The following is a 108590-nucleotide window of genomic DNA, read 5'->3' as shown; positions in this document are numbered from 1 at the left end:
CCTTTGTTTCTGAAATGATACACCACTTTGTCATTTTAGTGGCAGTAAGAGTCATTTTACCTTGTAGTTGTGCTGTGAGTATGAATCTTTTGGAAGTATTTCTTTCTTCGTGTCAGCTACTTGGGAAACATGGTAATTTCTTCTGCTAATATTATTCTTTGTAAAAACGAATACTTGATAATGGGATTGACAGCAATTATTATAGTCCAAACTCATTTGATCATCCTAACCCCGTACTGAAGTAAAGAAAACAGTCAGAAAAAAGATAGCCACTGATCAAAGACAGCATCAGATGATGATAGGTACCTATTATGGCTTTTGACCATCACTCGTTATGGCACGATCGGTTTGACAAACATTCCTTGCGGTCTTACATACCGATATATCTTGTTGTCTTAGCGCTGAATTGTGATAAACCAGAGTGGTTTAAGATAAACCCCACGAATATAAAGCAACGAACTTTGAGGAATCATGGAACATTCCTGTTAAAGGGGATTGCTAGTACCTGATCAGTGGGAATCAGTGGGAATGCTGGGGGATGACTGTTCCAATCCTTGTGATATTCATTTTAGAGAGCATTATGTATCTATTGTGGTGTGAAAATGATTTGCTTGAGAATGGTCTCATATTCAAGCAATAGTTTTAACGTGACAAGCATATTGCTCCCTTTCTTTGTGTTTGTATAATTTCTTGCTCTATTAACAAACTCGACATGTAGAAGATTGTCAGTAGTGGCTGAGCTGGAGAATACTCCCATGCCTTATGGAATACAATGTATGCTTCCACCAAACAAAGCCACAAGGACTTTGATCAAGTGGGTTCTACCATGACTAATTTGAGCCACTATAATTCATTGGCATTATGATCTCAAGCTAATCAATCATACTCTTCGTTTCGATAACAAGCTGAACGTTCTTAAGGTGGAATAGAAATATACAGCGGTCTGGGTTGTGACAGACTGACTTTCTGTTTGTCTCCACCCCTTTTAAGGTTCTATAAATTCTATCCTCTCCCCCCCCCCCCCTCTTGTTACTATGATTCCCTGGTGTCATAAAATGCCGATCTGTGATAAAAAATCACCACAGTTTGTATAATTTGTATGGAGATGGCTTGCAAGATGAAACTACTCTTGGCAGTGAAAAATAAACACACTCTTCGGACAGAAAATATTACCAGCATATTCCGATTTCCCCTTATAAGAAGAGCACAGTAACATTTAGGAAAGATTCGCTGATATCCGACATGACGGGAACAAAGTCACTGACACAATATTCTTCTTTATGTGAATCCGTTACAAAAGACTATAGTGTTACAAGTTGGATAGTTACAATATTGGATAGGGGCCAAAACAATAAATTCTCCATTTTCGTGCTGATATGCGTAATTCCCCTGCCGCGGGGACCAATTTAAATAAGCAAACATGAATAGGAAAGAGAAGAATACTGTAATGAAGGTCAAGGGGGTCGCCTTCATCACCGTTAATTTGCTAATGTACTCATCGTCGGCACATAGAAACGAAGCCAAAGTCTGCCTAACTAAATATTGATCACCTAAAGGAGAGACTACTTGTGCCTGGCATGAAATTACATAAATATCTCCACAAATATTTCCTCGTCGTGCAATGTAAAATGTCCACAACGCATTTGAATGGATGATACTATAGTATTGGTGGAGATAAGAATCGGGCTTTTAATGTTTTGCGAGATACCAAGAAACGACCTATTAAATAATACAGAGCATAATACCACTATTCTATGAGGAATTCAAAATTTGTAAGATGAAAATAGGTTTTGGAATGGCTGAGACATCCAAAACAAAGGGTAAAAATGATCCTAATAAAAGGTGGGTCCCACCTTTTACTAGGATTACTCTGTTTGGATATCTCAGCCATATCAAAACCAATTTTCATCAAATAAACGTTGATTCCCTTTTGGATTACGCGCTCTTTATGTCATAAGAGGTTTCTCATTATATTACCGAAAATGTTAGAAACCTGATAAAGTCTCAGTCCGGAACTATACGATCCCTTTAATGTACATGCTATGGTACAAGATGTGTAATATGCATGGATGTGTGTAGTGTATAAAATACGAGGACTTAAAGAAATCAAATCACAAGTTTAATGTATCACGTTATATTACGTTGTTGCTTTGGTTACTAACTGAAAACAGCGGCTAACCTATTGCTTCCATCAGGTAGAAAGGAAGTCAGTCCAAGCCTCAATGAAGTACGAACACACACTCTCTCCTTCTCTCTTTGATTTATTATCAGCGTTTCCCATTGTCGTATAATTCTGCGGGCGTTTACAAATATCTGTCAAGACTGCTAAGGCAAATGGTAAACAATATCGTAATTTCAGCCAAGATTGTCTCCTGTCGCTTTGATCTCTTGAAGCCAATTCAAAATCTTTGCATATCAGTTAAAACTTTGAAATATATCGTACACGAATATAGTGCGTGGAACACTCACAATGGCGCAAGACGGGAAAAAGGGATGCGAAGGAAATGCATACAAAAAGAAACTTTTGTTATATCGTTTTATTTGCGGTCTGAGCATGAGAGTGAACAAAACGTCAACAGGTTCATTGTTGGCCTTTGGGCCTATACTTCTTGTTTAATGCTTATATGGAATGTTGAAACCTTCTTTTCTCTTCTGCTTATATTTTTGAAGATATCAAATAATGACATCATTAATGTCTTTCTTTTTTGTCACGTGATGTAGAATGTCTATGTCGTCACGTGACGGTACGAGCTTGCAGAGACACATTAATACCTTCAGCATTGATTGTTTATGAGGAGACAGGAATACTTTCTTTTTCCTTTGCGCAAAGCTTATTATAGTGTATACCTCAGGGGCCCACATTCTGCACGCTTTGTCTTTTTAGTGGGTCCCTCCATTTTTCGAAGTTAGCGTATATTGTTATTTCATTTTCATCACTTCAGTTTCATGACAACGTTTATTACTCTTAGGTTCCACAATATGGTATACTCTTCTCAGTTTACTTTGTTTTGCTTATGAAACCTTATTCCCTGTTACCTAAGAAAGTGAATCATCTTTTTTCGTCGAAAATGAAATAAAATTTGAATTGAATTGAATTGAATTGAATTGAATTGAATTGAATTGAATTGAATTGAATTGAATTGAATTGAATTGAGGATACACGCTGAAGAGCAGTCCTTTATAATAGGTAGAGAGTACCTGTCTACCATCACGATCATGGAAAATATCATATTTTCATTCTTTTATTTCAGAACTTTGAGGTCCTAAACAGTCTATTATAGTGTCAAGCCATATATACGCATATATTATTTGTTTTCCGCAGCATGAGGGGGAAAAGAGAGTTTGGAAAAGTTTTGTGTGTTTTCGGGAATCTATATCAGGACTCTTCAACGGCAGTTAAAATGGCATTTACCTCAAGTATCGTATTGTACATAAGTTCTGAATTCAGTGAATGCAGAATATCAGAAGTATATACCTATATGATGAAGTTTGAGGAAAATTGGACAATCCGTTCGAAGTAATGGATTGTTAAAGTTTTAGTTGAAGCCATCATGTTTCGCTATCGCTGAGTAAGAATAGTTTGATTCGGATGTCACAGTAAGGCAACGACATAACAAAATGAGAACTCACCAAACTTTCATTACCAAAAAGTACACATTCCGTAGTATACTAACGTATGTTACGGGTAATTTCCCGCCTTTCGAAAGAGGCAAGTCAAGTGCTCTGCCATCAAACTAGAACAATGAAAATATGACATTGCGTCTGTATGCGAGTACATGTATAACACCTTCATGTCAGCAACATAATATTATGTAAACAACATTATCGCAGGAGCGCATGTGTGTCCTATATGGTATCTATACCTTGCATTTTGCATTTTTTGCCATATCTCGGAAATGTTTCATCGTCCTAGTGTTGTATTAATTTGGTCGTAATATGTGCAATTATGATAATAGAAATGCTGTTTAGATAACTTTGTTATTTGTTTGTAGATGTACGAGAGAGTGTGTGTATGTATGTTAGTCTAATTGGAGTTAGTAGAGAGGGAGAGAGAAATCTGTGCGACTATAAATGCTATATAATATATATATATATATATATATATATATATATATATATATATATATATATATGTATATATATATATATATGTATATATATATATATATATATATATATATATATATATACATGTATATATATATATTATCATTATAATTTATATAGTGTATGGTCAGACGGGTATATCATTCAGAGATATGATTAAAAATGTGTTGTGTGTAGATTGAATGTATTTTGATATGAAAGATAATGTTTGCTTAATAAGAGAAGATGGTGAGAATATATATATATATATATTTTTTTTTTTTAATGAATCAAACTGATTATTTTTGTAAAATTGTCGTGTTGATTTGAGGAATGTTTATAATATCAACTGCATTAATAAGAATAAGTGACCGGTATATATACACAACTCACACATACTCAACTTATTTATAATAATGAAAATATTGGTATTAAAATTGTAATTGCAATATTGGTGTTTGTTTTTAGTAGTACACATGAATTTCATCTTACAATAGATAAGATGAATATGTTTGATCTTTTTGTTATTCTATGCACTTTTTCTTTACTATTTTGTGCCTACTTTTTAATGTATTCATGGTCCTTTGTGTACAATGTCTGCAATCAAGCCTGCGGGCTGCGATGGATATTGCTCAATAAAATACATTTTCAATTAAATTTAATTACCTACCTAATATAAGCGAGTCTCTCTGTTCACATCTGTTGATAGAAAGTTGAGACCAAATCTCTCAGTTCCTTGGAAATAGCTATTGAGGTGTTCCATAACAATTTTTATGTTTCGATTTCTCTTTGCATTCGCTTAGAAAGTCTGTCGGTTACCTGTAAACTGGAGACGATAACATTATGTGATTGTTATGTAATATCTGTAGATATTATTTCATGTATTTTGTGTAAGGAGGTAGGCCTGTACATCATCACTGCACTCAGTCTACAATGTCAGGCTGTTAGAATGCTCTGTATGCGATGAAACACTCCATTTAATTGAAGCACGAGACATGACTACCAATGAAATAATATTCCGAAACTTTCCGCAAGAAGTCATTAACAGATACGGGCAACTCCTGTTAAGGTCCTCGGGACTAGCAGTTTTCTTTCGTAAAATTGAAATTTCGTTGTAGCCGGTATGCTGTAAAGTATATCCCCAGCAATAAATAATGATGATTTGAAGATCCGAATTTTTACTTCGCAATATCGATAATTTCGTTATAACCGTGTTCGCTATAACGGAAGTGCACGGTATTTTTTTTTTTTCTGTACAAGACATTTCTGGATCAAACTTATCCTAATATTTTGATATTGAAATATCAAACTTCCCATGAAAAGCAGCACAAACAACACAAAACTTGCCGCAACCAGGCAATAATAGATCACAACCCCAAACACTCATTAACAAATTCAAATTTTCCCTCACTTGTAAACATTAGCAGATCAAATATTTGGTAGTTATTACAGGACCTTTGAACTTCGACATTTGAGGTTATGTACACACAGTGTGGTGTCAAAGCAATTTCATAGGGTAGATTATAATTATTTACACCAATATTCTTGGGAAAAGCAGCACATATTTGTAACATGATTCGACTGCACTTGACCTTTGTTCAAAGACAACGCCTCCCTCCACTCGGTTTAAGGACCATGATTACACAGTGAGTGTTTATATACCAGATATATGTTTCATAATCACAATTTTTGTTGTTGTTTTACTTTCGTCCATTGCGGTTCTATCTGATAGATGAAACGTTGGTACACCTGGCTTGCAGAGAATATCCAGTGCAGATTCAAATTGTCCTTCGTATAGATAGAGTAAGGGCAAACCCTGAAGAATCGGACGAAAGAAGTATATTCTATAAAGTTAGAGACATTTTTACGAAATGGTAATAAACATCGCATCCAGTAAAAGTTCATTTTCATTTCATTTTATTTTCTGTTTCTGTTTACTATTTTAAAACAGCATCTGCATCAATTCAAAATATGAGGTACCTCTGAGACTAGAGACAGGGGCACAAGTTGGCGTATGGCAAGTGAGGTGCATGTATATAACAAAAACTGGTGGAGTTGAAACAACTTGTGTTGTTACTTGTGATAGGTCATGATCACCTTCAAACACTTCTGACAGTAGTCACAAATTCCATAATCTATCAAAATGTCCAGAACAGCTCGAAACAAGTGATGCTAAAGTCTTTTCAGTATCAAATTGAACAACGCCATTCCACAAAACAATTGAAAAATAAAGTGAAAATAAAATGTGAGATGTTATTGCTGAGTATAGAGTTTACATCTATACATAGTGAAGTCTTAATTTGATTGGTCAGGCTTTCTTTTATTTATTTTATTTATTCATTTATTATTATTATTATTTTTATTTTTATTTTTTTTTATTTTTTTTATTTTTTTTTTGGGGGGGGGGGGGTCACACATTCTATGATCCATCAATGAGGTCCAGAACAGAAACAAGATCGTAACTGCATATAATTGATCAGAAAAAAAAAAAGAAATAGAGGCATGGCATAATGATGGTGTCCTATCCAAGCAAAATATAGGATTTTTTTTTTTTTTGGGGGGGGGGAGGGGGGTAGTCTGGATTGCTTTCCACACAAAGTCTTTTTTTTTTCATTTTGGATTTTAAAAAAGTTATAAAGCCATCACTAATCAAAATAAATGAGGTCTCTCTTTACAGACCACAAATCGCATCTTTCCGGACTTTTCGACAGGAATTATAATATATTATATAACAAAATTGTATTTAAGAATACTGAAATTGAACCACACTGAATATTTTGCGTAATCTACATAATTATGATACATACATGCACGTGTCTGAGACTCCATAAGAGCATGTATCCATGAGAGAAATGCTATCCACCAGCTGAGGTTGTTACGTAAAAATGTGATTTCGTCATCACCAGAGCGTCGATCCTTTCTCCGTCAGTTCACGTAGACTCAATACACGAGACTTTCCGATAACTGCAGAAAACAATCTTTATGTTTCAACTTAATAATCATTAAATTTTATGTACAATAATTGCTGAATTAGTGATTGATTGAATTTTCACATTGCTAAAACGCATAGTTCGCCTTCTTGACAAGATAAGTGTATGGGAATATTTGAGATGAATCATTACCAGGTCTTTGTTCTAACTCATTGCAATCGTATTTCTTTCAAGATAAGATGCATGTCAGCTGTTTGCGGTTGATGAAGTCTAATGTAGGTTCTTGAGATTGGGACGAACGAGGCGACCCTAGTAAGCGAAGTATAGCTGAGAAGACCGAGATGTCCAAATAAACAAAGTAGCTGAGAAAAGGTGACCGATCAATAAACTGAAATGCTGAATACGTACGTGTACTCGCTAGGTGATTGTTGTGTCGTTGCATCGAAGAGAAAGAATGTAGACAAGAGCATGAGTTCTCTTGTTTCCCTAGATGCCATCTGAGTTAAAATAATTAAGATGTTCTCACACAATGTAATTATTCCTTCCATGAAATTTGTCTTGAATTCTACTGCTACCCTTGTCATCATTAATTGTTATTATCATTATCATTCTTATCATTTCTGTGAAAATGGTATAGCCCAGTAAACACGAACATTGACCAGTTACCTCCAATACGGTTATTTTCCCAAATATTAATTCAATACACGTTAACACATGCACCTAGTTCTCATCGGCAGTGGGTTCAAGTCCGGAATGTAAGCCAGTGGAGTGTGGTAAGTCCCTAGGGATTTGGAATTAGATCACGCAAACAACCAAGATTAATGTGTCTACGCGTCATATAGTCTTATGGTACCTCTTACATAACCGTGTCATTTCCTCATTTCCATGTTATTTGAAATCCTGAGAAATCAACCTACAGATCGATAATTATACACAATACACCATCGTTCAATTATACCAAGGATATAAGAGGACTCTATCTCTTTGGTTTTACCATGGAGTTATATGTACAAGACATCATGGTTTACTACAGAAGGGTTTCCCGGGAAGATTTCAGCCATGTCTGTCAGAATTTCTGCCCTTCTCCTTTGTTCCGCTTTCGTTTACCCTCCCCCCCCCCCCTCCCACCCCCGGAAAAAAAAAAAACCCAACACATTATGCAAAGAGAGAAATGACCTAAACTTTTGGAAAGGGTCCATCTTAACTGTTAACATAGATGTATTTCAACATCTTACCTCAACTTAATCGTCTTAATCAACAATTGTCAATGTTGCAGTGGTGGACCCAGGCGTGGGCGCACTGAGTGCCCCCCCCCCTATAATTTTTGCTAAAACAAAAGAAATAAAAAGGAAAATGGGGGTGGTGCGCCCCACCCCCATTTAATTTTGTAAAGGCGCCCCCTCTTTGCGGAATTCCTAGATTCCTGACTTCTTCTTCTCCATCATGGTGGATCCAGAGGGGGCGCACCCTCTTTATTTTTGGTAAAAACAAAAGAAATTAAAAAAATGGGGATGAGTGCGCTCCCCCCCCCCCCTCTTTAATTTTGCAAAGGCGCCTCCCCTTAGGCTTTACGGAATTCCTGGATCCGCCCCTGTCCATGACTATACTGAATGCCTGCATGGGGTGAAGGTGCAAACCTGATGACAGTGGAGAGACACACTATATACCGTATGTAATCTCAAGTTAGTCACTGTGAACATCGCGCAGGGCATGTGATGTGATCATGACCCCATGGCGAATGAATAATTCATGCATACTCAGGTTGATCGTTCTCATTGATTGTTCAGGTTACAATAGAGTCTGTCACGATATCACTATAGAAACCACTATTATCATTGAAAACAGACCTCCTACAAGCTCATCTTTTCAATCTGATTGTTATCATTCACATCAAAACATTGTCAGAAAGAATCAATTCAGTAAATTTGCTTTGTTGCACTCATTCAATCCAGGGACGTGGGACCTCCCTGTTCAATCTATCCATCTCCCATAATAGTGTTTCCCCGTTTAGAGAGGAATGCTAATAATATACGATACATACGAACATGCACGCAATCACACATTGCTGACCCCCCCCCCCCCATACACACACACACACACACACACACACACACACACACACACACACTCACACACACACACACACACACACACACACATACTTTTGGCTCCTAAAATGATAAAAAGAAACACAGACACAAAATCGGGGATGGTATCACACACATACACACACACACACACACACCTAAAATGTTGCTTAGTCCTCCAGTAATGTCTATAAAGTAAATTCCTATAAGGACCTCTTCGCGTATGATACAGTTTTGAGTTACCTTTATACATTTCACTACGCATTAAATGAAACATCTCTTTCTTTGCAGAGCTTGCAAAATATATTTTACGGTGACTTTTTTACATGCATGCAGCTTAAACCCAGAGAGACGTTTTCTTTAACTGCATACACTCTCAGACAAGCATGGGAAATGTCGCCAAAAATACATATTGTGTGTTTTGATTCAGTGATTGCAGATTAAAGAGTAGAATATTATCATCAAAACAAAGAAAGAAATATAATGGGTTCTGATATATAACTGAATTCACATATTCATCTTTTTTTAAAGTCCTCCTTTTATGGTTTTGGTATTTTATGTATTATCTATTATAAATGTAATGACAGCAAAACGAGCTCATGGTTTATGGAACCCAATTGTTTACGCTATATACATGGCAACAAGGATCGTATAAGAAAAATCTATAAAATTGTATGGTATGCAAATGTCCATGCATGCGTATAGGGACCTCACGGAGACTTCCCTCAAAATTCTGTGGTTTGGGGAAGTTGAAACGATCAAATTGACATGAAAATATGTGTTGTTATAATGACACAGCTGTATGTGTCTGGAAATCCCCTTCCCATTCTGTCTCCCTTTCTCTCCCCCCCCCCCCTCTCTCCCTCTCTCTCTCTCTCTCTCTCTCTCTCCCTCTCCTTTCCTCTGTTCTGTTCTGTTCTCATCCATTCTCTCTCTTTTGAGGAGTAGGGGGAGGGAGATGATGTGGGGGGTTTTATTTCATTAAAAAAAAAAATCCCATTTCGTTGAGGGCCTTTCTCACCTTGTGCATGGCTCAGTATGTTTTAGCAAGCTTGTACTTTGTTTTAGAATAATGCAGGTATCATTTATGTGACTCGAAGTGGGTATAGAATTACAGTGTGTGCTTGACAGAACTATACAAAAGTGTACCTCGCGAAGTCAGCATGCAATGTAAATGTTGGATTTTGCGATAGAAAATGGATATGCATCGTGATGTTTAGATCCTAAACTGATTTGTTCAGAGTGACGAGCAAAATCTGGACGTTTGCCTACCGCAGTATCCCTTTGGAAGATTTGCTATAAATTGATCAATCGACAGTGTCATAGTGTTCGTACAGCGATGATGATCTCTATAGTGTAGAGTCTGTGATAGCACTTGACTTATTGTCCTCATAACCCATAAGTGCTACTAAAATGCCATACCGTAGTATTGAAGTTGATTTTAATATCAGACAAACCGAACGGTATATTCATCTTAAAGCCACTGTTTACCATTGGGAGCAGTGATTCAAAAAATGTTCGAGTTTATTCACATTTGATGCATTTATGCATAATTCAGTTGCATCACAAACATCCGACCAATACCATATTAACATTTCGCAATCAAGTCACAAAATAATACAAGGAGATATTACTAATTTTCTTAACAAACCATAACTGTCGACGGTTTATTCTCATAGAAACGATTCTAATAAAACTTTTGTTCACATTTTGTAAATTCAAAAATACTTGACATTGAGTAAAATGACTACTATTTTTACAGTGGTTGTTTCTATCCCTGACTCACATTTCAGAACTTATATTTTGAAGTACTAAAGCTGTTTCATCTGTAAAATAAACGGTAACTGCGTCAAGCTGTTTTATTGCAACTGATTGACAAATTGCCCTTCATCGACGTATGGCTATTACACTCTACTCTAAACAACGAAGGGCAATTTATCAATTGTAGTTGCAATAAAAACGACTCAACGAAAGATTATATATTTGAATAATATGCAAAGCCAACTGCCATGTAAGGGAGGTATTGAGAGCCATCACTGCCTATCGGGAGAAGCTGGGTATAGTCTGGTCAGGGAGCTGTCACCTCCCTGGTATAGTGGATATGACAGCCCCTGTCTGGCAATCAGGGGGTCATGGGTTCGAATCCCACCAGAGTGTGTATGGCCATGACCTTTTTTCTCTTATGGTTATCACTCTTAAAACTGTTTTAACTCTTTGTGCATATCTAAATGGATGAAGGGCAAAATTTCAATCGGTTACAATAAGAACGGTAGAAGTGTCATCCAAATCGGAAATATTATGAAACCCGAGAGTGCACTGTTTTCAAAATCTGGTACAATATTATGACTTCCCAATGTCAATCCCAAATACTGTCTCCTCTCACTTGACAACAATATATTCATCGCCCACAGTGTTCTTGATATTTTTTTCTATACTCGGCACAATCAGCTGCACGCTTGCTTCCACAGCTTTAGAATCTTATTTGCATATAAGTCAAATGTGTCTAATAGAATCCGGATCCAGGAAGGCAAGATCAAGGTCTACTATCTCCTTGATCCTTTGATGGGGACCATTACAAGTGAGAAATCATCGCTTCATAGGGGTAAACAGCGTTTCCAACCCAGAAAAGGTGAAGGAAATAGCATCATTGCGCAAGTTATAATGGGACCTAACTTTTTCGTTTTGTTTTGTTTTTATTCTGTTACTGGAACTTTGTACAATCTTAGGAATCTTGCAATTTGTGTAGCAACTCAAACAAACCCTATGCCAGTTTTATACAACATCGTCATCGAGTGATGTGCGTTTTGAAGGATCGGGATAAAAGGGGGAAAAATCTCGAGAATTTTTGCTCCATCTTCAGCGCGCACACACTCGCAGCGGTACAAATTATCGCGCTATTTCTTAAATTATTGCGATAATTCTGAATAGTCGCAAGATTTCTTGGGATTTGGAGCACGATACTGATCGCGCTATTTAGTGAAATTTACATGTGTGTCCCCATCACTGGCAAAAAAACAAAAAAAATCTTAATTGGATTGCGATGCAAATCTTTAGGTTTGTGTCCCGCTATTTCGCGTCAGTTTGAATCGCACTAATTGACCCTGTAACCCTCCTGGACCCCATTTCATGAAAAGTTGCTTTGAGGTAGCAATATATATTGCTGGAATGACAAGTGTCATATGAGGCAGCAATATATAGCTGGAATGACAAGTGTCATGGTAGTGACAAGAATCCAGCTTCCTGATTGGCTGTCGGTATACGGGAAGTTGCTATTCTCGCAAGAGTTACTATACATCCTGACATATTTATATGATATGGGGCCATGTTGTTTGTATAGGTCGGTGGGAGACGAGGTTGAGGTGACGACACCCCCTCCCCTTTAAACAATTCCCACAAATAGAATTTGCTGTTAACCCTATAAAGCCCGGGGGCACATTGTGCCCCCCCCCCCCCACCAGATTTTCATTTGCCATTCCTTCGCCCTTAATCCGATTTCAACCAAATTTGGTGACTTTTCCTAAAATCTTATTGCGAACATTTTTATATAAAATTTAGTTATATTGATGTTGCTGGTTGTCATGGCAACCATAAACTGACAACCATGTCAGTCAGATTTTGCATCTTTTTTCTGTTCCCATTTCATTTTACAGCGTTACAGTGTATGAAATGGATGTTTCTTGGCTGAAATTTGTTGAAGGAGCAAAATTTGAAGTAATATGGCCCTGGAAAGTTTTTCTTATTATTTCCTTTGTTTTTATGTGACAAAGGCATAAAACAATAGATATAATAGAGATAATTAAAAACAGTAATATTTTCTAAACATTGTCCCTCCTCTAATTTGTGTTAATTTGATTCCTTCACCCAAGTTATGCCTCTAATATCATTAGTTTATCATAATATTATCAATTTGCAATCTCAAGATTCCACTATTATGCAAATATGAAATGTCATAACTATTACATGTACCCGTCCAAAACATTTCATCTCAGGTCTCATAATGTATTTCTTTATGTTGATATGAATAGCGCCCTCATGTGGTGACCTTGAGAAATTTCAACCGTAACAAATGATAATATTTCGCTTGCTTATCATTTGTGGCAAATATGAAAATGATTGGTATAATGGGGATAAAGAAATTATACAGAAAATCATGTTTTTAGCATATTTCCTATGTATTTCTTTATATTTTGGTTTATAGCGCCCTCCCTGAGAAAATTCAAATGTACGGTCATGTAGGGTATGAGTTACTCTACCCATGTGCCAAATATGACGATGGTACATGAAATAATAAAAAAAGTTATATAGGGGCAGAATGTGCCCCCCCCCCCCCCCCCCTTGGCCTCCGAGGGGTCAAAATAGCTTGGGCTTAGTAGGGTTATAAACATAAACTCACTGTTTCGATAAACAATGTAACATAAAAAATGCACGTTTGTCTTTCGATAAGTCCGAATTTGATAAAAGTCTCATCATCTCTGTTTGCGCTTTACTCACTTTTTATTGAAGCGAACATAAAGGTCCTGTTTACCTTTGGGAGCAGTGATTTAGAAAATGTTCAAGATATCACATCTGATGCATATGGTGTAGGTCTGTTGTATCACAAAACATCCTACCATATATTCTTTTTTTTTTTTGCAATAAAGCCTAAAATATAAGGAGATATCAGTATTTTTCTCATTAACCTAATCCATAACTGTAGATGGTTTAGTCAGTAAACATTTTTATTATAACTAGGCCTATTGTTCACAATTTGTGTATTTAACAATACTTAACATCGATTATGCGGATTCAAATTTTTACAGTGGTCGTTTCTATCCCTAACTCACATTTCAGAACTATTTTAAAGCACTAATGCTGGGTTTTTGTTTCTTCTGCAAATGGTAAATTATGCCTTTAACGTGATGCGGAGTTTAACGGGTACGTCACTATTGGGCGGTATCTCTTCAAAAGAATGGTTGTTGTAGTCTTGATGGTGTGTGAAATAATCATCTTGATTCATTCGCTTTATATTGTGGTCAAAATGAAAAATGTACACATTCATAACGAAAAATGATGAGAAAGTTTAAAGAAGGAATAATGAATATATTCAAAATATGATTTGCGTTAATACCTTGGAAGTTAATTTGGCACCCAATGAGTCCTATATGTAGTATAAAAGCCTACGTCACATTAACGGAGATTTGTAAGATCACGAGGTGGGAATATTAATAGTTTGGTGATTAATTTACTGATCACTCATTGTTCATTGATTAAAATGATTTCCACTTTTGCTCTCTCTGTCGAAATAACGTTGCCAAATAGACCACGCACCGAAGAAAGAGTGAAAGGAAAATTCGCTCTTTTGTACCTCTTACTCACAATAAGGAATGTCAAAGTGAAAATGAAAATTACATTCCAGAAGTAGGCCCTACATGGATTATCAAAAACGGTAGAATCTCGTCAAGAAGCTAAGCCTGTATTCCGATGTCTGTTTTGGAACTTGCTTTTCCCAAATTGGCATGATCGAATTTTTGAAACATAGAATGAGTGAGAAGTATTTTGTGAGTGTATTTTCATGAATATTTATTAATGAGATCTGTGACCCTCCGAGTCTTATGACACTGTCCACGCTATTCCACGAATCTTGCCCCTGACTAACGTGTGTAGGCGTGGTGATCCATGGGTCGCACACATAGTCAGAATGCGACAGCCCGGTGTGTGCGCTGTGTGTGCATATTGTGTACACATTTTGTGTAAAGATGTGTATGTGCAGTGAGTAGTCTGCTACCTTGAGTGTATTGAGTCATGCGAGGTGCGTTCGTACGGTTCGCACACGACACTGCGCACTCTGTGTCTCCTGTTTTATTTTTTCTTTGGTTATCAAGCAACGGTGATCGTTCATTCATCAAGCTGCCCGGCCCGGCGAAACAAGGCGAGGTCGAGCTACGTCCACCCACTGGAGAACATACAAGCACGAGACGTAAGGCAGGAACACGAGAGCGCAAGCTGAAGGAATATTTGCCGGGAATCTACCACTCCTACATCGCTACCGTGCAAATGTGGAATTACAGACGCGAGGAGGAAATAACGGCAAGATGACAACCAGTACGGTGAAAAATACCTACCAGCCGATGACGGCAAATGCCAACGGAGCGACAAAAAACGGCCGCGCGGATCACAGTACCTACAGCGTTGCGATCAAGGATAAGAAAAGGTAAGATGAAATAACGTCTGGATGGCTGGCTAACATGGGTAGTCGGCCGAAAGCACGTTTCAGTACGTCGGCGAGTGTATGATCACTCATTAATATCATCATGACTACCACAGCAAAGAGGCTTGGCTTGGTACAATATGCGGGGCTTGGGTGACCAGCTTCACATCTCTCGCCCTCAATATAAAGAAGGCAGCCTGATCGTTATTTCCGTGTGTGAGTGAAAGTTTATAAACGGAAGGTTACATTAGCATTAGTACATCGCGTTTTGTTCCTGTTCGGCTTCAAACGAATGGTTTTAAAGGTAATGGTGTGCCTTTTGCAGTGGGGTCTCTCTATGTGAGTCAAGCGGCTGCAAAAAGCGTGTCGCCAAACCGACGACGTAGAGATCGATATTGTCGCTGGGTTATGCGTGCTACGAGACTGCGAGAGAATTAATAGCATGCACGCTAACGTGAGTCGCATGATTACAATTACTGTTGTGCGGTGTCAACGCTTTCCAGTGCAAAGTTATGCAGGTCGTAACGTTATACGTGAACCAAACGGTAGACAGGTGTTGAAATGATGAGCATCCTTTCTCTAACGGCCTAACGGGAATCCCTTTTCTTACGTGGTTACGAGAGTCAATGGGTGACTCATAGCTCATTGATGAAGTTATCGGTTCAGTTGCTATGAATGCGCAGACGGGATCGCGGGGATCTACCGTGTCGGCTTCATCATCATCGTTACTACAATATTATACACTGATTTGTTTGTATTCTGTAGTAACTGGAAACCGTTTAATAGCCAACACTATAACTTTCATTAACATAACTACATCTACGATTGTAACTTTAACACCCGTCCCCTCCACATGCCTCCCACACCATATCTACCATGATAACAGCTATTTAATTGAGCATTGAATACAACATCATGTGTGTAGACTCAACTTGTATACCGTGAGTCTATGGTTTGGGTGACCAAAATGTCAAGAAACAATTCGATCATGAAACTGCAAGCATAAACGTGTCAATCCCTTTACAATGAAACCATGAAAACTGTGCAATCTGGGGGGGGGGGGGGTTTCATGAAGGAACTTGTCTGATAAAATATCTGACAAGTCAATTCTATCCGACAAGTTTTGAGAAATTCTTTAGTCTGATTGGCTGATTTCTCTGAACTTGTCGGATATAATTGACTTGTCGGACATTTTACCCGACAAGTTCCTTCATGAAATGCCCCCTGATCTTCCTCAGTGCACTGTATACCCACGCTTTCGCTGACCGATAATTATTACATGATCCGATCATGAAACAAAATCACCGAGTAGTAAATAATCATACGTCTCAATCTGCGTCAAGAAAGTGAATCTTCAGTGATATTGATTGCCCCCCCCAAAAAAAAAAACAAAAAAAACCCAAAAACAATAAAATTACCAATAATGAAAGTCTGCGGAAAATTTCTTGAATCGATTATTCATCAGACCTCTAGTTTATTCATTAGAGAGAGGGAGATAACTGTGTATATCGTGAACAGATGATAGTGGGCTGTATATAAAATATATTTTTTGTCGTTGAAAAGGGAAACCCATAAATACACCGCATCTGGATTCATCTCATATGAATATTGACGTGTGAAAATCAGACTCGTTCACACGATACATTGAACTCTGTCAGTTGACTGCAATATAAGTGTGTATTGCTCACAAATACACACAGAAATCTTTATGGCTGTTGGTTATAAAAGCCATTCATAAAACAAACTGCCCAAGAGAGATACCACCAATCATTATCAGCGAAGAAGGATCAAATCAACAATGAGGATATCCACCATTTATACGGCTCTATCAATATCTTGATTTTTGCGGGTAGGAGTGCCAAGGCAATAAACATGACACAAGGCTGTGATGCATGCCAAGTCAGTTAGCGTATAAAATATTTACGTGTGCAATAAAGTTAAACAGTACATATCAATCATGAATGAACTCTTTACATTTCATGCCAAATGTAGCACGTATTGTTTAATGTATGATGACTTACTCAAGTTGAAGTTAGAAGTAAAACTGGCAAAAACTATAGTATGTATCTGTCACTGCGTTGTATACCGTTCCGTTAGACCAGAACAAAAACAATCAAGGCGATAAGAAAAGATCGTCCATTGTGACGTCTTTTTGAAATTTTCCATAAGAATGTGATTTACCAGACCTGTGCGATTTGATAAATTATTAACACTGCATCGTTTACATGCAGGTACAAACATAAATGAATATAATTGTCTGTTATGGTGATCGTTTACGGTTGTGATATCTTCGCTTAAGATTTTTGTAATCACTGATGCAGATTGTTCTGGGTGCAGGTGTAATTGACCTTCAGAGATCTTCGTGACTCCGACCGTTAGGATTTAACAGAGATATTTGGATCATCACCTGTGACACAACTTTACCCTGCCAAGTGACGTCACAAGGCCAACCTTGACAAGTTGTCGTGAATTCAAAGTTCGTTATCGGTAGGAAGATGACACTGGGCTTGATCAATGGTATATAGCTCTGACTATTAAGCCCAACTTCAAACTGGGATATCACCCTTGACCCTGCCAATCTATCGATAAAATTCCCACTTGCTGTGGAACAGGGGGAGATGTAGGGGAGGGGAGAGTAAGGAGGAGGTTCAGGGAGAGGGAGGTGGAGGGGCGGGGAGAGGGAGGGGAGGGGCGAGGAGAGGGAGGTGGAGGGGCGGGGAGAGGGAGGGGGAGGGGCGGGGAGAGGGAGGGGGAGGGGCGGGAAGAGGGAGGGGCGGGGAGAGGGAGGTGGAGGGGCGGGGAGAGGGAGGGGGAGGGGCGGGGAGAGGGAGGTGGAGGGGCGAGGAGAGGGAGGGGGAGGGGCGGGGAGAGGGAGGTGGAGGGGCGAGGAGAGGGAGGTGGAGGGGCGGGGAGAGGGAGGGGAGGGGCGGGGAGAGGGAGGGGAGGGGCGAGGAGAGGGAGGTGGAGGGGCGGGGAGAGGGAGGTGGAGGGGCGGGGAGAGGGAGGGGGAGGGTCGGGGAGGGAGGGGCTGTGATTAGTTGGTTTGTGTTTCCTTGGTTTATTTAATCCGTCCGTATGTATTGTGCAGAAGTCACAGCATTTGAACTGTCAAAGAGAAAGAAAAACAAAACTGTTGTTATACGATATGCCCTATATGCCTTCATCCATCGACCCTCCCCTGTGGAAACATTTTTTTTTTCGCTTGTTTTTTTTATTTATATGTTTTATTTCGAAATCACATGAAATCACAATATTTACAAATAATCATCAATCAGCAAAAACGAGAAAAAGAAAAAAAAGAAGAAAAAAAAGTGACAAGAGCAATTCAGAGATCCCCTGTGGAAACATGGCATAAACATACCTATACTCACACATATAACGCGTTTTGTTACGCATTGCAAACCAAATGCAAGTCAAGAACACAAGACTAGAATAATGACATTTTTCTAAGTGAGGTCCTAACTGCGACTGCCGTCCAGACTGCCGATCATTACAAAGTGAGAACCGCTCAACGGGGGACCCTTTGTCATCCTGCAGCTTGAAAATTAAAATGACACAAAACAACTCGAATTATTAGAGCTATATTTTCATCCGTCTGTCGTCCGTAAGAGTGATTTAGATTTTCCCTGGTCGCAATTGAGTCCATTCTTCAGGCCTGACACCGGACTGTGAAGTACATGTAGGTTAAATCACTTGACCTGTCATTCAGCCACACAGCCAGTGTGTCACGTGCGGCCTGCGGAAAGTCTTTCCGCACGAATTTCCGTCCTAAATTTTATAGCCTTGCCTTCAGACGCTTTACATTTAATATTAAATTTGTTATTGTTTCTACCACTGTTGCTTTGACAATTTGTCCTTTTCTTAAATCCCTTGTCAGCATCCGTTTGTTGTTGTTTTTGTTGTTGTTATTGTTATTGTCATTATGCTGAGTCAATTACTTCAAATAAAAGTTGTTACTTTTGGCGTCGCTTTTTGGAGGGGGTGCAAAAATGGGCGCATTCTTGGAAAAAAAATATATATGTGTATTTTTACAATACTGCAGAGATTTAAGGTGATTAAGTTTGATTAGCCCTAATTCAAAAATTAAACGTAATTAAGACTTAAAACTTTCAGGATATGTAGCCCACATATATGAGAGACAGTGGAGATAAAATCATATGAAACCTTACATTTTTCATGTATATTTTAAACAATATGCCTTAAAAATTGGCCATTTTAGGACACCAAATTTGTGACATGATTAGTACCCCTAAGATCAAATGCATCATACTCAACTAAATTATATATTTCTGTAAGTGTTTTTGACTGATCTTATTCCAGAACATGCCTATTTGGAATGACATGTAAAGAAAATCCTGTTAATAAACCTTTTTCATTCCTAAAATGCCATTATAAACAGTGCGTAACGCGTGTTACGCTTGGTGTCCATGCGACAACCGTTACACAGAGATCCTAGAAAAGGTTGATCGGAATTCTGAAAATCAATGCATTTTTGCTGTTTTAATGAGCTCAATGGGGGGTGAAAAATATGTGACTTTTGTTCCAAAATATTTACATCTTTATGTCAAAATTAACAATGGTAAATCAGCAATTTTTTGGTGTCCAATGTAACCACCGTTACACATGAGGATTTGATCTTTTATTTTGTACATTTCCAATACTATTTCCTGGCCTTTCTGATTTTTCTGAGTTCCTTTCCAGGATAGGTATCCAATAGAAAAGAATATAAATTATATAAAATATTTGGGAAGAAACTATTTGCCTCTTTCTCTTTAGTGTCCAATCGCGACGCGCGTTGCGACACGCGTTATGCATATTTGGAAAATGCCTAAATAAGTACAAACAGTAAAATTCTGCACTGTTATCACAATACATTAGTTACATTATTAACAAATCAAGTTTATAAATATTTTGTGATCAACAATATGTGTTTAAAATTATTTTCAATATTCTATGTAACGGATGTTACATAGGACACCAAGCATTTTCAATGGATTTCCCTATAGGAATGTACACAAAATAACATTTTTCTGATTTAATTTTTTACAGAGCTTTTTTGTGCACTATCTCTCTGTACAACCCTGAATATCAAGAAGTCACTATTCATTAAAATGAAGCTTATTTTGAGGTCATTCTAGTGAAATTTAATTTGTAGTACAATGTCACACTTTCGGTTGCAGTATTGTAAAAATACACATATACATTTACTTTTGACTATATTTGAAGAGCTTGTTTGCAAAAACCGATAAGTCCATTTTTTAAGATTTTGAAGTATGGTCTCTGTCATAAAGTACAAAATAATGGTTTTTAAATGATATATTGGTCACTACATATAAAGACACATTTTTGAAGTTTTGGCCAAAAGAAGCAAAAATTTTCTTATTAATCTCTTTATTTTTCTTGACCTTTAATCGCAAATATCTCCATTTGGCAAATATGGACTTATCGGTTTTTGCGAACAAACTCTTCAGTCCATGGCGTATTCATTCGTAAATATGTTTTTTTTTTTTTCTATATGAGTACAACAGACATACAGATTGTATATACTGCATCGTTATGCTCGTTATTTTAAGTGGGAACATTTCAGTTCACGAATTTCTTACATCTTACGTCTTCAGGTGTGCAAACTCGCACTCACCTACATATGTCATTGTTGTAGGGATGGTGGGATGTAGGCCTACAACTCACCTACGTGTGAGATTGTTGTAGGGAAGGTGATGGGATGTACAACTTGTACTTTCCACCCTCACAACAAGTGAATATTGTATAGATGAAGAGTTAAGTGTTCAAAGTAATAAATAATGGGTAATTTCCCTCAGAGAGAAAAAAAAAATAATTGAGGAAAGAGGAAGGTGCGAAGATATGGGTGAATGATAAAAGAAAAGAAGGAATGAATTTTATGACACAATGTGATGCAGAGAGTGAAATGTGCTTTACCATTGATCTTAAAGCAGTGCGAATAGAAATGGTAATTAATTGGGCCAACAAACAACACTGGCAGCGGAAGTTTAGACCAACAAGGATTTTTGTAAAACGTTTTAATGGAGCTTGTATAATGACACGTGATATTAAAATAGAACACACAAGAGCCCAATAAGAGTGAATTTACCATACCTCGGAAGTATACGCTGCTAGTCACACGGAGGCAAGTAGGTACTTGTATACTCATAATGCAATTTAAACCATTCATCTATTTGCGAGCATACCTTCAATCGATTAGCACACAATGTAGGGAACAAGGGGCGAAAGACTGGGAAAGAAAGATGGCGTCAGGCTGCTGAAAACGAGGAAATGTCAACATACATCGTCAAACAATCAATGGACTCAAAATACAGCAGGTGTCGCGGGCATGGTAGATTCATAAACAGTAATTATTTCTCTAAACACTGATAGACATGTGTTGTAGTAGACAAAAACTGCAGGCGTATACATTAGTCTGAATAAATGTAGCCGAATAATATGATTCTCACAAATTGAAATTTATCGTTTGACGCAGATGTAATGCCAATTTCACATTCTCGAGCTTTTCCGTGCAGGAAATGACATGGCCTGATATTGATATAAAATCGCTCGATTATGATCCATTATCGCTTCAGTGATTCTGTGCCAATTACATGAAAGCTGTGCTGTGCACATGTGGTTAATTCTGAGATCAAATTGTATAATAATGTATACATTATGTATTTTGTATATATATATATATATATATATATATATATATATATATATATATATACATATACATACATAATGTATGCATTGTGTCGCATGTGATCACATCTTTCTTTTCCTTCGGGTTCGCGATTGAAAAAAAAATATATATATCACAAATTATAGCTCTTACGTTCTAATACATTTAGAAATGTATCACATAAAGTTACTATTCTCTATATTATTATTTATTATTGTATATATATATATATATATATATATATGATTATTTTTATTATTATTATTATTATTATTATTATTATTATTATTATTATTATTATTATTATTATTATCATTATTATTATTATTATTTTAGGACGGAGACTCGGTATACACGTCTGGCTAATTCAGTCATCCCATGTTTATTATGATAAGACGATTTACGATGAGAGAGAGGGAAAATCAGATATACACGTGATTATGTTAAAAAAAATTCAAACTACAGTTAAAGCTAAAGGAAGATCCACATTATCTCGTTAAATCAAATTGAACCATGAAAGTATTGTTAGTTTTATGCAGAGGAAGGTACCACTTATTTGCTCTGGAATGTGTCGTCATGGTAACAAGATGCGCTTCAATGGGTCAACTGTTGAACTTACTTGCTCCCTGCTCCACACGCCTTGTTTAAAGGGATGGTACAGTATTGGTGGAGATGAGAATTGGGCTTTTAACTTTTTGCGAGATAACAAGAAAACACTTATGAAATAGTACAGAGCATACCATTTTAAGAGGAATTCAAAATTTATTTGATGAAAATCGGGGTTTGGCATTACTGAAACAGCCAAAAACAAAGAAAAACAAAGCGATCGTAAAAAAGTGTGGGTCCCACACTTATTAGAATCGCTCTGTTTTGGATATCTCAGCCATTTCAAAACCAATTTTCATCAAATAAACGTTGAATTCCTCATGGAATTACATGCTCTTTCATATTTCATAAGAGGTTTCTCATTATCTCACCAAAAAATGTTAGAAACCTAAACTTGCGTATCAACCAAAACTATACGATCCCTTTAACCGATGTTTGAGCACGATATACACTCTATGGATGATAGTGATATACATTCCCAATTCATGCACGGTGCCTCTTCGTTAGATTAATGATGCCTAATGCATTAAGTGAGTTAGGCTAGTGTCCAGACTCGGGTTTTTTAACCGTTTATGATAACATTGTATCTGGACGTATTCCACCTGCGATGAGTAAAATTGTCTGAACCCCATCATGGTTGTTACTTTCTTCAATGTCCATTAATTCCGACACCTAAAGGACTGGACTTTCGCTTGCTTACAGTCTACAGAAATACGAAGACAAATGGAAGGGGGCGAAAAAACGTGCCGAAGCATGAAAGTAAAGCTACGTACATTGTAGTTTGAGGCACTCTCAAAGAGGTATCTTTGGCACATCGTCATAAATTCTAGCAAAGATTTTCATTCAGCATACCTTGATTGACGGGTTCTCCAGAGCAGAGGGGTTCATGCTGACGGTCGCTAGACATTTTGGATATAGCAGTTTGAGTACTGAGTATTCGAAACGAGCGCTCTCAATATTGTCTTATTTTGAATTTTCATGAATTTGCATCCGAGGATAGTTGCCTTGAAAAGGTAAACCATGATTTCAATGTGGTGGTTGATCAAGTCATGTCTCTAATAAGGATATATCTTGCAGAGGATTCTGAAGAAAGAAAGTGTTGAGAAGAACGCTAATCTTGGTTTTCAATCTTTGAAGAGCAGTGTAAAATATCGGTATCAATCACGTATGACCATCTCCTACTATCATGACGATCCCAATCTAGAGTATTGACAAAATACTCTAAAAGTGGACGTCAGTAATCGTTAGTCAAACAGTCATTATAGATCCTACATTTTCCACCCTAAGTAACATTATTTTTGTAATACACCTGTGCCTTATACACTCTCACTAACTGCACTCTGACGAAATGTCGATCGATGCTTTTTATACGATGAGTAATCTGGTAGAACCAATTCAGTTTCATTATGATAATCAGAGTATTGAAAAACTCAAACATAATAGAGTGTGCTCTATACACTTGTGAGAATCATTTGACTATGCATATTCTGTCACGGCCATGGTTCAAACACAGCTTTTGTTTTGTTTTTGTTTTGTTTTTCTAAATGCGCTATCTGATCCACAGTCTACATAATATCGAAGTTTTCTCGCTGACCATAATCAACATCTCTGTATTTTTTTTCGCTCCATCAGCTGACAGAGGGATAATACTTGCATGGGACACACCCTTTGCCGTTAACTCTGGCTACAGAAATTTTGTTCCCTGTTTCAACCATTGGTTAACACTCGGTTGAAAGAGACGGTTCGATGAGCCCAGTATAAATGCACATGATAATTATCTCGATGTGTAGACTACGATTTTGAATTATTTGGGATCTTCCAATCGAAAATAAAATCATAAAAAAAGTGTGACGTGTTAGGGCAATTATTGAGAATAAACTGAAGTTAATGTAATTATACCAATGAGCGAGGTCCTGCGAGCTAAAGTTACATTGCATCATGTATCTTTATCATTAATAATTTCCACATCATGTTTTGATGTCACTGTAGGCAATAACATTTCAGGCAAAGTTTACCGTAACATACATTGTAGCAATCACTTCCTTTTTCCCATTCTCCTTTACGATCTACAATGTACGTCGTGAGTGCTTCAAAGGTAGAGATAGCCGTATGGACAGAGTGTATAATGCCTGCCAATCGATATCCGGTTACTACACACATGAATCATTGTGATGATGTTTTCTGATCCCATCAATGCACCACAGAGGTTGTATCTTCATGATACCACCGGCTCCTCTCTTTCGTCATTTTTAGTTATCGTTTGTGTTAACATCTACGGAAGACGGATTACCCCCACCCCATCCACTACCACCACCACCACCGCACCAATGGACCAACGGTTCCAATACACTAGCATAGGACTATGCATGTTGTCATGGCACTGCATGGTGGGGTTTCATCAACTATTATAGTGTTCGACGCCGTCTTATTTTACGCTCAGTGTGATTACACAATGGTGAAAAACTGAAGGTAGTTTGAATTCACATCTCATATTGCATCAAGTAACGGGCGGGCGGGCGGTGTTTGGGCAAATAATGCGTGCGATCTGAGCTAATTGAAGACTGCATTGTGTTTCTCAAACCTACTAGTGTCGTGCTGTTTTCTTTGTGTAGCCTCTCATTGGTGAGATGCGTGAGGGCAGGGTCAAAGCTCACTAGCCAAACAATTAAAGTGTTGCGCTAACCTTGCAATCCAGCCGAAACATAGCAATAAACTCTCTCGTAATTGTATTGCTGTACTGGACATGAACCCAACAATTTGTGATCGCATAAATCATGTCACACTTTTGAAGGGAGAAACTGTGAGAATCCGTTTGCAAAGTCGCTGTTTTTAATACTGAGTAATTATATAGATTTGCTAAGTATGGGTCGTTGTAATACTCCATCCTAATACCCGTCTCATGGCCTTTATACTCTGTTGGCCGTAGTATACAGTCTCCATATACTGTCGGTGAATAGGTTTCAGTTTTCCTTCATATGCCTTTCAACCAATTACATTGTTAATACGACTGTTAGAGCTGTAAGATCATCACTCTAATCACGAAATTACAATTTTAGTAAAAAGTACACGGTTTGACGGAAGATTAATACTTGGCATTCGAAGAGACTTAGAGAAATAGACATTGATAGATGCAAACTGACTTATCTTAAGTTGAGTGTATATTAAATCGATGTGTTGTACACAGTTGATTACAGTAAAACAACCTTGTACATTCCGGCAACTCTTCACGCAAACCTCTTTTTTTTTTTTTAATTGATGTTGACTTGACAAGCCATGATATACAAGCTTTTCTTTACGCATGCAGGGTATGTCCTGTCTGACAATGGGCGTGTTAGCAAATCATACTCACCTCTTACAGTTACAGCATGGGGTTATCTATAGGCGTACTCGCCTATAGTGTTTCCTTGCTTATACATCAACTTCCATGATAATTTCCATGACAAAATGTGTCAGTTTACGTTACAGTCGTCGGTCTTTTGTGCAACCCTTAATGATGGTTGTTTTCATTCCCTCTACATGGACAATATTGTGGTAACCTGTTAGTATTTGCACATGGTATATACACATCGCTTCGATCCGTGCTATTCAAAAAGGAAGAAGTTATATTAAATGTTTTATGGGTAACAACGTATAAGATTAATCATCTCCCGACATGCCCTTTCTGTGGTAGTTTGAATTTCCTATACCTCGCTGCATTAGTTTGTTTTCACAGTTTTGTTCACTTCTTTGTCGAGGGCATCTGTAATATATTATTCGTATTTTATAGAGCAGTTTTATGCTTTAATACCTAATTTGTGAAGCTTTTTCTTTCTCACTTGTTTTTGTATATTTGCTTATGTTTTGTTTTGACTTTAAATTAACAATCATGCCTATATTGTAAAAATGAATTCATTGTCAACCATCTTCATTTTGACTCCGTACTACGATGTGTGGTTCTTCTGTATGTAGGGATGTTGAATTTTCAATACCAGTGAGAAGACTTTTTTAATCAATCTTTTACTTCCTTGATGTGCATCTGATGATGCACATCAGATAATTTTCTTCGAGGCATCTGTGTTTTAATCGGTGATATTATAGTGTTTTTTACTATGCTGATCCATCTGTGATGGATTTTTATCCTTATGTGTGAGAAATTAGCGAGAAATTTTGACCTACAAATTGGACCAACGTTTGCTCTGAAGTGGAAGCCCAAGCAACACAGCTCTACGGACCGACCTCACGTGTGTGATAGTGCAATTAAGATTTTCGTGCATCCAACAAGTAACGCACCAACATATGTGCCGACCGCCATCTTGGATTTTATGCCTTGTGGGATGTTTTTAAACATTTTTCGTAATAAAAGTATTTGTATGGTTATTAAATAAGTGTTTGTTTTGGGAGTATTTTTTATGAACAACGACACCCTGCATTATGGCGATTTTACAGTCATTCTGGATCCCAGCCCTAGTAATGATTCTCAGCCTGATTATCAGAACCAGCAGCAGCACAGCTGAACATGAGTGTGGCGTCAACAGAGAAAATCTGCAATCAAATATCTTCCGTGACAACTGGATGGCACCATCTTCCGCCCTTAGTTTTTCGCAACACAGATTATACAAGCAAGAAAACCAAGTGAGCATGTTCCATTACTCTTTGTATTTGTTGAAGTTAAAATCACCAAGAACAATGTTGAGTGTGAAGAGGGCTAGACTTATGGCCTTTGTGTATGTTTTGCTGTCAGGTGATATTGAACTAAATCCTGGCCCCCGTAAACCAAAGTACCCTTGTGAAATTTGTAAGAAAGCAGCCAAATGGGGACAGAAAGCTGTTGAATGTGAACAGTGCCAGGGTTGGTTTCACGCTTCATGCCTGAAAATGAGTGATGACATGTATGATTATTTGTCAGATCATCCTTCTTTTTCTTGGATCTGTTCTAATTGTGGAAACCCAAATGTGTCGTCTTTCTCTCTAAGCGCTACCAAGTTAGAACTGTCCAACAGTTTCGACCCATTGACCCAGTTACCAAGTAATGCCATTAACATTTCATCAGATGATAGGCAAGACCTAGACATTGGACAACCTGTTCAAACATCAAGCCCAAACCCAAAACCTAAGACTCCAGTGTTTAGCAGAAAGAATGCAGGAGTCAATCCCAAGGACAACTATAAAAGAAGGAACAAACAGAAGCCTGAGTTAACAAAACGGATGAAAATGATTAATTTGAATTGTCAGAGTATAAAAGCTAAATTATTGAGCTTTGAAGCAGTATTGGTTTGTGAGAACCCAGATGTGGTAATCGGGACTGAGTCTTGGTTAAACAGCTCTATTTCTACCGGGGAAATTTTTCCATCATGCTACAATGTTTTCAGAAGAGATAGAGCAACTGATCAGAGAGGTGGTGGAGTTTTCATTGCTGTAAGAGATACTTTCCTTGCGTCAGAAGAACCACATCTCCAAACAAACTCGGAAATTATATGGATCTCAATCCACGTGAAAGGAATACCACCCTTATACATAGGTGCATTTTATAGACCACCATCGTCAAACTTAGAGTACTTGGAAGAGTTGGAATTATCGTTATCAAGAATTCCAAAGAATGCATCCGTGTGGATCCTTGGTGACTTCAACCTACCACACGTTGATTGGGAATCAACCGTCTTCAAACCTGGTGGCCAGTACCCGGCAGTGAGTAGGAAAGTGATAGATATTATGAATGACAATAACCTACAACAACTTGTTAAAGATCCTACAAGAGCAGAGAATATACTGGACCTGTGCTTCACAAATCGCCCTGCATCTGCAGAATCTGTGAAGGTGGATCATGGTATTAGTGACCATGATATGGTGATTATAGAAGCTGTGTTAAAGCCCAAAGTTAACAGACCACCCAAGCGGAAAGTTTACATCTACAAGAAGGCGAACTTCGAGGAAATCAACAGGGACATGGAAGATTTCAACAAATCCCTCACTCACGATCGCATCTCCTCTTCAAGTACGGAGGAACTTTATACTGACTTTAAAACAGCCCTTCAGTCATCAATCCAAAGACACATCCCCTCTAAGATGACCTCAAGTCGTTTCTCATACCCATGGATAGACAGATCACTCAAAAGGGACTACAGAAAGAAGAAGAGACTCTACAATAAAGCGAAAAGGTCACAGTCTCCCACTGACCAAGAAGCATTCAAAAAACTGAGAAGAAGTATTGACAGGAGAACCAGGAAGGCATATAAGAACTACTTGAGAGATGTTATCGGGGCCAGCCTAAGAACCGAAAACCCTAAACCTTTCTGGAAATTTATTAAGGCTAAGAGACAAGAAGTAAGTGGAATTCCACCCCTCAAAGTCCGTGGTAATATCATCCCAGGGGCAATGGAGAAAGCAGAGGCATTTAATGAATACTTCTGCTCAGTATTCACTGACGAAGATGACAACATACCAGACCTAGACGGTAGTAATATCCCGGATATAGATGATATTGTGATAACTGAAGAAGGAGTTCGTAAACTGCTTTTGAATATCAACCCGAATAAAGCTGCAGGTCCTGATGGAATACAAGGAAAGGTTCTTAAGGCCTGTGCAGGTAGCATTGCCCCAGCTCTGCAAAAGATTTTCCAGAAATCCATCTCTACCGGTGATCTTCCCAAGGATTGGCGCACCGCGAATGTAACACCTATTTACAAAAAAGATGATCGTTCTCAACCACAGAGCTACAGACCAGTCTCCTTAACCTCGATCGTTTGCAAATTACTCGAGCACATCATCCATGGCCATATCATGAAACATTTTGAGAGGTTTGGAATTTTAGCTGATCAGCAGCATGGCTTTCGAAAAGGCAGGTCGTGTGAGTCACAACTTTCAGGCTTGATCGACGACATACAGAAAGTTTTGGACAATAGGGGCCAAGTTGATTTAATAATATTGGACTTTAAAAAAGCTTTTGATGTAGTTCCCCATCATCGTCTACTTCATAAGCTTGAATATTTCGGAATTCGAAACAAAATCCATGTTTGGTTGAAGAATTTCCTAATCAACCGCCACCAGAGAGTTCTTTTGGAAGGGATCACCAGTGGTCCCTTACCTGTGAAGTCAGGCGTTCCACAGGGCACAGTGATGGGGCCACTGTTGTTCCTCACCTATGTTAATGATCTACCCAGTAACCTCTCATCTAAAGTACGCCTGTTCGCGGATGATTGTATTTTGTATCGTGGGATTGAAACCTCTTCAGACCAAACTTCACTCCAAGCTGATATTGACACACTTCGGGCCTGGGAACAAAAGTGGCAGATGGGCTTCAATACTTCCAAATGCTTCGTTATGACTGTCACTCACAAATTAAGACCCCCTCAGTTCAGTTACTCCATGGGAAACAACACACTAAGTAGAGTCGATCATTACCCATACCTTGGAGTTGAATTGGCATCGGATCTGTCTTGGACCATGCACATCAACCAAGTAATCAACAAAGCCAACCGCCAGCTTGGTCTGCTGAGAAGGAATCTGTTTAGCTGCGACATACAAACCAAAGCCATAGCTTACATCACCCTGGTACGTCCACTCTTGGAATACTGTCACGCAGTTTGGGACCCAAGTCAACAAAACAACAAACAAGCAATCGAAAAGATCCAAAAAAGAGCTGCAAGATTTGCATGCAACAATTATGACAGATCAGCTAGTGTAACGAATATGATGAAGCAACTGGAATGGGAAAGCCTCGAGAGACGTAGAATCAAATCTCGCCTTCTCATCTATAAAGAGACCCAAGGATTAATCCCCAGCAATATTAAACATCTGCAAAGCTCCAATTTAACCAAGAGAAAACCAACCACACGACACTCCTCCAAGAAATTTGTGTACGACCATATAAGAGCAAATAAGAGCTGCTACCGGCAGTCTCTATACCCAAGGACAATCCCCCAGTGGAACAACCTCCCAGATAATGTCAGAGAAGCTTCTACAATCCAAAAATTTAAAGACCTTCTTGAAAATATTAAGTTTGAATAAGATATGCCTCCGACTCAAGCATATATTGCGACCTACATGTACGGGATAGCCACACCAGGCGTTTGTACATCAAGGATATCAAGATCAAGATCAAGATAATCATTTTCTTTCTGGGCTTCGCTCAAAGAGAGGAAAGTTTGTATACAGTGAAATGCTTGTAATATGACTCGATTCTTTCACAGCCTGTATGATGTAATTGCTAAACACGTCACGTATACGATGTCTCAATGCATGAATAGATTGCGTTTCGTATATTACAATGCAGATGAAACATTCGTCTTGAATGAATGTACAGTTTCCATGAGAGATGCCACTTGGAAGGATACCGATATCAGAACATTTTAGAGCAAACTTTGATGGTTTCAGATATTGCAACAAGAAAATGAAACTGGAGAGACTAAACATGATACCATTGATCATTAGGTCACAGATAAGGGAACATAATGTGAACACGGAAACATGTATTGTGATAATGTTAATAAGGAAGAGAGAATAAGAGAAAGAGGAAATAAATAAATTGTCCTGTGACAGTCTGGTAGAAAACGTTTTGATCTATAAGTTGGTTGATACCCCAGCAGTCTTCACACTAAGAGAACGAAATGCATACCTGTATTTTTCTGTCTCAAGCAAGGTCTACCGTCTCAGGTTTAGTATTTCTATACCATGTATACTGTGATGTCTATCCTGCGAGTCTGTGCATTAACACACAACATATACAAACAGAACGTATAGTTTGATTTGTTTTCTTGATGTGATGCAGCATTAGATGATTTTGTGCTTGTTAGTTGACATAATCGATGGAAATGAGGTTTACGATGTACCAGCCTGCGTCTCTGATCTTATTTTACGAATGTTAACATTCGATTACAGATCATTATGTTTTTAGGATTGCAATTTGAAGAACTCTTCTTGAGTTAAGGCAGGGAGGTGGGACAAGGTTGAGGTATCGTTCTTATTTTATGAAGGAACCGTGATAGGCTCTGCACCATACACACAAAACACGTCCAAACAGTTATCGTAAAAGTTGATTTGCCGGAATTGACGTTTATCCGCTGCGGTTTATCATCTTATGTACATCCATTCCAATGATTACGCAACCCTTCTATCTAAATTGATGATATCCTCTCTTTAGTCTTATTTGCTACACTTCCCTCCATTGTCCGTCAGTGTGCACAGAAGTGGGTATTAATAGGGAGTTGTATACACGAACGAGGCAACGCGTGGAAGCTGAGTCTGGCCATTACCACTTACTGCAGAAGTAAACAACCCGATTCTTATACGAGCTGTGTCAAATATTTTAGCTGCATGATAATTCATATTTTAGAACTTCATGTGATACTTCATTGATGTCAGTGAAATATACGTCCTCCTATAGGTATGCCAAGGATTATGATGTGATGCAGTAATTTACGATTCGACAAATATTTATCATTGGCGTCTTTGGATTTTTTTTAATGTAATGTCAAGAATTCTAATAATGTTATCAATGAATGATAAAAGAAAACAGGATAAATTAGATATTATACATATACATGTATATGTATATTGTATATTGAATTTGCATCATGAACGTTTAGATGTATATGTGGAAATTAGTCACACATAAAATCATTCATTTTGCTGACTGGTACATCATTTCATGACCAAATAGAATGGTTCAAGCGGAGATAAAATAGTGCATCATTTCACGGACATTTCGCCGTATAAATAATCATAAGGCAACATCCCCTCATGCAGAGAGCACTCTAACATTTTGTATACTCTTTATGCTTTATTCGACAAGCATTGACTATTTGTCTTCTGTAGAGGGATCGATAATGGGACAATTCTTTCAGTTGGGAGTTAACCCGGCGTGTTCAATAATTCAAAGCTATTGTGCTCCCACAATATTGATTTTTCGTTGTCTGCTGTATATATATATAAACGTATGCGCGTATAGGCACAAAGAGAGAATTTTGTGTGTGTTCGAACGTAATAGTCTGACTGCATGGGTAGTGGACAATGGGCGGTATTTTGAGATGATAATAAATTATACGGACCTAAATGGCGATTGAAATTCGCTATCACAATGCTCTTTGACGTAATTTCTTCATTATTCCAATTGTATTTTATTAATAATTACTTGTGAACAATGATTATTATATATATATATATATATATATATATATATATATATATATATAGTTTATGTGTGTAGTGTGTGCCTCACGTGTGTTCCAATATTGAATAAATCTTGAATGTACCCCGATAGCCGAATACTAAGTAACGCGTGTAAACAGTTCGTGTTTCACTGTGTACAAGCAGAGACGCTTTAGGTGAGAAATACGGTTGCTATGGAAACTAGCTCTAAGGTACGATCGAAGAGATGCTGTATGTGCGTCTGTCCTTCATACTGTTTGTATGACGAATCTGACTAATTAGGTCCCCGTGCGACGCTCTCACAGCTACCAAGCCATTAGGAAGTCTTAGTGGTTTGGAATGTTGGATACTCCTATTGGCCTACGTTTATGTATGGACCGTATTCAATATCAAGCTTTAATGCCAAATACATGGTAATGAAGTTCAAATATATTCACATATAGCAATAAGGAAGTTCTCATAAGAATATTTGAAGACTTCCTTTACATTTCGCAGTGATCTTAGACAGAACATCATAGAATACTTGGACGAAGGTTAAAGGGATCGTATAGTTTTGGTTGAGACCTAATTTTAGGTTTCTAACATTTTTTGGTGAGATAATGAGAAAGCTCTTATGAAATATGAAAGAGCATGTAATTATATGAGGAATTCAATGTTTATTCGATGAAAATTGGTTTTGAAATGGCTGAGATATCAACAACAAAAAAAAGAGCGATTCTAATAAAGTGTGGGACCCACACTTTGTTACGATCGCTTTGGTTTACGTTGTTTTTGGATGTTTCAGTCTTTCCAAACCCGATTTTCATCAAATAAACTTTGAATTCCTCTTAAAATGGTATGCTCTGTACTATATCATAAGTGTTTTCTTGGTATCTCGCAAAAAGTTAAAAGCCCAATTCTCATCCCCATCAATACTGTACCATCCCATCCCCATCAATACTGTACCATCCCCCTTTAAAAAATAGTGACAAAGAAAATGCCTCCCAAGTACACACACACACACACACACACACACACACACACCAAAAAAAGTATCGTTCTTCGATGTATGGAATATCAAACGTTCTTGACTTCGAGATGCTTGCATGAAGACGTTGGTTTGGTTTTTAAACCTTAAGAGCACACTTTCTTGACCCATGGTGTATAATGGATTAGTACTTGACAATACATGGATAGCAGAAATGACAAGGTCCATAGGAAGATGAATGCTAAATACCATAGCTCCATGCTGATATTACAGAAGCTATACCATGGGTGAATTATGAACGGACTTTATATGGAAATTGTTATAGCTACCGTGACCCTACCTGACGTCGAGTTTTGTTATTGAAGACTAAGCGATATGAATTATGATATAAGAAGCTATCTGACCAGAAAGTGAGCGAGAAAATCCCATTCTTTCAAACAATGTTATATGTCCCTAATAAAACTCAGTCTGCTGCGGTCACTAAAATACCTACAGGATTAATATTGGTCGTCTGTATCGTGGCAGTCAATCCATAATCGAATAAGTGGGACTATTAACCGGGCAATAAAGAAATGTAATTATACCACTCGTGGAATTCATCATCAACGTTGCGTCGTTTGTCAGGCCGTCGTAGTGCGCCAAGTGACGGGTGAAGAGAGCTAATTTTATTGATGAAGACGGACAATACTAAATGAAATTTGACATCACGAGAAGCTCTCCCCATGCACAGTTGGGAAATCTTGAGTTCATTTTTAGGAGGGGATAGTCTTGTCGCTCGATGTTTTGTTGAGAGTCACCCTGGTGATTGCATGACGACACATTTTCAGATTTCCTCTAGCTTGCGACAGGAAGCTGTAGATATCCGGTACTTTAACAAGTCAAGAGTTCAACCTCTATAATGCTCTCATACATTATACGTAAATATACATGTATTAATATTTCCCCTATTATTTTATGTATGTAGGACCCACATGCACACACGAAAATTTTCACTGTGTGTGTGTGTGTGTGTGAAGGTATAAAATCTGAACGTGCCTGAACGAAGACTACGATGTAAGGACTGCTCTCATAGCGGTCTGATATCCACATTGATTTAATCAACTTATAGCATTTGTTTGTCTGTAAGAAAATGGTTGCATGATTTGTCTCATGTACATATTCATGTTTGAATTCTTATCAATGCATCACACTTCTATACAATATGATAATCCTCTGTCTTTTTATTCCTTCTCCTCTTACTCCTTTTTGCTCTCTCGATCCACCATTAGTTTACTCATTCCTTATACGGTGTGCTTGTAGTAGAAATTGTCACATTGAAATGACAGTCAATAAACTTAACGGTATGCTAAATTTTCAGCACACAAACAAAAATAACAATGAAGATGATATGGATTTTAGCAAGAATTATTTCTCTATAGAACAATAATTGCAAATAAAATGTTGTAATAGGTGATAGGAATGATCAATTAGATACCTGATGAAGAGTGGATTGAAAAGATACTAGGCTTGAACGAACAGTTGCCCGAACTCTGGAAGGATTGCCGACAAACTCGTCCCTCACTATCGTATTTAGTGAGAGAAGGGTTGTCTTTAAACTCATATGCTTCAATGTTGCACCGTATACCTGAAAAGAAACATCATCTTTATATTGTGATGCACTTATAGAACCTACAATATGGTGATGATAGGAACAAGGACTGAGGGTATGTAGTATAAAGTATGGCTTTTAACAACGTTATTCCTCCCCAATATCTAAGGGAAACGAGCATTCGACTTTTCATGTAGAACTCATTTTACTACGTGCAGGGACATCCACAAAGCAATATCCTGATTAGATGGAACAGGGAATTTCCCTCTTCATAGAAAAATCCCTTTTGAAGCTGGTATATAAACCCCTTTCCTGCATTCATTTCTTATTTCCGATCAGTTTTCTTCGAAGGTTGGTTTTACTTTGTTTTCCGTCTGTGTGTATTTCGGTCTTGTTTAGTGTCGCTGTCAGTGCGTCATGTCATAGCAGGCTTGGGTATAAAGCTCAAGAAGAATATATTCTTTAAACTTAAAATTGTGTTTATTCTATCTCAAAGCTGATAGCGTCTGTCAGTGACCTCATCAAAGTAAGGTCCCTTTTAAGATGAATGCTATATGAAAGAATCAAAATGAATATCATTATGAAACATTCAGATACATGACTTGTGACGTTGACAAGCCACAATGAGCTGACTTGTGCTCAAGAGTATAAAATAATTATATTGATGCATGAAGCTTTGGTTGATGTAAGGAAGAAACTCATCTTGTCTTTGTCTTCTTTAATAGATTCTTGTTGAGATCAAAGAAGACGATAGTCATGATAGTGATCGAAATTAGAAGCCTTTGCTGGCATACCATGTCTGGTTTGATATATCATCTGTGATGAATCGTCACGGATGACGTCAAAGCTTGAAGTGTAGGATGTCCGTGTGTGTATGAGCATGATAGAAAACGAGAGAAAAAGAGAGAGGAGGTGCATCCACTTCTCCACACTATAGGTGGACCAGGGAGGTGGAAGAGAGCTCTCTTCTACCTCCCTGGGTGGACCATTCTGCATCTCATCTTTTGTGGAGCGATCACAGAGGCACTTTTATCATTATAGACAAGGAGGTAATTGTATAACTACGTGTTTCACTTGACAACACCTGTGGAATTCTCGTGAGATGAGGAACAGCATGAGAGAGAATTTCATTTTTGCCGAAAAAAAAAATCCCTCTCAACTCGGATGATTTACACCACCCTCACTTCCCCCATAACACCGTCACACCTTATGCCCCGCACACTATAAACGCAAGGCTGTACATGGAACTATAGCTATACATGCTTGTACATGATATAATGAAGCTGTCTCGTAATTAATTACTTCAACACAACGAGTACTGAAACGGATTAAAAATGTCAGAATATGCCAAACAGCTGCCTTTGGACAACAATATAACAAGGACGCCATGTCAGCCATAGCAGTAGCATTACTACCAGCCACATCACTATGGACAAATGAATTAGGCAGTAAATGGAATTGAAACCTTTAGGAATCAAGGATTTTTCTTTGGTGTCGCTCCTAACGAAATTACACCACGAGGTTATCAGCGGAGAATGAGAATAAAGCCGGCTGGAGATGATGATGCTGGGGATGATTTTTATTCGTCTCCCTCCGTACACACACACACACACACACACACACACACACACACATATGTCGGAAAAAATGAACCAATGAGACTCGAACCTGTCATCTACTTCTTTCCGGGCAGTGTGTATACCACCAGGCTATACCTGGTTGCCGGCAGTGATACGATGAACTTGAAACAAAATACCCAAGCTCTTAAATTCCGACATTGGTATGTTAAGTAAGTCCAAGGCAGACAATACATGTTAAATGAAAGCAAGAGATCGATCGACATATAAATATCAAGCAGAGTGGTAAAGATATTGGGTATGGTCGGAGACAAATTGAAGAAAAATCATACCCCATATCTTCACCCTTCTACCTAATAATATCTTTCTTTCACTTGATAGTAATAATCCTATTATGTCCTATAAACAATGATGTGCTTGAATAAATGCCATGTTGAATGATGAACGATTTGGGTTTGAATTGGACATACGAACTCCCAAGATGTGCCAAGGTACATTCTTTTCAGGAACAATGAGGATCTTCTCTAACGCGCATATCTGCCGTTTTTCTTTTCAGGTAAAAACGTACAAGATATGCTGTATACTAGTATTCTATGCTATCGTTTGCTGTACTCATGTAACAATTAATTTATGCACCCATAGTTTGCTTTTTCCCATTTCATATCTTTGGCGATTGACGACAGGTTTGTGATCATGTCGTCTGTTTCTAGTCTTACTGATCTATACCTCTATGATTATTATCTTGGTCTTGTTTATATAGTGGAGATATACACTGTAATGGACAAGGAATTTTGACCACCCCCTCCCCCTCTTGAAAATAGAAGGAAAGAAATCAGACCGTGTATATACAGTATAATAAACTCAAGTTGTAAGACATATCTAAGAGATACACTATGAACTGTTCAGTGATGAAGACCAAAGTAATAGCGTGGAACATTATAGGGACCTTTACTTTTCATCATTTACATAAATGATTTTTGTAGATCATCTGATATACTTTCTTTTATACTTTTTGCCGATGATTCAAATATTTTCTTCTCCCACCAAAATCCAATCACTCTTGTCGATACTGTTAATTCTGAATTAAAAAAAAAAGTGATTCAATGGATAAGAGCCAATAAATTATCACTAAATCTTCAGAAAACTAACTATATGTTATTCAGTAAGTCTATAGAAGTTTTACGCACAGATATCATTTTTGATGACGTTCACTTAGAGCGTGTATCTCATACAAAGTTTCTCGGTATTACAGTGGACGATAAACTTTCGTGGAAGCCTCATATTATTAAAGGGAAGATAAACCCCAAGAGCAATGTGGATTGAGTGAAAGCAGCAACATTAGTAGAACACATCAGTGAAAGTTTGAAGAAAATCGGACAATCGATGCAAAAGTTATGAATTTTTAAAGTTTTGGTGTTGGAACCGCTGGACGAGGAGACTACTAGAGGTTATGACGTATGAGTGGACAACAATACCAAGAAAATATAAAGAAAATTCTACAAAAATCCATTTTTCATGAAAATTACAAATTCCATCAACTTGATATTGACATATGTTAGGGGTAGCAATTATTCCCCCTGCTTTCTGAAAGAGGTTGGTCCATTGCTCTTTCATAATTCTAGAAAAGTGAATTTTTGTTGAATTTCCTTTATATTTTCTTTGTATTGTTCTCCACTCATACGTCATATCCTCTAGTAATCTCCTCATCCAGCGGTTTCAACACCAAAACTTTAAAATTTCATAACTTTTGCATCGATTGTCCGATTTTCCTCAAACTTTCACTGATGTGTTCTACTAATGTTGCTGCTTTCACTCAATCCACATTGCTTTTTGGGTTTACCTTCCCTTTAATATTAGTAAAATAATTTCGCGTAATATTGGTATTATTAATAGACTTAAATCTCATATCCCGTTGTCTTCTTTGCTAACGTTGTATTTTTCATTAATATTACCTTATTTAAATTATGGAATTTTAGCATGGGGTAGTGCCCATCAAACTTTATATTATTGTTATTACAAAAAAAAAGGCACTTCGTATTATTTGTGGCGTTTCTCCATGTTCCCATGCAGATCCATTATTTGTTAGATATAAGATTTTAAAAATCAAAGATTTGTTTTTCTTTCAGCTGGGTCAGTTTATGTTTAATTATAACACAAATGCACTTCCCAGCATTTTTGATTCAATGTTTCCACGAAATCAATCTTTTCATAATTATCCCACCAGGCGATCAAATGAGTTTCATTTACCCCTTCTGAGAACGTTATTGGCTCAAAATACATTTATATACACTGGCCCTAGATTTTGGAATTCTTTAAGTTGTGATATAAAAAAATTCTTTATCTTTGAATTCGTTTAAGCGTAAGTTAATTTTTTTTTTTTTGTTGAACTCATATTAAGGTATATACGATTCATTAGTTAGCTGGTCTATACAGCCTAAGGGTTCATCGTCAATCATTGATTTCATCATTGTGTATTTTTACATTATCTTATTTGTATAAACTTTGCTCGGCTGATCTAGCTGAAACACCTCAATTCCCTCTTCAGATCCCGATGTTGAGCACCTCAATTCCCTCTTCTGATCCCGATGTTCAGCGTGTTGGCTTTTCCTTTCCTTTCCTTTTTCTTTCTCTCCTTTCTTTCCGTTATTCTTTTGTGTTTTATGACTGTCATGGTATACCCTATACTTAAAGTCATGTAATGTCGTTGTGTTTCTACTGTCTTGTTCTCTCCTGTCTTTGTAAAAAAAAAAAAAAAAAAAAAAGTTTAATGTATTCACAAGAATCCTTTGAGTGGTTCACAATTTACAAGCATGCTTTTCAGTGAACCTCTCAGTTCTTTCTTTTTTTTCCCCCTCCAAGCATAACTTTGTATTTTGCCGGTATGCATGTATGATTTCGTATTTGTTAACCATTATCTACCATGTAAAGTCGAATACATGCCTATGTTATATCTTCTGATACATTTCGTGTTATGTTTGACGAAAAAGAAAGAAGGAATGAAATAAATGAAATAAAATGATATGAAATGAAATGAACAAGAGTCAAAACCAAGAACTTTGTCTGCATATACCTTTGAATGTTTTAAACAGATATAATATTATATGGCTCCATAAAAGTATAGTGAATCATCATAGATATGATAACATTGAGCGATAAAAGGTAATTTATCTTATTTGACTCCATCATGGACTTTGGTTCTTCATTATCAAAACGTGATACATTGGGAAACACTGCCGTAATAAGGAAAAAATCAACCGACATTTTCCAAGACGGTATACCTATTCTTGGTAGTCGTATTCAAGTCAGTCTAAAATTCCATCACAGAGATTAGCGCTGTACAACTATTATTCACTTTAACTTCTGTAACATTCTTCTATCGGTAATATGCCAAAGACTAACATTCAGATTGGGATGAAATACAAACCCATCTCTACCTTCCTTGCCAGTAGCTTTTTTTATACTCTAAAAATTCCATTCTTTAATACACTAAAAATGTTATAATTATCACGTTTGATGTATACAATATTGTGTGTATAGTTCAGTTGTATCACAAGACATCTTACCATATACAAATTTGGCAATAAAGTCGCAAATATAAGATGTCAGCAATTTTCTCAATAAACCCGAACTGTAGGCAGTTTTTTTTTTCTGTGAAATAATAACAGTTGAAATAAAACTATTGTACATATTTTGTTCATTAAACAATACTTTTTGATAACATTGATTATACCGATTAACATTCGATTGAGCGCATAGGGACATCACTTTGTGTTATGCGCTATACAACTTATAAGCACTGTCAATTATTATTGTTATTATTGTTATCATTATTCTTACGTTGGTTGCTTTTATCCCTAACTCACATTTAAGAACTATTTTGAACCCCTAAAGCTGTCGTTTTGGGTTTTTTTTTTCTTTCATCTGCAGATGATAAATAGTTGCTTTAAAAGGACACATGCCTGTTCTTACTCTAAATAATGTTTTGATTCACAACATAATCATACTGAAATGTCTTGCATTGTGTGGTATAGAAAGATAGTAGAAGTATGACATCATTCCAAGGCAACAGGGAATTATGTGAAAAGTTTCTTTCTCAACACTAAACTTAATTGACGTTTTGATGCCACACTCTCTCCGTCGCTGATCCGTCAACATGTGATGACGTCATATGTCAAAATGGCGGAAGTAAGCGGAGATATGTTAATTAGCAGGAGAGGCCATTCCAAAAGAACTTTCTCATGCTTCCTCCTGTGCATGGAGTGTTCATCACCTTCTCTGGTGTGAAAAGTCAGCTAAACGGCAGGTTCTATTAAAGGGAAGGTAAACCCAAAGAACAATGTGGATTGAGTGAAAGCAGCAACATTAGTAGAACACATCAGTGAAAGTTTGAGAAAAATCGGACAATCGATGCAAAAGTTATGAATTTTTAAAGTTTTGGTGGTGGAACCGCTGGATGAGGAGACTACTAGAGGATATGACGTATGAGTGGACAACAATACAAAGAAAATATAAAGGATATTCAACAAAAATTCACTTTTCTAGAATTATGAAAGAGCAGTGGACCAACCGCTTTCAGAAAGCAGGGGGAATAATTGTTACCCTTAACATATGTCAATATCAAGTTGATGGAATTTGTAATTTTCATGAAAAATGGATTTTTGTAGTATTTTCTTTATATTTTCTTGATATTGTAGTCCACTCATACGTCATAACCTCTAGTAGTCTCCTCATCCAGCGGTTCCAACACCAAAACTTTAAAAATTTATAACTTTTGCATCGATTGTCCGATTTTCTTCAAACTTTCACTGATGTGTTCTACTAATGTTGCTGCTTTCACTCAATCCACATTGTTCTTGGGGTTTATCTTCCCTTTAACCCTCGACTGACTGTCAAGCTGCACCTGTCTTCACATATCACAAACTTGTTTGGGTGTGCCATGAGAAGTGAAAATTTGACACGTAATATCTTATTTTTTTCGTCTGTATTGTGTCCGTAATTTGATGATCGGTGAAGTAAATTCAATTCACTTTAATATTTATATGTACATTATTATGTATGTATTGTATACTGCATATATATGTAACTTATGTTTTCTTCGACCTATATATTTTTTCGTGTTACGGGCAGAAATCACGCCAAGTAATGATAGGAGCTTACATAAAACCATGGACACCCAATGAGTTGGGAATATTTAACTTAGCCAGTGTATTTTTTTTTTGTCCTCAGTATTGTTATTCATCTATTAGATATTTGATCGTTTAATTCTGTATAAATTCTCCGATTTCTCTAATCTGCCCTACATGCGCACATGATTCATTAATCATTATTATTGTTATTATTATTATTATCATTATTATTATTATTATTATTATCATTATTATCATTATTATCATGTCTGATTTAGTTTAAAAAAAATTCCCGTCAAGTGAAGCGAATCTGTGGTTGTCTTGAATGGCTTGGTTCCCATGGTGATTCTTATCATGTTTATGCGCCATAAAATCACATGCTTACATAATATGATATCGGACGTTAGAGGTACGAAATGTCACCTTCGCTTTAGATCACTCAATGTTATTGTCGTCAAGAACCCATCTTCACCCAGCCCCCTCAAGCACAATAATTTCATATTTTACGGATGTCTGCACTGACATGTCCATATCGGTCGACAATCACGCTTCATTGAAATCACATGACCAGAGAGAAATGTCGTCAGTCTTGTTAAGACGAACATGCTGCACTGTTTAAATGGGGTTCTTTTAGATTTCGTACAGTCAGCGCTCTACCCACGTTGCTTTTACACTAAGTACACTTCCTATACCACATTTTAGAGAGCTGAAAAGAATGTGAAAGATGTTACAATATCAGTAAGCAATAATCACTTTTTAATATACATTATATTTTTTGGGAACACAGCGCTAAAATATCATACATCCGGATCCTGAAACGAAATAGATTCTCTACAACAAAATATTAAGATTAGGTTTACATTGTGTAATTAAAATATTAAAAAAACAACCCGGTAAGCACTAGTACGGTAAAGGGGAGAGACGATAAAATAGAAAGCCCGGAATTAAGTCTAGATCAACAGTCAATGGCGCTACATAAATTTCAGCATTACGTTATGTGTCAAACCTTGCCAGAGTTCAAAGGTCATCAAGACTGCAAAATGATGAGCGTATGTTATAATACGCCCATGTAGAAAAGCTGTAATTGGCTAGAGCATTCTATTCACTGGTGAAACAGGTAATCAGGTGTGCTTAGACAATGGAATTGCAAATTTAACGCACCTGTGATTTATGCTATGATCATAGTAGCAAAGTCCATATGTTTTTATGACAACCATTTTCTTTATTTCTTTTTTTTTTGCCTCTCTCTTTCTATAGTTTTCTTTCTTTCTTCCCTTTGCTCTATCAAACATTTCCATTGTAAGTTCAATCGTGCCAAGGGGAATTTGAACCTATTTGGTGGTGTGTTATCAAGAAATGCAAAGAGCAGCCGGCTTGTGTGCTGATAAGACGGCTCAAAGGTTTCTTCGTTTTTTGTTTTTTTTTTTTCGTTTTTTTTTTCATTTATCTCATCACATCACACAGTCTTCCAGTGGCTGGTCTATTGTATTGTATGGTTTTCAGAGGGATTCTGAGACTTGAATGGCTTCCTTTACATGCATGACTCTTTGAAGGTCGTATAACTTCTATTTAATGACGTCATAATGGACATGATGGTGTTGGCAGTGATGCACATTGTGTATGGTTTCATAGTTTTCTGTACAAATTGTGAAAACACACGTGTTGCCTGACAGTCAAAGTGAACTCTGCCAACATTACGTATCCAAGAACTTATTTAAAAGTTTAGCATTGCCTGTTTTTATGCTTTAGGATATTTACATTTAGCACTATATTTCAACCAAAATGTTGTATGGGAAGGTTTGGACAATAAAGAGGGTTGATCTACAGACGAGAAGCTTTGAGAAACTGCGTAGTGCATAGACTCAGGGTATTAGTTGTTTATATTCAATAGTGAAGTTGCAATAAGCTGGCACATTTTGTAGAGGAATTCTTCTTCGTTAATTTGAGTTTACTAAATGCCATCAAAGTATGTAACATTGTTAAGTTTGAAATGTGAGGTTGCATGATGTGTGTAAAAGGTTTTAAGTATATAGGCCTAATAACAAATGTAGCACGTGAGAAAGTGTTGTGACCCCCTCTAAACAGTGTAATTAATGTCAAACAAATTGGTAAGACTTGAATGATAGGAAACAGCTTATCTCTGGTGTGTGTGTGTGTGTGTGTGTGTGTGTGTGTGTGTGTGTGTGTGTGTGTGTGTGTGTGTGTGTGTGTGTGTGTATGTGTGTGTGTATAGATAGTGAGAAAACACGAAACCAACCATGGACAATAAACTATTGTTGGCTGATGACTGAATGACCCATTGTTCAAACGAGAAACTGTCGCATACTGAAATATTCCCAGTAACAAATGACTCACCGGATAGAATCCTGTATAGGTTTTCTTACAATTCAGACGAAGAATGGGTTGTTCCAGGGAGGTCACCTCCCTGTGGTTGTTCACAGTGTTAACCATCATTAAATTGGGAAATATTTTGTCCATGAGGGAATTACAGCTGATTAAACTTTGAGGGAAATCTCATGGCATTAAACAAAAACAATCACACACGCACGAACACACATACACAAAAATGTTTGCCCGTGTGCATTTTGATCCATACGCTTATCATACAGATATAATAACAATATTAGATAACGAATTTCAGCTTATGAACTCGAAAGTGTTACATGTTCGCTATCTGGTTTTGATAGATTTCAACGTACACTGTACGTTTAATTAAGACGATGTGAGTTAGAAATGTTACACCTGTTTCAGGCAATCTCACCCATTCTTTTTTTACATGCTGGTTTGATTAAGCTTTTCAAGCATAATAAAATTTCTCTCAGTTTTTAATCATTAGTTAGAAAGCAAAAATATTTCAATCTTAAATTCATTAACATATTACATCTGTTTAGGCTGCAAGGAAGGTAATGATGAATTATTTTAAGTCAATTTACGACAATGGAAGAATCAAAGGTCAGGCATTTATTATTGTCTGGTTCTGTGTAAGAAGTTTGTGGCAACGTAATAACCCTAGCATATGAACAAATCCGCGACGAATTTGATATACGCACCAAATATTGACATGTTTTGATGACAACTGCCATTTTTCAAATATGACTGCAGTACATCTTATTGGTTGAGTTCAGCTCAAGTCAGCGTCGGGATACAACGGGTGGGTGGTTTAGTACAGGTGCTTTGCCGTATGCGCATGAGTATTCCCTGGCGTATACCCCTGAGCTTGAAGTACGAAGCCGTGACAAATGTCTAACGTAAGATGTTGGAAACTCAGCATAAAACCTGTCATATGAAGCTAGATACTGAAACTGTCGTTCTTCATTAAGCCAGTGCTCTGTCACGGAAATTGCAGAGGTAATGTTGCAGCAGTAATACTAGGCGCAACAAGATCTCAGCTACGCAGCTAATGTGCTATATACGAATGACCACGTAAAATGAGTAGATACTATACTCGTGATAGTCATCCTATAACTATGTTTGATCATGAAGTACGTTTACAACAGAGGTTTTCTTTTCATTTTTCATTTTATTATTCTTTTTATATTTTGGGGTGTCATCAGATTTGACAATCCCGTTTTAATCGTAGCTTATACAGTCAGTATAATCATGATCTGCATCTCTGTATCAGTGTGTGTGTGTGTGTGTGTGTGTGTGTGTGTGTGAGGGTGTATGTGTGTGTTTACGTCTGTTAGAGAAGTGTTTAAGATCGAATCAAATTCTGTTTGCGCCTTTCACCTGCTGTCAAACCTGCTGATTTGTCTTATTCATGGCAAATTATCAAAGGACAGACAAACCTAATCAAAAGGTAGTCTTTTGTGCTTTTTTAAGAAGAGGACGCTGTTTTGCTTTCTGGTTTCCTAGGGCATAATCCATAACATTTGTTTTTTGTTTGTGTGTGTGATATCATCAAAAAGTACACCAATAAAGCCGATTATAGGTTTGAGCGAACTACGGAAAAAAATAAAAAGAAACAAGTCGAGAAAGTTGTCGCCGTTTGAATGTCATAAAATCAAACTTTAGTAGAAGTTTAGCATGCATCTGTTGTATGACTGTGATACTATAGATCGAGGATAAAGGGGCCCATAATGTGTTGTTTTGTACGTTACATGAGCTGCGCAAGTATCAACTAAAAAGAGAAGAGAGATAGAGAGAGAGAATGCGTTATTTCCAGGAAAATATATTTGTCAAAACAGCTGACAACATCAGTCATTTTCTCAAGCACGGAATAATCGAACATTGTTAATGGCCAATGTTTGAGCAATGACGTAGCTCTTGAAAACAACAGCAACTAAAATAAATTGCCCCATGCATTATTATATATTTACTCGTATAAATGGCCACCTGGAAAGTGTCTATTTGTACATGATTATGACATTCACCCCGTATACGGGAAACATGTAGCCTAAGACCTCTGCTGAATATATTATTTTGTTGAGTGCAGATTCATAAACATTGCGAGATGTCAATGGGCAAATGTGCTCTGTTGGAGGAAAGGAAACATTGTATAGAATGTATTCTTGTAAACATGATTATATGCCCAATGTCATAACAATTCAGTCCTGGTTTGGTAAAGATTCTGGAACAAGGTTTTCCGTGCGATATAGTCTCAATTTTAGTTTCTGACGTCTGAAGGCAAGGAATGTGAATATCATGCTTGTTCAGGCTTTTTCTTCAACTAAACTTGTTTTTTTTTAATCATTAGTATTTATCAAACTTGTCCAAGTTATCATATTTTATCCTCCGTATGAATGTTAGCTCACGAATTACTTAATTGGACGTGCCATAAACAAGTGTGCTCTTCTGTAGGCCCAACATATTATTTCTTGTTTAATTTGGTTTCCCAGCATTAATCTATATTATATGTTCATATCTTTATACAATAGATATTACAATGAATTCAAATAAACGAGAAGGACACCTCAAACTGTCTTCAAACAATCAATCAAACAATCACCGTATACGGTGAATGCCATAAACAATAGACTAGTATGGCAGTTTTACAAACTAATTTTGAGACTTGAGGTAAAGTGTATAACTCTATATTATCAAAATGTATAATTAATTGTTTATAAGTTAATCAATTAAATGAAATGTTTGTCCGAAAGTCCAAAGTAACCATCGTTCCTGAGCAGTACGACTGGAAACCAATCAAGTACACTAACTGTTGATCCACTACGGACCGCTGAGTTGCGTAAGCTATGACATTGTGTAGAATGTCATTCAAATCGTCTTTTATGCAACAGTGACTATGATGCTCAAGGTCCTCGAACATGGTGAATCACGTGACTTTAAACCACACGTGGTACAATGGATACTTTCACGAGGAACATTGTTTCTTGCCTACGCTTTTGAAGGATACTCTCTCTATATCTCCCGAATATGAACAAGGCCTTCCCTCCATTGTTTATACTCTTTCAAGTTTCAAGTTTCAAGTTTATTTCATATTTCCATTTCTAAGTGATGGGATTACAAAATGATTGACAATAAAACAAAAGTGCAAAACATATACAACCATATCTTATGTTTGAAGAAAAAAAAAAAGACAAACAAACATTACACACAAATATAAATGGTCATTTTCATCTGAGGATATCACAAATAAATGTCAGAAATATGATGGGGCCTACATAAAAGCAAAGATGCTTGTAAAAACTGTAGGTTCCCGAGTTTATAGGCGTGAAATTATACGGAGAACGGACATGTTTATCTCGACCAACTTAAATTGTACCAGTGCAAAATCAGTATTAAAAACGAACTATCGAACCACATGAATACTTTAGTATCGCTTAAACGAGACTGTACATATTTCGCCGTGTTTACACACACACACTCACACAAAAAGTGCTATAACGGTATCGTCAAATAACTTGGAGCTGCAGACAAAGACAAAAGACTGGGGGTATTAAAAAAAAAAAAAAATGTTGCTAAGAGCCGGGTAGTGTGTATCCACTAAGTAATAGCCGTTTTAGTTTGCGTTTGAAGGTGAATAAGGATAAGGAAGAAGTAATATCTTGAGGGAGGTCATTCCAGTATCTGGGTCCAGTAAACATAATTGTTTTCTTTGCAAAAATAGTGCGAGTACGAGGAAGGTGATAAGCGTCACTCTGACGAGTGGGGTAGCAATGAATAGAACGATTTCTTTTGAACATGTGAATAAAAACGGATGGTAACTCATTAGTTGTTAGTTTATACATGAAAATTCCAAGATTATACTGAAATAGGTCTGGAATTTTCAGAATTCTGTTTTGATGAAAAAAACAGTTGGTATGAGCAAAATATCCGGCGTGGTTTATAATTCTTATTGCACGCTTTTGAATACGAAGAAGGGAATCTAATAGTAAATTGATTGCATTTCCCCACGCCAAAATTCCATAATTAAAGTGTGGAGATATTAAAGAAGAATATATACTCTGCAAAATATAAACAGGGAACAAATGTTTAAGCTTGTTTAAAATTCCAATAACTATCCTGTTTTTTCTACTATGCACCAAATTATTCAAATTTCAAAAGTGTGTTTCTCTTTTTAATGTTCTCCCTGAAGTTTTTTGCACTGTCTCCATGATGATAAATATTAGGTACTTTGCTCGAAAAGGAAGAGAGGTGATCTGCCTTGTTTAGTCTGTATACTAAGGTCAGATTTCCTGCTATTGTTGTTTCAAGTATCATTTCCCATTGGAAATCAAGTATCAGGGACAAAATAAAGAGGTGAATTCCGTCCTTCTTTTTAAGGGTTGTGATTGTAAGCTTTATCCTTCCCCTCAGTCAATGTTTCTCATCATAGTTTGAGAGAGAAAGAGAGGGAGAGAGATTAAACAATGAACACATCACAAAGTTAATGAAGTGTCATGTCAGGTGATTTTTATTTGGTCAGTGTTTTAATGCTGTGTTTTGTTTGTAAGAATTATATAATTATACCATTTTCCAGTAGGCTATATCGTACTCCTAAATCCTAATGAGAACTCTACTTCTTCCTCTGCGAATTTTGCATTACGAAACCGAAAAGACATTCCTTGTAGTACCCACACTTCACCGTAAAGGCGTATGTACATGTAACATCTGTCACGGCTGCAGAAAGAAATTCATTAAAGGACAATTTCACCTTCATTAACATAAGGATTGAGAGAATGCAGCAATATTTTATAGTAGAACACATCAGTGAAAGTTTGAAGAAAATTGGACAATCGGTGCAAAAGTTATGAATTTTTAAAACTTTTGTGTTGGAACCGCTGGATGAGGAGACTACTAAAGGCTCGTGATGTCATATGAGTACAACAGTATAAAGAAAAAAAAAGGAAATTCAACATATTTTCACTTTTTTCGCATAATGAAAGAGCACTTGACTTGCCTCTTTCTAAAGGCAATGGGAATAATATTACCCATAACATCATATGTCAGTAACGAGTCAAGGGAATGTGTACTTTTTTCAAAAGATGAAATTTTGTGAAATTCTCTTTATATTTTCCGTATATTGTTGTACGCATGTGACATCATACACTGCAGTAGTCTTCTCATCCAGCGGTGAGTACACAAAAACTTCAAAAATTCATAACTTTTGAACGGATTGTCCGATTTTGCTCAAACTTTCAGTGATGTGTTCTACTAATATTGCTACATTCTCTCAATCCTTATGTTAATGAAGGTGAACTTGTCCTTTAATCGCTGTCATAAGCGTTAGAAACTGAAAGCAGTAAAAGATAACAGATTTCTGATTGATCACTACCACATCAGGCATACAGTTTCACTCTCTTTCATTTTCTGATCTAAATTGCTGAGATAAAGTGGACGAGCAGAACAGTTCGAACCATTATTATTAAGAGCCCATCGAAATGTCTATGCACTCATTTTACAGCGTTCGGTGTGTTTGTTTTTTTCCAAACCATTCCCAGTGCACGTTGCAGCGTGTATGTAGTACGCCTACATCCCCGAATTCGCGCGAGTTTAGTCACCACCACATAAAATTATTTTGTAATGTTGAGAATATTTGTCAGTTATTAACGACACCGCAGCGATAGGTTTATGCATTTTACGACATCTCCATAAAAGCTGACCTTTTAATCGAGTAGTTATGTAGTAGGAGCCTGAATTATTGTATCAGCGCCCTTGAATGGCGCTGACCGTGAGCTCGCCATGTCAGACCATGATCGATTAAAAACAGGTTTTGGTCGAGATGGGGATATAGATTTTAACTTTTTTTTACGACATAATTAGAAACCACTTACATGAAGTATTTGAGAGTATACAACTCTAAGAGGAATGTTCGTTTGACGGAAATCGGTTTTGAAATGGCTGAGATATCAAAAATAAAAACAAAGCAAAACAAAGTGGTTCTGATAAAAAAATGGGACCCACCTTTTATTAGAACTACTCTGTCTCTGTGTCGTAATAATGCGGTCTTCTGTAGATCGAAACTGCTTCCCATGCATGTTCATATCCATTGAGTTGGTAAATCTCTCATAGACCTTTCCACAGAAACTTAAACCGGGCGATGCAGGAGAAAGAGAAAAAAAAAAACAATCATTGATTTGGTAAAATATGTGACGTGATAGATTTGACGCAGCTTTTTTGGACAATAATTTGGATATAAAAAGAATCTTTCCACAAAATGTTTTTTTTTTTTTTTTTTTTTTTTACTATATTATGAAAAGTAGGACCTACTCATTCCCTCCTCGTGATACTGGCATATATAATAGTAATGGTATTTCCCTATCTGAAAAAGATGTAGTATAAGTCGAGTGCTTTTTCATTGTGTTAGAAAATGAAAATGTTGAGTTCTCTTTATGTTTTCTGAATTTGTATCTTTGTCCATGGCTATTGCTTGACGTCACGAAATGTTGTAGTCGTAGCAATGGCGGCATGCACCGAAGCTTTAAAGACTCATAACTTTTAAACGGATCATTCGATTTTCCACAAACTTCACTGACGTGTTCTTGTAGTCACTCAACTCACATAATGTTTTCGGGTTTCATTCTCCTTTGAATTACATCACTCATCTTCTGAAATATTCCCAATCTGTGAATAAGTAAATGTAAAACATTCGCAGAAAAGATCCCATCCGCTTGTCATGAATTGACAGAGGACTGAGTTCAGAACCTATACAGCACTATCTCCCCATCGCCAAAACAAGGAGGTATTGTGACGTAGTCGATAATGCAGGCTGTCTGATAAAAACAAATTAGCAATCGATTTGTTAAATTTGCGTAGTGTGCGTGAGACGAGTATGAGCATAGGGGGCGCTACATCACTTTTTGATATCGCAATGGGACACAGGAAGAATTAAGAAGAAAATAAAAACGATTCTATTTTAGCTTCTTATCATAGGTACAACTGTTTACCCATGTATTCTTTCCTTCTTCTTCTTCTTCTTCTTCTTGTTTTTTTTCTTTTCCTCTTCTCTTGTCACGTTTCTAAAATATAAAATAAAATAAATTGGAGTGTGTCGTGCGATTCGATGTCCCAGAACTCGTCACCCAAGTGAGATGAATTCATCAATTTTCATGAGATTAATATGAAGTGTAAACTTTAAAGTAGAATAAGCTTTTGCTCTTTCTTTTCTGTGCGCTTAAGAGCTGCAAACCAATGAGAGTGAATAGGAATAATTTATGGTAAGTCCAACAGTAATCCACGCACGCTCGTAATAAAACGTATGCGGTATATTTTCTTACTCTGCACGATTTATGGCGGGTGTTGATAATGAACGGTTTGTCGATTTGTTTGATAGTGAATTTAGAGTATGATATTGACTATAGCTAGCCATACATCATCATCCTCTCTAGTAACCATTTCTGCACGTTTTCAATTTGTTCATTATTTTATCAGGCGAAAAGCTGAAACACTTGCGGCTTATCGCGGTCAGTTGTTTAGTAACAAGCGTTACTGTTTGTTATTCGTCAAATTTTGTTAGTTTGAAATATTCATCTTCAGATAGTGACTGTGTCCAGAATGTGTTATTGTTTTACAATACAATATACAGTACAATATATCAGAGGTGATTACATGCTCGTCTTCATCTATGCCTTTTCTAATTTGCTTCTCATAATCATTGCATTATTAAACTCATCTTGTCTGCTTGGTTGACACAAGTTTCCTCAAGCCCCCTCGGCTCTCATGGCCCAGTACTATACATGTACACATTAAACACATTTACTATCCGTGTAGGCGTATGTTCTCACACCCACCTTCGTTGGCCAAACATATTTTCCTTTGTTAATGCATCTCTATTCACCGGCATGAGGTGATGACATCAAATACTTTGTTTAAATGTGATTGTAAAAAGGAACGGTGTACTTGTGGTTGGTTTTAGGATGTGGGGTACATTGTCTTACTAACCACCGGTATTCCGAAGTACTACTACTTTTGCTGTTATGCTACTATTATTACTACTTCTACTACTACTATACTAGTAGTGGCAGTAGTAGTAGTAGTACATGTAGTAGTAGTAGTAGTAGTAGTAGTAGTAATGATAGTAATAGTAGTAGTAGTAGTAGTAGTAGTAGTAATGATAGTAATAGTAGTAGTAGTAGTAGTAGTAGTAGTATAGTAGTAGTACTAGTAGTAGTTGTAGTAGTAGTAGTAGTAGTAGTAGTAGTAGTAGTATCAAGTAGTAGTAGTAGTAATAATAATAATAACAATAATAATAATAATAATAATAATAATAATAATAATAATAATAATAATAATAATAATAATAATAATAACTACTAATAATAATAATAATAACTACTATACTACTACTACTACTATTCTGTAGGAACTTACCACTCCTTGAACTACTTGTTACTGATATTACGGTAGTTTATCTTTTTATTTTCCCCTCCTCCAAACTTTTATACCGTTCATGAATATTTCATAATCTTGGTGACTATCGCACATTCGTTTGTTTGTTTGTTAGTTTGTTTTTGTTGTGGTGAGACGTGGCTGAGTGCGGATGTGACGATACCCATCTGTTCAATAATGTTTATCGGCGACAATAGAACATTATCAGTGAATTTATCAACCTACCGTGTCGTGATGCGTAACGTCAGTGCGATCATCGCGTGACTTGTCACCATGGCAACAGATGTTTATCTTACAGCGTCTAGCGTTGTTGTTGGTGACACCCACCACGACCATACCCAAGGTCGTGAGGTCCCTTATTCTCCTGATGAGGTGTTCACTGTCTGCTCTGTCACCATAATGGTATCCTTAAATCAAAAATCTTACCTACTACTGCAGCATCCAAATCTGTAGGTACAGTATTGTGTTTTTTTATTAATTTTATAAAGTTGTTGGCATAACGCAGGGCGTAAACGTTCAGTCAAACCTTCTGCACAACTTTCGTGAAGAGCTTCAATTTTGATTTTGTCCTTTTAACTCAATTTCCTTTAATGTGGCAAAGTTAGAGACAGTAATGATCACCCGATTAGCTCCGATTTTACGCCAGCATCAGGTCACTGATTATTTTGAGTCTGTTATACCTTCAGCGCCATTATTTCTAATTCAGGCTGCGTCTTGCGTAGGTAAACCACAGTGTTATACTTCAAACCATTTGTATTCGTGTTTGACGTTTATTCATGTTCGTTCTGGTTCCATGACCTCGTCACTTTCAATTTTGATGTCCATCTCTGACGGAGCAGGAAGTTCCCATCATCTCAGCTTCTCTTCCTATGTTTGGTTTCCAATTCATACAGACATGACGAGCAGGAATCGAGGAAAGCTCGTGTAATTACCTCAGCAATAAAAATGTCGCACGTTCGAGTGTTGGTGATAGTCTACCCGACTCCCCTCATGGATGTCGTGTTTACCCCCAAATACCCAGCTGAATACCTGTGGTATACGTATAGTGGTTGATAATCTATTTTAAATACCTGGGTTCTTGTCTTATTTTGTTATTGTGTTGATGACAGGCATATATGAATACCACAGAGACAATGCATGATTAAGAGTCTCGTGAAAGTAGCAAGGGAACAACGCTTTTATTGAGACAAAATTCAATATTTTTATCATTTACAATGCCATCTCCATCATCCTGGTTGTCTCTCGAAGTCCGAGGAAGATTAATGAATCAATGAAAACAGTCAAAGGATTTCGATCGATCTCTCGATTACAATCCGCAGCAGTGACAATACACTGGATGAGACAAGGACACACAAAACGATCATGATCACAAATATCTCAAGTGATAGTCATGTCAACGTGTGAGTATACACAAGCAGAATATTAGTATACATTATACTTGTATAATGATAGAGATGAAATAATGTGAACAACAAGAACAGGTAGATTTTCCAATGGAAAATACTAATGGATTCATAAGAGGTTTTTATCTTTCACCGTGCTATTTTCACCTGCATTAATGTGAAATAAAGTACATGATTGTGTAATGTTCCCATGACATGTACGACATCATACTGGCGTTGGCCATCATGCACAGTATGCATCAAAATGATTCCATCGTGTACGAGAATGGGTTGACATGTAATACATACTACACACACGCCTTTTTTCAGCATTAACACTGTGCGAAAAAGGTATATCCTCCTCCTCGTGTACCTTTATGCAACCATCCATCCGTGTGTGTTAACGTATAGTGAGTCCTGACTCTCTGTGATCTTAATGGCAGCGGAATAAATGATGCATATGACAAGACGACCACGTGACTATCTTCTGTTCCTTGTCGAGGCGAGGAATTGCTGTCAAAATTCAACCTGCTGATAATCAAAATTATTAATGTGGGAGGTGGATTGATGTTCGCAGCTTTATTCGACATCTCACCCGCAGTTACGACTTCCTAATTATCAAGACTTCACTCATGCTGAAATTATAACATTTCGAAATGAATTATTTTTATAAATATGATCACGTTTATTGATGGTCAGGTGTTTATTCTAGTGACATATCAAGGTCTGAGTGTCTATATCAGAAAACTGGCAGGGAGGATCCATTATTTCTTACTGAAATTTCAGAAGTGCGCGTAATAATGTGTGTTTATTCTCTCTTCTTTGCTGATGAGTGTTTGAAAGATTACGTTATGTAGACGAAATTCATGATGACTTTGGCAAAATATGAGTTTAATAATCGTACAGGTCTTTCGGATTACTGATGGTAATTTATCCACGATTTGTCGAATGATTAGGAACGTCTGTTGTGCGTAATTTAGAAATGGGAATGGTGTTCAAACACTCGGAATAACGAACCATGATAATGAATACATAGACACTGTTTCATCAGGGTCGAGGGAAAAAAATAATCTTGATATGGAATCAGTTTATCTCACAAAATCTTTCTTCTGTTAGATTGTGTATGGGTGTAGGGCGATTGTGACACTGATTATGACACGGTAGATAAAGATTACAGCGATAGCTGTCTATGTACACTGGGCGCAGGGCATGCTGGGTCAGACGTGAAATATAGGAGACAGTATATCTCTTCTCAATATAATTATCATGCACACCATTCTGAAGGGCTTGTAGATGTTGGCTTTACAGCCACAAGAATCACCTACCCTCATTTTTGCTGTAAATTATCACTTCAAGAATATCGGCGACATCAACACGACTTTTGAAGTGTAGTCTGGACGGTATCACTCAGGTAGGCCTACTTACCCGAGATAATTAAATCGGTTTATTCAGAGGTTGATTTTAGAGAAGGTTCGGAAATTTAGTTACGCTGGGAAAGCAAAATATCCTATAAGACACATCTCACTAATCATCTGTGTGAGGAACAAAGATAAAAGGAAACAATACTCTAAACCAAATAAACTATAGAGTTCTCATAATACTGTACAAAACAGCGAGGCAAACGAAACACACAAACAACAAATAAACAGTTGTTTAGATAATGCGCTCCATCAGTACTTATCCAATCAATTTACAATAATGGCAGTGGTAAATAGTACCTTATACCATCAAAATATTTTCAGCATTACTGAGTGCATCTTGTACACCTGATTTTTTCCATTGATTAGTTCCTGTAGAATACCAAGAGCAGAATCTGCACGTGTGTTGTACCATCGTCATAATTTATCCCATTAGTAAACAGCCAGTTTTATAGATTTTTGATTGACACCATGGTAGTATTAGTTTTACCAATTGCAACTTCTCATCAAACGAGTACTTAGTATTCGAGCTGGTACTGTAATATGCCTACTCAGTATACCCTAATACGTCATCGAAAAGGAGAAGAAAAAATACACTCACACAATGGCTATCAACATCAGAAGGCCTACATTCATTTTCGAAACAGGCCAAGTGGCGCGGAGACGTTAGTTTCTCAAGTCACGCTGATCTAATGTATGAAGTTGTTAGAAGTAGACGTACCCCCTCTGTTGATAGCTCGCATGCAGTTCATCAGTATCCGAATGCCGGACCTGTCGTACTGAACGCAATATATTTTGCGGGTTTGGACCGGGGCATAATAAATTTTATACATGTATAGGTCTAGGCCTATCCTTGACATTACTTTGTTGATTAAAAGAAAACATGATAATGAAAATGACAACCTCTTTATTCCTCTTTTAAAGTCACTATTTTGATAGGGCCTACCAAACGAACAGCGCATTAAATACAAAATCTTACTTTCTGTTTCTTTATTGTGTAGGTTTACAAGTTTTTGCCCCTCAATAAAATGCGCCATTATAGCAAAGATCGTACGATCTTAGCAACTCACCGTGAGATCACTTTGGTCAGGCAGACCACAGAACTCTACATTTAGAGTTCTATGAGGCAGACTGATGTTTTCCGGTATCACTCGACTGGACGGGGGTCATTCGTAATGAGTGGAAAACTCTAGCATAGGCCTACCTGAATTCTTGATACAGTGCAATCCCGTTATAACGAACACGGTTATAACGAAATTCCGGTTACAACGAAGTAAACATGTAGGCTCTAACATCATCAGCTATAATTATGTTCTGTATTGTTTTAATTGTCCGGTTATAACAAAATTTCGATATAACGAAAGAAAATTGCCGGTCTCTCAGAGAGCACTTCGTAACGGGAGTCAATTGTATACATATATATGAACTTCTCCCGTTCCTTTATATCTTTATCTTTTAATTTTTGAAAGCGTCTTTGAGCTTTTCTTTTCATGGATTTAGCTCATTATCAACTATTATTATAAAGAGTTATATTGACTGATACGATTCTGAACGTAGTTCCTTTACTCTGAGCTGTTTGAAGCAACAACATCGATGAACCTATTCTCATGTTCATCTTACTAGTCCGGAGAGAAAATCACTAAAAATCTTTCATTGGAAACATGACAGTAATAGAAATATATTTTTATTCCCACCATGCAATTCTATCTTTTCTCTTTCTCATTTCTTTTTGTTTTCGATTAACTAATGTTCACTTGTGTAGATCGAAAAGATTAAAACTGGTAGTAAACTGGTATCACGCATCTCCGTTTTCACTTAGGTGCCTAAAGCCTTTTCTTTGTGATTAAATCTCGTTAATATCTGTCGCGGGGTTTGTACAGTCATCCCTTCAAAAATCACTGGAAAGTACGAATTGCTAAATCCCAGCTTCGAGTACAAAGTGGAACAAATTTTTGAAGAAATTCTCCTGTTTCCGTTTAGTGTTGGCCTACGTGCATTATCCGGTTTGTATACTGGGCTCTCCTTTTTTTTTTTTTTTTATTCATTTGTTTGTTTGTTTTTCGAGTCATTAACGCCAGTATTATTTCCGAATTGAGTGTTTTTGCCGAAATGAAGAATGTCGTATGCGTTGGCGAACAGACGTACAAGCAGTCAAGTACACACGCATACAAACGCACTCTCAGAAAGCACACTTCCAAGGTGATAAAAAAGTGCACTTAATTTTCGTATGCATGATTGTGTACTAGTAATATGCGGGCAGTCAGTTCCATTCGCTCGGTCGGCCGTGTACTCCTTTGGACGACTCGGGAAGTTGCATACAATGTACAAAGTTTACATTGAGGATAAGTAGTACGAAGCTTTCAGGATCGCTCATGCGATGCATGGGGTAATCTTGTACGATGTACGTAACTTATGTCACCCACGAATGGGCTATAGACTGGACACCGTCTCGATCGTACGAGTGATCGAACGCCGAACCGACCGGAGCGGAACAAGGAGACGAGTCTGACTCTTAATCTCTCTGAAGAAAAAAAGAGACTGTCGGCTTGCTCAATGCAAAGGATGACCACCTTCTATTGTGCTGAGATTTTGTGAGACAAATCTGATTCTTGTCGTTGCCAGAACGCGTCCATGATTCAGTGTCAGTATCAGTGAGCTCTGGATAGAAAGCCAAAAATTGTTCTTGAGAGTGGTGATACCTTTCTGAAACTTCGCTTGGCATGTGTTTAACGTTAGGCTCGTCAAGTTGACTGTCAGCGGAAGATATAGACCTACATCAATTGAGTTTCTTTCATTTTTCTCCTTAAAGTAGGTGTTATTTACCACTATATGATGTAGAAGGAGAGACGGAAAACATGTTTGGTAAAGGAAATCCGACTGAAAAGCGATCGTTGCTTGAAAAGTATGACGAAGTGTCTCATGGCCACCCGGCGCCGAACCAACCCACCGTTCGGCCGGGCGCTGGCACAGGCGGTGTAACCAGCGCCGCGGCTAAACCGGGTTCTCCCGTCCCGTCAAACACATCGCTGAGCAGCACTGGGCAAGGGAGTGGTACGAGACCGCTGATGCCAATGATGGGGCCAAGCAGCGAGAGAATTCTTGCCGGCAGACAACGTCTTCTTACTCTGAGTGACGACGATTCCGAAATGCAATATGATTTTCAAAAGAGTGGACCACCATTTACTTCTTTGTATGGATCCACAGACAGTACATCGATATTTGAGAGGTTGGTTTCTCGTTAGTCTACTTGTGCTCTGCTTTGCCTTTGGCAAAGCCCTTTGGTCTTGTCAATGTGGCTCATATTCTACTGACACTGTACTGTAGATTCTACTGTCCTTCAGTGCACTGTGAATGGGCGTGCCAACTAGAATCTATGTGTTTAAACTATAGCTTTTCTTATGAGTGAAGATGTGCATAGAAGAGAAATAAAGATGATCAAGTTCATTCAGTGCATTGCCCACTCGTCCTCTGGCCTTTGCATCCATGCATTGATATGAATCTGAACCTTGTCAGCAAAGTGTCTGCAGACACTTACTTACTTTAGGGCCTACTTTACTTTACTTTACTTTAATCCATCGATGCTAGTAGGTCCGGGCCTGTTCATCGATCGATTGGTGGTCATTTGAATCAATCTTTCAATTATGAGTGGTTCTGTGGTAAGGTGTGTGTGTGTGTAGAGAGAGAGGATTCAAGACATATGATCTGTTAAGTGTTAGTGTCCTTCAGGGTCATATACAGATGGTAATTCTTTCCAGTAGTTCTCTAGTCTATTTTTGAAGGAGTTCACAGATGGGGCACTGACTACCTCTTCCGGTAGCTTATTCCATGATTCCACCACTCTATTTGAGAAGAAGAATGGCATGTTTAGCTTGGTGATATGAGATGCATACTGCATGTGGAACAACTTGGCATTAATGGCAATATTTTACTAGCTGTGACTTACACCTGGATGTGCACGTGGTAAGGTACACTGTATGGTAGCATGCCATGGGAATTCATGCTAGATAAATCATGGGTAGCCCAATTCAATCACTACCCACCAGGGTACATTAAAAACTGGTGAATAGCATTGGTCAGACTCAGAGACTGTAGACACGTGTCTACATCAAAATGTACATTGTACGCTCATCAGTAACGGTTGACTCAAGTAGACTAAGAGATTCTTTGGCCGTGTGTATACAGCTTTACAACCATGTACGGTACATAGAGATCAGTGATAAAACTATGCCCACTTTGTCACAGCAGGGAGGTGGGGTTTCCTCTCACCTCCCTGGTCACAGGGATTCTTGAATAAATCCAAAGTGGGCCAGCCTTCATACTCCATGAATCCCCACACTACCTGTACAGGTCTTAAAAAAGCTTAGATATTTATGTCCTACCCTGCAATATCTTCGGCAAGTTTTTTTTTTGTTTCATTATTTGATATTTTTTACAGTAATTTATTGTCTATATTCTCTTCATATTTTATGCAACCATGGTTTTGCTCTGAATTTTTGGGGTGTAAATTTTGAAATAATGAGACGGAAGTGTAGGATATTTATTTGCAAAACACCTTGTGTACACTGTTCCACGAAAATAAAGTTGTGCGAAAATAGCAATGCGCCAAAGAAATGAAATAGTAAAAACAACAAGATTTAAGACATTAGATACTGCCAGCACATGATTGCATGCAACTAGAAAATGTAGGAACTGCTGTGAAGGTCTGGCATACTGTATGGGCTGTGACGTATGTGTGGCGACATCATTGGCATAACAACACGCTGATACAGGTACACTGCATGTCCAGTACCTGGAATGCGGAACACTTGGGTTTACATAAAATTGTACGTACAGGGACTCACTGAGTAAAACTTTTTTAAGGTACTCTTTTAGTATTGTGTGTTACGCATTCTTGCTTATTTCATGAAAGAGGAAGAAATACAAATTATCAACACTAGACCTTTGCAACTGCAAAATTAGCACTGGGCAAAAATGTATGATAAGCAGCAATTCATGAAAATATACATGGACATCTCAGCTTGTTCAGTATGTCCTCTCTTGTGACTGTACAGTTACAATTTAGCAGTTACATACACACATTCTATAGATACAGCTGTATGGGAGTAAAACACTGCTTTCATGTGCTGGTACTACATGTGTACTACATGTACACATGTCCCATGACATGCTTTGCACAAACCAGCCTTGCTACTTTATATCCCTGCATACACACTTGTAACCAGCCAAATAAAGTTGCCTGCCATTTAAGCACAGTTTTTGTTCAGAGCATTTGTGCTTGTCATTAGATTGCACTCTGCAACTTTTGTATAATCTCTTTTGTCGTCTAGCGCTCTATTCTAATGCGGTTTTCAAGCATAAAGGTACATAATGCATACTTCTCATGGGGCCAGAATCTGAAGGTCTTGTAGGCATTTCTCTCCCAGCCACTTCCAGAACTGTGTACTCAGGATGATACATTGTTGGATCCACAGACTGTGGTCTCTTCATCAGTATATCATTGGTATGATTAGATGAGGAATTTGGGGAAAGGAAAAGAGTGGAAGTGTGAGAGTATAGAAGGGTTCCTCTGATATCCTCCAAACAGCTTTTGATGTTACAATCTGAACGGGATTATTGCTTTGGTGTTCCCAGATGTCTACAACATCAATTGGGTCACACAAGTGAGTGACAAAAACAAAAAGAAAAGAAAACGCAACTAAGTGAAAGAAAGTAAAGATGAATGAGAGAGAATGAGGGGACACATGTTTTTTGATTAATTGTCAAAATGGCAATTTCCCTGTGATGTATAAATACAACATTGTTATTCTAAAAATCCTCTGTACTGAATGTTGTTTTTGAGCGTTTTTTTTTTTTTCTTTTAGGGGGTGGGGTGGGGGTTGAATGATAGGGGGAGGGGAAAATGGTAAACTGTGTTTTACAGATCTATGAGTTATTGTGTTGTTTTTAAAGTTATGATCCATCCTAATTTTCTCTCATTATCAATTTGCACATACATTGTAGCACTTTTACATTCATGAATGTTTGAGAAGATATTTTGTGTAATAGATTAATAAATTCCAGATTATTGCAATTTATTCTTTTGTACTGGGATTTGTATGAGAAACTAAAATTGTTTGTCGGCCTTTCATTGCATGGTTGAGTAAAGCTTAAAATTTGGTAAACAGGTCCATGATAAATTGTTGTGTCAGACTGATTTATCAAGAAATCCAGGAGGGCATTTCATGAAGCATTTTGTCCGTCAAAGTTGTCGGACAAATTTGCTCTCAGCCAATTAGATGCAAGGACTTTAGTAGCTTGTAACAGTTTGTCAGAAAAATATCCGACCAAAACGCTTCATGAAATGCCCCCCAATTGGTACACTGTAAACTCTGTTGCTCTGTGCAGGATACACATGACTGATTATACCATGGTTGGCATGTTCAGTGATGTGAATCCCTGCATTCTATTCATATTTGCCTTTTCTACCTTTTCTCTTTCAGATCAGAAACAAAGAAGAGCAAAGTTCCCAGAAAAGTTCCTTTTCTCCATCTGGTAAGTATTTTTCTGTTCCTTGGTGAAAATTTTATTTTCTTTTTTTGTGTGGGTTAAATTGTCTTTGTCTTCTGTCTCGTGCTTTGTACACTCAATGAGCTTGAACATTTTTTTTTAAATATATTTCATACTTCTGTGTCAGTAGCTTACAAGTTAATACCTTAATTCAAAATTGTGAATGGAAATCACTTTGGTTTTTGTATTTTGGGGGATTTTTTGTTTTTTTGTTTTTGTTTTTTTGTTATTGTTGTTTTTTTTTTAGGGGAAACTAGTGTGAGGTAGAAGTTTCCCCCTGCCATCACTTGGGTAAATCAGTAATACATTGTATTTGCCGTAGGGATGTATTAAATCAACTTTCGTGTAGTCAGTTCTAATACCACTCACAAATGACATTCAATTTGTAAAGATGATGGCAGTGTATAAAATGAGTGTCCTTTTCTCTCTGAGCTTGGTATATAAGTTATTGACCCTTTTACTTCTGCCAGCAAAATTTATTGTTGCAGTTGAGCCGGAAATGCTTGTAGCGGTACACAATTACATTGAGTCCAAACTATCAAAAGGGCATGTTGAAATCTGTTAAACATTCTTTCATTGAAATAATATCAAAAGGAGTATTCATATGATTTAATCATGTCTATATGTTTACAGCCTTGTATAAATCTGTACATACAGTACATCTGCATCTGTTTTTTATGCCTCCGCCACGAAGTGGTGCCGGAGGCATTATGTTTTCGGGTTGTCCGTCCATCCGTCCGTCCGTCCTTCCGTCCGTCCGTCCGTCCGTCCTTCCGTCCGTCCTTCCGTCCGTCCGTCCTTCCGTCCGTCCGTAATGAATTTTGTGGACAAGGTAACTATCGAAACCTGTTGAGGTATCCTAATGAAACTTGGCATGTATGTGTATTAGGGGTTGAAGTTGTGCCTATCAACTTTTGGGTGCACATGCTCAAGGTCAAAGGTCAAAAGGTCAAGGTCAAATACATAAAATGTCACTATTTCCACCATATCTATTGAATGCCTGAAGATATTTTCTTGAAACTTAGTGTATACATGTATTACCCAATTAAGATTCTCTGGTGAAAGTTTGGGTCATGAGGTCAAAGGTCAAAGGTCAAAAGGTCAAGTAAAAATATTAAAACTTCTTTTTTTTTTCTCCATACCTTGGAAAATTGTTCAAGGTATCTTCATAGAACATAGTATATACATATACTGACTGGAAGTGATTATCTAGAGAATGTAGGGTTCATGGGGTCAAAGGTCAGGGGTCAAAGGTCAAGTGCAACACTTCAAAATTTTACTATTTCCCTCCTATCATGCAATGCCAGCAGGGTTATTTTTTTTACACTTGGTGTATGCATACATGTGTAACCTAATAGAAATTCTCTGGAAAGTTTTTTTTTTTCTTCTTTTTTTGCCTCAAAGGTCAAAAGGTCAAAGATCAAGTGAAAGTGCTGAACTAACTTTTTCCTCCATATCTCGGAAGTGGCTCAAGTTATCTTGAAACTTAGTACATATTATGCATGTTCTACCTGAAAGTGATTATCTTATGAATTTTAGGGTCAAGGGCCAGATGAAAATGGTAACAATTTACTATTTAATTCAGAAATTGCACTTTTTCTCCACACCTGTACCTTTAAAATTACTCAATGCCTAAATGTATGAATGGGTCAAAGTCGAGTTAAAGTCCTTAAATCCCTAGATACATGCTCTCCTATTCATCCAATTAAACCTAGGTCAAGGAAGGTGAACATTCAACACATTTGTGACAAACTTGTCATTTCAATATTTTGCCAATTTTGTGAAAATGTAATCACACATTGTCCACATGTACTATCTAGACCTATTGGGAAAATAATGACTTATGGCGGAGGCATACCAGTCGCCAAGGCGACATTTCTAGTTTAGGTATCAGTTGCTGTGGTATCCTACATGCAACCTTGAAACAAAAATAGAACCTGGAAAAATTCCTAAACTCTTTAAGAGTGGAAAATTCTGAAGGTTAATAGCACAGAAGATTAATTTGTGCATTTCTGTGGTTCTTTAAACTTTCTTGCAATGTGGTATACTACAAGATCTTGCACAATTGCAAGTCATTATTACAATTTGTAGTTGTAGTACACAAGTAAAATATAGAACAGTTGTAACAGTTACTGGTACTCCCTCAGGCATTGAACACATGCTAGTTCTGTGTAGGTAGTTACCATCATTTTGCAGCCAAATTTACTAGTGCATTACATTTCTAAGGTTCTGATGAATTTTGGATGAGGTGGATGAGGTATCAAAAATACTGTATGTAAAATTTGTGGTTGATTGGATATAATGGGTGTGACTGTTGACACTTCAAGTGGAACATTTCCTAAACAGAGACATAAATATTTTGATTTTACTGAAGTGGTATTAAGGAGTTACATAATTGGATTATAAATTTTGTCAATTGGTTGAACTAAACTTTTTCATCAGTGTTTAATAATTGTAGATAACAAGCTAAAAAGTGTGCAGGTGGTTTTAACCCAAGCACTGCACTATAATTCTCACTCAGGCCATGAGCTGGTTTGCTTGGTTTTCCTGGGTATACTTGATATCCCAAAATAATTTGTATGGAAAGGTATTATGTAATATGTCAATGATACTTCCAGGGGGGCCTGAGCTTTTGATCCTTGCAGAAAAATCCTCTGACAAAGATTCTGTTAGGATTGAAGGTTCATGCACATTTATTGTTGTTGAAATGGACCATGCATGCATGCTCTATGCATGAGTTTCTACATGTATGCAGCAGGACCAGCCTGGATATCACTCATGCAGGTGGCATTGGGAGTGCTCATGAAAGAAAGGGGAAAAAATGTCGAAGAGGTTAAACTCTCATCACAATTGTTCCAATCACATGTATTTTTCAGTGGGAAAATAGCCATTCTGTCCTCAACACTTCTGGGTTTTTTGCATGGCAAATACAATTGCCATGGCAGAACAATCACATGCGATATCAATATTGATAGCGAAAGCAAACAAACACAGGTTTAGGCAGGTTGGGTCAGTACGACAAGTTTTCTTGGACGTGCCTTTGATACCTAATTTCAGCTAACAGTAAGTTCACTGATCTCTCTTGAAATCTCAAACTCCTTGATTCTCTGTTAAAATGAGAGGATGTAGCATCTCATGTCCTCTATATCATGTATTGTTTCTCCCCTGTTTGATGTGACACAGTACCGCTATGCCACTCTCCTGGACTGGCTGTTGTTGGTGTTGGGTGCCCTTGGTGCTCTGGCTCAGGGATCTGGATGGCCCATCCTTTACCTCTTCCTGGGAATCATGCTGGACGACTTCATCATGTTTGATACAGCCAACATCACTGCAGCAACAGACAGTGAAAACCTGACTGGGTTTTACACCACAAGGACGTTGTTGCAGGCAGTGCAGCCTGCTAATGAGGAAGTCATAGTTGTGTCGTCTGAATTTGAACACGGTGTTGAGGAGTCGTGTATACGATTTGCTCTGGTGGGACTTGCCGTCATGATCTCGTCATATATCCAGGTATTAAGTTTGTACCAGTCTCTGTAGTTTCAGTGAAAACCATTGTTTTAAGAGGAAGAATCTTGTATGGTATACAAGTGTTTTGTGTGTGTCCATGTCTAGTGTCTGTGTGTGGCTAATGTCTGTCTGCCTATCTATCTGTGTTAGTTTAATATACGTGTATTGACATTCCCATACTGTTTTATATCCTGTGTTCTGAATTATGCAAACTTGCAGTTAGTGAATCTAAAACTGGCAGCATAATGTGCCCCCTCAGGGTACCCACATGCATACAGTAGGTAAATACACGCGGTGGGACTTGGTAAAGCATTTATGAGTCATTTAGAGAAATAATGTACAGTTGTATTGTCCAAACCATACAGCTGCAATTTTTTATTGTTATCCCTTTACAGGAATGGGAAATAATAGTTAAGTTTTGACTTAAATTTCTCAAATTTTCATCTCACATTTGAATTACCAGGACTTTCAAAAAACAACAACAAAAAACAGTGGAAAATGATTGTATCTCAGAAACTCTTTTTTTTTTTCTCATTATATTAGTTATATCCACAATTTCATTGTTGTTATAAAGATTTTTTTAAAATACTTTTTCCATTTATGCTGCATTAAGCGGTCTATTAGCCATTTTTAGCAACACCTGAAATATCAACTACTTTTAATTGTAATTTCTAGTATTCCAGTTGAATGCAGCCTACATCGCAGGAATAACTGCTCTTGTTTCATTACAATAACTGGTCCATACGTATACGTTTCTACTGAGTGAATTTTAATAAAAAGTTGAAAGAAAAAATAGATTGACAGTTGGTAGACTATCTTATTAATGGTCACCGATTTGGCCAACCCTGTTATGATCTTTGATGGTAAACTGACCATAGGGCAGTGGACATGATGGTAAACTGACCATAGGGCAGTGGACAAAGGTTGAGGTTTGTTTACTGTCTGTGTCATTCTGCTATTGACACAACTTCCCATGTCTCACACACTTATGTGTTGGCATTCACTGGGATGGCAATGCTTGCTTTAGAGATTAAAATCTGCCCACACATGGACGAATTCCATCACACTTATTGCAGTCAAATTGTAAGGCATGTAAAGTGACAAATACAATACAGTCTACCTCATCAATTACATGGGTGCATTCAAAATACCTGAAGGCAGCTGTATTTCAGTCTCCATGCAAATAATACCATTTTTTACCCATGATGTATCATGTGGTTTTAAGAAAGAAGTGAGCACAATAAAACATTTTACATTTTATGTGGTATATGAATGATACTTGAAATACCATTCATTGCCCATCCTACATGTACATGTAGTGCACACTGTATGTTTCTCAAATTGATTTGACTTCTATTGTTGAGTGATGTAAAAGGCCATTTAACAAATGAAGGATATCAGATCCTCATTTGCCGTGAGAATTTTGAGCTCAGTTATATGACTATGGGGCATCTTTTCTCATATTATGATTGTTACACTGTATGTACAATTGTAACTATATGGATGTGTAATCTTGATACAGGTTACAGAGTAAAGCATGAGTATATCTTCATTGCTTTCATTTGTGGCTTTCAATTAAATTTCTTTTTCTTTTGAAACTTCAGACGGCATCGTTTGGATTGACTGGGGAGCGGCAGACAAATCGTCTGAGGAAAGCTTTCTTTCATGCTATTCTACACCAGGAGATCAGCTGGTTTGATTTCCATCAAACAGGGGAACTTACATCAAAGCTATCAGAGTAAGTCTACTCAGAGGAAGTCTATATCAAACCATTCAAAAAAAAATTGAAATGATAACTTTTTATATAGTTTATAATCCTTGCTGTTTGACAAGGAAAAATGCCTCATCAAATGTATTTCTGTCCAGTAATTTCACTGCTTTTCATTCAGGAAAACTCAAATTAGATAGTTATACGCGGTAAATGAAGAAATCATGTACAGCCATGTCTTTTCCACTGTAATGACTAAATATTTCATCATGAAAACTTTAATAACTCTTAGACAGATCATCAAATTGTCTTGAAAATGATATTCATAGAGCATTTGTTGAATATCACCGAGGCATGCACACAGACTCACACACATTGGAAGCAAATCCCAGATATTACTTCCATTTCAGCAGTATTAATCATGCTTCATGGCCTTCTGCTATAATCTATCTCCCTGGAGGAAAGTATACAATATTCTTGTTAAATAGGAAGTGAAACAGAAGCTGTTAAAGCAAGGTGCTTTCTTCATTTCACAGGTATTGAAACGTATCCGAGGTATCCATGTCTTTGCCAACATTCAAAACGATAAAAACGTCATTAGTTCAGAGTTAAAAAGCCATTCACAAACTCAGGTTTCCTCCAAAGCTGTGTGAGGGCAGGCCACAAAAAATAAATAAATATATATATATATATATATATATATATATATATATATATATGAATTTTAGGTGTGTTTAAAACTAGTGTTTGCATCTATTATGTACTGCTAAAAATTTAAATTGACAAGAAAGCTTTACAATTTCACTGCTTCAAATCTCAGGATATGTTTAAAGCTGAATTTGATGAAGTCATCATGATACAACTGTACATACATAGTGTATATTTTACATGAGTGTGTGTCTAAGTTGTATGTGTGTCTATGTCTATCTATGGCTGTCATCCAGATATGTTTTTCTTATACTGTAAAACGAGGAATTTTCGCGTGCATTTTAATTTCGCGAATTTCGCGAGCGCCAAAATTCGCAAAATTAAAATGCACGCGAAAGTTTTTGTCTACACTACATGCATTGAACGCCAGTGGCAATTAGCGAAAATTTCATGCCACGAAAAAGGCTGTCGGCTCCAATTCGCGAAAATTTCATGCCGCGAATATATCATGTTTTACAGTATACATTTTATATTACATGTGTGCACACAAGTGGTATTTACCTCAACAAGCAGCCTGACTGTTACATGCAGTCTCATACACTAATACCTAGAGACATACAACTGTATTTACATTTTCCTCTTCATTTGAAAAGAATTCACATTTAATCTTACACGTAGTCTCATAGAATGTGAAAAAAAAACACCTCAGTATCCCTTGAATATTGGGAGTATTTTACTTTTCTCAACAGGCAGCATTTTTTGGTGCTTTTTAGAGAAAATTTGGGCATATGAATGTGACACACATTACAATAAAAAGTAGCACAATATGTGTACATCATGTCACTGTGACTGTATGGTTTAACCTGTTGAGGACGGTGTGATTTTGCTACAACACGCATTTCTCATAGACACTTGCCGGAGTGTACTCTGGACTCGTCGTCAACGGGTTAAAGGACTTCATAAAAAATTTGTCCATTGGACACTTTTTCACTGACTGTAAAAAATTACATGATCTCCTCAACCTTTAACCCTAAAAGGGCCGGGGGAGGGGGGGGGGGGGGTGTGGGGCGGAATCCGCTCTCCCTCGACGTTTCGCGCTATAATTCTGTAACACGAGAAGGCCTCGTCGCGAGGCTTCTTGACTTTATTTGTTCAAGTCTCGCGCAACTTTTGAGACAAAATTTGCAACGTCCACGCATACTTTTGCGAAGCCACGCCCATTTTTGTAACAGAATGTAGCCCCAAAATGGGCGCAATTTTGTGATTTTGTGTACATTTCCTATGGAAAACAGTGCTCTGTCATGAAAGTCATAAAAACCTGATTATTTTTACAATTAATCACTTTCATTTATCAATTTTGTGCTAAATATGGTAGAAAAGTGGTCAGTGACAATTTCCAATGAAAAAAACAAAGAAAAAACAAAAGTTGAAAAACAAAGATGTTGTACATAAGAAATTCTGAAAACAGTAAAATACATAAGAATTGAAATGAGTTTTGGAACTTTTTGTGATGTACAAATTATGACCAGCAGGAACCCAATTTAAAATGCATTCATACACAGCTACAGCCGTCATACTGTAGGGTTGATTTCTGTGTTATTGCTTGTGAGTGTGCTAATCTGAGAATGTGTTTACGGCATATTTATTGTGTACAGCAGTACACAAGATTATCCTACCATAACTGTGTGGGTGCACTACCGTACATTCCTTGTGTTAAGCGAGAAGAAACTCATTACTATGTAAATGTAGTGAAGCATATCAGAGTTTTAGTAGTCTGCAGAGATTGCACGTGATTGATGCCAAGGCTTAACTCTGGTTATTTTTCTCCAATCGATTTTTAACAGTAGAATTCATATTTTGCAGGAGACTTACAATTGTATTATGGCATTGATAGAGTGCAGAGAACAACTATAGGTCCTTCAACCTTACACTTCAGGTATGAAAAGTCGTGACCTGGCAGAATATGTGCTTTAAATAGGTTGTCAATGAGGTGTTGTCAGTGGAAACTAAATATTGTTGACACCTTGACCTGTACATTTGATGATTTTGATGCAAATTTGAACATCGTTCCATCCAGATGCAATGTACATAATCTTTGGGAAAGAAGTGATCAATGTGTTTTACTTGATAAGAACTCTAAATCTTTTGATGTTCAATCCCATTGAACAGTAGCCTGAATGCAAAGACCATTTCTAGTTGTGGAATGACACTTACTCCAAAGAGTTCCCCTGGAAGGAAACACTTCCCAGAGTTATTGGTTCTAACAACTCCCCTCTGGGTCACGAGGGTGAAAGCCAGCAACCCTAATCCTTTCCTTGGTCTTTCTCCTACATTGGTTCAGTTCATTGAAGTGTTGAAAAAAAAAAAATGGGAGTTTTGAGCCCGCGATCAATGACTGTAACAGAAAAAAAAGGTATACTACTAGGCCATACACTGGTTTTAATTCTGTCATTCCTGAACGCTTCTGTGCAGTGTTGGTTTAAAACAATATACGGAAAAAAAACAAAAAAAAAAAAACACCCTCATCCAAGGAAGCTATGGTACATTTCTTTGGTGTAGTAAGGTGTGTTGTACATGTTGTTCTTATCTGAATCTGGCAAAAGTTCATGTTCTTCTAGATAGCTACTGTAGCTAAATAACTATAAGTCTGTGTGTAGTCAATCTCTATTAAAAGTGTGGAGTTCAAGTGTGTGACTCCATCAATTTTCAAGAAGATTTTGAGGATAGAAATAGATGTACTGTAAGTATGTACACTGTACACAATTTGTAAACTGCCATTTTATGAAATCACATGATATGTAAAAGTTGTAGAAGAAGGACTCAACACCCTGAAGTGCTACCTGAAGTGCTACTTGACATAAAACTATCGAATAAGAAAGAGCTCCTGCAGTTTAGTTTATGGTGGTGTTAAAGTGAGGTGGTATACAAATATCGACTGCTGCAGAGGGAGATGGTAAAACTATTTGCACCAAGGTGATGTCTCAACAGTGCTATGTCCCGAGACGAAGTCGAGGGACATGGCACTGTTGAGACATCACCGAGGTCAAATAGTTTTACCATGGCCCGAAAGAAAGCAGTCGATATTTGTTTTATATCCCTCTCGAGCATTTTACTAGAGTAATGACGGTTCCCTTTTGGAAAAGTGTGCAGGTTTCGTGAACGATAAATCTAACGTTAGGCCGTAGCAGTGCAGCAGCAGTGCGTGCGTGGAGCGCGTATGAGTACCGAACGATCACGACACCGCTACGCTGTTGTTGATTCCTACACACGAGCTACACTACAGCGTGCATAACTCCGAAATATCGAGGAGGTCCAGGACTACGTTAGATTTAAGAAGTAGGCCTAAAGCGGCTTCGTTACCCAGATCATCTTCAAAGTCGGTATAATTCGTACCTGATATGGCGTCCTCCTGCGATCATTCTTTTGTTACTTGAAGCAGTCACTTTGTCAATTGGGCTGAATGCATTGATCACACGTCCACTAACGTTACACACACCCACGACATCGCACCACAGCTTTCTGTAATGCTGTCGCACACCGCGCGCTCCGCGTCTCTCTAGCTAGCTCTTAGCGCTAGCTAGCTAGCTACAGGACTGTCGCTCTAAAGTATCGCTACTACGCGCACTGCGTACATTCTTAAGTGAGAAATGTAGATATCGATCACACGATCACGATTGGGTGCAAATCGTGGATTCCCAAAAGTACTATATCACGCTGGCTAGTAACCAATTGCACCGCATCCAGCTGCTCGTAGCTAGCTAGTAAAACTACACCATGTTCATGCTCTGTACAATCCTATGGCAAGAAGCTTTACATGAGGGATATAAAAATTGCTATTTCATTTGAAACTACCAGTGGCTACAATATACCATATATCAAAGAATGTAATGTGTCTCATGATATCCAGATCATGTAGAGGGAGCTGCACATATAATACAATGTATATCAGTTTCATTTTACATTTATGTACTATTGTGGTGCAAGACACCCCAATAATTCTACATTGAACTATTTTGAACTATTTCATGTTTGCCATACTGCATACTGTTCGTCCCATATTTTTCCAACACATTTGTACCTCTTCAATTTCAGCAACTGGAGATTTTAACCATGAGAAATTGTTCACATTATAGAGTGATATGTCCATTCAAGTAGATACAATGTAGATCATGAAGACAGAAATATGGTATACAAATACCAATCTTTGTAAAGTAATCTGATTTAGGAATTGTCTTTCCGTGAGCTGATATTTATCAATCCTATTCTAACAAGGTTTAACCTTGAATCCAGTACTACAACTGTATTTGCCTGTATACAGTAAGAAAATACCTGCAGAAATATCAGCTTACTAGCTTGCTGAGAGGAACACACTGGTCACCAGAAATTAATCCTCAACATGTGTCTTGTAGTCATAGCTTTGTGGAGGAAATTAATGGCACAAACAGGTACACTTTTATCTTTAAACAGATGGGGGGAAACATGTGATGTCTTTTATTGCATGCCTGAAAGTGAAAGTCTGCTTTTATGATTAGGGTAGGGTTCATCTCACATTATAGTAGTTACCATGTACACACTTGTGTATAGAATAAAAGTCATAGTTGAAATAATGGTTAAAAAATGTATTCCCAAGGATTTTTATAAATTTTTCATTCTTTTTGTCTTTGTGACATGAGTCTCTGATGAATGTATGGAAGACATTAGGGGGCTATTGAGTGATGAAATATTAACTTTGCACTGAGACATTCAATGTTTTTTTTTCCTCATCTCATTGTATTTTCTGTGTACAGTGACATAGAAAAGGTGAAGTCTGGGTATGGTGAGAATGTAGGCATCTTTCTTCAGTTTCTAGGACAAATCATTGCAGGTGAGTTTGTCTATCCACTTCTTTTGGCTTTCTTATCTACACAGCACCTAAAATAATATACTCGCTATCCGATTGGTTGATTGCTCATCATGTGACATGCTGTTAATTAGTGTCATTGCACACTGTCGCTGTTGAGCGGTGCGATTGAGTGGTGCAATTGAGCAGTTTACATCTGTGTACATCATGCTTAAAAATGTATGGTAGACAGCCAAGGTGTTGTCTGCTCACCTGAATCTCTAAAAACAAAGAACGAAATCTGGTTACTCACAAACATGGATGCTCTCGATTCATTTATAGAGCATCACTTGCGTTCAAAGTATTGAATGTTACTATATATACAGTAAGTACTGTAGAGTATCACAAGGTTAATACTGTACAACTACAGTTTTGTAAAAGCTATGAAGTAGAATGATGTACCACAACCTATGGCATAGAGTGATGCCTAGACCTGTGTTGTTGATAATCTTCAGAGATTAGAAATTGCACAAAGTTACAAAATGTACTTTAGTTGATATCTGTTATGCAAGATACGTTTGTAGATTCTTGAAGTAGAAACTCATTGTGCTATGACTTGTACACTGTATAGAGTGCTATGCATGTTTGCAGTCAGGTCCTACAGGAGTAACTACCAGGTATCCCATACAGTGTACATGTACAAAAGTAGGTACGGTATGGTGTATAGAAGTACTACAAGTATTTCTGTGCAGTGATGTGTGTTAGCCTTGCTCAGATAGGGCCTCCCTCGACCTGACAGATAAATGGCTATCAGGCCTCAGAAATACCAGCACAATTTCAGCCTTTTATAACCTATTCATTTTGCCAGGATAGCTCAGCGAGTGTGTGTACACAGTACATGTAAATTATCCATGCTGCACAAACAACATGGTAAACTTCACACACCCATGTACAAATGCAGATAAAAGCTGGTTTTATCAAGTACCGGTAGGCCATTTACGGGTTTATGATAATTCACATGTGTCCTTTTTCATGATAACAACTTTGAATGGATGAATTTGTGAGGAATGACAGAAATGATTTCATAAGTGGTGCCCAATTGAAATAGAGTGTTTTTTTACACATTGTAGGTGATATGGCCTTTTTTACGATCAGTGGTGTAACTTTTGTACTCGGAGGGTCAAAATTTCAAACAAAATATTTTTTCATTATTCTGTTTGATTCCTGTTTAAAAGTATTCAAATTTTTGAAAAAATAACATTTCAGACCTTAAAGCTGAAGGGTTATTGGTGTAATTTAAGGAAAACCCTGGCACCTGAAGTAAATCTAAGCAAAATTTTGCTTTCATGAATTGCACCATATTGACAAAACTCTGTAGTCAAACTTCACCATGCAAAGTTTATATGGTTGACAACAATATATAGTTTGTGAATCAAAACTATTTGGGGGTTGAATATAAAGTGAATTTAAAAAAAATACATGAGATTTATAAATTTTTGGTAAAAAATACCAATTGACATGTAATTTTTAAGATTTTAACTATTTATTGGAGGGCAGGCCAGGTCAAACTCTTACTGTAACAAGTCTTTAAGAAGGGCTACCTTCCTATGTAGGTTAAATGAAATTCCAATCATTTCTTTAAAACTTGGATTTTTCACACATGGATGTTTCGGAGGTGACAGTTAACATATTAGAATGTTTCGGAGGTGACATTAATATTAACACTCACCTTTTTTGAGAATAAGTGACAATAACACAAAACTTCTTCTTTTTATCAATGTTTTTAATAATTATAACTCGAGAACAAGAAATTAACTCCTGTTTCAAGCAGATAAACCACACAGAACAAGTGTTTTTTTACACTTCATTAATTAGCATGGGTACCGGTAGTTTGCCTTCCATTTGGACGGAGGATGTAAGCTAAATATTGTAATCTGAAGAAACATGGCATTCCATTTTCTACCTTAAATTGAGATGAGGGTGTGAGATCATTTTAGTAATGTTTCTTTGCTCTCAGAACATTTTATTCCACAACACCAGAGAAGAATCACTTCGTTTCGGAGGTGACATTCAATGTTAACATTGTGTTGAAATATTCATTTACAGGAAGAATATGATGGGCATAAGCTAGATATTGTAACCTGAAGAAACATGTCATTCCATTTTCTACCTTAAATTGAAATGAGGGTGTAAGATCATTTTAGTAATGTTTCTTTGCTCTCAGAACATTTTATTCCACAACACCAGGGAATAATAACTTTGTTTCGGAGGTGACATTCAATGTTAACATTGTGTTCAAGTATTCATACAGTATGTCCCCCCAAAAAATTTGCAGTTAGACTTTTGCATTGATAGCACCCAATATGATTAAATCAGCTAAATTCTACTTTGGGGTCTTAAATTATAACATCTGAGCTCTACTTTGCAGAAAGCCCCATATGCAGTCAATTTTGTTAAGTGGTCTCAAAGAAATGTGGATTGTTATAAAGGATGTCAGGAGTCTGATTCTTCCAAGTTTAGCACTTGGATGCTCTTGGAACTGCATATTAATATGTAAACACAATATACAGAACTTGGAGGGAAGGGATTCCTGACATGCTCTATAAAAATCCTCAATTCTCTTTGACCTCCGAAACAAATTGAATGGGGTTTTCTGTAAGGTGTGGGCAATGAGTTATAGTTTCAATCCCTCAAATTGTATCTTAGATTGATTCACTATCTTTAAAGTTATCGTTGCGGAGGGTACCATTGTAATTTTTTGGAGGGGACATACATACGGTATATGAATACCAAAAGCAAAAATTCTTATTTGACTTGTGTATGTTTTTGTTTGCACATAGTTTTATAAATAGATTAATTCAAGGATGTTCATGAATTCTTCATCATTCTTGATAGCCACCATACAAATGTTTCAATACTGGTGAAAGGTGTTTGGTTCATCTGGAATAAATTTTCTATTCACCAGATTCATTTAAACTGTTGACATTACTAAAATATATTTTACGTATCTTTCTGAATTGCTTGAAAATTACCTGCAAATCATGCATATTAGTCACTTTTGAGAGTAAAAAGTATAAGATAAGAAAAATCATTTACAGTTGTTTTGGAGGTGACACAACACAGAGACAACCCAACTTCTCAGTGTTAACTATTTTGTGAACATTCATGTCTTTCCTCATGGCTGTAATTTTCAAATATAAGCTCTTTCTTTCAGTTTTTACTTGTTATTTTGTTTAGTTATTCTCTTTCATGATAATGGATACCAGCTCATATTTTGCTTTAAATTGTAATTCATACTAATCTTTAACAGGTTTTTACAGTTTGGTTAAGACAACAGTTTGTATTTCCCAGCTGAAGAGAGCAGCATAATGCCTTTCTGTGAACTTGAGGGGAAAATTTGTTTTTATTCAGTAATTTTCCCCATCAACTTCACAGAAGGTCCCGGACACAAACTGGTCTCAAATAACCCTATAAGGGACCGAAACTGGAAAAGGGAATTTAAAGGACAAGTTCACCTCAGTAGACATGAGGGTTGAGTAAATACAGCAATATTAGTAAAACACATCAGTGAGAGTTTGAGGAAAATAAGGCAATCCGTTCAAGAGTTATGAATTTTTAAAGTTTGTGCTCAGTCAAAGCTGAATGAGAAGACTTCTATAGCTTGTGATGTCACATGTGTATAAGGATATAGAGAAAGTATCAAGAAAATTCAATATATTTTCACTTTTCTTGCATAACAAAAGAACACTTGACTTCTCTCTTTTGGAAGGCAGGGTGAATAATATTGCCCTAACATACATCAGTAGCAAGTTGAAAAAATGTGCACTTTTTTCAAAGAGTAAAGTTTTGTGAAATTCACTTATATTTTCCTTATATCGTTGTACACATGTGACATCATACACTGTCGTAGTCATCTCATCCAGCAGTGATTGCGAAGATACTTAAAAAACCCATGACTTTTGAATGGATTGTCCAATTTCCCCAAAACTTTCAATCATGTGTTCTACTAATGTTGTTGCATTCATTCAATCCACATGTATATGAAGGTGGACTTTTCCTCTAAGAAGCCATTTTCTTTTCCTTGAAATTCCAGTACTTAAAGCCAAATTCTAAGATAAAACATAATAACAAAACAAGGTAAACACCTCATCAAAATTATATTGAGATAGAACTACAAATCTTGTTTATGGATCTTTCCCTTTCCAGTCCTGGGGACTTGTTCCTCTGTTCACTTTAGTTGTCACATTAACTTCAATAATCTTAAAAAATACAATGTCATAAACAGTTGGTTCAACATGGAAAATGTAATAATTATTGTCATATTAAAAAAAAAAATCACATAATTTTGTTTATGATTACCACCTTGTACATGGAAAAACAACTAAGAATTCAAGAACAAGTTGTGCACCAGCTATAGGCATGTGGTCTTTTTGTGGAGTTTGATTATTTGATGATTTTTTTTTTTTTACATTCTTTTTTTTGAAGATCGTGGACTAGGGCATGCATGAACTGCCACATGTATCACTTTAGTATCAAGGGAATTCTGGTGAGCTAGGTATACAAAAGTCACTTCTGTTGTGATGATTTTGTAGATATTAAATGTATTAGAAAATGTTAATAGATAGTGAAAAGGAACTGAAGTCTTGCCTTTCACTATCACATAACAATATGGTGTTAACAAACAATGTCACCTCCGAAACACAAGAAAAAGCAACCTACATGGAAAGCTGTGATTGGTAAATCTTCACAACTAAATTGCTTGTTGGAAATCAAGCTTCTATGAAGATGAAAGCATCTATATGTTTACTTAACTAAAGCAGGAGAATTGATCTTGATTACAATATTATGTATACAACAGATGGGTGTATTTTGTGCATTCTCTTTGTTAAAAAAAGTGAAAAAATGTAAATTTGCCCTAAAACGTACAGTCTAGTAATAAAAAAAAAGAGTGAGAGTGTGTTAGTTGATTTCTCCACTTTGAGACTTATGTTACTAAAATAAATGAAACCATTGGTGTACATGATATGGTTTCTCTTCAATAGAAATGAGCAAAAAAATCTTGTTAACAGTGTTTTGTCACCTCCGAAACAGTAATTCTTAGTTTTTATTAGATCTTTTATTAATCTCTAGAAAATTCTCACTTCCTGTTGCCATATTACTATTTTCATCCAAGAGAGATTCCTGTCAATTGGACAGAATCAAACAAAATTGCTTTGTCTTCGAGAAATTATCAAATATAATATGCTTGTTGTTTCGAAGGTGACAATTGTTTCGGAGGTGACAAGTGTTAACGGAAAATTGTATATTGCTCCGAAATGAAAACAACAGGCTATATTTCTACTACCTTCCTTCAGAGATAATGTGAGGGGGTATGTTACATTTTTGTAAATGTAATGTATAACTGATGTCAAGAATAAAAAAATCAAATACATAAATCTGTTGTCTCGGAGGTGACAGAAAAGTTAACGGAAAAGTTTACATAAATTTGTAAACGCTCACCAAAAAATGATAAGCTATCTGAATTAAATAATCTTTGGATCAAAGTTAAGTCAGATTGATTACTATTCTGTTTTGATGGAAATTAGCAAAGTTGAATTTTATAATTGTGAACAAGAGCTAACTCAAAAGAAGGGTTAATTGTTAACGGAAAATGTCACCTCCGAAACATAAAGTTTGGACAATTTCAGTCTTTAAAGAAGACAAAGTAGAACCTGGTAAACATAATAGTTCTTCATGTTGGATACCTGTCTATCACAACAACAACAAAAAATGAAAAGGAATAAACAATTTAATATGCTAGCTCTGACAAAAAAAAGTATGTCAGAGTGAGTACTGTAAAAGTGGATATTTTCGCGGGACTAATTTTTCGCGCTAGGCGGGGTCAGAAGAGTTTCGCGTGTTTTTAATTCCGCGGAATCAAGACATCACGCACAGGAACGTATGGCAAGCAAAAATATTCGCGTGTTTTTATTTTCGCGCTAGTTTCTGGTTGCGCGAAATGCGCGAAAATTTCAACACCGCGAAAATTTCCACCTTTACAGTACACCAAAAGTGTTGGATTTCAAGCATGTAAGTGCCTGCCACATCTGAAAGAAAAAGAGAGGAAAGTTCATTAAGGTACCCAAGGTAGACACTGTGGGTGGTAAGGTTATGTGAAAAATTAATGCATATCTGTCAGTGTATAAGAAAGTTATACACCAATTAGTGCCAACACTGTGTTTTACACCACTGATTGTAAAAATGGCCATATGCTCTAATATTGTTTGTTTTTGTTCAGACATGATTTAGATGAGAGCTTCAAAGTCTCAGAACTGCCCTCTAAGACTTCATGTGTGGTATGTTCAGAGCTATTCACATGTACAACGTATGACTGTCTATCATGATGTGTATCAAAATTGACTTTTCTCTTTTCTTTTTTTCCTTCCTCTCTTTCTCACTCTTTCTTTATGCATCAGGCTTTATTCTTGCCTTCATCTCTAGCTGGGAACTAACACTAGTAATAATGGCAGTTTTACCAGTTTTAGTCATATCAAGTGGATTCATGGCCCATGTAAGTACATATCTGAAACAATATTACTCTCTTGACGATGTTTGTAAAAATGCAAGATGATTCATATATCTGTAGACTTTTTTTGGGGGGGGGGGGGAAATCTGTTTGTCATTCTGTTCTGCTCAACATACACTGTAATTGAAGTGGATTAATGATGAGTTGTTTCTAATGATTTCTCCAGCCAAGTGAATGTTGGAATCACATGTTGAAGGATGTTCCCAGAATTTTACCTGCAATGACACTTATAAAAGAAAACTTGTTTCTAGTGTGAGACCTTCAGTTCAGAATCTTTAGAATTCATAGTGTTGATTTTTATGAACTGCAATCAAACATTTGAATTTTATTCTGGCATTTTACAAACAGTTCAGCATTATGTATTTATCTATGGAATAAAAATCTGAACCTCCTACTAAAATTGTACTAATAAACAAAGTATTGTGAGACTAATTGTCTGCTAAATTGGGTCATTATCTGTGGCCTGAATTGTCACAACCACCCAGCATGGATTGTCTCTTTAATTTGCATTTCATTCACACTCAAAGTACACCAGCCTTTCAAGACTCAGACTTGTCAAGCACATTAAAATACATTACATTGATAGCGCTGTCTCACTTTACATGCAGTTTGAAGGAATGGCAAGTTTCTGGAATTGTTCCTTACCACTCAGTTTTAACGAGAAAGCCATGTCCAAGTTTTAATGCATTCTTAAACTCTTATTTCGTCTTTGTATCCTCTATCTGTGCATTCATGTGTTCATCTGTTCATCCATCCATCCATCCATCCATCTATCTATCCGTCTATCTCATTCTGCAGGTTATATCAGTGATGACGACCCAGGAGTTGAAGGCCTATTCCCAGGCTGGAGGGGTGGCAGAGGAGGTCCTGTCCTGTATCAGGACTGTCATGGCGTTTGGTGGCCAGAAGAAAGAATTAGCGAGGTGAGCATTAAAGTTTTTTTTGCTCCATTCTAACCACTTTGAGCTACGCAATGTGATTATGCTAGATAGTTATTTCCATTTGTACATCACTGACAGAGATCAGTTCTGTCCGATTGTTAGAATTGTTCATCACTCGATGTTCACTGTAAACTACCATGGCATGTTATTGCTCTTCAGCATGCAATTTTTGTCAAGAAGTTTTGGATTTTGCACTCTGACATCATCCCTTTACATTCTACTCCCATGTTAGGCTTATGAATGAATTCATAGTTTGCACCATTGCACTTCTCTCACATCACAAATTCTGTCGCATACACTCAATCACATGTTTTAGCATTGTTAACAATTTCTGCCGTTCGCTTCCGTATATGGCTGTACCATAATACAACCATTCACCTGTCATGAAAACTAACTGCCATTTTTGTAACATATCCTGAAACCAGTGTGAACCACATTTATTGTCATTAGAAGTGTATGGTCTTGTGCAATGGACAAGATTTTACACTCCGTGAAAGAAGAGGTGCTCTATTCATTGGCTTTGCCTCGTTGAATAAAGCACCTAATCTTTCACCTCGTGTGAAGTCTTGTGCCATCGCACTCGTGACCATTCACTGTATGCTATCGTGAAAATTAACAGCCTGTTACAAATAAGTGTGGACAAGACTTTTCCACAGTCAGCCACATTGTGCACAAATAATACTTTTTAATGACACTCCTTCAACTAACAGGATATTTGATATTACGGAAGGCATAGCATATATGCCTTCTAGGCATATGACTCTTTAGACATGAAACATGCCATATTGTAAAATACATTCAGCATTACAATACATTCAGAAACAAAGGCAACTTGGATGAAATGCATGTCTCTACATGAGAGTTTTGAATGGAATACAAATTAAGCTCTGAAAAGTATTGAATTGCACAATTAGTTTAGCAGATTTATGGGGAGTGTAATGATCAGCAAATTTAGGTAGTGCAATACATGTATAAGGGCATTTCTAAACCAGTTCAACACAGATTAAAGTACGCTGTTTACCAACATCATCTACTGGGTACTCCCCCACATACACTGTGTATTAAAATGTGAGTCTGCAGGCGGGATATAAATTAGCAAGCCATGTGTTGCATTGCTAGTCATGCATGCCATAAGTACAATGCACAGTTTTGATGATTTTTCTTTGGTAATCAGCTGTGAAAAATTGCATTTATTTGACCCGTGAGTTTATCACCATAAGTTTCACACACTTCTGCCGAGTTCCATATGTTGCCTACTTAAAAGGGGGTGGTGTAGCCATATCAATGTAAGATATTTATTATGTGTGTGTGTGTCACTGTACTTTTTACCTGCATGTGTATTATGAGATGAGACATTCATATTTCTCAGTCAGAACTGGCATTTTAGACAAATTCTATGCAGCATGTATAGAAATGTAAAGCATGATGATATATATTTATTCTGTGTTCATTTCTTCTAGGTATGAGAAAGAACTGCAAACAGCCAAGTCAGCTGGTATCAAAAAAGGAATCACTAGTGGAGTTGGGATTGGACTCAGCTATCTCTTCTACTCCTGTACTTACGCCCTGTCATTATGGTAAGACAGCATGGAATGATTTGATTTGATTTGATTTGATATATTATCTGTACGGCATCATTTACAATTCTTTTTTTAATAGCAATATGATAGACATAATACAAATATAATACTCATTATAGCTAGTTTCTATAATATCAACCATTTTCATTATACACACATTTGTGACATAATGATGATATATTTCTCCTGTTGTTTGTGTTAAATAGCTGTACACTGGTGTTCTCTGTCGTGCAGATTGTTTGCTGGTTGGCACTTCCACTGGCGTGTCTGCTTCATGACCAGCACAAAATCCGTGCTTAAATTTGTGATGAGGTAGACATGCCAGTAAAAGTACCAACTAGCAAATAATATTGTGCCTTTTAGGAAAATTTGAAATAATTAAGACTGAAGTCACAGAAATGTAATTGTTAGTTTTCAATAAGGGCTACCAGTGTTTATCGTCATGACTCTTGAAAATCCATGCAATTCTGTGTAGAAACTACTGTATGATAGGAGACCTTGTACATCAAATTAGTTGGAGTTTCCTTTCAAATTTGTTTCTCCTTTGGGTACATTTTCCATTTATACAACTGTAGGTGATAGTTGACCAATGAAGCATGTACCGTTAGGATTACTGACCTCAGTCTGTAGAGTCTTAAGTGATACATGTCGAACAATGAGTCATATACCAGTAATAGACACAGAAAATCACAAGGTCATGTGTTGTGTGTTTGATGCTATTGGTTTTGTGATGAAGTATGGTTGGAATGTAGAGAGAAATAGTGCATTATGTTTGCGAACATCACAGAAGTTTAATTCTTAATGAGCTGAATATTTCTACTCAGACCTCAGCCTCTCTTCTAACAAATCTCTCTACCATCAAATAAACCTTTTAGATAATGTGCACACCACTAGGCTACGTCTTTGTGCCAAATCAAAAAGCTCTTATTACCTCATAAATTAGAATTGGGATGGTGTGTAACAGCCACATTGTGAGGAAGTGCAGTCAAACCAGCCTTAATGGCTACCTGTCTATAGTGGCCACCTGCCATATATGGCCACTGAGAATTAAAGCCATACCAAAAGATAAAAGCCATACCAAAGACCCTGTCTAAAGCAGCCACCTTTTTTGCCTGCCTTGGGTGACCACAATAAGCAGGTTTGACTGTAGTCCCTAAATAGAGTCTTATGTTAGATTCACAGAGGACAATTTGCTGCAATGAGTCACTGGTGTATGTCACAATGAACCTTGCTTCTTGTATGTAGACCCCACCACCACCGCCACCACCTACTTACTGCTGCTAGAGCGAATATAGCTTTCATACTGATACCAATGGCTTGAGAACCAAAGCACCTTGTGTTAAGATAAGAGAGTTAGTAGACCAGACAGCTTGAGATGATCACTCTATCATTGGTTGGCTTCATACTGATTGCATCAGGACAAAGTCTTACCATACACTGCCTTATTGCGAAAGCAGCCTAACTATTCTAAAAGCTTTAATAGAGAAACATGTGGTTGGTTGAGCTGTAAAAGGATGTCAGTGAGAATTTAATCCTTCTGCATTTTAGAAGATTACTGGGCTTTGTTGAGAAAAGTGCAGTACATGTATGGACTCGTAGCCAAAAACATGAAATGATTTATGAACTCTGCCGTGGTATATAAATTGTACATTAGTGACAAAATACTGGTTTATTTTTGTCCATGCTCTTTTAATTTTGTTGGTTTGCATAACTCCATATTCCAAAACATGGAATTGGGCTGAAGATGCAGGTTTCTAGACCTTTTTTTCTTTTGTCATTTTTTGCATTTCCTTTGAATGAAGATTGTTTTCTTGTCAAAACATGATTATATGATAAAATTAGTTGTGCGTGCAACTGACAATTCTTCCCCCCATTCCCCCCCCCCCCCAAAAAAAAAAAATTATAATTACAGGCATGCCCACTGAGCATGTGTAAAGGGAGACCATTTGCTAAAATTTTAACACTTTGTTGAAATGATCGGTACTTGTTTTGTTGTATTAGGATCAAGTATCCTGTATGAAGGCAAACACGATGACACTGAAGAATGGATATGCAGCTATGGATGTAGATTAGAAGTGAACTGTTGGTGCTTTATGTCAAAAAGAAATAAAAAATCCTTTGCTAAAACCATGTACAGTACATGTATATTCAGTGCTTGTTATGCATGTTCCATTTTCCATGCTGATTATGCTACACGTATATGTTTTAGCCTGCTCCTGTTTTTTAAGTCAGCAACAATTTATCAGTAAACGTTTTTCACTGTCGCAGTTCAGATTACCAAATGTCCACAGAAAATGTAGGTTTGATAAAGCTTTGAACTGTGTCCTGTATGTGAAAATTCCAACTTTAACAGATTTCAGAAAAGAATTAAACAACCAAAAATGCTCTGAAATGTACTCAAATGGATATTCAGATTTTCAGGTTTTTACAGCTTTGATAGTATTGCTCTTTCTACCTCCTTTCTAATGGATGCTTCCTGAAAATGTTGATACACATGTACCAGGTAATCTTGTCATGTCCTGACACGAGAGTTGTGTAAGCCTCTGTTTTCCAGGCAATACATGAAATACACCAGACATCTCCTTAATTGTCATTTGAAACCTCCCTGGGTTGTTAACATGTGAATGTTAACAACTTTGTCACATACACTTGCACATAATAAGTAAATTGTATTGAAAATCACATTTGGTCCTTCAAAGATAATGGTTACGTACAAATAGAGCAAGAGAAAGAAAGGGAAACAGAAATATTTTGCACCTTTACATTCTAACTCCACAAGAGGAGGGTTTTTTTAGAAACAGGCAAAGCTGTTTCCAAAGTGTAGAATTGTTTTTTCTTCCTCCCACGGTCATCATCTAAAATGGGCCTCCAGGTTCTAAAGATACAGCTCATTACCCCTGATTGCATCATAAAGACATCAATGATTCATGTCAATGAGTATCCACAGTCACCTTGGTGGTAAATCTCATCTTAGAATGGTTCTTTCAGCCCTGACTGATGGATGATGATGATGATGATGATGATGATGATGATGGTGATGATGGTGATGATGGTGATGATGGTGATGATGGTGATGATGGTGATGATGGTGATGATGATGAAGATTAAGATGATGATGACTTCTTGTTGATACCATAGATAAATGCCAGTATCCATAGGGATCGTGGCTCTGTATTGAGGGTGAATTGTAGACTTCCTCATACTTTTCCAGTAGAGCAGTAAGGCACATCATGCATTTAATTACACTTCTTTGTTTTGATTTGACATGGTGAATACTGGTATGATTCTTTTATTCAAAATAATCTGTGATATTGCCACATTTTGTGCTGGACTGAGTATTCATGACTTAATGATGACCCCTGTGTGCTAACAGTGAAATGACAGCATGGATGGAAGTATACATGTACAATGTAGGTGAAAAAGATCAAGTACTCAACATTGCGACAGTACGTAGGTTACTGTAGATTGTGACATACTAATTTGATGGCTGAAACTATTTTGTGCAAACCTATTCATCCAAAGGATTGTTGCCGATTTGACTTGACAGGTACGGACCAAAGATGGTGAGTGAGGGCCGAATCACTGGTGGCGACGTCGTGACCGTGTTTTTCTGCATCTGGTCAGGGTCTTCGTCTATCGGAAACTTGACGCCTTCCATTCACGCCATTGCATCTGCAAGAGGAGCTGCTGTAGCCATCTATGATGTCATCAATAGTGTGAGTTTACTGTGTTTTGCAAGAGTGTTTCACATACAGAAATAAATTTGTTCCCTTCTATTAGCTGTAACTCACAGCAGCTTCTCTAGAGGAATTTAAATTCAACAGTTACTGTAAAACGAATGTTCGCGTGCATTTTAATTTCGTGAATTTCGCGAACGCCAAGATTCGCGAAATTAAAATGCACGCAAAAGTTCTTGTCTACACTATATGCATTGAATGCCAGTGGCAGTTCGCGAAAATTTCATGCCGCAAAAAAAACCGTCGGCTTCAATTTGTGAAAAATTCATGCCGCGAATATATCATGTTTCACAGTATTCTTGTAATTGTCCTTAATTAAAGAAGTGCATTTTGGGCTAACAGTGCACCTTTGTAACTTATGTTCATGTTCGGCTTTGTGAATTATGTTCATGAAGTATAACGTCTGGGTCGTTGGCAAATGAAGGTGCATTTTTATCCCTTTCATCTTTTTATATTTGCAATTGAAAAATCTACAAATCTTCTCTTGGCTGCATATGAAAACCAGTGCATATGACAGGTTATCTTTTTATAAGTTTGTAGTAAATGACTGTCTTTCACCAATATAAAGTCATAAAGCATGTATGATTCTTTCCGTGGTTTAATGTCTGCTCTAAGGTCGTATGTCACTTTGTTTGTTTTGGTTTTTATCATTCTATGACAGGAACCAGAAATTGACAAGAGGAAGGACAAAGGTCTCAAGCCAAAGACAATAGAGGGTGACATTGACTTCCGCAAAGTTCGCTTTAGCTATCCCATCAGGCAAGACGTGCCTGTACTGAGAGATCTCTCCATGAGCATCAAGAGTGGGCAGAGGGTGGCTCTGGTCGGGTCAAGCGGATGTGGAAAGTCCACCATCGTCAAACTGTTGCTTCGTTTCTATAGCAACACGGCAGGACATGTGAGTAGTCAGGAATCACTGACTTCAACCCTTTACACTCCGTGGTCACATGCTTGATGTACTGTGAAACGAGGAATGTTCGTGTATTTTAATTTTGTGAATTTTGCGAGTGCCAACATTCGCTAACTTAAATTGCACTCAAAAGTTCTTACCTGCACAATATTCATTGGATGCCAGTGGCAATTCCTTAAATTTCATGCCGCCAGAAAGGCTGTCGGCTCCAATTCATGAAATTTTCATGCCACGAATATATCGTGTTTTACAGTATTTCACCGCTTGCAAAATCTTGTTTTTACCCAAAATGTGATGTGTAATGCACTTGTCAATTGAAGTCCCGACACTTGTGTCCCTAGGGGTGGCAGGGACTTGCATCAAGTCCGTTTTTAGGATGTTAACTAATCCGCCAAGTCCCAGTCAAGTCCGTGATAGGCCAGACAATATTTGTGTAGAAATCTGTGGCCAAGTCTGCAACAGGCCAGGCAATAGTTGAGTAGATCTTCGGCCAACTCCCCAACATATCAGGCAATATTTGAAGCACTCAAATATATTCCTGGATGTAAATGTTTATCCTCAAACCCCAGTATATTCCCAACCCACCCAGATTAAAAAAAAAAAGTAATGCTAAAATCCCCAGCCAACTTGGATGCGAATCACAGCCATCCCCGGGTACCCAGGTTTTAGGATTGCAATTAACAAGTGACATGTAAGCGTGATGCTTGGGTTGTATTCTTACCCATAATGTATAGCTTACTTGATTGTATGCAAAGCAGCAACAAGTGACAGAATCTTAGAATAATTTATGAGTGCAATCCATGCATACATTGTACACAGAGCTTCTTTTTCAGGCACAGAAAGAGGTGAATATCTTGGTTTTCTCTGATCTGTCAGGATTAGATATCTCTCTGTCTCTTGCACATCATTTAGGGCACATGTTTATATACATTGTACTCTGCTGAAATTAATCTTTATATGGAATATATGATTATTGAATTAACACTCAAATAAACATATTTTTTTATATGAAGATGTGCAATATACACAAAATGTAAAAGACATTATTCCGTATCCCTGAATCCTTACTGTAAAGAAGAAAAACTGCAGAGACAATTCTTGTGTGCTGGTATGCCATGCCAAGTAACTGTATCAATCTCACCTCACATCACAATATTTTCACTTAGCTAGGAGGCTGCTGTACTTATGGAATGGCATAGTGAAGGAAGTGTTTAATACAAGGTCAGATCAGGTTTCCCAACCTGTAGGAGATAAGGCAGTGCTATACATAGATCACTGATACCATGAGATACTCCTTTGAGAGGCCACGTTATGACCTTCCTACATTGGGTTTATACATGAGACTTGCATGCACTCTATGGGTGCACTGTACTATTAAGCAACTTTTTGTTTAGATGTAACAATGAGTGCAGAAACAAGGGGATGGAAATGATGTAGACTGTTGTGTGTGTCTCACCTAAGACTTGACTACTGTCCTGTGTAAACCCTGTCTTCAAATCAAGGGTCATATTGTAATATAGACTTAGGTTTGGGGGAAAAAATCTATTTTTTTTTTTTTTTTATAGCACTGAATTGAAAATCTTCAGTAAAGTGATGCAACCCCAAAAGTTGTATGCTGTAATGCTGTTGTATGAATGATTTGCAGTGCATTTGTGCTGACTTGTTTGTGAACATCTAGACTTTAACTTCATCTTTCTGGGAGATATATGAATGAACAAATGTTCCATTCATTATATTGCTTGATTTTGACTTTGTAAAGTATAGATAAAAGCCAACTGAAGCAACATAATTTTACTTTTCTGTTTAAGAAAAAGTTGTCATTGTCCCTTTTACCTTCTCTAGTGTAATCTGAATAACATTTGCACAAACTACTACCATGTAAACGTTCACCTTTTATGTGTTCATTCCCATAAAATATTACTACCAGAGCTTTATTTTGTTGATATACACTTATTTTCATAGATTATTTTCTGTCTAGTAAAGATGAATGTTCATCTCCTTCCCTCAGGTCTGTGTTGATGGAATAGACATCCGTGACCTCAACGTGACCTGGCTGAGAGAGAACATCGGTGTCGTAAGCCAAGAGCCAAATCTGTTTAACTGCAGCATCCGTCAGAACATTGAATACGGCCACGAAGATGTCTCAGAGGCTGAGATTATTGAAGCTTCCAAGAAAGCCAATGCCCACCAGTTCATCTCATCTTTACCCATGGTAGGCTTTTAACTATGACTTGGATTTAAAAATTACTTCAAAGTCTGCTGCAAATATTCTACAATAATGGTGTGAGTGATCTCGGCTTTGCTTTAATCTGGTAGAATAGAATTTGTTTTCTGCGGTACAAAAAGATCCATTTCAAAGTGTCAAAAATATTAGACAGGTAAAGAGTTTCAGTAGTCTTTCATGTGAATTGTCATGTTTCTTTTTCAGAATGTTTATCATTGTTCCTTGATTGCTAAAGGGTCATATGAAAGATAGTATGCAGGTGTAGTATGGTATGTTAACCATGTCAACCATGCTTAGGAGAGGAGCTAAAATCTTTCACATAGCAAACCCATGTCTTCATAGCTGCCAGCAATTAGTGAAATTTAGTAACCATTGATCATTTCAACATGTGACTTCTGTTCTGGCCTCATAAAATTCTGCTCTATTAGTAATTATTTTCATAATAATTATAGTGTGAGATATTGTGTGATGACATGTTAATAGCTACTGACATCTTATGTTAAAAAAACAAAACAAAAACCAAATAAACAAACTATAGGCATTCATGTTTAGCTGAGGAGGATTGTGCCCCTTACTTTGACTTAGAATCCTTAGAACTGCATGTTTGGTATCAGCTCATTACATGATGATGCCTGACAAGTTGACATAATGCCATCATGCATTGTAAATAAAGAAAAAAATATTAAAGCTTGAAATGAATTATGAATTGCTTCTTTACCCACAGGGATATGACACTCTGGTTGGAGAGCGTGGCGCCCAGCTCTCTGGGGGACAGAAACAGAGAGTAGCCATTGCCAGGGCCCTGGTCCGCAACCCCAGGATCCTCCTCCTAGATGAGGCCACGTCTGCCCTGGACAGTGAGAGTGAGAAGCTAGTCCAAGATGCTCTGGACAAGGTAGGAGACAAGATTACAGCTACTTTGATATCACTCCTCTGCTGCATTAGTGTTGAGTTACTCATGAAAGGCTGTTGTATGCAAGTCTTGCTGGTCAGCAATGTTGATTGTTTTCATTTACATACTTAAGAAGTTGTGTTATTGTATGAATTGATTTAACACATTTATTATGAAAAGGTTGCACCACAGACAGTAAGTAATCTCCCTGCCAACAGTTAGCTTTTATGAAGAGTCAGGTGTTCAGATAACTCTGGTGAGTGCTGTGTTTGGCTAATTTGGTTTTCTATATGTAGGAAAAGTGTTTTTTTTTTATTTGTTTGTTTTTTTTTTTGTTTAATGAAATGTCATTTTGGCACATGATAAAGTTAGGTGGGGGAATGTGATGGGGAGATATTGCGCCCTAAACAAGGAGGTTCGGGGAGTTACACCATCATGGCTCCTTCGACCTCGGAAAGATATTTCATCTACAATGTTGTTCTCCATACCTTTCTATAGATGAGTACCTACTATAAGGATGAAAGCTAGTGTGATAGTAGTTTGCTTGTGTGGCCCATGATAGTGGCAGTCTAGCTGTAATGCACTTCATGGAGTAGATTGTGTGTATTGTAGACATAGGCAGTTATCCCCTTGGGCTAATACAGGAGGGCAGTTAACAGGAATAGTAAATCATCAGAGGGGTGCTTGTTAGATTAGTATTTGGTCATCTGAAAGTGTGATCGTGCACATCCATACTATACTGACCGTTTGACCGATGTTGTTTTTTACAGGCCCAAGAGGGACGTACTACACTGGTCATTGCCCATCGCCTGTCCACTGTCCAGAATGCTGATGTCATCTTTGTAGTGAAAGAAGGTCGTATCGTAGAGAAAGGGAACCACAAGGAGCTGATGGCTACTGAGAGTATCTACCGTCAGCTGGTCACACTTCAGATGTTTAAGACTGCAGATGACTCCATCATTAGTGGTAAGTGAGCTCATTGACAGACTGTAGCAGTCATCAAGAACTTTACAATGATGCTATTTAAATTGGTTTCAACTGAGTAAAGAGCCCATCGTGGGATTTTTGTTCATAATGTTGACATTTTTTTCCTTTGAGATTCAGTTCTTATTCAGTACTGAATCTTTTTATCTATCTATTGTGTTTTTGACACTTCAGTTAATACTGGCATTATTTTCTTCCTTGCCTTTCTCTTATGGTTTAATGCTGACATGAGAATTTTTTTCTTTTCTTTTGAGGGGGGGGGGGGTGTTGAAAGTTGCTTATTCTGATTGAATGAAATCAAACAGGATAAGGAAATATCTATGAATTGTAATTCTTGAGTCATCCCAGTTGATAATAAGGGAAGGGAATACACATTAATTCTCAACAAATCAAATGTCAATACAGTAATATACCCTAAGTTGTGAAATGACATTGACAATCCATGATTGATATTGAAATAACCTTGATTTTGGTGAAAAAATTAGCCATCAAGGTTTGCCTTATTCACAAGTGTTTCGGGAGGATGATATTTATGTGCAGTGATGTACAATTTATGTTAATGCTGAGTCTCAAAGCAGCTATTAACCTTGAAAATATGCACGCTGTCCAGACCAAGCGCTGAAACATTGCTTTCCAATTACCAAATCAATTGGGATGATGAATGTGCTGGCTTTTAATCAGCCTTGTCTTGGTGCTTTGATGGCTTTACCAGATGGTGAGTCTTTCCTAGCTACCAGTGCCATATGGAAAAGTGAAGAATGGGATTTGATTGTGATTATTTCCTCTTTACATGTTGGTTGCATCTGTTTCAGGAAATCAGTTTGCTGTAATATTGTGTGGTAATATGGCTGTAATTTTATATAGGTTCAGCTATAAGCCAAGGAATGCATTTTTTATTTTTTATGTTGGACATAAAGCAAATTCATTTATCAGGAAAATCAAGAGCACCGAATCTTTGACAAGTTCTGAGCTATAAGGTTTCATTATGTTTCCTGTTTTTTAGTGTATTTTATATGAATTATTTCCTTTTTGTATTATGTGAGTCTCAATCTAGCAAGCAAGTATATATTTGTTGGTACAAATGATTTAAAAATGGTCTCCAAACTAAAGTGAATATTTGATTTTGTTACTTATGACAAGTGGCAAACTATATCCTGATCATTCCATGGACCTTTTTGTTGTTTCAACTCCTCTACAGATGATGACATAAAGAGTGTCGGCCGACAATCCTCAGTCAACGAATCCCTTCCCTCCTCACCCACCTCCGACTCAGTCAAATACTTCACCACCAACGATGAACTCATCGTGCTGAATGGGAACGGTCTGTCTCATCATGAAGAAGAGGAGGCAGTGATTGAGGGAAAGAAGAAGAAACAGAAGAGAAGGAGAAAGAAGAAGCAGGTGAGTTTGGGACTGTTAACAGTTAACCTGTTGAGGACAAGTCCCAAGTATACTCAGGCAGGTGTCTATGGGAAATGCGTGTTGTAGCAAAATTAGTCCGTCCTCAACGGGTTAATGAGCATCATCAGCTAGACTTCATGTCAAATTTGGTGTTGGGAGTATGAAATGACAGGTTCATAGCAGCTGTTTGGGAAAGCTTGGAGTTCCTTACATGTAACCTGGGATGAAATACAATTAATCTTGAGATAGATTTCTAGAGATTTCTTGTTAATACAGTCATGTATATTTGTGGATGACAATGTTTGTGATATTTGCTTTAAAAAATAAGATAAAAGAATCTACTTCAGTCAGGAGGGTTTGATGTTCATGGGAATGACTGATTACCATTGAGGAATGTTCTGGACTTTAAATTATTATATAGTTAATTAATGATATGATTATATAATAACTGTGATATTTGTGAGACTTCCCTCTATATCACGCTCTTGTAGAGATCACTGAAGCAGTGTGAAAATATGCAGAATGTTGCATTAAAAAAGTAATATTGTTAAATACAGCACTTCTTCACTTAAAATGAAATAAAAGGAATAACTTTGATTAAATATTGAATACAGAAACATGAATAATAGTTAGTGTATGATGTCCTTGGTAAACAATGAATTGTGCATACAGTGAAAGTAGGAGTATAAGCAACTGAGGATATACACATCAAATAAACAGTGACACATCAGCAGCTCTCTGTGTTAGCTGATGTCTTAAGTTTGACTGGATTTTGTTAAAGTTTGTTTCTATTTGTTACTTTTTGTTTATTCACAAGTGTTCTGATTAATTTGTGCTTGCTATCAGGCAGGACAAAGACTGTTCACATGTAAAAGATCAGATTGTGACTAACTTGTATTCTCCTCATTTTGCCCATTATCTCTCCTGAACAGAAGTCTCGTACAAACGTGCCCATGTTATCCTACCGTGACATCCTGAAACTAAATGCTCCTGAGTGTCACTACATTATTATTGGATGTATCTTTGCCGCCTTCCTTGGGGCTGCCCTGCCCACCCTGGCTATCCTCCTTACTGAAATCATCCGGGTGAGTAGGACGCTGAGCTCCTCAGTGGTGATAGGAACATCTGTCAACCCTTTGGCCAGGGTTGCACTAACCCATTTTTTCTACTGGTCTGACCTGTCTGTCGGACCAGTAGGCCAAGGTGCCAAGTTTTTCCATCTTTTCCTGGTCCATTCCTGAAAAAGTTACTGGTCCGATAGTGATTTTTACTGGTCAGGGACCGTCGGGTCAGTGCCAGTGTGCTGCATTTCTCTGACTACCAGAGATACTCAAGGTCTGAACTCAATTAGATGTATGTGGCTTTCAGTATTAGCATATACATTTGTAATTAGGCCTGTCAAGTTATGTGATCCAGTATTCCCCTGTCCCACTTTCTTCCAATTTTAAATTGGTAAAAGGATTTTATCATACCCCCATGTGAATTGAAGTCAGTTAAAATCAAAACATGATGATGAATATGTTGCAGCATTGACAAAATGTTATGGTAAACAAATCTACAAATTACAATGACAAACCAAAAATAAACCTAATGAAGTCCATTGTACAGTATTATATTGATCTACATTGGACATGAATAAATAATGTGAATCTTGTTCCTTTTTTACACAGATCTTCAGTCTGCCCCCCAGCGAGATGCCAGCTGCTGCATCTTTCTGGTCCCTGATGTTCATCGTCCTTGGTGTGGTCCGTGCCGTCAGTATCTTCATCAGTATGTTGATGTTTAGTTTGTCTGGAGAGCAGCTGACACTGAGACTGAGGAAGCAAGCTTTTTGGTCCATGCTCAGACAGGTGTGTTTTAATTAGATCACAATCCCCTTCTCACTGCCAGACTGACGGCTAATCTTGTCTGTATACAATGCTTCATTTCATGGCCGAAATACTTCACACTTTTTAAACACCTTTCATCTTCATTATGATTAAACTTTTGAAAATGGTAAAGGTACAAGGTGTTTTCTTTCTTTCTGGATAAGAGGGACATGTTATCTGTGAAGCATGCAGCACTTGTGAGATGTTTCAAAATTAGGATGTAGTATGTCGTGGCACTAGGTTATCTCAGAATGTGCTGAAATTCTTTCATAGGGAGCAACCTACGTATGGAATTCACTGGACTTCCAGACACTTGTGTCGTGGCATAATCACAGTGTCCCTCTTGGTATATGTTGATTGGGTGGGGGTGGGAGGTGCAATGTCAAATAAAGCTTACAGTTTCAGATGACAAACTGTATTAAATTGGCTGAATCTTTGTGTTTTGTTTGCCAATTCCAGTGAGCTGTTCGGTATTTGAGTAATTTGCAGCTCAGATGTGTATATTCATCCCTGACATCTTATGGTGAATATTCCATTTAACATAGTAACATTGAGAAGCAGGTGGCATGTAAAAGGAGAAACAGTCAATCCCATGTAATCATGTTAATCATTGTTGTCTTACCATCCCTTCAGGATGCTGCTTGGTTTGATGAACCTAGCCATGATACTGGATCATTGGCCAACCTCCTTGCTACTGATGCCTCCAACGTTCAAGGGGTAAGTGAACAAAGCATTGTTGATCTGTGCACTGCAGACTAGATCATCTATGCCATGAGTGTAAAAAAAATGTAGCCATACTTTATCTGCATGTTTCCTGGAGCATTGTAAGAGTCCAACATAGACATACTGTAAAGCGAGATAATTTCATGTCATGATATTTTTGCGAGTTGGAGCCGATTTCCTTTTTCGCGAAATGAATATTCGCTAATTGCCCCTGGCATTCAATGCATAGTGTAGACAGGAACTCCCGCATGCATTTTAATTTTGAGAATCTTGGCTCGAGAGAAATCCACAAAATTAAAATGCACACGAACATTTCTGGTTGTACAGTAAATAGCTCACTGACAGACTACAACCTTCAGTGAATACTGGATGGGAATCCCTACATGAGGTACACAGAGGTAAATATGCAACCCAAACATGTCCCAGTAACACCCTTTAAAGAAGTTTGGATAGTTACCCCAACTCATCATCACCCCCACTCCAGGCTACTGGTCTTCGCATCAGTACCGTCATCCACGAGTGTGTGACGGTCATCATCGCACTCGTCATCGCCTTCATCTATGGCTGGCAGCTTGCCCTCTTCACAGTCTGTGCCGTGCCACTGATGACTCTGTGGGGACGTATCCAGATGGCCATGTTGACTGGCACTCAGAAACAAGACAATCAGTTACTCCAAGAAGCATCAAAGGTGAGAAGAAGGGGAAACCCCAAAACTGAGATAAAAGGGAAACCCCCAAACTGGAATGTGGCACTCTGGGAAATAGTCTCAATCGTATGTTGTGTGTGTCCTCCCAGACAACATCAAAACATCAAATGTTAGAGCCCTCACTATCATGTGGGGCATGAAATTCCTTCTGGTTTTGGATTAGGGAGATGGAAGGAGAAAGACAAGTTTGCACATTTTCTCAAGTCTATAAAGTTTCAAGAACATCTTCATATACTAACAGTATGATAAGATCAGAAGGAATGAGTTTTTATTCGTTTGTTTTATAGATATTTTATGGAGATACTTTGATCAGTTACAAAGCTGCTAGATTGTTTAAGTGCTCGGATCCCTGTGAAGAAAGTGAGATTAAAAAAAAAAGAGTGAGATTCAGTCTTGGGGAAAAGTTTTTTAAGGTGTGAAGCTTTCATCATTGGTAATGATTAAATGCAAACTAAGAGCGGCATCAAGACAGCATGCAACCAAACGTGCAGTAATACACAAAAGAAAATATTCAGAGAAATTATGCTAGCCTTGATTACATATGTACCATAATTAGCTTGCTAGTGATCGATCAATAAGAATTACAAGATCTCATGAATTATATGAAGCAGTGTTATCTGTGTATCATTATATGATCTAATAGAAACACATGTAATTAGTAATGACTGACTCCTGTATGTAAAACCCTTGTTTTCTAGATTGCTAGCGAAGCCATTGAGAACATCACCACTGTGTCTTCCCTCATGTTGGAGGAGAGAATGTATCAAGCCTACTGCACCAAGCTCAGAGAACCACTCAAGTAAGTCAAATTAGAGAACCACTTGAGTTATTCATATGAGAGTACCACTCAAGTTAGTCAAATCAGAGTACCACTCAAGTTAGTCAAATGAGAGTACCACTCAAGTTAAAGAACCACACTGCACTTAGTCAAATTAGAGGACCGCTGAAGTTAGTCAAATCAGAGAACTTCTCAAGTACATGTAAGTCAGATTAGAGAATCACTCAAGTAAGTCCTGTGCAGTTTTTCTGTAAGCCTCCTGTAAAAGAACAGAAGGAATCAATATAGAAAAAAAAAAATAAGCAAATCATTGAAGAATGTGGGAGGTGCAAGGGAGTCATTTGGTCAGACTATTGCAAACAATATTTTGATGATGCAATATCAACTTACAAGGACAAGGTTTTTAAGATAATCATTGACACTCATGAAGTGATGGTCTTTGGCTTACATGTCTATTTTATTTTGGATGCTTCTGATTATAGGAACATTCTAGCGGACTTTTGCGATTTCTGTTTCAATGTTCAATGAAAAAAAAAGTTACTTGTGCCATATATTCTTATTGCATTTGATCTTTTGTGATGTAATGATGAAAACAGGGAAATCATATAAGAGGAAGATATGATATGTGATATAAAAATGAATAGCCACCATACAGTAATCATGTATTGATTCTGATTTCATCCTTGCAGGAAGATCCAGAAACACAAGTTCTTCTTTGCCTTCGCTGTCTGCTGCTCACAGGCATCAGTCTTCTTCCTCTTCGCAGCCGCCTTCAGGTTTGGCGGCCATCTTGTCGCCATTGGGGAGATGTCATCTGATGCAATGTTCAAGTGAGTTGTGAGCTTTGGATTGCTTGTCACAGTCAGGAAGGCAGCCAACAGATGATTCAGATGTTACATGTTTACAAACTTCCATCATGTATACTAATCAAGAAATTCTCATTTTTTATCACTTTGCTTTTGTTGTGCAATCTTTTAGTGTACAGCTAACTTTCCTTTTGAAAGCTTCAATTCTGTCTCTTAAAAGCCCCATTCTATTCTAGTAGCAACACTCTAGACTGAATTTTAGTCAAAGAAGTTAATATGATGTCATCTTTAAAAGAGAGGTTGAGTTCATAGACTATGTAATTGCCTACTGAAAAAAAAAAAGAAGAAGAAAAGAAATGGTACTGTCGCGGTGTTAATTGATATTGAATTATTGAAATAGGGCAGTATGATAAATTATTGTTGATAAGCTATTCTTCATTTCTGTAGGTCACATCAGACAGGCATTGTTAATCTTGCGTACACACCTCTATCTTTTATTTCCCCCAGTTAAGCAGTGCTGTGTAGATTTTACCTACCCTCAGTTTAGTCCTACATATTGATTCTTGTGTACTTGTCTGTGCTAGGGTCATCATTGTGATCACATATGCTGGCATTGCGTTGGGCCAAGCAGCAGCCTTCATGCCAGACTTCAGCAAGGCTAAGATGTCAGCAGCCAAGCTTGTCACCCTCATTAATCTGAAGCCTCCTATTGACAACTACTCCACTGAGGGACTCAAACCAGTAAGTGCGACAGCCAGGAATCTCTATATAACACAACCGATAAGACACTTTACCGAACAACATGATTCATAACTTGACTTTTTATTTTCACAACTTTAAGGTGTTTTATGTTTTCTTTGTTATTTGAACATATGAATGGTAGTAGCAATTGATAGGCTCGGAAGTCTGTGTAGCAGCTGGCTATTTCATTCAAATTAACAGTGTAGTGGTCCCTGGTCATTGGCTACACAACAGGTCCATTTAGCAAAGTGAACTATCTCTCTTTAAATTGAAATATGCCATTATTGTACTAGTTGATGAGGGCAAGATCATTCCATTCACTGACCAGTGTCATGTAAAGATTATGTATCAGTGAAGAGAAATTGACTTTTTTTTTTGCCTCCTACCAGAGTTGTAAGCAACGTCTTGTCTATCTCTGATTTCCACCAACAGAAGAAGATCGATGGGAGCATAAAGTGCTCTGACCTCACCTTCCGTTACCCCAACCGACCCGGCACCACAGTCCTCGATGGTCTCAATCTCAACATCAAACCTGGGCAGACTGTCGCCCTTGTTGGTGAAAGTGGATGCGGGAAGAGTACCATGGTGTCTCTGATGGAGCGGTTCTATGACCCCAACTTTGGCTCTATCGTGAGTTTCTTCCCTTTGACTTTTGCCATTACAATAAAGACATTTGTGTTCTTTACAACTTGATAAAACAATGTAAAATGTTTGCTTTGTATTCGTTTCACCCTTTTGTTAGATGGAAATGCATGAAAATTGAATTGAAAATGGAATTGAATTGTTTTGTCTATCTGTTTCTGCTCTCATTGATTCTGTGTAAGATTGGATTTTCTCAGTGTTTACTTTTATTCTCGTTTTGATTATTTCATCCTACTATCTTTCCTCCACAGCAACTTGATGGGAACGACCTGAGAAACCTGAATGTTGGTTGGCTGAGATCCAGTATGAGTATAGTGAGCCAGGAGCCAGTACTGTTTGCCTGTTCTATCAGGGATAACATCAGCTACAGTGTGGAGGAATCTCTGTCTCAGGAGGAGGTGGAGAATGCTGCCAAGATGGCCAACATCCACGACTTCATCGTCTCTCTCCCTCAGGTAGGCCAATGATAAAAAAATTACTGTGGAACACAATATTTTCGCGGTATGAAATTGTCACGAATGGGAGCCGACAGCCTTATTTGCAGCATGAAATTTTCGCGAGTTGCCTCAAACATTCAATGCATATAGTGTAGACAAGATCTTTAGCATGCATTTTAATTTTGCGAAGCTCGGGTCTTGCGAAATTCGCGAAATCAAAATGCACATGAACATTCCTTGTTTTACAGTGACTGTTCATGGGGGGGGGGAACCTTGTGAATGACACATGTGTGTCTTAGATTTCTTACATGCTTTTCATTTTGAATATATTATAAAGTGAGTAGTAGGTGGGTTCAACTTTGTAAATAATCAGGGTAACCCTTTCTCACAAAGAATGATTTATTTTGAGACACAAATGGGCTTCTAGTAAATAAGCTTTAGGAATAGGACAGTTGTTGGTAAACTAATCACCAAGTGTTTGTATGAAGTCCTTTTCTACACTTTTTGCAGTATAGATGTTTAACCCTAAAAAGACTGGGGGGGGGGCCTAAAAGGCCCCCCCCCTCGACATTTCGCGCGATTACTCTGCAACAAGCAATGCTCTCGCCGCGATGCTCTATGACTTTTTTCTTTCGAGTTTCCCGCACATTTTGACACCAAATTTGTGACGCTCGGGGGTACGGTTCTGAAGTTACATAACTTTTTGTACATGCACGTGAGGCCGAAAATGGCTCAAAAATGTGATTTCGTGTACAAAGTCAATGCAAATTGAGTTCTTTCACATGGTTCATATAAATATGCTTGTTTTTACTCTCAGTGGCTAAAATTAATTTGTTTTAGGAGTATTATGCTTCAAAAAGTGTCTGCCACAAATTCTGTTAAAAAAACAACAAAAACAAAAGGTCAAAAAAAACAGAGAAATACATAAGAAATTCATAAAACAATAAAATAGATAAGAAATTAATTTTGATACCGAATTTTTTTTTCAAGTACATTTGCTAAGAATGCCACAAAGAATAAATAGACCAAAAATGATCACTTTTGGAGCTTTATTTACTGATTTAGATCAAAGAGTCTGATTTCTCGCATAAATTAGCATAATTAAATCAAAATAAAATAAAAGAAGACTATTTTGTAAAATCTAAATATACGATCTTGTAGATTACATTGCACACTACCATTGTGCAAATTTCCGCGGCGATCGCGCGATCCACGGCCGAGATCTTAAGGGGGGGCCCTTTAGGCCCCCCCCCCCCCCCCAGTCTTTCGAGCTACCAAAATAGCCCAGTCTTTTTAGGGTTAAGAAGACCTCTTGCATTATCTTGAAAATGTTAGTGAGATGATCAAGAAATGAGGCTCATGTGTAAGTATTTTTTTGATGATTATTATTATCAGTGATTACAGTTGTGTGTTCATGTTTACCTAGTGTTTACAAAGAAAAGAGAGAAAAAAAAAATCAGTGAATGAACTTACAGCAGGGAAGAATGGAAAAGACATGTACAATGTATTTATGAAGAAAAGAGAATGGCAATAGAAATGTTGTGACATATTGTTCAATATGGATTTGAAATTGACTAAAGTTTGCTATCATGTTCTGATTGCTATCTGTCAATACAGGGCTATGACACATTAGTTGGAGAGAAGGGAACACAGCTGTCTGGGGGCCAGAAGCAGAGAGTAGCCATCGCTAGGGCCTTGGCTAGAAATCCCAGAATTCTTCTCTTTGATGAAGCTACGTCAGCATTGGACACAGAGAGTGAACAGGTAAGAGAGTAGCTTCATTCACACATAGGGAGTATCAGTGTTTGCATTGTGATGCAACAATCAATTTTATATGTCACCATTCATACATGGCAAAGAAAAATCACCTCACTACAAATGAAGGCACTTTTGAATCTCCAAGCAATGACTGGATCATGGCTCTGGGTACCCTAGTGTACAGAGCTAGCATGGTGAGTTGCATTATGGGATAGTAAAATTGATAGTTTTCTTTGTATGCTGATCATACATGCCACAAGGGGCAAATTATTTTGAGGGTTTTAAGAAAAAAAAGAATGTCAAAATGGACCAAATTGTTAGCCACGGAGTGTGAGAGTTCACCATTTTTATAATCCAAACCCAATAATTTTCCTGTCGCGTTGCAAAAATAAATTGTCAAAATTCGTAAAATTTGGGTGTCTGTGCACGAGACTGTGTCTGGTATCCCATAGCTTGGATGTAGAAATAAGGATATTTTGTTTTGTTCAGGCTGTGTACACTATCCCTAGCTTGAATTCATTTAGATTCACTGGTACAAGATCTACAAAAGCCAGTTACTGTTAGCCTTTTGATGATCTGATTGTGATGACATGTTAGATGGTGTGTCAGGCATTTTGTCTGTCACAAGCCTCACAGATCCTCCCATTACACAATAGATATTGTAAATAAATCAAAAGTAGTGACAGTGTTTAGATAACCAGAGTTTTAAAAACTTTTAATGAGATGTTTTTCTGTTGTTGCAGGTTGTCCAAAATGCCCTAGACAACGCCATGCGTGGAAGGACGTCCATTGTCGTGGCCCAGCGCCTCAACACCATCCAAAATGCAGACCAGATTGCCGTCATTCGAGATGGCGTTATTGTGGAGCAAGGGCGCCACCATGAGTTGGTGCAGAGAAAGGGACACTACTACACCTTAACCATGGGCCAGCAGAGTTAGGAAAATGCCCTTCCAGATAGTCTTTCTTTGTCCAGGCCTCTTCTTTTCACAAACTGATATGAATTGATCCTAGGAGAACCCTTCACAGAGATACCAGTACATATTGAGGGGCTCTCAAACCCAGCTTTGTGATACTGAGCCTTGGAGAAAGGCTAACCCGTGCCTGCATTTCTTCAGAGTGGTGCTGGTCTGTGATGGGTGTAGTAACAGCTTCACTCTCTGTGTGAAATTTGACAAAGAGTCTGTTCCAGCAGTCTAGGTCTACACTGAATGAGCCATCGGCATATTGTACTATTCAAAGACAAGGACTAGTGAGACCTTTTAGTTCTTCCTAGTTGGCATATATTGTTCAAGGTGCCTTGAGATGAGACTAGTTCCATTCATAGGCTTCCTATTGAAATCTTAGTTTGATTACTTTCTAGCAGAGTGTTTTGGGGATTGGGTTTTTGGTTTAAGTTTTCTGCAAGGTGCAACATGTTGGGCCTTTGTAACACCTATGATTTTTTGTCTCCTTTTACTCGATTTCAATATTTGAAAAAAAAAAAAACCTTCCTAGTCTCCTATCAATACTGAAGCATTTAAATGCTATGTCAGTGCATGGAATGGTTATGATGTTGATGTACTCTGCTGAATAGTACTTACAATGAATTTGTGTTTACAGCAGTCATGTTACCAGTGCAATGAAGTTACGTTAATTTCAAGCCAGTGATATATGTGCAAAGTTAGAAATAATGTATGAAACAATGCAATTCTGTTGTGATTTGATTGATTAACATCTTACCAGTTCTTGTGAAGATGTTGACCATCGCGGTGAATACTATGACGATAGGGAAACAATTATTCACTTGTCTCGCGAAGAAGATCGTAGAAAGGTGTACGACGTTTCGCTCGCTACTGCTGAGCTTCGTCAGCAGTAGCGAGCGAAACGTCGTACACCTTTCTACGATCTTCTTCGCGAGACAAGTGAATAATTGTTTCCCTATCGTCATCTTACCAGTTGTTGTCACAGAGTACTGTATATGCCATATTTCAAGGATGTATAATTTTCTGATAATTGGGACTTTCCGACAATTTTGCGAGTGGCTGAATTTGTGTTTGTGGTGTACAGTAATGGACAGAGAAACGTACATGTGCACATTGCATTTATGGCGGGATCAAAGTTACTATATTCGCCTGGTATAAAATTTGTGAATAGCACCCAATTCGCAAAAAAACACACACAAAAAAAAAAACACAGCATATGGCATATACAGTATACTAAGAAAGAGACCTATTCTGGTCATTTGCATGTTGAATTGTTTCAAGACGTTCTTCCTGTGTATCTCGTGTAGAGCAATGTTAGTGGTGGGATAATTCGAACAGATTGTGCTTTGTGTCTGTTATGTTAAGTGTGATGAAAATGTAATCTAGACTAGAAATGAAGAATTTTGGATTGAGAATATGACATAACCTTGAACGTTGATGAGTTAATCAGGTGAAATAAGGACAATTTTCTCGGTCCCGGTTTTCTCTTACCACAGGCACTCATTTATCACCAGCCCAGTCTCTTCATTATTACACATCCCAAGGATGAAGTATATCAGCTTTGTGTGATGTTGGTACTCAAAATATCTGTAAGCAAGTACCAGCTTGTGAATGGTGTCTGTTTGTAACCCAACAGACTGTCCTTCAGTCTGTGTCTAAGCTTTCTGTACATAGATATTATAGATATTGCAGCTTGTGATTTGCAAGGACTGTAAATGTTAGAATATGAGAGAGAGAGAGAGAAGGGGGTGAGGATTAGCAGACAAACTGTGTCTGTGTGACAAGACTAATGGTGCAAAGGGACTTTAGCACAAGCTGCGTAAAGTAGATTGATCTAAATGATATATGACTAGCATATTGAAGATGTCTTACACATGAAAATCTGACTCAAGCTGATCTCAAATATGATTGATGAAACTCAGTGATTTGAAACATGAAGCTTGCAATCAGAGAATTAGTGATAAACAATGAGAGATATCAAGCAGGAGGATTGTGTGTTGCAGTATTAAGAATTCTTTCAAAGTTTCTGATGATTATCTAGCCACCGATGTCATAGTGTAATGATGCTTGATTTATACAGATGATATATGAGAACCTGTTTTAAATGTGTTAATGTTATTATGAAATTGGCTATTGTCAATGTGTTTATAATTTTTTAGATCTATTCCATAGTCTTGATTGAGGACCAAGGATGATAGAAGCTGTCTTGCCTCCGTGTTGTGACTGCCCTTCAATCATGGAGTGTAAATAAACTCTTTCAACAGTATGTGGGACCCAGAATCTTAAACACATGTTTCTATATGTTCCTCATACCTACATTATTATTTAAACGTGTTGCATTTTAGAGAAACTGAATGATCTTCACACTGTTTTGTGTGATAATGAAGGCAGATCCATCCAAAGTTGCTGGCATAGAGTAGTAAGATGATTCTCAGCTATCCATGGAGTCAGTAGGATGATTGATTCTATGTCTCCGGTGATGTGACTCATTTCTTGATGCCAAGTCTTCAGATCAAATGGTCATAAAAAGCAAGAAGGTATTTAAACCTCTCCAGAAAAAAAAAAGGAACACATACACACACAAAAAGAAATCAACCAACGAAACAAGTCGACAAACGAGATTGTATAAATGAAGAGAAAATAGAGAGTTGTGATTGCAGCCACTGTAATTGGTACCCCCTCCCTGGATATTGGATTGTACTATCCCTATGGTTCTCACCTATTTTTGTAGTAGTTGATGTAACTACATGTCTGTGTCTATAATTTGAATCCCCATACCCAGTTCAGAACATTCCTGCTTATGATATCTTTACCAGAGTTCAGCAGTTTGTGGTCCAACCATTAGTACTGTGATGGCAGTTCACCAATGTTGACGCATATTATTCCTGAGAGTCTTGGATATAAGCACATTTTATGTGGAGGGTATATCAAAGCATGTAAATGATAATATCTCTAGACCCACTTGCCTTAGTAACTGAGTCACAATTCAATCAACATCAATGCAATTTCATCAAAGATGCAATTTTCTGAGTTGATTTTTTGGGGGGGGTCTCTTTCTTTTGTTGTTACTATCAATCTCCATAGTCCAGTGATACAGTACTTGTCTTTTAGAGCTTGGATAAAGGAGTGGTAGCTCTTGGTACTTGTTTGTAAGTTTTTAAAGTGGGTTTAGCATATCGCCTAGTCATACAGTTGTAAAAGGTAAGTTATTGTGTCAGTTTTTTCCTGTGACACTAAGTTTGCTGTGTCTGACAACATGCAAATGACAATAAGGTATGAAACAAAAGGAAACAAACAGTTATTTTATTATTGGCATTTGGTTGTGCCCTCACTTTTGTGATATCAAGACCCTTAAAATTCATTGTGATCTAAAAGATAATATTTTTCTTAATTTAGGTGTCCTGCAGAACTGTACATGGCTTTAAAGCAAGAAGAGCAAAATCAAGATATTACACAACTTCAAAGAGTAATGGCCAATATTTTTTAAGTCACATCGATATCAAATTGAATTTAATTTATTTAAATTCAGATTGCAGTGATTGTGTTTGATAAATCTTAGGTTTAAGTTCCCATTCAAGGATGCCAGTGAGCTAATCACAGTCAGGAGTGAAGTAACTAATGACCTCTATTTGAGACCTAGGACCAAAGTGAGGATCACACCATGTCTAGGAGACAAAAAAGAAGTATCTTCATCTTGCTCGCTCTCATCTTTATGCCTCTTACTCAAGGTTGCTGGACCATTGTTGAATGTGGTGTTACTGAGAGCTTGCCATTAGAAGTAAAGTGCAAATAAAAGTGAAAGAGGAGATATGAGTTATATTTTCTGCTCTCCTCATGGGGATTTTTTTTTAACCATTCTTGCTTTGTGGAGAAAATTCAAGCATGTAAGATTGTAGCTATGGCAGTCTTTTTGCACTGACTGGCTAGAATATCACTAGAATTTGGTGCCAAAATATTGAATTGATAATGGTTTATTATTAACAGGTGTTGATATTTTTTCACTTGCCATCATACTTGGTGACTTGTTTCAATCACTGTGGTGATCTGTCATGCATCAGCCAATTAAGGGCTAATTCCCATCCCAGACAGAGCTGGTTGTAAATCAGGAACTCATGTGATGGATGCATACAGAATAAAACGAGGCTGGTTGTTTCATCATTGCAACAGCACTTTTAAAATGATCACTTCTTTGGAAACAAGCAAAAGAACAGACTTGGCAATAGTTTTCCAGCCTTATTTCACTCATTTCTAAATCCCTCGTGATGTTGTGTTTTTGATTTCTGTTTGTACATTGGAATGTTGTAGCCTCATTTGTTCAGTACTTATTTATTAGGAGATTTATGACTGATATGAAGTAATTTTTGTGTTTTGTTCCTCAGTTTTTCATAATTAATAATTGTCATAGAACAGACAGAAATCATTATTAATTACTGCCTTTTTTCTGGCACCCACAATGCAATTACATGTTTTGTTATTTTTTGTTATAAATATGACATACCAAATCAAGATTTTTTTGTGTGTCTGTATAGAAAAAAAAAATACATATACAAAGTGTTTGTTTGTTTGTTTTTTTTTTTGTAAATATAAATTTTGTATTTAAAGTGTACATCAACACTTTCAGAACATTTTAACCAGGATATTGTGTCAAACAGTAAAGGAATTTTATTTCCATTATGCTGTGTTTTTTTCTTGTAAGAGCACTAATCTCAAACATGCATTCAAATTAGTCAGACAGGAAAGCTGTGGTCTGCATTGTAAAAAGTTCACTACTTCCCTGCATGCTACACACTACAGTAATCTGCCTGTTTGTTATGCTAGATTTTTAGAACGATGTTATTAATTTTTATTGATTACTCTCCAAAGGTGTAATGGACAGATAGGCAGAAATTTGAAAAGCTTGTTTGTACCAAATCTAGCTGTAAAGATTTGCTGCACCTGTGAATCAAGCAGATATTGCAATAATTCGAATCAAATATGTAATGTGGATGAATGTTATCTGTTTTATGCTGCTTTTATAGTTGGCCATTACTGTGGCACAACTTTCCACAATTGTTTGCATCATCAATGTAGTGCCTTATTCTCATGTGATGACATCACCTGCTGCTGAAGTGGAATAGTCTGCCTTGGTGTGATGCCTGTATGCAGATATAGGTCCATTCCATTTGATAAAGGGGTGTATGGAATCAATTTCACAGACATCCAAGTGTGGTGTGAGGAGCATGTTGGCATGAAATGGATGATGTGAGAGGGATGTCAGGTTAACTACAAATATTGTCTCTCCTTTTCGAGTCCGTCGCTATATCTTTTCCCAGTCCTTTGCATTGAGTAGGAGTGGGTTGGTTTCTACCAATACTCATTGTTGTACACTTGTCTTGGTATCTGTGGAATCTACCAATCAAATGAAGGGGTGGCATACATCAGTGATGCTGGGACCTGATTGACGAGTACAATTTCACCCTCCGAAGATCTATGTAAATGCTTCTGTGTCGATTGTCATGATGAAATTTTTGTTGGCACATGTTCTAACAATTTTATGTCAGTGGAAATATTAAATAAGGTGTATACATAAATCTATGTGCTCTCAGTATCAGTTATGTAATTATAAATACACATTCACGTTATTTTATTGTACACATTTATCATACCTGATGTTATTTGCATTATGGAAACAATATTTCTAGTTGATGAATATATTGATACTGCGAGAAAGACATCCGTTTGTCTGTCTGTTTGTTTGTCTGTTTGATTTGTAATATGTTAAATGGATGATATAGTATTGGTGGAGATGAGAAGTGGTCTTTGTAATTTTTACAAGATATCAAGAAGCCTCTCATGAAATAGTACAGACCATACTATTCTTAGAGAAATTCAAAGTTTATTAGATGAAAATCAGTTTTGGAATGGCTGAGACATCCAAAAAGAAAGTAAAACAAAACCATCATAATAAAAGATGGGTACCACCTTTTATTATATTTGCTATGTTTTGGATATCTCAGCCATTTCAAAACCAATTTTCATCAAATGTTAAATTCCTCATGGAATTACATGTTCTTTCATATTTCACAAAAGATTTCTAATTATCTCACCACAGAATGTTAGAAACCTGAAGTTAGATCTCAACCCAAACTTTATGAACCCTTTAAGCATGGCATAATCCCCTTCTGGTCACTTTGATATTTGTTGTGAAATGAAAATGAGTTTTCAAATGTAGTAACAACATCATAGAACCAGGGCTTGCCCCAGATACTAAAGTAGCCCAATGAGAGGTCAAAGCTACATTGAAACTTGATGCACCCAATATTGTGTGTCTGTGTGGACTCGTGTGAAAAGGTTAGAGGTGATTGACGCATACTTACTGCAGGTGTATGTAAAGCAGGAATAGCTCCAAGAATGGAGGAAAAATAGAGAGAAAACTGACAGATGAAGATAGAATAAAGGCCTGAATGAATTTTGAGAGCTTAAATGATGCCAATCAGGGAGAAGAGCAGAAAGATACGAAATGTTAAGATTTCATCTTTTTTTATCATTCAAATTTATTTTTACGAAATGGTGACATTGGGTACAATCACGTACAATCACTGAGGTGAGGAAGAGGTACGTCTCTCACTGAAATACACACAAATCCTCATTGAATTTCTTGTTCTTTAAATGTGATAAAAGCACATAATATTATATCAAATTGTTGTACACTTGTAAAAGCTGTGGAAGGATAGCATGTGTGGGGGGAGATGTTCCAAACTGCAAAGTTATCATCCAAAACTTTCATAGTCCTTTTCTAGACAAGCCAATGCTGGAGGTGTGAGAACTGACCACACTGCCTCGTCTTACTCACATGTCTGGTTGGTTGTGACCAAGCGAACCATTTTTATTCTTAAAATGACACTGCTACCTTACTCTCTATTTCCAACCCTAATGAAACTTTGACTACTCTATTAATTTCACTTCAACTGTGTTCATAAAAGTTCGCTTTATCATGACTTGGCATTTCATTTGCTTTAAAACAAGAACAGACTAGCCAGAGGATTTTTGGTTACCTCAATCACAAAAAAAAATCCCCAATTCTTCAATCACGGCTGATTTTCTTCTTTTACCAGGGCTTTAAAAGTCACAAGTAGTAGTGGTGGTGGTGGTGGTGGTGGTGGTGGTAGTAGTAGTAGTAGTAGTAGTAGTAGT

General features: G+C 37.3%; 1 protein-coding gene across 1 annotated transcript; it reads left to right on the top strand.

The window, feature by feature from the left end:
• The first annotated feature begins 15089 nt into the window (after nucleotides 1-15089).
• On the top strand, nucleotides 15090-102114 carry LOC140239339 (ATP-dependent translocase ABCB1-like). Its single transcript, XM_072319218.1, has 25 exons — nucleotides 15090-15293; nucleotides 62014-62065; nucleotides 65264-65590; nucleotides 67192-67325; nucleotides 72731-72807; nucleotides 79218-79312; nucleotides 80126-80250; nucleotides 81729-81845; nucleotides 85396-85564; nucleotides 86247-86483; nucleotides 88504-88707; nucleotides 89444-89614; nucleotides 90382-90577; nucleotides 91794-91996; nucleotides 92929-93081; nucleotides 93667-93846; nucleotides 94498-94581; nucleotides 95072-95275; nucleotides 95992-96092; nucleotides 96761-96901; nucleotides 97462-97618; nucleotides 98051-98248; nucleotides 98512-98715; nucleotides 100315-100461; nucleotides 101199-102114. Exons 1-25 carry the CDS (start codon nucleotides 15175-15177, stop codon nucleotides 101391-101393), a joined length of 3990 nt encoding a protein of 1329 aa, XP_072175319.1. The 5' UTR covers nucleotides 15090-15174; the 3' UTR covers nucleotides 101394-102114.
• The last annotated feature ends 6476 nt before the right edge of the window (nucleotides 102115-108590 follow it).

The sequence above is a fragment of the Diadema setosum genome, chromosome 15 (genome assembly GCF_964275005.1).
Source record: "Diadema setosum chromosome 15, eeDiaSeto1, whole genome shotgun sequence".
In the NCBI taxonomy this organism is placed as follows: Eukaryota; Metazoa; Echinodermata; class Echinoidea; order Diadematoida; family Diadematidae; genus Diadema; species Diadema setosum.
Note: the sequence above shows the minus strand (reverse complement) of the source record. Positions and strands in the feature narration are given on the sequence as shown.

Coding starts and splice junctions, on each gene's coding strand:
- LOC140239339 (XM_072319218.1), top strand. CDS start 15,175: ATGACAACCAGTACGGTGAAAAATACCTACCAGCCGATGACGGCAAAT. Junction 15,294..62,013: donor GCGATCAAGGATAAGAAAAG/GTAAGATGAAAT, acceptor TTTCTCTTTCAG/ATCAGAAACAAAGAAGAGCA. Junction 72,808..79,217: donor TCTAGGACAAATCATTGCAG/GTGAGTTTGTCT, acceptor TTTATGCATCAG/GCTTTATTCTTGCCTTCATC.